This window comes from Camelus ferus, chromosome 4 (genome assembly GCF_009834535.1).
Source record: "Camelus ferus isolate YT-003-E chromosome 4, BCGSAC_Cfer_1.0, whole genome shotgun sequence".
In the NCBI taxonomy this organism is placed as follows: Eukaryota; Metazoa; Chordata; class Mammalia; order Artiodactyla; family Camelidae; genus Camelus; species Camelus ferus.
The window spans coordinates 7,427,593-7,549,488 of record NC_045699.1 but is presented as its reverse complement, the minus strand read 5'-3'; the positions used below and the strand labels follow the sequence as shown (position 1 = coordinate 7,549,488).

Here is a 121,896-nt window from a genome sequence, read left to right as displayed (position 1 = left end):
AGGGAAGTCCTACATGTTTATCTTTAACTTACTTCCTTGTACTTGATAAGGTTTCTGCCCCAGAGTCCTCATGGAGAATTTCAACTAGGTCAGTGGACTGTATAGTCCTTTGATGCTTTTCTTCAAATGCCCCTAACTGTTCACAAATAACCATCAATAGGACGCACCATCAAAGGGCAATTTCACAGCTGAATAATTAAGACTTTTTATCAGTGTGGCTTAAAAAGCAACACTAATAACTGGTCAGTATATTGAAGCCACGTCTAATGCTGACAAGATTAAAAAATACCACCAGAGGGACAAACTGGTTCCACTTATATGAGGTACCAAGAGTAGCCAAGTCTATGGAGAGGAAGGATGAGAAGCTACTGTTTCATGGGTGCACAGTTCTAGCTGGGGTTAACGACAAAGCTTCAGCGATGGACAGTTGTGGTAGCTGCACAACAATGTGAATGTACTTAATGTCACTGCATTTTACACTTAAAAATGGTTAAAATGGTCAATTTTATGCTATGTACGTTTTACCACAAAACATCTCTTGAGAAAGGCAAGGTCCCATGCCACCTTATGTGGTCATTCTAAGAAGGGCCACAGAAGACTTTTCCCTTCTTTAGCCTTCCTGAGATGTCATACCTGGTCTTTCTATTTAAGAAAGCTCTGGGTCAAGTGTATTAGGACAAAAACTAGTGGACCCTGTGGGTCTCCTTGTTCTGCTGGTTAGGCAGTGGTGGCCGAGCTGGGGATCCCAGCTACCAAAAAGCTACTAAGAAAAATGGGCCTGGGGTCCCCAAGATCCTTTTAGTATTTTAGAACAATACCTTAGGGAAATCACAGTCAGCACTTGGAGTCAAAGCTGCCAGGTAAACAGTCTTGGCCTTTAAATTCTGTCCACTCAGGGTGGGAACGTGGGTGCCTCATGCTGATCAGAAATCCTGAGCACCATGTGGGTGTCCAGTGAAAATTACTACTCCTACCAAATTCCTCCAGAGATGAAGAACTTGCCACTCAAAGGTGGTCAGCAGAGCCAAAGTATGGGTTTTACTTGGGTTTTGGCTGGATGTGCAGAACCCGAGACCCTTGGAATCAGGTCTGCATTTTAACAAGATCCCCACGTGACTTATTTATACGCTAAAGCCTGAGAAGAACTGCTTCAAGACACAGATTCCAAGGGGAAAAAAAGGTACTTTATAGTGAACAGTCTGGGAATCACTTGTTCATGGAAGTAGAATCATGAAGCAACCCAGTAAGCTACCAAAAAAAAAAAAAAACGGTTTTAAGTTGGGGGACTATTGCTGGACAGAGCCCTTGCCTTGGAGAAGACTGAACTCCACGCCACTGACGAGAATCATAATCTTTACCAAAGATTTTGTGGGAGGGAGAGAGGAAGCTGACATCACACATCCCACGGTGACTTAACCCCAGTACGGCTCTGCATCTCAAAAGAGGTTGAGGGTAGGGTGGACCTCCAGCCCCGCTCTCCCTCTGAAGTCTGGTGTGGCACACCCGGGCCCAGGGGGTTCAGCTTGCGTAAGGCAGATTGCTCTCTACACAGGAATTCCCTTAACAGGATACAATTTTCTCTGTTTAGTTGTATTTTTAGTTCTTTACAGACAAGCTGCTGTGGTCATTTGAAGGAAATACAGATTTCTCTCAGATTTTAGTATGGGATTTTGCCTAACTGGGTGGAAGCTCTCACTTCCACAAACTGTTGCTCTGACTGATAATCCACAGGTCACAGAACCACAGTGCGCTGAGCGCCTACTCTCGGCTGGATGCTGTTTACGTGCAGGTAGCTCCCTGATTTTCCCCAGTTCTGAGACAGTTCTAGAGAAGGGGGAAACTGGCCCAGAGAAGTCACATAGCCTGTGCCAGGTCACAAGGCCACAAGATGACAGAGCCCGTGATCAATCCAGGTGTATCTCACCCTCAGCCTATACCTCCCCTGCTCACCAGCCTCCCACGAACTAACTGAACGTCAGCATCGCATCTGTGTTCACTCCACACTGAAGCTGTCTCTCTGGCCTGGGGCCTGTCTGCTCTGAGACACAAATGGGACCCTGATGGCTAGAAACCTTTGCAGGCTGCGAGGGTCCTTACAGCTGCTGGGTGGCATGGGAATCACCAGGAAACTTAACATCACAGGCTTTTGCATTTCCTGATCTCTCAGCCATCAAAACGAGACAAGAAAGGCTGTTTTCTTTTTCTTTTTAAAGGTATTTCCTACATAATGAAACCTAGGAAGTACTGGAATCCAAGGGACATCTGATCTTGTAGGAATTTCTTCAACCCCATTCCACCCTTTTTTCTTTGAGAAAAAAAACGTTGTTGTGGGTCCAGAGACAGAGGGCAGAGAGACGCTCTGTAGCTGTGCAGCACAGCGGCCCCCCACCCCCTCATCTCCCGAAATTCTTCAAGGGGTATTTGAGCCACAGTGACCGAGCCACCCAATCAGCATGTTGCTATGAAGAGTAGAGTGGGCTTGCAAAGGTGGTCTAACTGCGATCAGCCATCAGCTCTGCCTCTGCGTGACGCTCCCTTGACAGCAGGTGATGGCCTGCAAGCCCCACAGGGGCACCATGGAGTGACCTCACAGGATGCCCAGGGTTTGGAGCAGAGCTTCGATGGATACGATGCAGCGCAGACAGAACATGCTATGGCTGTAGGAGAGTCATCTTGGCAAAAATAATTACCACGTGCCTTGGTATTAAATGAGTATCAAAGAAAATGACAGTGTTCCTGTCTTCAAGAACCTCAGTATTAAGCAGGAATCAAACCAAAACCCAAACACCAGTCCAAGCGCTGCTAGTGGGATTAGCCAGGAGCCATAAAATAACGGTCCTGGTGAGGCTGGGGTGTTAACGGAGTCCCACTGATTTCATCTAAGCCTTCCTCACACCTGTCCCTCCCACAGGTCCTATTTGGGGTTTTGCAGGAACTTCCTCCTGTCCAACCTCCTCATTCAGCCTCTCACGCTCCCCGGGCAGCCAGGGTGACACTTTTAAATGCAGTTGCTTTGATGACCCGCCCCTTGTGAGAACCTTCAGAGGCTCCCAACACCTACAGAACCCAGAGAAAGCCCCCGTCCCAGGCCTGCCCTGCCTCCCAGCCGTCTCCTGCCCCTCCTGTGTCTCAGTCTCCTGAGTGCTGGGCTCCCAGCACGTCTGCAGTTCTCTTCCCTAAATCTACGTCTTTTAAGACTGAGTTCATGGGTCATAACCTCTAAGATACCTTTTTAGAAGTGCACCCCTGGTCTTGGTTCTTAACATGACACGCAGTGCGGCCTAAGGGCGAGGTGCACGGGGCTGGAGCCAGGTGGCCCCGGTCGTCATCCTGGCTTGGCCACGGACCATGCTGCCTTAGGTCCCCTATTTTATCCACGCCACTCTTCAGCTTGTCATCTACGAGACAGAAAATAATCAGACCTACTTCACTGGGTTGCTGTGAAGATGAGGTTAATCAGAACAGTTCCTGGCATGTAGCAAGCATGGGATAAATGTTATTAGCAACACTTACTCTATTCTTTTCATGGGTGTCTGTTTCATGTATCAACTCTTAAGATCTTTGAGATCAGAGGCTGTCTCTGGTTACCTGCGAAGCCTCAGGGATGGCGGAGAGCAGGTGCTCACAAATGTGTCTGAAGGCAACTATTAAGAACCTTTCTGCAGGAGATAAACATAAAGCTCTGAGGACAGAGCTGGAAAAAAGCATTCCTGGTGGGGACAACAACATGCGACAAAGGAAGGAAGAAATGTGCGTGGGAGGCTGTAGGAAGGAGCATGGATGATCCTCATGGTGAAGGAGGGAGAAAGACAGGGCAGAAGTAGAAAAGAAATGATGAGGACTCTGGAGCCCAGAGTAACTGAAATGATTCTGTCAATGGGCCATATGGGGAACCCAGCAACTGAAAGACTGGATGTGACAGAATCGGGTGGGGAAATTTCTCAGCAGCAAGGAGACTGGTTAGAAAAATATGAGATTGTTTGTTAGTAGCTATAATGGCTACTATTCCCAAGCCATCCTCTCTTAAAAGAAAAGGCAATTTTATGATCACAAAGAGACATTTTTCTTTTTATTGGCAACTCAATCTCTACGTATATACAGTATTGCACAAATTTTAAGTGGGTTGACAATTAAATTAACAATACAAACTCATGAGCACTTACATAAAGCTACTGCTCTAGGTTTTGGTGCATTTTGTGCCAGGTACTTTAGTAAATATGACAAACATGAAGGAACTCAGCTACTTCAATTCATAAGAATTGGCTTTCAAAACAACATACGTCATTTCATGGAACACTCAACATGTCAAACCCAGGAAAATCAGTAACTAAATGACAAAAGAAACACTGCTAAGGAAAAGTTGGTGATAAAAATGTTAGGTTAAAACACTAGGCTTAAAAATTATAGCAACTGGACTTTGGATCCAGAAAGCGTATGCATATTGGGAATCCTAAGAAAAGATGCCCACACTCACTTCACAATGACTAGTACGTGCTGAAATTCTGGGTTGCTACAATGTTGTCTTCCCTGCAGTACAAACCACTGTTCCATGGTCCTGGTGAACCAAGATGCCAATCTGCATAAATGGGTTTTAACATAAGATTTTTCTCACTGAAATTAAAACTAAATATGGTCTCCAAATGACAAAGCAATCTTATCAAAATGTTGACTAGATAAAGAAGCCAGATCACCCATTTACCTACACCGACCGCCTCAGAGCACAGAGCTGGTGTGTCACCTACAAGAGGGGCAGCTGTGGGTGGTCCTGGCTCTGCCCCTACTAGCCGGAGCCTGCAGTGTGAGGGGGACAAAAGCCCTTCAGCTTCCCTGGGGTTTTGCTTCCCCTGGTACGTAACTGACGGGGTGGGCTTTTAAGAGACCTTCTTACTAAAAGGATCTAAGTCAGTTTGAGATCCCAACTCTGAGCAGACACCTGGGGTACCAAAAGACATAGATTTAAAAACAGGTGGGTGAAGTACTTCTTACCTTTTGATCCCATCACTCAGAACTATTCTGCACTACAGTTCCAGGAAATCTTTCTCCAATACTTTAATGACTGGGGATGCTACAGGGTAAGCAAACGAGGCACGTGACAGTGAAATTTTGGATAAAAATGTAGAAACGCTGTACCAGAAAAGCAATGCACCACCACAACAGCAGTCAAGACTCCCTGCCTCTGAATCTTAAATGCCATCAATCTTGTTAGGAGAGGTACATTCAAGCTCTTCAACAGACCTACCAATGCACACCTGTTAAGAACACGCTTCTCGAAGTCCTCCCAGGAAGGCAACTTTCATGAAACTGGTTCTAACAGAAAGGATGCAAGAGAATTAATCGCAAAGTGGAACATTTTTTTCTTTACAGAGCAGAAAAATGATGCAAAGAGAGGCATGGCTTCTCATTTTCTGTCCCCTAAAAAGAACACAAATATCAATTCTTCTGGAATCTAACACACTGGCTCCATTTTCAAAATGCGTCACTTTATTTTTCTCTTAAGACAGCCACACGTTACAAACCTTAAGCATGTGACAGTCACATGATTTCTTCAACAAGCCCTAGAGTTCCACGGCTCTCCTGGGGCCTATGGCCCAAACAGTCCTGAGGAGTCAAATATTAAAGCTTTCTCCACAGCCACATGTTCCTTTGATGTTTGGGTTATTGAACACAAACTCACTGGATAATTTGTCTTCAACATAGTCCATTTCCGTTCCTAAAAGTGTCAGCTGTGCTTTCTTCTCGATGAACACTCTGACTCCTTGGGGAGAAGAAAACACATGTCACACAAAGCCTGCCAACCTATGGAACCTGCTGAGTCAAAGCACACTACTAACAAAAGGTGAACAGGAAGCTTTTGAATCTGTCTCAGTGTTTCCTTTAAAGGATGCAGTGCTCAGTTTCCTGTCTGTTCCCTTTCCCACACAATAATCCATGTCAAAAACAATTATAATAGGCTAGACTGTTGAACACAAGTAAATTCCAAGACAATTCTACATAAAACTTGAATTTGTCTTTTCTGTATACTTCACCTATTTTTCCTATTTGTGACATGAAGAAAATGTATATTCTCGGTGAGAGTTTTGTAAAGATTGAGTCAACAAAATTAATGAAAATCCTGAAATGACATCTGTCCACACAACACGCTGTCAAGCCTAGAGAAACACAAAGGACGATGATACAGTCGGCTAGTTTAACCGGGCTAAATCATACGCCAGTATAAGCAGTTCTGTTTTTCTGCTTATGCGCTGGGAAACTGGTAGTAACCCAACTCCCTTGTTAACATACAGGTAGAGGTCGGTATCTTCATAAATGTAATTGGTTTAAGAAAGCTTTCTTCCTCATAAGAAATTGAGTCATTACTTAAATATAAACTATATTTATTAAACCTCCTCTTCTTTAAGCTCAACAATTTAAGGTTTTAGATATTTTTATGCATTGATTTTAAAAACAATACATTAACAAATGTCTTTATTGGTCAGTAACTTCAGTGCAACAAAACAAACCCAAACCAGAAAGCCACGAAGGCTGGCTAATAGCACACACAAAGCCAGCGCTGCAGGACCCATGCATACAGAGGCTCCCCCGAGGTTGTGGCAGTGTTTATTTTGTTTTAAATAGGTTTTATCAGATTATTGGGTAGGGGCAGGGAGCAGGTGGCAAAATATAATTAAAGCACTGAAATTTTTAATAAAAATTAGAAATACAGACTCTTCAAAAGCAGGAGATGACATTACTTATTTGACACAGATGCTTCACACCAAAGTGGTTAGTTCATTCTGAAGTTTTATCATTTTAAGACTTATCTGCACATAATGATCACCTTTTATAACCAGAACAAATAAACAAGTTTATTCACTACTCTTAGTTACTAAGAGCAAAGCCTCTGGAGAACTTAATTGGGTTCAAATATTCACTAGGCTACTTGCTGGCTGTGTGACCTTAGGCAAACTATTTAACCCCTCAGTGCCTTAGTTTCTTCACCTGCAAAATGGGGACAACTTGGTACTATTCTCATTGGGTTGCTGTGTGTAAATCAGTTAATAGATGTAAATCTGTCAATGGAACCACGCCTCCCTCACAGCGAGCACCACGTGCACCATCCCCACTGTATCCTCATCATTACTCTCCACTGCTGCACAAGGCTAAATATTTTATGTAAAACAGAGTGTCCAGGAAGAGTCTGTTTAAAACTCACCATCTTGAACAACTTCTTCATCAGAGTCTCCTTTTGTCTTCGTATATTCTAGAGTATAGGAAAGGCCATTACAACCCCTGGTTCGGACACCAACTTTCACACCTACCTGAAAAGGCATGGGACATACAAACTTAGTTCTTAAGTAGTACACATCAAACAATTACATCAATAAAAGCCCTGGCCATCTGTTATTATTCGCTTCTTCAAAAGCTAAAAGGTAAATAGTAGATTTATGGCTATAAAACATCCCCTTAGGAAGTATAAGCAGACTGGGAAACAAGAATTAAAAAAATTTAACTATCAGAACATCATTATAACACTAACAGGGATCCAAAAAGAATAAAAACCAATTATATACACAGAAAACAATGCAGAGGGGAACCCCCCCCCCCGAAATTAGTCTCTCCTACCCTAAAAAACCAGTTTGTATGTTTTTTCTATACAATCTAAACATAGTACTTATTACAGCAGAAATAAGTTTTCTGCTTTGTTTTTTCCACTTAAGACATCATTTTCCCATGTAATTAGCCTTTGTAATCATCATTTGCAAGTAATGCCTACATAATATTGCACTATACCTAGTGCACATTTATTACCTGACCCTTACTATTAGCCATTTAGGCTGAGAATAACATTTTTAATAACATTTTAATAACATTTAATTTAAAAAAAAATTTTTATTTTTTATTGAAGTGGAGTTGATTTACAATGTTAGTTTCAGGTGAACAGCAAAGCAATTGGGTTATACATACACATACATACGTATTTTTTCAGATTCTTTTCTATTATATGTTACTACAATAAACTCCATACAGTTCCCTGTGCTAACCGCCTTTCTTTTTTAAAAAGAAAAACGTTTTTGCTCCACCTCATCATGTGAGATGCTCCCAGGGAGTTTCCCTACAGTTAGGCTCACCACTGTTCACAGGTCGGCACCTGGCACTGCCACTGCCACTGCATGGCACGGGGCCTCGATTCGATAAACATTCTCAAGTACCGGGAAGCAAAAGACTGCAGTCAACACAGATGTGAGAAGTTTAAAAAGTGACCAGCAGCGCTTTTAAAATACTGAGGCCTACCATACTGTAATTTCCTACCAATGCCTACTGAATTTCTTGGATTCTATCTACTTTTTCAGTAAATACACAGTATTATCATAGCAAATATCACTGCACCAAGCAGATCCTGGTTCTCTGAAAAGCAGTAGTGTGTGCTTGCTTCAGGAAAGCAATCATAAAGTGGGAAGACACTTGGTGAAGAGTGTGAGTTAGAATGTTAAGCTGTCTGAGGGTTCTGATGAGCTGGAGCATTCAGAGAGCATTCTCTTCTGAATAAAACTGTGGTTTTATTCACCTTCAGAGGGACAACTTAGAGAACGTGTGAGGGAATTTAACATTTTCAGCATCGTAAATAATAAACTGCCTGGGTGACATTCTGGAGCACACAAGTATTTGTTTAACTTAGTATTTATCTTTGCAAACAGAAGACTCAAGCAAGCAGGAAGTCCAAGCAGAGATGGATACAGACACTTAAAAATGTGAGAATACAGCTCTGGGGTACATGGAGTTTGGAAAAGGGATTGCTTATGTCACAAATGACACCCGACGAAGTGGTCCCTCAGCCCTTTTCATGTCATCATAAACAAACACCCTCAAATCTACACAGCTAAACTGTTTCATCTGGTCAATCTATAGTCATTAGTCTATCCAGACTGAGTCAGAACACTGACATACTTGAAATTTAATCATTCTCATGAGGAAGATGCTAGAACTGTTGTAAGTTATACAACAGAACCTGGAGACTACTCTGTAGACTAGTTACTAAATATTAATAGTCTTGGAAGTCATTTACAGTATATTCCTTAGGCAATTAATGATGCACTAAGATTAAGGTGATGGCCACACCCCTTACACAACAATTCTTAGAACACAGGCTACGTAGATGCTCTAAGCTATGCTTACAGGTCTGGAACAACGGGCCTGGCACACCACAGACACTAAATCTTTGCTGAACTATGCGTGCGGCAGCACTGAACGAGAACCACCCAAAAGACCTTCAACATGAGGGACTGGCTACCTAAACTTGCTCAATGGAATATACTAGTATATGCAGCCGTGACAAAGAATGAAGATCTTTCTGTAAGGATACAGAAAGCTCTTTAGCTATGTTATTAGGGGCAAAGCAAAGTGCAACCACAGCACGTAGGGTGTGCTCTCACCTAAGCAAGGAGAGAGACATGCAAATGCAACAAGCGTAGTCTAGGCCAGTGGTTCCCCCAGGGAATTGCTTTTGGTTGTCACAACCCAGGAGTGGGGGGCTGTGCCACTGAGAGAGGCCAGAGGGGCTGCTCCAAGTCCTGCCATCCACTCTCAGCAAAGAACTTTCACAGCCCCAAACCTCATCAGTGCTGAGGCTGAGAATCCCTGCTGTAGGTAAATCAACCACAGAGGACCCCTAGAAGGACATGAAGAGGCTGCCTCTTGGGAGGGAGAACAAAGACGAAGAGTCTGGGGTGAGAGGCTGACTTCCTTTTCGTGATACCCTGTTGCATTATTTGCATTTAAAAATCATGAGCAGATTTTCCTTTTAAAATAAAAACTCTGAATTAATAAAGACACACTGTTTATTACAACATAACTTCATTGCAGAAACACAACTTTGTTTTTTCTTCCCTAAATATTTTGTCTGATTGGTTTTACTTACGTGTTCAGGCTTATCTTTAAGAAGTTGTTTTATCTTGTTTACTGCTGAAGGTGTCTGAAAAAAGAAAATGTTATTAAATTTTTAGTTACAAACTGCATTCTTCAAAGCTTTGTATTTCCTAGTCTCTAAGACTATCTAAGTCTATCTTCAGCAAATTCATGTGAATTTATGCTCCACTCTTACCAGGGTTCCTTGTGGACTTTTACACAAACATGAATTTGACTCAATAAAAAGCATTCTCTTTATTTTAAAAAATATCTACTAGCAACATCCTTTTCATCCTGCCATCTGCCCCCCTCAACCCCAAGTCAAGGTCAGCTCCTTGTCGCAATCTCTATGGTACTATCCACTTACATCACAGATGTAATGTTTCTGGTCAGCATCTATTTTGTGTTCCTACTGTAATGCCCTTCACACAGAAGGGGATCGACAGTCAATAAACGAATCAAGTACCATACTGGCAAAGCCTGCTGGTCATAATTATTACCTCTACTGCTCTTTTTGCTCAACCCAAATCATTCAAATCCATTAAAATGCATGCCTAGAGGAAAAAGTGTGTGCCTCTCCCGCCAGTCCCACCAAATGTTCACAGATTCTTGTTTTTTTTTGTATTGAAGTCTAGTCACTTTGCAATGCTGTGTCAATTTCTGGTGTACAGCATAATGCTTCAGTCAACATGAACATACATATATTCGTTTTCATATTCTTGTCCACCGTGAGCTACTACAAGATACTGAATGTAGTTTCCTGTGCTGTACAGTATAAACTTGTTTATCTTCACAGATTCTTAAATCAGCTTTAAATCAAATTCAGAATCTAGATGAACAGAACTAAGCTACAAACAAGAGAGTTTTTCAGGAGAAATGATGTATAACTGAGTCCGGCTGTCCTCAAAATAAGAAAAACTTTGCACTGTACTGCATGTGTACGGTACAGATCAGTATTACCAACCGCACTTTCCTGAGGAGGAGGCTGCTGGGGGCAAAGCCTGTCTCGGGGCATTCCTGGCCAACTTTCTAGCTGTGTCCTAGCCTGTTACTTGGCTTAAACAGGGATAACAGTCCCTCTTACTCACGATACTTGTGAAGATTAAATAAACGAATTCATGAAGAACATTTAGAACCGTGTCAGAAACAAAGAGCTCAATGTGAGCCAGCTACTATTACAAGGGTGAGCGTATCATCACAAAGAGATCATATCCTTCCTACTTTTTGTTTTATTAGCTCCTCTAGCTGGCAATGCTGTGCTGGCATTTTCCGGGTTTGTGAAATCTCAAACAGTGGGCATTATGATCCATGACTAGGCAGTAATTGTAGCCAGAACTCAAGCCTGTGCTGAGGGAGCAGACCGGATGGATGGTCCAAGTATGCTCTTCTGCCCTGCCTGGTGGGGACTTGGTCAGATAAGGATGCTAAAGCAGTCTGGTCCCAATTCAGAAAGGTCATGAAACCAATTCAGAAGGTTGAGACTAGCATTTTTTTTTAAAACAAAACAGAAGATAAAACAATGCATTGCACTTGATAAAATTAAACATTTAGTGGAATTTTGACTTCAGTTATTAATTTATGGTGTGTGTACATATGTATTTCTTACGATGTCACTGGGGAAAAAAAGTTAAGTAAAACACTAGCGGTGGATGGTCTACAAAGGCCTTTTCCCATGGTTCCATCAGAACAGCTACCATGTGGCCAATGACAGGGAACAGTATGCAGCGGGAGGGAGGAGGAAGTGCTGAAGGGAATTGTGGCTTTTTTTTTTTTTAAATCATAGCACGTCAACCTCAAATAGTTACAGAAATATTAATGAAAAATAATTTTTAAAGTGTGCATTTATCCTTCTAAATGACTGCCAGTAAAAATTAGCTTTCCTAATTTTCATGGTCATGTTTCCCACGTGAGTACTGAAGAAATTAATCTAACTACTGTCAACTGGGGCAAAGATTTCAGGAAGTTAAAAAAAAAAAAAAGGCACAGCCATGGGAAAATATCTGTTGGAAATCCAACTGGACACGGAGCCTTGGTTTACTGCAGGAGATTGGGTCGGAGGTGCGCCCTCGCATGACCTAAACAAAGTGCTCAGGGTGCAGGCACTACGCTGTCAACCAGACCCCCGTGTTTCTATCTCCAAGTGGCTGCCTAAACTACTGAATTTGGTTTTACAAAATAATTTATTGTCTTCTTTTCTCAACTCAGTAGAAAACACATGAACAGTAAGTGACAGCAATTCACGGACAGTGGTCCACTTATCACTAAGTGGTTGACGTTCACATCTCACACGGAAAAGGCCTTGAGGGAAAAGCAACCTGTGTGTCTGGGAACTGTCATTATAGGACCCAAAATGTGTCTTAATTTTCCAGTGTCAGGCAAAAACCTATGATGGATAACTCTGCCAAGTACTCGTTTAAGGGGAAAGATATGGTTTTTAGAATTTTCTAAGCGATAGATTTGATTTTCAGAACAGGTCAGAACGACTAAACAGGGAATATGCAGGACTTAAAAAAAAAAGATTCTAGCTATAACAAGGACTTTCTGTATCTCAGTGCCAGGCAGAAGCTGAGGATCCTACCTTCCTCTAAGTCTATTTGCATTTTCTGGCAACTCTGCACTTAAGTAAAATCATTCTGGGATACAGCATAAAAACTCAACAGACAGCATGTAGCAAGCCTGGCAGTCATTTCAATGTACTCCCCAAACAATGAAGAAACCCACACCTGTCCAAGAAGTTTATGCATCATTAATGAGTCTAATTCACTTGAGATTTGGCCAGTGAATTAAAATTTAAGAGAGTCTTAAAACTCAGTGAAATATAGTGATGGTTTTTACTCTCTCATATGCATATCACAGAACAAGACATTCTTTCAAGTGAAAGAGTTATCTCTGAGGGAGACATTCTGGCCTTAAAAAAAGATTTTTAGTATGTTTTGTTGTTGAAATTATGAGAAAAGGCACTGTAGATGAAGGCATTTTTTAACTACTTCAAAGTAACATCCTTTTACTTTATTCAACATCATAGGGTTTCTATTTCTTGTAGCAGAGGCTTTTCATCCTCAATACTGTATTTCCTTAAGTCATTCCCAGGCAATTTTCATTTTTTGCTATTTAAGGAAACAAGATTAAAACCCAAAGTTAACTCCATGATTCTGTATACTAAACATACGCCAACAACTACAACCCATTTTAATTTCATTATAAATCTGGCATTTTAAGTTTAAAAGATGGTAGATAAAGAGCAGCCAATGATCAAATCACAGTATACACTGTTTACTTAATTCTCTTAACAGCTAAGGCCAGCATCATGGTGCTGTTTCTCGTCTCTCTGTGTGTGTGTGTGCGTGCACGTGCATGTCATCACAGTATATACACAATTCTGTAGTTTACATTTTAAAAGTTTAACATGCTTCTCATTTGATACATAGTAACATACATATACTTACTATTTATCGAGCACCTTCTAGGTGCTTAATGGTTTTTATGTATCACCCTTTTATTCTTACAATTCTATGATTTAGGTGTTAAATACTAAATATTAAATTCGTACAGAGCTAGTAAGTCAAAGAATGAAGAGTTATGACTCTCAAACCTTTTAAAAAAAAAATCATTGTTTACAACCATTAAATATCTCACTACCAGGACTTACTCTAATTTACTAAACCAACCTCTTATTGTTAGGCACTGAGGATACTGCCAATCGTTTCCTGGGTAATGCCCCTTCAACTGCCTCCATAAACAAATCTTAAAGCTTGGTCTTTGTTCCAGAGGACTTCCAGTGCTAGTCCTTCAGTGAACGAACAGCTCCTTGAGCCCCAATGTGTTCAACATCATATTGTTTCCCAGCCCTTCTCAACCAGGTGTTGCTAGAAAGTTAAGCCCTAAGGCACCCACTGCACATTACGAACTAATTTCTCTCCTGTGCATCAAGATGATGCTGGCTGGGTACCATCAATCTCTCACAGCTTTGGTTGAGCTTCAGGCAAAAAGGCTTCACCCCTAAACCTCAGTTAGGGCTGCAATGATTCTGATTCGTATGACGATGGAAATAAAGACCTTGTCAGAAGCGTGGTGTTCAAGGTTTCAGTTCTTCAGTCATGTCTTACTCTGGCTCTGACATGTTCAATTTCATTTGTCAACTCCTGAGTCTGCAGAGAAGGAGAAGGGAGGATGCCATCCCCCTTGGATGTTCTCTGCAGGTGTCCAAGGCTACTCACTCGGACGTGGTGGGTTGAAGTCTTAGAGCATTCTATCAGGGGCCCAGCTCTGGTTACATAAAAGCGCCTGTGACTGGTCTAAGTCCTTCTCTCCAGCAAACCACCAATCCTCTCCTGGACTAAGATCAGTTACTGCAAATAATGTCGGGCCGACAACATGGAATCATGCTTTTATTTCATCATTTCCTTTTCCTTGCCTCTCACTGACCTCTGCTAGACTGCAGGGGTAAGGCACTTCTCAAATATTCCAACATGTCAAATTCCTGGTATCAAAATTTATATATCTAGGTAATATTTATCTCTTCTTACCTGTTTTATTGAAATATCTCTAGTCTCATTTGCTTGCATCTGTCTTCACTCATTAGCCCCTTGATGACTTCACTGCTTTTGCACTTAAATGAACATGGTGGGGTTAAATATTTGCAGAAACACTTGAAAACTAAGCACGAACAGCAATATACACATTCCAGTGTGTTAAAACTAAGGAACACATGCCAGGATTAAACTGACCGCAAGCCTGCTACCACAGACCGTTGGTGGAAAGCAACACGGATGTGCTTTTTCTTTGGCATCAGCTTCTAAGCTCACAGGGGAAGGGACTCCTCAAGTCAGCTAGACAATTTATTAGGTAGGATAATGGACACCTGCATGTTAATCAGAACAGATGTTCACAGAGCCCCTGTGAACTGAGAACCGATATGATGAAGCAGTGCTGGCAGCAGAACCGGCCTAGTGAGCTGTATAACATGCAACGAAGCATAAAGGAGCAAGTGTGGATTGAGAGCCCAAGTCTGGGAATGTGGGCTGGGTTATTATTCATAGTAATTTTTTGAGGTGGCAAAAGCCTGGCCCATGACTGTGTTCCCAGAAATTGGGAAATAAACTCATTTACTTCTTGTTCTGAAACATAGTAAGTCTTAAATGTCTGCTGATTTGAGCAGGAATGGAGAGAAAAAGGTATGACTCAGAAATGTTTAAGAAACAGGAAACATGCTAAATGGTGGCTAAAGAAAAGGGAAAAAAAGTGTCTCCATACTCTGACTCTTCCTGGCTCTACAATTACCAGGGGTAGAATTCTTTTGATTTCTGAGTAATTTTTACTGCGATTGAAAGGAGACATAAAGTATGAGTAGTGCTCTGTAGTTCTTATGATTTCAAGGCCTTGGAGAATTCTAAGATTTGATGGTTTATCTTTCAGGCATGAAAACAGGGTTGATGGTATAGATAAAAGAAATAGAGAATGCAGTATCATATATAAACAGGTTAACCTCCTTATGGACCTAAAACAGTGACCCATTATAAAAAATAAATCCTCCCGCCTGATCTCAACCTTCTCATTGGCCACATTTAATTTTCTGGCTATGGCATTAGATTGAATGGAATCCATGGTTCAATTTCGCGTATTTCACCAGTCTCTAGGAACTGCGTGCTCGCACAAAAGCTCTTCCTTAACCAAGAGTGGGGTGTGTGTGTGTGTGTGTGTGTGTGAGAAGAATACTGAACTGATCATAAGCATTCCTATTAAGTTAATCTTTCAAAACTGTAAATAGGACTGCTTAATGGAGACGAGGGTTTTTTTTTTTTTTGAGGGGAGCGAAATGTTTTGGAACTAGACAGAAGTGATGGTTGCACATACTGTGAACGTACTGAATGGTACTGAATCGAATGCTTCAAAAAGGTTAATTTTGTGAGAATTTCCTCTCAGCTTAAAAACCTGCACAGTACGCTGGGGATCCAACTCGCGCAGTAAATTCTGAAAGTAACTGCAGCATGTACTCTGGTGCCCTTTGAGTGTGTTTGACCTTTCACCCAGAAAACTGTAAACTCACTCAGGGTGGAAATTTATCCTTCTTTGTCCTTTGTAAGAGCCGACCACGGCCTAGGACTGCTGGAGGCACAGAGTGCGTTTCAAAAAGCCTCTACCACCCCAGACACCAGGAAGCCACCCTTTGTGCACCGCAGCCTTGATCTCAGCAAGGGGGAGGGCTTTGTTGTCTCTGCCGCGGCTCCCGCACTCACACTGTGGCCCTTCCGCGAGGCTCGCTCTCCCCGAGCGCCTCAGGGCAGCTACCCCCAGTAACTGGAACACCAACCTCTAAACAACCCGCGACCCCAAGCACTGATGCCGCGACAAGACCCTCCGCGGTCCCAGACTCCGGGAACGCCGCCGCGGACGCCGGGGGCCCGCACGCACCCGTCCTCTTCCCCCGCACACGGGGCGCGCGGCCTGCCGGGAAACGTAGTTCCCGGGCGCCCGGGTCCTGTGGGGCAGCCCCGCCCGCGCTTGTTTATCTCCTCAGCAGGGGCGAGTTGGCGGTGGGGTGGGGCGGGGGGAACGATGCGGCGTCTGTGGAGCCGGTCTCGGGCCTCACCGCCTGGCCGTGCCGCGCCACGCCACTGTGCCCCCCCCCTCACGGGGGCGGAGGTGAACCAATGTCAAGAGCCTGGCCGCGCGCCCCAGCCACTCACCAGGGTGAGAGCGGCCCGGGTGGGCTGTAGCTTCCTCTTGCTCACAGCTCGGACAGTGGCCCGGACTAACGAAGCCGACATCCTCGCCGTCCCGGTGTCCTGGTGGCTCGGACCGGAGCTCGGCCACCTCAACCTCTCTCCATGGACACGGCGGGCGCATTGACGCCACAAGCTCCGGCGCACGGAGTCCCAGGCTCCGCCCTGCGCGGGCCCGCCCCCGCCGCCGCTATTGGGCGGGCAGCGTGAGTGACGGGTGGAGGGCGGGGCGTGGCGCCTCGGCCGTGGTCACGTGACGCGGGGCGCAGGGGTAGCGGGCAAGGTCGTCAGCCTGCCAAAGGTCTCTGCGCGTGGTCGCGAGCCAAGCTGGGGCACGCGGAGTGAGCTCCGACTTATGGACCCTGGAGTTGCGTCGTTCCGTGACCTGCTCCCTGGGCAAGGTGCGGCGCTGCAGCTTAAGAACGCAGAGGAATCCACCGGCCCGGGAGTAGGCGCTCTCAAGGGCAGAATATTTTTCAGGCCCGGACAGCTACATATAAATATTTCCGTCTTTCTTTTTTGGTTTAGCTAGGCAGTTCTTAAGGGTGTAGAATTATCGCAGATTCTCGATAAACAACCTCCTCCTTCTCTCTTCTGCCAAGCTGCTTGGGATGTTGAAGAATGGTACTAACGCAATGTTCGCTTTAGGTGCTGAATTTGGAACGCAACTTTACTGTAAGACATGACTGGGCAGCTCAGGGACTTCCGCCTTTTAATTCCGCAAATATTCCTGAGCCCCAGGAACTGTGTGGCGCTCTTTACCCGGGCATAGGCCGGAAGCCAGGTAAACGGAAGGTCCGGGGAAGAGTAAGATGCTGGTGGGACAGAAGTGCAGCAGGGTAGCAGATGCGATGAAAACATCAGGATAGGCGGCTTTTCTCGTAGACGTGCTAGAGGTAACGGGAAAAAAGGAGGGATTCTGTGGAGTGGTGCTGGAGAGGTGGATTCTTGCTCAGTGTTTCCATGTGGAAAGAACTAATCAGTTAAGTTTTTAAATTTTTAATTTAGTTTTAGACGCCGGGCGGGGCCGGGTAGGGCGAGGCCGGGTTGGGCAAGGCCATGCGCGGTGTGAAGCTTTTATGGAAGCCCATTTTATCCTTCATCTCCTAGAGCCTATAGGATTGGACAGTTCAAAATTCGTTAAGTAATTGTCTTTCTGCTATTGAAATGCAATCGCAATTGGCAGTAAGAGGATGGTTATATTTTCCCTCAAGGCCCGCTGTGCACAGAAGAAACTGGGATTAGGCACTGGTAGTGAGGTACTGTCACCTGGCTTCATCTTTGAGTAGCTGGGTGATCTGGGACAGGGCATTTTCCTTCTCATGCCCGCCCTCCTACAGATACGAAATATTAAATGAAAAGTACTTGGAAGAGTGCATGACACATGGCAGCACTTCATAAACAGTGCTAATTGTTAGTGGAGATTTCAAGATGCCGTTAACTGTGAAAATACTCTGTATACATTTGTCCAAACCTATAGAATGTGTCACACCAAAAAGGAACCCTAACGTAAGCAATGGACCCTGGGTGATAATGATGTGCTTGTATACGGTCATCTGCTGTAACACGTCCCACTCCAGTGCGGGATGTGGATAGCGGTGGAGGTTGGTGCACCACAGCGGACATATGGGAACTCTACTTTCTGTTCAGTTTTGCTGTGAACCTAAAATTACTCTGAAAAGTAAAGTTTATTAATAAAAATGTAAACAAGACGCCATGTATCATTTTTATCAATTACTGAAATGACCTTATACAGTTGTGTAGCACTTTACAGGTTTCAGAAGAACCCATGAACACAGGACCTCATTGGAGCCTTACAACCTTGAGCCTAGTAGGGCGGGAGGGTTGGCATGGCTGTTTTATTAATGATGCTTCAACTCAAGCTCTTTGGTAGAGAGCACGTGACACTATTTAAAAAATTTAGTCCTCAATTTCCTGATTCAGGATCTTGTGTATGTTTAACAGCTTTCTTTTCTCTATTTTATACATGCAATTCAGTCTTTCACTTGTTAGCTGTTTTGCATGTAAGCGCAAAATCACATAATCTACTTGTCAGTGCATCAGGCATACCTAATATTATTTGCTAACTGATGCAGATCCCTGAAGTAAATTGGCATGTTAGAAGAGTCTTGATGACAATGTAAAAATACGTGTGTTCCTTTATCTCAGAGCAGCAGCTGTCCCGTGGTGTCAAAACGAGGCGGGCGTGGGCACTGTTGAAGGAGTCTGCAAGCTGTAATCACGTCTAGATTTCCAGATAGGTTAAAAGCCTACAACTGGGAAACCTTCACCACTGCACTTCAGCGTTTCAGGGTTCTAGACATTTAAAAAAAGGGTTTTCCTAGTAAGGCCGCCTTGATCCTTACTGTGGAAGGGCAGGTATGATTTCCACCTTACAGGCAAGGAAAATGAACTGCCAAGAGGTTAGAGGGATTTGCTACCCTCTCAGCTGAAGAACAGCAGTCAATGCCAGACTTAGAATTAATTAAGTCTAGAATTCCACTCAGTGAAAAGTGTGCAAAATTCTTTACTACTACTGTCCAAACAAGCTTGCTTTCAAAGAAAAATGTACCGAGCACATCTTTGCAGCTTTATGGAGGTCTGTTAAATTGCTTTTCAATAATTTTTTGTAACACTGTGAACCCTAGTGACCTATCTACCCAGGGCTTTTTCCCATTAGGGAGAGATTTTTTTTTTTTTTTAACAGAACCAATGATGAAACACATTTCAAAATGAAAAATAAACTGAAGTTATCTCAACATTTAAGTAACATCTCTAAGTGTGCACATTCCTGCTACTGTACACACTGAGCAGGAGATTAAAAAGTGTAGATTGGGAGTATAAAAAATGGATTTCATGTTTCTGTTTGTTCCTGAGAGAAACAGGAAGGGAGAACTCTGGTAGTGGGGCATTTCTGGAGCTTGTTAAGACAGGCCAGCTGCATGTGAAAGATAGCCACGCCCTGGAAACTGGGCTCAGCAGGGAGCAGATGTACCTGTCCCCTATCTGGGGTGCTGGGAAGGGGCGGTGACCAGCACCCAAGTAAAGGGATCGAGGAACCAAGGGCAGTCCATGTTTCAGGTCTGCTGGCAAACACGGGTCACTGTCCCACTGATCCAGTGTGAGGAAGTGAAAATCAAACAAAAAGCTATCAAATACATTGGGCAGAATCTACTGTAGGAATCAGAATAAAATGTAGGAGACTTTTGACATTCTTAAAAGGACATAAGAAAACACGGTTTCTATGAAAAGGAAGAAAATAAGAGCAAACTAAAAGAATGAGAGGGAAAGGAAGGTGGTGGGTGAGGTTAAGTTCAAGAAAATTAAGAGTGCAATGACAAGATTCATGTTAGAAACAGCAAAACAGCAGAATGACACTAAAAAAAGCCAACCAGTCATGGGAAGACTACACTTGACAAGTTTTCCTAACAGGAAGGAAAGAGATAATAGAGGAATTTGAGAAAAGACAAAAGTATTTTTGAGAAACAGAATTATGACTGTATTTTCTCAAATTAAAAAAAAAATTGGGTGGTGAGAGATTCACTTTTGTTTCAGATGAAAGTCACTGGTATAAAAGTTACAGGGAGAAATACACACAGAAGCATCCAAGCAGAAAAATAAAACCTAGAAGGGAACAAAAAGTCAGGCTGGCCTCAGTCTTCTGCTATGCCAGAAGTCAACAGAATGACATCAACAGGTTTTTTTAAGAAAGTGTGACAAGAATTTGTATGTCTCATCAAGGTGACTTTCATGCATGAGGGCAAGAGAGGAAATCAGAAGAGGTGCAGCTGAGGAAAGTCACGTAGAGCAGTTTCAGCACCAGGTGCCTAATGCACTTGTTCGTTCACAAGTTTGTGTTCATTCAGAACTGAGTAAGGAATGATTGCTCATTCTTTTTACTATAAACTTCTTGATTCTAAGTTAATTTTGATACGATTCTTTAGCTGGAAAATGTCTTCAAGTAATTTGTTTAAAAGGGCACACAAGGCGTGTTACTGTCTGAGCTCCCTCGTGTCCGGGAATGCGTGCCCAGCAAGCACCCCCTGCAGCCTTCTATCTGCGTTCACCCCTGTGCCTCTTATCTGTACGTTCCCAGTGCTCAGCACACACCGGGTGTCAATGAACACCAGGTCTCCTCAGCACAAGTCAAGGGAGCACGGGACAAAGAGGAGCAGATCTGTACTACCCTTCATCCTTGCCCTCCTTTCCTCATGAAACTTAGGACCCTCACTGGAAAGTAATGTGGATAAAATTAAAGGTTGAAATTTTGATTTTATTTCAGTATGATAAATAAACCGAGGCACAGTTCTGACCATGTACTACTTCTGAAGGGCTTGTGAAGTTAGAGAAACATTTCCATGAGGGCTCCAGTCGGACCAAAATGACACCAATCAAACTCATGATTGGCAGAGATTGCCTCTTTAATCTTCAGGGATTTTTAAAAGTTCTCCACCCTAATTTCTGAATATCATAAAAAGTAAAAAGTACTTTTATTTTGTCATTTTTTTTGTCTGAAAATGTTTTTAGCAGCAAACAGGACTCTTGTTTTCCTTACTTCATTTTGATGAGCATAATAGTTATATGTTAACTTACTTAAAATTAGAGACGGGGGGAAAAAAAGCCCCCCAGTGGCACTGCTCATCCACGGAAGGCTCACATAAATAGGTACTCACGTTCACGTTACCACTTCTACAAATATCAGTAAAATAAGGTTGTAAATCGTAAATACAGTAGTAGCAGTTCACACATATTTGACACGCTTTCACACAAGGATTCAGTCAACAACAATAAATATAATTTCCCCTCTTCAAAACAAAGAAAAAATTTATAAAGGAAAAAAGGATTAATTTACTTGGAGTTTATCAGCACACCATTTTTAGTGTGCTTTGAGATTATTAAAAACCATGAAATTGTATTCACTGAATACTGGCCCATAGTTACATTTTTTTTTTTAACCTGTCTTCTTAAATACATACATCATGGCTTTCTATTAAAATCCTTAAATCTATAGGGATTTGTAGTAGGTAGGACTATATTAAAATTTTTTTTCCTCATTAACAATTTCATTAAGTTAAAAAAAATCTGACATTTCCCTTAAATGTTAAGTTGAAGCCTGATCTATGCTGCTGTGTCCTGTGAAATGAACCTAATTTTCAAAGTGAGTAGGAACGCCTGAGTGGCCATTTAGAGTGCGGCATTTTCCTTCCCTCATGATTCCTGCTGGGTCCTCTTCGCTGAGGCTTTTCCCTGAGTCATATATTTACTGGAAAGGCTACCTAGAGGAGGGGAAAAAACAAAACCCAACATAAATGAAACCATAAAAGCCATAAAATTACTTCTTACTGTTAATTATTCACAGTAACTTTTCATACTGGGGTCACTTGTTTTGAATCAAGTAATTTGGCTAAATATTAAAAAGTATATATAAAACATTATCTATTAAACACAAGCCTTGTCACAGTCTTTCTAAATGCAGACAAGTTGCTAGAGTGACATCATTTTGATACATTTGCATGCTCACTATTTACTGGTACAGGAGGCCAGATGAATTTTTAAAGGCTCTGCTTTGCATATGCAACCAAATCGAATAAACTGAAGCTGCAAATGCGGACATCGTAGCCACAACTTACTGACTTAAAAAAAAAAAAAAAGGAAATTTGTTAGAATGACAGGTGAAGGACAGAAATGAAAATTGCTAATTAAAGCCACATGACAGAAGAGTTAATAAATTTTGTTCTGGAATCTAAACAAATAGATCAATAAAACAAGAAAATTGAGAAATTCCTATGTGATTATGTATAAGAAAGTAGTTATATAACAAAGGTTACACACACTGATTATATACATGTCAAACCAGTGGGGGGAAGTATGGATTGTTCATTAACTGATACCATGTCAAATAAGTAATTTTGGAAAGGGAAGTGTCAGGTAGGTTTCCTTCCTTATATCGTATCCTTCGTCCCCACCTAATTCCAAATGAATTACAGAATTAAATATAAGAGAGTCAAAGTATAAGAAGTAGTGAATATTTATATAATCTTGGGGTGGGAGTTTCCGAAGTATACCATATTATGCTTTATTTATGAAAAGGGTTTGCTATGCTTAGTACTAAAGTTACAAATCAACAGAGAAAAGATGAACATCAATAGATAGCTGGGGAAAGAAAAAGCAATATATGAGAACAGAAGAAAAGAGCACATGATTATATAAAAATACTCAATATTAATGGGTAATCAGAGAAATGGAAAGTGAAGTAAGATACTAATTTCTGATCACTAAATTATCTGAAAGAAGATCAGAAGGACAGGGAGGTGGGCAGAAATTTTGCTAGAGGAGTATTCATAGAAATCTTATAATAATTTAAGTATGCAAACAACTCAAATGTCCAGAATTTGTGATATGACTAAGAATATTATGAATACAATAGGATACTAATAGCATGCAGAGAAGGATAATTAGTGATATGAAAAAAGCAGGTTATACTACCACATGAATAGTATTTTCATAAAAACTAGAAATTAAAAAGAAACACTCTTGAAAAAGTCCACCAATTAGGTATTTGGTGCCTCACTTCCCTTATCTGTAAAATGAAGGCAATAATACCTATCCCCTTGGAGCTACTGTGAAGATTAAACGAATTAATACACGTAAAGCAACTGAACAGTACCTGGCACATAGAAGGTGCTCAACAAATGCTATTATCATTATATTGATGTAATAAGATGGGAAGACTTTACCTCTAAAACCTAAACAGTAGCTAATGCTCTAGAATGAAACAAGTATAAATGGCTTTTATTTTCATTTTGCTTAAATATGCTTTCTAAAGCATAAACATGTTAATTACACACATATAAACTGATGCCCCCCAAAAGCAAACTTTTCAGAGTAGGGCATGTAGACAGTCAACGCACAGAGAAAATGAGGGGTACCAGTCAGGAAGGCTCAAAGCACTCTACTATAGTATACACACCCTATTTATACCATAAAGTGTCTACTGGTCAAAAATACACAGCTCTGATATTCTGACTGCACGAAGTATTGAGGACAGGCTTTTCACTCGAGGGACAAAGTGCCTTATACTTTACACACAATCAAGGTAGATTAAAGATCTAAATAGGAACATACAGTTTTAAAGCTATTAGAAGAAAATACAATGGGTATCCTTCTAACCTCAGGTTAGGGAAGAATTTCTTAAAGATAACCTTAAAATCATGAACCACATGACTGTAAAAACCAACCATAGAAAACCAATCATTTGATTATCTCAAAATTAAAAACTGAAGTGGAAATAAGTATAAGGTGAAAGACAAGATATACTGGAGGAAGACATTTGGAATATACATAAAAGTAATGGAGCAGTATTCAGAATAAATGAAGAACCTTTACAATTAACAAGGAAACGAGTGCAATAGGAAAATGGGCAAATGAACAGACAATTCATAGAAGAGGAACTCCAACTGCCCAGTAAACATACAAAAAGGTGCTTAGCATCACCAGAGTCAAAAAAAAAATCCATTAGAACAACACCAAAGTATTTTTCACTCATCAGATTTACTGCCGATGGGAGTGGCAATTGTTTCAACCAATAAGAGGGTAATTTGACAGTATCTAACTAAATTGAAAATGCACCTATACACATATGAAAATGTGCCATGACCTAAAACAATTTGACTTCAAAACCTACAGAATCTCTCATACATGCTCAGTGAGACTCACACAAGAATATTCACTATAACACTGTTTATAACAATAAACAAATCAGATGCAATCTAAACGCTCATGTAGCAGGTAATGGCTATATAAAATATTCTGTACTCATGATGGAATACTGTTAAAAAAAAAACTAAATCAATACACAACATATATAAATTTCAAAATCATTTCATTAAATAGATATGAAAAAGCGGGTTGTAGGATATTCTTATTATACAGTGTTATATGTCATTTAAATTTAAAAATTCACTAAGAACATATGTTAAAGGATGCATATGTAAGGGCTCACAAAAGAATGGGAAAGGAACCTGAACTCATAATAATGGATCCTCTAGGATGGAAGGGGACATGACGGACAGAATGGGCCTGGGGATGGTAGTCAAAGAGGACTTCCATCATCTTTTAAAAAAAAGATTGAGAAAATACAAAAAAAAAAAAAGTCAATTATCTACTAGATGGATAGCTGTTATGTTATTTGTAACTTTTTATATTTTTCCCAAAATGTTAAGAAATTTTTCTAAGACTTTTATTGTCTTCTTACTATATTACTTAAACATGTAATCTATATATAAAGATAAATCTCCTTATACCCGAAGAAACTTCATATAAAAAAATGCACATCTGAAAAAATAAAATTACTAGGAATAAAATATGAATGAACTTTTATGTAATCTGGTGGAAGAGCATGAAATTCATAAAACTGTGTAAGTATGACTTGAAACTACCCTAAAGTTGGCTAGATAAGCTACTAAAACAAACAAATATATGTCTGGCAAAACAAATCACAAATGAGGCTGAAAGAATAATGAACTGGTCATGGTGGTGAAGGATACTGTCACACATTTGTCAAAGCATGAATGAATTTCTAAGCAGAACTAAAGACAAAAATGAATAATAAAATATAGAGATACAACATGAAGAAATACACATAAAAACATGTGGAAAATGTTAAGAGTTCAATGGTAATAATAGAAGCTCAAGCAGACTAGGCAAAAAAGACTATCCCAACAAAGTGAGAGTATGGGAAAGGTTGTGAATGACTCTGTGAGGCTGTCAACAATCACAATTTGGTAGCACAATCACAATTACTGGTAGCACTGTCATAATGTGTATACTTTTAAACTTATTTTTCTCCTAAGTGGGAATTTATCCTGAGGAAATAACTAGACAAATACGCAAGTATACATTATAGTGTTTTATATAAACAGTAGTCTTCCAACTTGGGTACATGCACTCCTGCACTGACTTAACAGAACAAATGGGTTAGGAGTTTTAAGAGACCCAGCCACAGCGCCTCAATTTCTATCTGAATTCTTTCTGAGATTGCCTTTGTGGTCCAGGCTTTGGGCTGGTTCTCAGGAACCATACCAGTTTTCCTCTCCCCTTTCACTGAAGAGACACGTAGCTCCTAACCACCCACATCTTAATGTGGTACGTTACTCTGGGGTAAAAAAGCCTTGGGAGCAGGGAGGCAAACAAAATGCTGGAATCTATGAGAAACGTGAATGCCTCTAATAAAACCTCACATTTTTAGCTTTCATAAAATTACACTGATAGTTAATGACCATCACAAATAATTTCTGATGATGCAATAATTACTATGTGATTTTTGGACACTTAATTTAAAAGGAAAGAAAATAACTGAGTGGCATTGTAGTAATACATCTTCCATTCCCACACTCTTAAAGGTTATTTCTATGATTTTTAATTTGCTAACCATAAAGACTACTGAGGTTTCTCAATGTTTACCAGCTATAAAACCAGAAAGAATAGGAACAGAAATAATTCATTGTTTCATTCCTGCAATAAGTAGTAATGATCCAAAGATACATGAATGCATGGGGAAAAAAATCCCACCTAAGTAAATGACAGTCGTTTTCAGAACGTAAACATAAAAAGTAATTTTTAATCAAGATTTGTAACATTTGTTTTGGTCAATTATATTATTCTGATAACTATAAAGACAATTTAGAAGAAATGTTTACACTTTAAGGTTTAATAAAAGCTTAAAAATCCAATTTATATAAATACTTTTGTTGCAGATACGGAGGATAGGCCGATCGATAAAATGCTTGAAATACATATGATAAAAATATATCATCTTGAGATAAAAGTCCACAGAAGTGAAACAAAGGAATTCAAGGACAGAAAACATGATATAAAATTTCTGCAATGATATATTTCATTTGATACATTTAAGGCTGATTTAAAATCTTTGTTTTTAAAAATGCCAATATTTACAAAAAACCTCCAAAAATTACATGCTTTGCAACTATGATGAAAAAGTGAGATATCTACCTAGAAATACATGAGAAGATATATGGGTGGTTCAACATCTTGGTGGAGAGTGTGAAAGCAAAAAAGTTTTGAAGACGTTGATACAACAAGTATTTGAAAAAAGCTAGTCTATTAATAAGGAATGACTAAATAATGTATATTCATGTACTGGAATATCAAGTAGGGTATGAAAATGAATGATCTCTATGGATTGATAACAGATTATAAGATAGAGAATAAGATCTCCTCATACGATTTTTTAAAAAGCGCTTCTATTATTTTTAATTTACTGTCATAAAGACCATTGTGGTTTTCCTTTTGTAAGTAGGCTTGAACATTTTGGTCAAGGAAAAAAGTTGTGTAAGTATTCATCATCATGACGGAGAAAAGGTATCTACCAATCTCTTACAGCATCTCCAATTTTTAAGATTTCAAACCATGGGATTAAAATGGAACAGATGAAGAAATAGAGGTAGTTTCTTTGGAAAAGTGATTTTCTTTGAAAAAATAGGGGAAGATTAAGAGATAGAAACTGTTAGTTGGACATTTCTCATACCGAATGGTTTGTGACTATGGTTCGCCAATCTCCACATACTCTTGTTTTGTTAAAAATTTCCCTTATATATTTGTCCTAGAAGTTAGAAGAGACAATTACAGCAAGGTTGGAGACTTTCTGTTAACTACAGTATTAAGGGCAATAATAATTTATTGAGTGACATATGCGCCAGATGCTGTTAAGGGCTTTACATATATGAAATTAATCCTTAATTGGCCTGTGAGATATTAGCCCCAGTTTATCGACGAGGAAACTGAGGCACTGAGAGGTTCGGTTACTTGACAGAGTTAATACAGCTAGTAAGTGACTGGGCTGGATTTCAAACTCCAGCAAGTCTGACTTTAAAGCATATTCTTGGCCATTCTTCCTCTTAGTCTTCTTTATCCCTTCCACATGAGTATCCCTAATCAATAAAACTTACTGCACATCTAAGGCACTGCTGTAGCTGTGTGTGTGCAGGGGAGGGAGGTAACAACGAAGACCAAGGAAATTCATGGGATTCTCTATCTGCCACTGTCTCAGTTGAGAGTTAAAAATTACAGTAGTCCTTAACTATAGCCTTGTGGGAAGGAATGGAGGTAGGTATCAGGAGAGGAACGAGAACTTGGTTGAGTGCACACTACCAACTGGGTGCTTTCATCTCAGCACCCGATGAGATAGATGGGGTTATTGGCAGTTTTATGGGTAAGACACCTGCAGCTCAGAGGAGCTGATCTCTTTTAAGGTCAGTGTAGCTAATGTGTGAGGGCAGGGGCTGTCCATACCAGCAGGCTCTGGTTAGGGGACTACTCGCGCGCCATAGACACGTTGGTACTGTGGAAAGGAAGAGCTTTGCAGAAACTTGATATGACATGCAGTTGAGACATATTTCACATTTATAACAACACAGATAATTTGTATAAATTTATCATGGATAGATTTTGACAATATTAACAGTTGTCATGTATTTGCTTGGAGAGTTTAATTTATTGGAAAGGATAAATTTTAACCACCTATAAATGGTTTTTTCCTGGTATAAAGTAAACATATAAATATGTAATAAATTGTAATAACATTTTTTTCTGTAGTAAATTTAAGTTTCAAGTTTTTACAGTTCCTCGAAAGATTTATAAATATGTAAGCCTTTTGCTCAGAAGATAATTTATTGAAATGCTAACTTATTGTCAATTGGTAATGCCATTTTTAGGCATATGTCTAACATCTGTATTTCTCCCCTACTTAAAAAAATTACAAAATCATAATAAAATGTTACTTTTAAGACGTGTAAAACCTTTAGTAGAGGCAATGCTGATGGATGCCCTGCAGGAATACCATCGCCATCACCACCCCCACCAACTTCTGCTCTGGCTATGTGCAGGTACTGTTCCAAGTGCTTTTACATGGATTTCTCAACAGCCCTTGTAACAGATGAGGAAACTAAAGCAAGTAGAGGATAAGATCACAAAGTTAGAAACCACAGCATGCAATCTTGACGGCAAAGCCAATATTCATAAACACCTTATCCTTGGCAAAACAAACATCTCAACTAAGCAAAGATCAGTATTTTCTTATGTAAGATGTTCTGGAAATACCTGTTCAAGGCTGAAGCTTGTAAAAATAGCACTCTTTTGGCTTGCTTACATCTGGTAGCTAAGTGACCCTCAAGCTCTCAGAGGATCTATGGGAAACAATCCTACAAACTGTGGTGGACTCTGTTTCCCATACACTTTCATCTGCTGAAGTCACTTCCAAAGGTGGCTTGTCAGTCTCCTCATCCATCTGTCATGGCTGCTCCTGCTGTCAATCAAATTCTCTCACAATAGGCCCTGTCCTCATTTCACTCTATTTCATTTTGATGGTTTTCCTTGTGGAACTTTTCCTGTTTTTTAAGTCCATGCATTCCACTGAGAACTACAAAACCTTCCCAGGGAAGAGATGCTCTCGCGTGTTCTTACAGAGTCCCCTGCATCTTTACCTTTCATGGACACCGTATTCCCCTTTTGGTTAAGGTAGCAATTCTTTGAAGATTTCTGCTCTCTGGGTCATTGTGCCTCGCTATCATACCAATCTCAACATTCACGCTTTTAAAATTTTGATTGTGAAGAGATCTGATGCCACTTCAAATGCTTTCCCCCAACCATTTAGAAAAACCCAACTGTAAAATTCACTTACCATAAAAATGCCTATTTCTATGTAGATCATTTTTTATACTGGAGTTAATTCATTTTGGTACTGACAGAATCGGAAGCATTTAAACAATTTAATAATTTCATTTTCCCCCCTTGTTAACAACATTTAAAGTAGAGACAACCAAACACTCTTTGCCTGGCACTTTCTTAGCTTTTCCAGGGTGAGATCACTGCGCCCTGGCTTCCTGCAGCCTGGGCTGCAGAAAGCAGGGAAGAGCTCCCCCTACTGTGGGGCCCTGGGAGCGCTCTCTCAGTAACCGAAAACTGATGGTAGAGACAGCTTAGCCTCTTCACGCTCTGCAGCTAACACAGGTACCTCTCAATCTAAAAGCAAATACTGATTGCACATTAGCAATAAGACACGATGTGAAAAAGCTGAGCATAAACTATGCGGCTTGTTTTACATTATATACAAAAAATGTCAGGTTATATCAATGAAGTTTTAAAATGTCAAAAACTTTTCTCATCGACTATACAATCAAATTAAAGAGTACACTTGCTCTATTTGATTATATAATTTCCCTCCTTTAACCCTACTTTACTGAACAAGATAGGACAAGATATGAGACAGACAGACAGAGAGAGACATACTAAACAAGGTTACTAAAGGTGTCTACAGGCCAGAACTCAGATGTTTGCATCATGTTTTATAGTTTCATCCCTTACTAAAAGAAAAAAGCTGAAAAAGTGATACAGTATATGTTAGTTACTTTGATTTCTCTATTCCCCTTCAAATTTCTGCCTTCTCTTTCAGGATTCAAAACACTCTCAAAACACCTAAGAAAGGCCTCACAGCCTCCCATCTCCCCCTCCCTTTCATCAGCACCCTTCCTTGGGCCTGGGGACTGGGTGGGGATGGGGGTCCTGGCACTGTGCACCCACAACTGAGATGAGGTAGCCTGCAATCCTTCCAGCACTTCTCAGCACAACTCCCTACAATCGGGTTTTTCCTGCCCTCTGCTCCAAAGAAACGGCTCTTTTAAAGTCACAGTGAGTGACTTCTGTGTTGCCAGATAAAATGCTGAATTCTTAGTCCACCCTGCACAGATCTATGAGCAGCAATTCGCACGAACAGTCAAAGTTAACTCCCCTTCTCTGGGGCACTTTCTCCACTTGGACTCCAGGACCCAACTCACTGCTTCTTCTCCCCCAGAAACCATTTCTCCTCTGTCTCTTTTATTTTGCCTGAGTCTTCACATGCATTTCTCTTTTCTGTCTGCATGTACTTCCTAGGTGACCCCACTCAGAGTCGGGGCTTCACTACCACCTACCACACGCTGATCACAAGCAAATTTGTATCTGCAGCCTGGACTTCTGCTCTAAACGCCAGGCTCCTAGATCCACTTGGCTGCTCAACATCTCTACCCCATTATCTAGCAGGTCTGTTAAAACTTTCTTTTCTAAAACTGAACTCTATTTCTCCCCATAATCTGCACTTCCTGACCGTTTCCCAGCACAAGAAATTCAAACTCCATTCTTCTTGTTGCTCAGATCAAAAATTGCAGTGTCAGCTCTGATTTTCAAAATCTTATGATTTTCTGTCATGCTTTATCGTCCAACCCATCAACAGATCATGTTGGTGCTATCTTCAAAGTCTCCAGAACATGACCAGTCCTCACTTCCTCCACTGCTCCCACCCAAGTCTAAGCTGTCCTCACTTCTTCCCTGAACAGCAGCAGGAGCCTCCTCACTGGTTTGAATTTTCACCCTTGCCTCCTCACAGCAGCTGTAGTGAACCTTTTAAACAATTCAGACAATATCACTGCTTTGCTCAAAACCCTCCAACAGCTGTCCATCTCATGGAGAGGAAAAACCCATCCCGACCACTGCTGAAGGAGCCACGTGACCCAGCTAGGTGTACACCGACCTTACCTCTGACCACCCTCCCCACCCCCATCCCACTTAATGTCACCCACTTAGGACAAAACTATTTTCAGCTCTGCTGTAACAGTCTAACTCCAATTTCTTCTTGACTTGCCCCTTCCTTTCATTTGATTCTTTACTTTTTAAACGTTACTTTATCAGACAGGCCACCTCCATACCCATTCTCTTTCCCTTTTCCTGCTGTACATTTCTTATTTCTTAGCACCTGTTGCCACATGAAATATTTCTGTCTCTCTTCTGACAAGAATGTAGAGTAAAAGAGAGAAGGGGCTTTGCTGGTTCACTGCTGTATGCTGTATCTTCAGTGTTTAGGTCCACACTCTGCACTTGGAGGAGGCTGGGAGTGGGGAGTGGAGGACGTGTGGCTTAATAATTATCTGCTGAAGGAATGAATAAATGATGTAGCTGAGAGGGAGTTCAGTCCAATGATTATTTTCTTTCTTTACTCTGGTGCATGGCAAATAACCTTCATGAGGAGAATATACTGCTAACAAGACAGTGGCAATTTCAAAGCAGAAACAAAAAGTGTAGAAGAAAAACAAATAACTGAAGACTATGGTTCCTACTCAAGGATGGTATAAGAGTCACCTAGGACACTTAAAAAATATATAGGCCCAAGCCGAACCCCTGAAAAATCTGATTAAGGAAATGAGGGTGGGGGCAGGGCAGCTGTATTTTTAAAATTTCCCCCAAGTGATTCTGATGTCCAACCCCTGTTAAAACCACTTACTCAAAGGAAGCACCTCAAAAGGCATGTGGTAAACTATGCAGTAAATAAAATAACACACATTTGTTTTTTTTTTTAAACCCACATACCTGACTGGGGACTCAAAAATATAGATGTTTTTTGTTTCTTTTGGTCTTCATGTAAATGCACTGCCTAAAAAATGAAATAGACTGGTTTACAAAGTCGAAAGGAACAACATCCGAAACAGCCTGACAACTGTAACCATATCCAAGGAGAGCTGAAATTAGGCATGAGGGTGGCAGAACTTTGCACGTTAATTGAGAAGCGAGACACATATGCAGGACTCCTTAAAGCACGCCCGGCCAGCCGGTGCACAGCAAGCCTCACCGCACACCGCCCGCACCGAGGGCAGAGCAGAGGAGCCGGGGGGTCAGCCAGAAGGACGGAGGGCAGGGCCTGGGGCCGCCCAGCACCTCCTGAGCACCTGGCACAGAGCAGCTAGCACTCAGTGAGTATTTGCGGGAGAGACAGATGATGGGAGGGCTGCCTGCTCAGGTCTGAGCTAGGTTTACCTGAACAAATGTGCCAGCTGGTCTCAAAGAAGAAGGGGATCCAAATACACAGTCTGATTTAGACAGACCTGAGAAAGAAATCAGCACTTTGTGTTCCTACTTGAGATTGAAAATAGTAGCCCTGTTCTCAAACTTTCATGGCTAGGCTTCCTGTTTCCACGATAGAAGCTCCATTCAGCATATCATGTGGACAAAATTATAACGTATTTGAAGAAATAAGAGGGAGTAACCTAGTTTTCAGACGTGAAGCAGCTGACGACTTTCAACTGCTGCTGGAGGGACTCACCATACTCTAGCCCCACTCCTCCCTTCGCTATTTTGCTTTTGTATTATGATGACGACTTGATTTGTAATCAAGTCATCACAGTATAAAGCAATGTTTACACATTCAGGTCACATCGCGACTTGAATGTGTAAACACTGAATTCTGAAGAGACCAAGATTCTAGTGCTTTCGGTAGGTTTGGTAATCCCCCATCCCCGCCCCAGGATATCACCTCTCTCTTTGATTTGCTGCCGTCCTCCAGCCGGCCAGATCATTGCTCTAACTATTCTGAGGACTTCACTGGTAGACAAAATTAAAACGCGCTACTAGCTAGGAAGAAGAAATCCATCCAAGCGGGGAGAACGCAGGGCCATTCTTCCACCACTTGGTTGGACCAAAGAGGAACGCAACGCGAATGTGCTTCCTGCTCTGCGTACACACACACCTTGAATTCTTCTGAAGGGCAGCCTACAAATGTAATTTTGGTAAGACTATTACATCTTCTCTACACTGTTTACAGTTTCCTCATCTGTAAACTGGGGATATCAATAATACCACATTTATGGGGCTGTGGTGAAAATCTGATGAGATTACCCATGTGAAGTACTTAAAATAGTGCCTGACCCACAGTAAGTGCTCAGTGAGTGTTAGCTATTGCTATTATTTTAACTTCTTTAACGTATGTTACCTCTTATAAAGAAAAATCATTTTATTCTGGTTTATGTCTCTTGTGAGAGCAAAAAAATTTGAATTTGAATCTGTCTGAGTTTCTCAGAAGTCAGGCAAGCTGGCGCTGTACCTCTCATAAACATTTAAGTCCTATTTTAAACCAATAATTAAACAATTAAAAAATATACTTCTTTTCATATAAAGCTTATTATAAAAAAATAAAAAGAGCTGATCTGAAAGTTTTCTGTCTTAAGAAAAAGAAATACTATATCCCTGATATGATATAAAATGGAAGAGAGGCATTACTGTTCTAGGAACAACATAGCTTTTTAAGGAAATTGCCAGCAGTGCTGGCTTTTTTATGTTATCCATAAATATTTACATCTGAGGATGGGAACAGGGTTACTACTTTAATCAGAAACATTTCTCAGGGTTCCATTTCTACGCTAATCAAATTTCACCCACTTTCACAGGCTCGTTCTGAGAAAACAAAGCGAGAGTGTACAGACTGCTTTGTAAATCCTGACTTACCCCCTACACACGAGGTACCCTTACTCTTGATACAGTCTGTTAAAAAGGTGCCCACGATGGATGCTTCACCCATTTAACAGAAAAGGTGGATCCAGATCCGACAACTCAGAGGGGCAAGACTTATGGATGGTTTTCAACTATGGACTGATAATATATTTCTCCTCATCGTAAGAATAATCATGCTCACTGCAGAAAAGTATTAAAATGATGAAATGCAAAGATAGCCCCCTGTAACTCTCCTCTGCGGGTAGAGCCGCTGATAACCATGTAACCCATCTCTTTCTACGTGTATTTACACAACACACGTGGTTCGCGGCGCACACAGTATGCTGTCCTGAGATCACTTCAGCTGTGCCGCCCCCACGGTCGTTCAGGGTTTCCATTTCAGAAGTGCACGCACTGAGTGGCAGTGCTCAAGCGGTAGCTTGTTTTCTGGCTGCTTAGGCTTTGTTTTTTAGGTACTGGGGATGACCAGGGCTCCAATTTACTGATAATCTTATTAGAAAAGTCAACCAAATGACTTTGATAAGCCTCTCAATAAAACCAGGAATAAGTGTTTAAGACATTTAAAGGCTCAGAATTAAAGGCCAGGGGAGGTGGGTTCACCTTCTTAAAAACAAAATCTTTTCCAGTAAAGAGATCTGTTAAAGAAATGAATATAACTAAGATAGTTGAGAACTCTAAAAAAGAGATCTCCTTTGAGATGTGAGGGCAAACATCAAGGTGTGATTGGTGTCCATACCTGAAGAGCCTTTAAACTGCGGGCATTCCTTTTTAATGTGCCCTTCTCGTCCACAAATAAAACAGCGTTTTTCTCTTAAGTCTTTGTCATCCTGTCTTTTCCATTTTTCCACGGGTGGCCTGAGAACTTTCTCTCTCCCCGGGTCGACAGCTGCCCTCACTGGCTTGGCTTTCTGAGCTGTGCACTGCATGGGCTTATCTTCTTTTGCTGACACCTCCCTCTCTGTGTACTTGTTTTGAATTTCTTTGTCTTCTTTGCTTCTTTTCTCTTTGTTCTCAGGGTATCTTTGGTTCAGGGTATCGTCCTGATCTCGCCGTCGCCTCACTCTGCAGAAGATATAATACTAGTAAGAAAAATCTAAACAGAAACCTAAACAAAATACTAAGACCCCTCCAGGTTTAGGAGATAACCAGACATGGAAGGCATCACAGGGAAAACAAATTTTTTTTTTTTTTAAACAAATTTAAGTCCACATTAAGAAGTAACCTCAGGGCTTAAGGCTGTAGCTTTTCTTTTTCATTTTCATGTTTTTCTAGTGCTATAAAATCAGTTTTGGCAATTAGTGGAACTTCTTAATTCAATATCTACTTTGATAATGATGTAATGAAACTCAAATCATCCTTGGAGTGATTTCTTAAACCTTTCTGGCCCAGCAGCATTCTTTACTAGCACTGGAAACTTGTGACATGAAACTTTAATTTCACAAACAACGGTTACAGAGATTTATGTTCTTAAAATGTCAGTTACTTCTTCCTTGCCCTGCATGATCAGTGACTATTATCTGAATAAAAAATAAAGTACTAAATAATAGCCTCAAATTCCAGATGGTGAGTTATTTTAGGTAGCATGTTTTTAAATAGGAATATTATCGTCCAGTTAAAAATACTACCACCACCCAAAACCATGAATATGTCCCAAGCAAGCAACCAAAACCACATCCCCCCTCTGCCCTTCTGCAATCATTATCAGAAGAAAGGATGGCAACCAAATTGAGTAGGTCACCATAGCAATTATTAAGAGTTAAAATGCATACAGGTGAAGGGTCCTACAGTCCAGTGAGCCATCAGTGAGTCTGAATCCCAACACGGTACACCCCAGTTATTGTACATTAGAAATGTACTGAGATCCTAAAAAAATCCATTTTACTTTTCATTGACTGAAATGATTCTAAACTTCTCACTGCTATAAAAGGAAAAAATTTCGGTTTCCTCTTTTCTTCTTCCATCCCTGTTGGAGAGTGTGATAACCAAATGATGGAGTGATGATTAGGCTCGTGACCAAAATTAGGAAGGGGGACCACACCCAGAAGACTGTCTTCTGTACACCCTAGTTAACCCTAGTCATCTGCACTTAAAGCCATGCTTTAAAAATGACTTCACTTTCATTGTAAAATATCTCAAATTTATCTCAGAACTGCTGGATTTAATACAAGTTTATTTTCTGTTACAACAGCACCTCATGTAAAAACTGACACAGTAAGAAAATAAAAACAAAACCACCCCTTTTGAACATTCACTTACTTTCTCCTCAAAGGACAATCCTTCATGAAGTGTCCAATTTTCCCACAAATTCGGCAACATCTATCATTTGGGGCCAGCTCTCCTTCAGTCAGCACATCTGGATCAAAAAAGTACTCCTGGCAGAACATAAATATATAGAAGTCTGAACTATTAACGTGAGATCCAAACACCCAAAACTCACCAATATCAATCAGGGATCTTATATCTTATGTTGCTCAATAATTATTTAAAATAATCGACATAGGATTATCTCAAATAACTTTTATTAAACTGTTTAATTCCAAAAATCTAAAGCCAGTGAGTGGGTCTAATTCAGAATAGGTTTACCTAAATTCATTTTGGTTATTCCTTTTTGTCATGCAAAACGATGTTTAACCATAAAGGTAGCTCTTCCCCTAGCACACTTCTTTTTTTTTTTTTTTTTTTTAAGTTTTCTTTGAGATGGGAAGGTAGGTAATTAAGTTTACTCATTTATTTACTTTTTTTTTTAGAGGAGGTACTGGGGATTGAACCCGGGACCTCATGCACGCTAAGCATGCACTCTACCACTTTGAGCTATACCCTCCCCCACCCCAGCACACTTCCAAACAAGAGCATTACACATTCTTCCTGTGAGTCAGCTTCCTAGGATTTAGGGGAAGCTGAGCCCAGGTACAAAGGCTTCATTTTCTCATAAAATGAAAAGGCTAAAGCCTAATGAATTGAGAAACATGATCTGCATTACACAGATTTTATAGAGAAAAAGAAGCTCTGTGCTGTTGCTCTGTTGTGGCTTCTGAAGGAAAACAGCAGAGGAAAGGAAAGACAACAGTCTGGACTCTAGCCCCTTTGCCACTGAAATCAAGGTGGGCACCAGCAGAACTGGCATCAGCTGGGAGCTTGCACGACACGCAGTCTTGGGCCCTACCCCAGACCTCCTGAATCAGAATCTGCATTTTAACAAAATCCTCAGGTGACTTCCGTGAACAAGTTTCATAAGCATGGTGTAGGAGATGGCCACAGCAGTAGCTAGTGAAAACTAGATGCAGAGATGTGATCAAATGCTGAACAAGCTTGTACACCCAGTCGCTTAAGGTTCACTTAAGAAGTCTTTACTAAGAAAATTAACGTAGGAAAACCCCATTTATTCTTAACATAAAACCCTCTAGTCCTTTACTCCTTCCCCTTTTCTTTCACGGAAATGAATTTTTATAATGCCATTTTGTTTTGCTCTTTTATGTGTATGGTTTCATAAAAAGCTGAGTATCAGGTTAACTGAAAAAAGACAGATTTAGCATAGGCAGCACCTTCTCTCTCCTTGTCCTATTGAGGGATTTATTATTCTGCAAGCAGACTGGAAAATCTAGATGCTGTATGAGGCGGGTGGACAGTGTTCTTAGATATGTGCAAACTAGGTCTGCAGAGTCTGGCATGGAATTAAATGCTTGGTGGAACAGCAGTGCCACCTATGTGTGAGGAAAAGAAGCAGCAACAAAATGATTAATTTTCCCACGCAAACTCTACTTCTGGCCGTCTCTCCCTGTTCTCATACATGGTTTCAAAATAGGGATGTTTAAAAGGTTTTTTAGGAATTACTTTGTATTGCAATCATTCATCTTGGCTAGACTCACCAAACTTTCAGAGTATTTAGGTTACTACTGAAGTGATACATACAAATTAGGTGCTTAAAAGGGTTTTAGAATTGATTTTTTTGGTGTTTCCAACAGACACTTACCATTTTTGAGGGGTAGTCCTTCGGAAATCCTTTGACTGGAATACCAAATACTCTTCTACCATTAATAAATGCCTTCATTATAAAATTTGTCACTAAGAAGAAAAGAGTAAATGCTCAATTAGATGGATTAAAAGGAAAAGAGTTGGCATTAATATTTATAAACAAGGAAACTTACTTTTCCTTGATAATCCAGCTCCAAGATTATGATTCAAATCAAATGGATCTAAGTAAAGAAAATTAATGAAAACAAAAAAAAGATAATCAAATAGGAAATGCCACTACTCAGAAATTATGTGAGGTCTATATAACAAGAAAGTGTTACACATTTTATCACTAATAAAAGTATTAAATGACTGCCTTTTTAATGAGTTTCAAATCTGTAATACAGATAAGGAATATACATTTCTAATTATAAGGTAAGTTTTTTCTCAGAAATGTTCAGCAGAAAAGAGAGTATAGCTTTATATTTGAATCTTTAACAGAGTCCTTCATAATATGAGGTGTTTTATTCTGAACAAAATACTGTCTGGAGAAGACATATGAATCTGATATTACCTAATCATGCTAGTTTTAGAGGCATACAGAGGTCACAAATATACTTAAAAAATTTTAGCACTGAATTTTCCTGCTAATTAACAGCCTTTAAAAAATCATTTTAGAAAATAATTTATCACGAAGATCATAAAACACACTTATAAGATAAACGAAAGCATACACAGAAAACACACAACTGTCCCAACGACATACCAATGGTCCCCTGGATCTCAATTTCCAGTGAGAGCTTCATATAAGGACTCCCGTATGATCTTATATGTTTGCATCTCAAATGTCTTAGACAGGTTGATATATGATGCGTCTAGAACATTATTTGTTAGATGACCCAGAAAGTGGTAGGAATAATGAAAAAAATGCTGATGTCAAAGAAGTATGTGAGATCTGAATAAACTGGTTCATGAAATAAATGAAGGTAAAGCACTATTTCCAAATCAAAATATTTATATTTGATTTAAAATATATACATAAAAATTCACAATTTAAACCTTATGTGTAGACATTCAATTATTTCCAATAAATGTCTAAAAATATATTCAAGAAAGCAAAGGAGAAAACCCTTAAAACCTTTTTTGGGGGGATCATCTCATTAAGAAAATGGAGGATGTATACAGTATACAGTATATAAAAGGAGTAAAGCAGCGAGAAGAGGCCTCCTTCCGGTTATCTGTTATGCCTTCTAATGTACAGTAACTGGGGTGTATACGATCTGAGATTTAGACCCACAGTTTACTGGAGTATAGGTCGCTTCACTCAGTTTAACTCTATGCTAACAACTTGCTATGAGAAAGTTACCTATTCCAGCAGGTTGGACCATGCTTTCTTCTGGTGATTTTTATGTGTGCACGTGGAAGTGGTTTTGGTTGGTTGCTTGGTGTAGCAGAGATACTACAATATGAGCTATAGTACAGTTACACACACTACCACTACCACCATTGGAATTCCTCAGTTCTAGAGTAACCAGTCAGAAGTCACCCTTCTAATTTAGCCTGTTACTAACAGCTCATCTACAAATAATGTAAAAATTAAAAGCAAAAGATAATGAGGTTTCAAAAATTAAAAACAATATTAATAAATGGCAGATCATTAAGAACTCATTGTGATAATGGAAAAGTATAAGATAAGTTCTATGTTTTTGACATATGTGATCCTAAAAAGTTAAAACCGTATCTATAACTCACTGTCATCTACATTTAATTTTACAAATGCTCACAGTATTTTAACACTGCCAATAGGCAGAAGTGATGATAAAAGCATAACCTAAAGTAACACATTATTCAGGTGATACAAGTATATCAAAATTTTTGAAAAAGATTAAAATCAACAAAGTACATTTTAAGCCATATGTCAGTTCATTTTTAAGCATTTAAACTCCATTTTGTCTTTAAAATTAAAATCCCACAAACTGATCACTTATATGTGGAATCTAAAAAATAAAACAAATGAATGACTATAACAAAACAGGAACAGACTCAGAGATAGAGAGAACAAACTAGTGGTTACCAGTGGGGAGAGGGGCAAGATAGGGGTATGGGGTTAAGAGACACAAACTATTATATATAAAATAAATAAGCAACAAGGATATATTTGTGCAGCACAGGGAATATAGCCAATATTTTATAATAACTTTAAATGGAGTATAACCTATACAGATTTTGAATCACTATGTTGTACATGGAAAATTAATAGAATACTGTAAATCAATCATACCTCATTAAAAAAAAATCAATACTGAGCAATCATTGAAAATAATTTGGTGAATATAAAAAGACACAAAAGGGTATATCAAAGTAAAACCATTCAGGGTAAAAAGCAAGTTTGCAAATAATGAGCTCAATTATCTTTAAAAAAAAGTGTATGTGTATGTAAATATTTAAGTACACATATAAATCCATGGATTCTGGCGTTCAAGGAAAGAAGCAGCTTAAACATGGGCAAAATAAATGTCAAATTTTATACATAACCACTTATAGGTAAACTCCATCAGTAGATAGCAAATAAGGATCTTGAACACTGACTCTTAGAGGCACTCTTCAAACCCTCACTTAGGAAGGTTTTAAAAGTCCCACTATTTTGAGGCTGACTTATCTCAACTGCAACCTTATTCTCCAGTATGTGTTAAACAAAGGTAAAGGATTTGTCATGGTGAACAAAGGCTCTGGGATTTGTGAGAGGCCCCACAGGAGAGGGTCATTTAAAAATAAATCTTTAGGCTGGACACAGACAAGTCTGCCTGATGTGGACAGCTAACAGGCCAGCTGCGAGGCACATCTGATCGGTGGCTCGAGGCTGCTCCGGAAGATCTCTGCAAGGACAAAGAACACCACCCTCATAGTTTAACTTCTATATTCTATTCAATTGTAAGTTTGATTTTATTTGTACCTTCAATAACAATGTATTTTGAGGTCCACTGTTTCTTAAAAGTTGTAAGCAGACTTTTTCTCCTGATACTAATGACATGTTCTTTAAAATCAAATTCCTCTGTGTAGAAACGAAGAAGTCCCAACCAGAGCTGCCCAACAGATTCTGTATTTTTTCCATATTCTGGCCAATAGGTGGGCTAGAAACAGAAGGAACAAGAGATATCATGCTCTATAGTAAAATGTTAATATCAATATTCATTTGTATCTTAGGGAGTAAGTTTGGATTTATTTAAATTAACTAGAGTTTAAATACATAAGATTACAACTATGTAACTTTCCTATATATTTTAAAATATCATTTACATGAGTTTATTAATCTCTACCCTATGACTTAGAGTTGGAAAGAGCTCAGGGTTTTAAATGTCAAACCACAAAATGCATGTTTCTGAAAGAATTGGAAAATAAATTTTAAGAGAGTTGGTGACATCTGGTTATTAGGTCTCTGTAATTCAAAGTCTTTCCAAACTTTCTGTAGGAAACCATAGAGCAAATATTTGTTCATTTGGAATAAAGTTACCTAACCATTTGGAATTATTAGGCATTTAAGAAATCCTGGATATAGTCCCTAAAAACTCACCTGGCTTAAAAAAAATTGTTTTCAACTTCAAAGGAATCATCTGTATATACTAGTTTTTTAACTATCATAATATAAATAAATATAACAAGTGATAATACAGTTCTTGTCCATCTACACTACAGCATGGTATAGCTAACTCTCAGTCAAGGATGTAAAAAATCTTTACTATTAAAATACGTACCAGTTCATCTATTTGATCAAAAAAATAAATATTCCAGCCATCAACAAATATTTCAGGTTTCTTTTCACCTTTGTATATCTGAAATTAATTTTTAAACTATTAGTATGGATTACAAACTTAATGCATTGACACAAAAACTTGTAGGAAAATAGTTAAAAATTTATCTACAGAACCACAGAATTTTAGAGAAGGAAGAGGGCACAAAGATCGCCCAGCTCTACATGTGAAAAATACGACTTCTTTTACTGATACCTCTTGAAGGACAGGGATGACTGGCGGATTCCTCTGCTGGAGAAAATATAGCACCATAAGCGTGTATGCGTATGATGATAAGCTGCCTCTTGATGCATCACCAATGTCGCACATCTGGAGAGAAGGAAAACAGGAGCAAAGGAAAGATGACCAATGTGTTCTGCTACCTTCGCACTGTTATATTATCACTAGAAGTAAGGTGCTTCTATAGGGCACTTAACACACAAAGTACATTTTGAAATGCTAAAATATGCCAACAAAACCAAGAAAAACCCAAACCAAACCAAAAACAAAACCCCATCAAAACCAAACCAAACTAAACAAACCTCGACAAAGCTAAGGAGTTGTTAGCTACAAGTAATATTAGGTTACCATGTAAAAATTTAAGACAACAAAATTTTAGCTTGTTGAGTAGGGCTTTTCAAATAGTTAAAAGAAGTGTTTGATATGGCTACAGATCTTTAAAAATACAGACTTATGTTTTCTTTTTTTAAACTGAAGTGTAGTTGATTTAGAATATTATATTCATTTCAGGTGTACAACATAGTGATTCAGTATTTTTAAAGATTATACTCCTATCTAATGTTATTACAAAATAATGGCTACATTTTCATGTGCTGTACAATACATCCTTGTTGCTTATTTACTTTATACATAGTAGTTTGTGTCTCTTAATCCCATACCCCTGTCTCGCCCCTCCATCCTTCCCTCTTCCCACTGGTAACCATTATGGTTTGTTCTCTGTATTGGTGAGTCTGTTTCTTTTACAGACTTATGTTTTCCGCTAGGTTTGAAGATGCAATGACATTTCCTGATAAATCACAACAGGAAGCATACTCACCTTTGTAAATACTTTCATGGTATAGCACAAATATTTCACTCTGGGATCAATGGCTGAATAGGCAGATAAGAGCCTTGTGTTATGAAGGGCCTGTTAAAAGGAAAATTACACTACCAATTAGAAGGAGAAGTTTTAAGCTGGAATAGTCTGAAAAGGTTTACACTGTAATTCATTTTAGGATGAAGACATTTAGGCTGAAATTAGTATTTTTCCCCTAAAGGTAAGCTTCATTAGCTTATTAGTTAATAATTAAGAATTGTAAGCGATAACTGACACCTTGTAACTGAACTATACTTCAATTTTAAAAAAAGTAAAAAGTAAAAGGTTAAAAAAAATGGATTGATAAGTGATATCTGATCTAAGGACTCTTTATTCTAAACATTCCCAGAGAATAAGTGCTATTAAAACAATCAGTTTCCTTTAAGTTGATGTAAGATTCCCTAACCCCATCACTATTCAAATTAAATGTCCTTAGGGGCCAGAGAGGTCCCATAAAGCCCTAAAGCAAACCAGGCGTGAGACCAAAGACACACACATACACACACTCCAAAATTAAAACAAAGTTCAAGCCAAACAAAAAGCACCTGCCACTCTGACCTCATTCTAAATGAATACTAATAAATATATTTTTAAGTGAATACTAGTATTAACTCAATTCTGTTATATCCCCAGCCTCACAACACTGCCAGGCACTAAGCAAGCACTCATAAATAACTACTGAAAGAATGAATAGGATGAAACGAATGGCTTAATTTTACTTAAAGATTGTATAAGACATACTTGTTCCTTTCAGTCTCCCCAAAGAAAAAGTCTAGGGAAAATCTTACCAATGTGTTATACAAACTGATGTCCACTTCCAGACCGCTTCTCAAATGGAAGAACTTTACAATTGGCACCTTTGCTGTTGTAATAGGCAAGATGTTTCTCAGCCCTAGGTTGGAAAGTAAGACAGTATTGTTAAATACAGCAGCAGCGGGTATAAGGTGCTCTTATGTTAACATTACAACATAAAATGATGTAAAGCTGGCTTTGGCTTGTTTCACTGAATCACTAAGAGTAGTCAAAGAATTCTCTGTTACTAACAAACATCTGGGGAGACTCTTCTGGCAAAGTTTGCATTTGTTGAACACATCAATATCTGAAGTACAGGAATCAATAAGGCAGCCGCTGCCCTTCGGGAACTCACCGGGTCATGTGCATGTGGGTACGGCTGTCAGTCTACCAACCACCGAAACACAGGAAACTACCAGAGTCTAGATTATATGGGCCCTACCTATTCTCTCCAAACGGCTATATACCTAACCTGGAGGAACGCCTAGAGGGGTAGTCACCTGAATCCTCAAAACAGAAGCTACTCCTCATGGACCTAGAAGCTATGACAGTAATAGGAGAGAAGGAAAGTCTCTCCTCCTCCTTCCTGAGCTAAGCTTTGAAAAAGAACAGGTAGAAAAGGGAAGGCCAAGGGGATTTACCAGGCAAGGAAAGCTGCACATGGAAGGAGTAGATGCCTCAAATAGAGTGGCAGGTTCAGGGAGCTCCCATGGAATTGTGCAGGCTACATACAAAGTGGACTCGAGGGAAAGAAATACCGAGTAATAGGAGATGTGGTAAAAACTGGGAAGAGCCCAAAGAGAGAACATATATATCCTTAGAGGCAAAGAAATGCCAATGAACTGATGCAAGTTGGGGGGAATCACTGGTCACATCTATTTAGACAATGCCCCTGGCAATGGACAGACTGGAGGCACCCGGAAGAGAGACAGGGTGACCACTGTAAAAACCGACCTGAGACTGGGCTACCATGGTGGCATGGGAATGCAGAGAGGCAGCAAGAAGCAGATGTCTGAGGGCATCTGTAACTGGTGGGTTGGGGAAGCAGAAATGGGGGTGATAAGGCAGAAGGAGGGCTGTTAACGGCAAGGCCATTTCCTGAGTACCTAGATTCCTTTACAAACATCACCTCCTAAGACATTCACCCTCACCCAACAGATGAGGAAACAGAGACCCTGAGAAATGAACTTGCTCAGGAATACACAGGTGATGAATTGTGGAGCTGGTATTCAAATCTAGGTAAGGCTGACTCTAACCTTCTACTGAACCTACTCCAGGACTGATTAATTATCACCTCATTCATTCTGGTGATTCTACGGATGCTTATGTCAACAACCAAGAATGAGGATTCAGGAGGAAGAGCAGGTAGGGGTGGCTGTAGCAGAAGCGAGGCGGTAAAGAGAAAGGTGAGTTCATTTTGCGACGCTGGGGTTTGAGCTCTTCTGAGAGAGTTAAAGTGGTAATATCTGGAGGGTAGATACCTAGTGGTCTGGAATTTAGGGGAAAAGTACATCAATGAAAGAAATTTCAGCAAAAGTTCTGTGTGGGAGATGGAGGAAGTGTAACTTATACTGATGGGGAGGAGGAGCAAGGAAGCCCATATTTACTGAATAATACCTAGCATTATGTCAGGCCCCGCAGTTTAATGTACTACCTTTCTTAATCTTAAATGCTACTATTGTTGCTCCACTTTACAGATGAGAAACTGAGTGCTTATAATAAGGTTGAGTGACTTTTTGGGACTCACACAGCCAGCAAATGGAGATCAAAGATCTAGAACCAGAGTCTGATTCTAGAAGCCTCACCAATTATTTTGCTTTACTGTCCCTAAAACATATCCTTTCTCTCCATCTCCATCCCATTCTAGAATCTGACACTGCCAACCATTGTGACACTTATATGCCTGTCCTCTAGGACTTCCTCACAGCATATCATCCTGCTTCCTAATTTACCACTCTAATCGTTCCTTTTTAAGTATCCTTCCTTAGTGTCTACACTCAGAAATTGAAGTTTGGCTTTCAACCTCTCTCAAATGATCCCCTGGAATTCTTGGCCTCTGTCTCTCTTTCTTTCTTCAAGACTTTCAATAAAAAACTGTTTTATTTTGTTCTTCAATCCTGACAACTCTGTGTTTCTGCCTCCTAGACTGTTAACTCTTGGAGATTATACCTTCATGGCAAACTATCACCTCCAGTTGGTGCTCTCTGCAAACATTTCCCTTTCTCATGAACCCAGACAGCAGCCTGAACCCTTATTTCTTACTTGCAGGTATCTAGGGAATTTCCCTTTGGAATCTCTCCTATCCTTTTCCTTTTAGGACTACTGGCACCTGGTAAAGGTCTTTCTGCCCTGTCACTTAGATTATACCTTCCCTAAGAGACTGTACCAGATGCTTACAAAGCTTAAGTTTTGCTTTTATTGGGTTTCTCCTCTCCTGAAGAATGTTTGGTGGCTTCCAAATATCAACAGACTTTGCCTTATCTCCTAATAGTTCCCACTTGAAACTCCTCTCTTAATGTACCAATCTTCTCATCGTCCTCCAAAATATATTACAGTGATTCTCACACGCACATCCCTGCATCTCAGGAATGACTTCTCTTCTGATCCCTTTCAAATCATGTTCGTCATCACCTGAGATCAGAACAAGCCCAACTCTTCTGTGAACCTCCCCTACGCATTCACAGAATCTCTCCCTCCTCAGAAGTTATTTAATACTTATTGTAGTGTCTATGATTCACTTTAATAAATACTACGATACATTGTTACATAGCCTGTGAGGTTATCTTACTTTTTTTTAAGATCTGAAAGCTGTCAAAGGAAGGACCTGTCTAGACTTATTTTTCTACCATCTCTAAGTGCCCAACACCAATGCCGAGCACATAGCAGACACCCAATAAAATACATGGGAAGGTGCTTTCTTAATCACAGCCCTCTAGCTATTATTAAATTTTTGTTCCATGCACTCTGCATCACTTACATGTTATAATCTGTATGTGTAAGTCATTTCTAGTCCAAAAATGATCTGTTTTTAGTAAGGTTCATTCTTAGGAAATACCCACTGAGGTATTTAGGGGAAAGGGATGTGATGTTTGCAACTTAATCTCAATGGTACAGAAAAAATTGTGAGTAAGCAAGAGATAGAATGATAAATCAAATGTAGTAGTAAAATGTTAACAATTGATGGATCTGAATGAGGGATAGCAGAGTTCTTTATACAATTTTGCTGCTTTCCTTTAAGTCTGAAATGATTTCAAAATCAAAAGTCAGTATCAGGGGGGTGGGAGTAGCTCAGTGGCAGAGCGCATGCTTAGCACGCACGAGGTCCTGGGTTCAATCTCTAGTACCTCCATTAAAAGAACAAATCTAAAACAAAAGAAAAGTCAAAATCTAGCTAAGTACTAAATAATAGGTCACAAAAATTTAGCCAACTTAGTTTCTTTGCATGATCTTCAAAAATAAAAAAAAGCATACGATCTTTAGAGGTGAAATTCCTAAAACGTTTATTTCAATGACCAAAAAATTATATTGATGCACATTAAGAAAAAAATACTGATGAACTGGGTTGATTTTCAGTGGGAATAAACAAACTTAAGACTTTTATTCCCCAATGTTTAAAAAACATGGTATCCTTTTTAAACTCCTAGAAATAAAAAGTTCAAAGAAAAGGGGCACTCAAGGTGTATACTTATGTGGTATATGTGTGCATGCCCATGCTGTGAATTTAAGTCTACTCTTTACTGAGATATAAGAAAGCTTTTTATGGATGGTCCATGGATTTTAAGTTTCATAAAGGCAAGGACCATATCATGTTCACTTTGATTCTCAACTCTTAGCACAGAAGTTTGTTGAACCACATTTTAAAAGAAGATTCTCACTGTTTATAGCATCCATAGCTGCCTATGACAGAGAGAGGCAGAAGGATATGTTAATGGCACTTCAGCTCTGTGCTTGATTTACAGAATCTACACATTTTACAGCTTGTAAGTTACTTGTTCAGGTCACATACAGCTTGTTGAACAGCTGCAAGTACAACCTATCACTACACTTCCACTATATTTCACATCACTGCTAACAAACCCCTACACTTTGATTTATACAATGTTGATAAGTCAAAATGATTCCCAAAATTTCTTGCGAGTATGGTATATGCTTTGTCTTGAAATAAAATTGACTGAGGCAACAGCATGCACACAAATTATAAGCAATTCTTCAGTTTTTCATACATAATCACACAAGATTTTTTGAAGCTACCAATACCATAAATATGCTGTATGAGCCACTACACGGTTTCGCTGGCATCAGTAAATTCTAAGCATGCAAAACAGTAACAAAAAGACAAAAATAGTTTTCAGAAAAAGTTTATAGAGGTACCTGAATGTTTTTTGAGGACTCTTGCCAATTCTTCAATAGTTCTTACGCAGTCCAACCCCTGCAACAAAAATGATACAAACTACTGAATCAAAAATGGAAGACAGGTTCCTAAAACGGTTATAGTTTCCATTTCCTCCAGAAATAATGAAATTAACTTGAACTTGTTCTGTATTCATTTTTTCCTAAGAATAATATCCTAAGAATATGGAAACCCCATACACCCTACTTACTAATTGCTCCGGGAGGCACAAGAAAGGCTGAAATCAGGGTCCCCAGAAAAATCTTTGAACCAACGAGGACCTCCATTTGTTCCCTCTATGTAACTATGTCACTCAGAAGTACTCTATGTGACAGACAGAATCAGTAAGAGGGAGCTTTTGTGGCCTGTCTGATTCATTCTGGGTAGGCCTTCATTATAGTTTAATTAAAAGCTGATGAACTGCTGTGGAGAGTGATTAAGCTCAGATTATTTCTCCATAGGACTAGTCAAAAATACAATTTCCCAAAAGAAAGTCATATGACAAATAAGAATAATATTTCAAATATTTAAAAACATTTCTGCTGATCTTCTTCAACATTAAGCCCTTTGGATGGTTACACACATCCCAGAATATATTTGGATTTTATTTTAGAGATGCTCTCAAAACTAGTTTATTACTCACGTAAAAATTCAACCTAGCTGATACACAATCAGGTCATTCCACATATTGGACCCAATCTTGCTTATCCACCTTATTCACCAAAGTCATGCTAGATAACTTCTGGCTGTTTTCCCAAATCAGATATATCCTCAAGGGACAAAGACTTAACTCAGAAAAGGCATAAAAAGATCCTGAGCAGCAGCAGCATTGCTCATTTGGATATACACCATTTCGATTGTTACTATAAATGAAAAAAAGGGGGACTGGACTCAGTACTTCTCAGACTTTATACCTTTTCACAGTAGTTTATATTTAATAAATGCCTTCATATCCATCAGGGCCAGCAAACCTTTTCTGCTCTGCGGGCCACATGGCCTGTTGCAAGGACTCGACCCTGAAGTCACAGAGTGAAAGCAGATGCAGACAATACGTAAGTGAAGGGGTATGGCTATGTCCCAATAAGACTGATATGCACAAGACAGGCAGTGGGCCACAGTTCCATGAATCCTGACATACGTGATCCAGACTTAGGTGCACAGCAATCTCCTGAGGCAAGAGGATCTCATCTCCGTATTAGAGATTATCAACCAAAGACCACACGTTTAGGGACTGATGAAACCCAAAGTCAGTCTTGAACCCAGGTCTCTGGACTCTTAGGTTTAGCACTCTTATCACTGAACCACATTGCCTGCCTGTTAAAAACTCTTTTTAGAAAACCCTATGTGGGTGTGTTCGTGCACCCGAGTCAGCCTGGTGGCCATGTCAGTGGGACACTGGAGAGGCTGCTTTGGCTTCCTACGCTCCTGGATGTCGCCTTCAGATCCACTGTGTACTCAGGTTGCAAGCACAAGCCTTTCTACTCCTCACACTCCCCTCTAGACTTCTAATGTATCTGGCCAGACAGACTGTGCCAAATGGCACACTCACATGCTATGCCCTGATAAATTTGGAATATACCACGCTGTACTGTCAGTCAAGATTGCCAAATCACACTGCCACAGCAAATGTAAGTTTCACGTGGTCACTGTACCTCAGCAGTTTCAAGTCCATTAATTGTCATACAGACGTCAAGGTCACTCTGTTTGAACCCAAATCCATTTTTGGAGGAGCCAAACAAGCTCAATTTAGTTCCTGTTAGGGATATATGAAAAGTAATAACTAATTACCTGAGTATATTTCATTTTCTGATCAAAACGACCCTCTCATGAATCAAAACTACCCAGTTATTGGGGGCTGGGGGTATAGCTCAGCGACAGAGCATGTGCTTGGCGTGCACGGGGTCCTGGGTTCAATACCCAGTGCCTCCGTTGAGAGGGAAAAAAAAAACAAAAACAAAACACCTCAGTTGTTAACTGTCCTATAATAATCTCATTATGATTATGTTCTCTTAGTAACCATTTATTATAAATTATTTCCTTCCAAAATTTACTTTAAATAAGTACAAGCTGCAGGAGACATGAAGAATTATTAAGTGCCGCTTTATTCTAAAACTCAAGGACGTTTTGAGGAAAATGTGGATCGCCTCACCAAATTTAATCATGTGAGCTTGCTACTTTCTAAATAAATTCACTTTTTAGAGGCGTGAACTTTGACTTGAAACATTACACTAAATGAAGTTCACAGTGTGACATCTGCTAAGAGAAATACTACAATGCAACACCATCTTTGTTGGCAAACTAGGACTGGGCCGACAAAAGACCACCCTAGGAATATTACAAAATAACTGAAGCCCTGTCCCCACCATCACTGCCAGGCTGCTTGCTTAGCCTTAAAATCAATGTGCCCATAACACATGTACTCATTCTGAAGGAAAGTCACACTACCTTTTCTTTTTTTTTTAAGATTAAAAAAATTATTTACCTGGAAACTCTTGCCTTATGAAACTTTCTAGGTTTTGCCGAATATGTTCACGAGACTGATCTTCTAAAATTGTTGGAGAAAAATCCTCTGTTTAAAATAAACAGAAACATTCAGAAACAAAGATTGTTCACGTTCTCTGAAAAAGTAAAATTTTTAATAAAATAAAACCTAACACAGTAAAAAACAAACAAACAAAAAAAACCCAAAACAAACCCTAAATTTTGTGTGTCTTCTCAGTAGACTGGCATTAAGCGATGTAAAATAAAGATGCCTTTTTGAAAGAGTTTATCAGCAAGAACTGCTCCTGAGATGGAAACTAGTCTGAGAAAGGACTCTGCTCCTCAGTTTCAGACCCAGGGCCCTATGAAGGCAGCCTTCAGGGGTCTGCCCCAGAAGATGGACACAACGGTTAATAAGCCTGTGCATATATGTTTTCTTTCAAGGGAGGACCAATAGTTTCCTTTCATAGCTCATAATCTTCAAAGAGGTTTAAAAAAGAAGTCCCTGACTAAGGACGAGTGTCCTCCGGCACAGACAGACATGTCAAGATGAAGCAATGTGATGCAACACGTCCTCATCTCTAAGCAGCTGCATGCCTCTCCATCAAATGCTGTTCCCTGCAGAACTTTAAACCTCTGTGCATCAACGCTTCCCAAAACTGGTGTTCCTTACAGGGCTGTTCTGAAGGTTATTGACTAGCATTAATTAAAGAGTATTCTATGCTCAAATTTTGAAAAAGTTAAAGAGTAAATAAGCTCTTTACTGTAACATTTCTCAGAGCCTTTATTATGCTAATGGCCCCTGTGAATCTCTAAGGGAGGGGGCAGGAAGTAGAGCTATTCCCCACTTGACCTGTGGAATACTTCTTGTTGAGAAATACTATTAATGGAACCTAAAAATACATTTCAAGGAAAACCAGTTGGGAAGTGACAGTACTCCAGTCTTAAGACTTAAAGGATTCTCCCTCTCCCTGTCTTTAACAATTATTTATTGCACATCCCAAATAGAACAGGAAACATTGGCACTGTGGATACAACGGAGAATGGAACAGACTTCGCCCCTACAACGAAGCTAACCGGTTAGTCATTCAGATGACTCTTAAGAAAATGTCAATGTTATATTTTGACAAATCAAAAAAAATGTTAATAACTTACTAAAACACTGAATGCAAACTTGATCTAAGATATTTGAAAATTTGGGTGTTAACGGTGGCAGAGGTTCCAGCTGGATTCTTTTGAAGTCTTCGGGACAGTCCTTCTTTAGATGACCCTCTCGTTTGCATAAACTGCATACTACTGTAGGAGACTGCAGAAAGACGGCAAAGCAGAACAAGACTTAAGGTAAAACTTTCATTCGCCAAATGAAGGGGTCTTGAATCTTTTTTCAAAAGTACACATTCTACTCATCACATTCCAAAGGCATGAAAAAAAAAATGTGTGGCTACTCCAAACTTTCAGATAAGGATACCCTTTTGACCCTTTTGGTGTACTTCAGAGAAAAGGCTGTTACTATTACTACCAACAGCATTCCTTTTCTCCTATGCAGATTCCTAAGAGGCTAAGAAGAGGAGCGGACCTAGCAGCTGAACTGGAGTGAATGACCAACTTGTTCACCACTACCAAACCAGGAGAGCCCTGCTTCAGTACGCCAAAATCAAAATGACATGCATTAAAACCGCTTCAAGTCTCCTAGCACCACGTCTAGGAGCAGCGTGATTACCTTGCCTTTGGTGAAGGTGAGTTTACTAAATTCATAGAAGAAATCAGGCAGATCCACAGCTGAATTTTCCTCACATACATTTCCTTCTTTAAGACTGACTTTATTAAGTTCCGTGAGTAGAGCTTCATCCGCATGTTTTCCACATTCTTTCAAGTCTTCAGACTTAGCAGACCCACCTAATTCCTCATCCTCTCCCGACAGGGCATCCTCATCCCCTGATCCGGGGTAGGTGTTGTCCAATTCACCTTCATTAGCAATGCCATCCTCTTCTTCCCTTTGGGAGATGCAGAGCCCGGGTTCCTCATCCTCCTCCTCTTCTTCTTCCTCTTCTTCATCAGAGTGAATGATTCCTGACATCCGGCCCTGTCTCGAAGGGGTAAAGTGGCTTAGAGTGTCTCCAAGTTCATCAGTAGCTTCCATGCTTTCTTCGGCACCAGCCTCAGTCATTGCACTCTTTGGCTGTAGGATTTCTGAAGCCTTCCAAACCCAAAGTGCTGCCTGTCTCATTAGTTCGTCTGCTGCCACAGGTGGCAAGCTCCCCACATTTGCTACTACTTACAGCTTGATCATCAGCTGTCAAAGGATGCATGCCCTCCCTCCCACTTTTTTTGTCCTCATTTTTACTTCCTGTTTCTTGATGTTGCACTTTAACGTCCTCAGAGTCATCACAACTGACCTCGGCCTTCATACCGTCTGAGTCTTCCAGGTGGGCACGGATGAGTGTGTTTCCCATTTCCTCTCTTGATGGGCTTGCAAAGCATTCAGCTGTCTCTTTAAGAGTAAGTGGCCGTGCCTTGCAGGTATTTGCAGTTGAACTGGCAGCACCAAGACCTTGAGCCAAAACTGAGTTTTTGAGTTTATCACCTTTCACTTGTACACCTGGATCATGTTTTGCTACTTGTTTAGAATGTTCGGAAGTACAGGTAACAGCACTCAGAGGCTTTGGAAGGCTAGACTTTGTAACTTTGTGTGGAAGAGCAAAATATTTATACGTTGTCCTTAAACAATGAAGTATATATTCAAATACAGGTTGATTATTTAGGGTTCTTGCCACATTCCTCTTAACAGAGTAGGGATCTGTAATTAAAAAAAAAAAAGATCCACCATTTCATACACTTCTATTTCATGGTTTAAAAATCAGCCTGCTACAGACAAAGACAACAAATAAGCAACAGTAAAACTTAATTTACCATGTATCTTATATGCTTTTTTAAAAACTGGGGATGGGGAGTAAGAAGATAGTTTAAAAACAAAAAGAAATGTTTTCTTAACCATCTGCTCTACAGAAAGAACCCATTCTGTTCAGAACCAGTACCCCTTCCCTATTCTGTTTTGTGACTGTGGAGGTAAAAAAAAAAGATGTCATCAGTGTGGCTGTCATGCCCTCGGGAAGTGAGATCTTCCCGCCAGGCTCTGCTGAGTGCTCGGCCTCCCCACTCAGCCAGGCCCTGTGGTTTGTAGAGCTTACCTCCACTCTTCTGCCCTGGAAAGCCCCATCACTGAACTGGCTGGACTGAATTCAGGGGCGAGAGGGAGGCACCAGGAGGAGACACCACTTCTCTCAATCTTTTCTCCTCCCCTAGAACTCCAGCAGGTTAGGCAATTGGCCAGAAGAGCTGAGCCAGAGAAACTGCAGGGGAGGGTTTAAAAATGTGAGATCCCCATGACTGCACACAGAATTTATGCAAAATGCAAAAATCTCTCTTATGCAATATAAAGCTTGAAAAAAAAATCAAGCAAATATAAGAGAATTCCATTTAGGAGGTTCTTTAAATTATTTGAAGGAGGAGAACTAAGATTTCTAGAGGGGTTTCCACCTCCTGATTTTGTAAAGCTGAGAAGAACTAGTCCATTTAATGACGTCTACAGGGCACATCAGTATGTCTTTTATACAATGGTTTCAGATAAATGAGACTTAACTCATTGAACACTAAGTGTTTTCTTTTTTTTTTAAAGAAAAGGTGTTTTTATGAACAAGTTCTAAAGGTTACTACAGATATCCCAAAAATAACTATCCTTCTGCTCTATGGAGAAGAATCCAACGAAGAATACTATTTTTCATGAGAAAAAGTATTTTCCTCAACCTTTGTAAAACTAAACATCAACACCAATCCATGAAAGGACTGAATCAAAAATCCAGATATGAGAACAGTAAAGAGGAAAGGCATATTTACACATCACTTGGAAAAAACTTTTCAAGCATTCAAGTTGTTAAGCAATTTACAAAGAAAATAAGGACTCAGCCAGCCACTATTTTAGTTGCTTGAGTAATTAAGATGTCTTACTGCAGCACTTAAAAAACCCAGGATGATCATTTTGATCCCCTGGAATGACCCACTGTTAACACATGCAAGATTCTAGCTATTTATTTCACTTTTAAGGTCCGGCCTACCTTACGTGTAGGAGCTGAAAAAAGATCGAAATATAAAGCATGCTGTTAGACTGATACCTTAAAAAAACAAAACAAAACAAAAAAAGGAATTAAACATTCTGAGATACCTTCAATGGCAATGCGCTTTTTGGGCCAATCCTTTGATTCACGAGACACTGCTTCTTTGACACGGATACTTATCACTAAATCAGCCAAATTGAACTCTAAAGCGTAGAATCGAAGCAGTTCCACCCAGAGCTGCCCAACGGGTACTGAAGGCCGGTTTTTGAAATCAAATATTAGAGATACCTATGAACAGCAAAGAAAAAACATACAGGTTATTTCAGATGTCAGCACAGTCTGAAAAATCAGAGATTATTCAAGCATCAAATTAAAAAAATCTGAAAAACTTTAGCAAAGATGCGAATTTGACAATCCATCTAGATAAATCACATTCTAGGTTCTATTTTGCTTGCGGGAAAATAGAATTCTTTCACTGAATTTGATGGGTTAGAGTAAGTTAAAATCTACTCATTATCAGAGGAAGAGACAGGCAGATTTATGAAACCAGGCAGCACCGCTAATCACGAAGTCTTAATGGCAGGTGGAGGGAACCACGCCCTGAATGCTGCTACTCTCAGCACTGAGCTCTCTCCTGCTCCTGCAGCTGGAGGACTTCACACAGTCAGGCACACAGAAGAGGGTGGCAGCTAGAGGTGTACAGCCAAAGGAACACCACTCCTCTTACTTGCTCTGAGAAGCTACAGAAGCTCATTGAGTCTGCCAGTGGCAACGGACTTCAAAATCAAATCAATAAATATCAGAAATCAATACAAGTTTTACATTCACAGACTCCTGACAAGTTGGGACATACTGTGACGTAACACAGTGGAAAGTACATAGAACTAAAAAAGGAAAAAAAATTGGTCCAAATATTGATTCTGCCACTTTGCAGATCTTAACTGCTCTGTGACTTAGCTTCTTCATTCTCAGATTGGCAGTACAGCACAGTGGCTAAGAGAACCGACTCTGGAGTGGGACATGCTTAGCTCTGAAATCCACCTCTGCCACGTACTAGCTGTTTCTGATCCTGTCTGAGCCTCTGTTTCCTCATCTGAACAACGGGGATCACAGTACCCACCTCATAGGGTTGTTGGGAGGACTGAGTGAGATAGTGTCTGTAAAGAGCTTAGCACAGTGCCTGGCACACATGTTCAAAAAATGGTCGCTACCATTATCTGCAGAGTAGGGATGATACCACCTATAACACAGGATAGTTATGAGGATTAAATCAGAAACAAGGGAAAGCATCTGGCAGACTCGGTTGCTCTCTGCATTTTTTCATTTAGGTATATAGTTTTTTTAAATACAAGAAATCCATATATCATCGAAACAATGTCACAACTGTAAGATGCTCATAAGACGTAATCTAGCTCAACTCCCATGTGCTACAAGAGAAGGAACTGAAGCCCACAGAGTCTGTGACTTGGCAAAGGTCCCACTGCTTGTTAGTGGCGGAAGAGAGCAATGTCTCCTGACGCCAGTGCAGTGCTCTTTCACCACCACGTGCATTTTGACACCGTCGAGACCTCAGTTTCAGAAGGGGCAGCATGATTAATCTCTCCAGTTAGCATTAAGTGTAAATAGAAAGAATTTAATTGGACTCTCAGGAATAGTTTTTCCTTCTAATATATACAATTTGTTTTCAATCACTCTTTACTATATCAAGCTGCAGAACAAGTGGTATGGCATTTTATTAATACCATAGATTTATTCACTAAACCTCTGTAAAATAAGAGATTTTCTTAAGGTTCTGTAAAATAAGATAAAGTCATCAGGTTGGTTTACATAGCGAAACTGATTAAAAATGGAAGTTGTCTAGGTCCCAAACACTACAGTTGAGGACACAAAGAAAACCTCAGAAATGGAAAGCTTCATTAAACTTTACCTCATTATCCATAATCCTTATTCAGCATTACTAAGGATTTTAAGCATCTCACTGAAGTGACTTCATAATATCATAACATGGAACTTAAGAGACCTTTGAAATATCTAGACTAGTGATACTTAAACTGCTTTTTTTGTTACTGTTTTTATTTTTTTTAATGTAGAGAACACTTTCTTTTTCAAATAAAATAAGAACAGCAGCTAGCATTTACTGAGTGCTTATCACATGCTCGGCACTGAGTTAAGCATTCTATAAACCAATGATCCTATGAGAGGATACCATTATCACCCCCATTTGTAGGTGAGGAAACTGGGGCACAGAAAGATTAAGTTACTTGCCCAAAGACACACAGCTAGGAAGTGGAAGAGCTGGGATACATATTTCAATGTTCCAGCTCCACGGCCTGTGCTCTTAGCCACGACTGGACCCCCAACCAGAAAACGGATAAAAGCGGTGTGTTCTGGTGGCAGCCGGGGTAGGGCACCACTGCCACCCTTTCCCCCTCAACTCTCAAGGATTCTAGAAAACACAACTGGAGAATATGTGATTCACCACTATCGCATTTTAGGCATGAATAACCACTGGGCTAGAGGAGTGACGGACTTGTCTGTGAAGAGCTGGGACTAGAATCCCGGTCTCAGAGCTACTTTGTGGATATGACTGTCATTTCACCCCAAAGGGGAAGGTCATGGAGCCAAGCACTGTTTACCCATCTAGGGCAGAATCCTACTCTTATTACTAGCATAATTATATTGCTCAGATTTTTGCTTGTAATCCTAATGGCAATTCTCTCCTTGCGCATAAATTCTCCTGCCCACCCCTAATAGTAGGAATGAGGACAAGTACACTAGACCAAAGACTTATTCATAGTTTAGTAATTTGAGGTTAGTTAACTTTTCAAATATTTAAGCCTCATAATACCATTTCAGACCCAAGTTCTTTGAGGACAGATAGGGGTTTATCTTTGAAATCTCATTTTTCACAGCACCTTGCACACAGAAGACACCATGTAAGTAACTGGATTCAATGATTTGAATTTGACCTTTTCTTATTACTTGTCTGTTCAAAGGACTGAACAGTCTAGAACATGAAACCACCATGAAACAGTTAAAATAGTTGAGGAAAGAAGAAAAGAAGACCGAGTAACTCATAAACTCCATAATTAACAACTGAACTAAAAATAGATGGTAAAACTAGAAACGGGAGAGAACAGACCTGTCCCCTTTTAACGGGCATTTCTTTGGGTGCCTCTTCTTTTGCTGTGTCTGTGTCCCCTGTGGCATCATCAGTGTATTCCCAGACCACAGAGTCTTTCTGAATTTCTTTAAGGTTGAAGTTCCCTAGTTTGTTTAATGAGAATCCTTCAATCTAGGAAAAATGAGATACTTTATTAGAAGGCAGAAATGATTTCATATCAGGGCATATTAATCCTGGAAGAAATGAAAAGAGAACATACTTATAGTTCACTGGGTATCTTTTATAAAAGGAGTATCTTTGAGACATCTGTAAATTTAAAGTAAAAAACAAGGTTTTGATTTGAAAAAGAAATGTTGATTTCTGGAAACAATTCCTTAATAAACAGTCTAGGAGAAGGGGCTATGGCGTAGGCCTAAGGTCATGGTTCTGAAGTAAAACTGACCGGGCCCAAACCTCAACTCCCTCATGTACTGTGAGACTTCAGTAAGGGCCTCATTTTGTTTAGGCCTCAGTTTCCTATAAAAAGACCTAACACTACTCTCCTTCATGGGATAGTTATGACATGAAAAGATGGATATAAAGCATTCAGATACAGGGCATGGCATGTAGTAGGTGCTCAATAAAAGTAAGAAAGTGTTTCTTTTGATACTGTTAAGATGCAAATTGCTAAAAATATAGTCTGGGCTCAAAAGGTCTAAGAAATGTAGAACAGATGTGAGCAGATTTCTTTGTGACAGGTACACTAGGGTCTATCACACCCTTATAAAAAGGTTAATGTACATAATGAATTGTGGGGTGGGGTAGGGATATGGCATCCTGGGTCCTGAATTTCATTATCAAACAGACAGACTGCTTCTTTGGTGTGGCAGACAGAGTAACCCTAAAATATAAGACATCACGTGGCTCCCCTGCTCATAACAGCTTCCTTCTTCCTCAGGGTGAATTTCAGTCTATTTCAGGGCCTGGGTTATCTGGCTCTGCGCTACTTCTCTGTGGCTTGGGGCTGACCCCTGCTGGTCCCTCTCTGCTTGGATGCCTCTTCCCCTTCTCAACAAGGTAACCCATGCAGTAAGGAGGGCATTCAGGCTCTGCTCAAATGTCTTTGACTCTAAACAGCTCCTCCTCTTTCACTCTCGGTCCTTCTTACCCCGGTTTACTTTTCCTCAGAATTAGTGCCACTTGACATGCACTTACTTATCTTCCTCACCTTATAGAAGGTGCTTCTCTGGCTGCTTCTGAGTTTTGCTCTTTATTTTTGGTTTTCAGCAGTTTGTGGTGGGCTAGGCATGCTTCTCTTTGAATTTATTTTATTTGAGGTTTGTTTAGCTTATTGAGACTGTAAATTTATGTCGTTTTATCAAATTTATGAAATTTTATATATTTTTTTCCTACCCCATTCTCTTGTTCCTCTCCTTCTGGGGCTCAAACTACCCACAGGTTAGATTTTTCTGAAATTATTCTACAAGTCCCCAAGGCTCAGAGTTGGTTTTTTTTTTGGGGGGGGGTGTAATTAGGTTTACATTTATTTATTTTTTAGCAGAGGTACTGGGGATTGAACCCAGGACCTCATGCATGCTAAGCATGCGCTCTGCTCCTGAGCTATACCTTCCCCCTAGTTTTTTTTTTTAATTTTAAACTTTTTCTTTCTCTTCTTCAGATTAGCTTGTTTATCTATTTCCATATTTACTCTTTCCTGTGTCATCTCCATTCTGATATGAGGCCCATGCAGATTTTTAAATTTAAAATAATATATTTTTCACTTCTAGAGATTCCACTTGGTTCTCTGTACATTTCCTCATTCTCTGGCTGATAGCCTCTATCACCTCGCTTATGCAAGTGTACCTCCCATGTCTCATGGAGCACAGCTGTAAGAAGGGCTTTTAAAGTCTCTGATAGTTCCCACATCTGGCTTATCTTGGGCTTGGCATCTGTTGATTTCTGTTCCCTTGACAGTGTGTCCCATTTTCTTGACTCTTTGTGCTTTGAGTAACTTTGGATTGTATTCTGGACATTGTGATATAATAATGTACTGTGAAAATTCTGGATTCTTTATGTTATCCCAAAACGTGTTGTGACTTTTGTTTTACAGGTAATTAACTTGGTTGGACAAATTGTAGACTGTTGTATCTCTGGTGGACAGCAGCTCTGATCTCAGTTCAGTTTTCTAAGCCTTGGCTCTTAACTGTTTTTAGTCTGCTTCACATGTGTGGTTCAGAAGTGTGTCATTCTGGAAAATCCTCAGTCATTATTGCTTCAACTATTCCTTCCGTTTCTTCCTCTTTCTTCTCTTGATATTCCCAGTATACGTATATTACAACCCTTAGTAATTGTCCTGCAGTTCTTACAGATTCTGTTCCATTTCTTTCTCATTCTTTCTTTCCTCTTTGCCTTTAAGTTTGAGAAGTTTCTATTGAATAAAGCTCACTGATTTTTTCCCCAGCTGTGTCCAGCTGCCTGATGAATCCATCAAAGGCATTCTTCATTTTTGTTAGTTTTGATTTTTAGTGTCTCCTTTTGATTACTTAGCTTCCATCTCTCAGCTTATATTACCTATGTGTTCTTGCAAGTTGCCAATTTCTTTTCTTTGGAGCCCTTAGCATATTAAGCCATGTTTTGTAAATTCCTAGTCTGATAATTCCAATGTTTGCTCTGTTTCTTCAAACTATGCTTTTTGCCTTTTAGTATGCCTTATAGTTTTGTTGTTGTTGTTGAAAGCTGGGTAAAAGGAACTGAGGTAGATAGGTCTTTGGTGTGAGGTTTGCTTTCATCTGGCCAGGAGTTAGGCTCTGTTCTGTTTGCTGCAGCTGTAGATGCCAAAGGGCTGTAGCTTCCTCTGGTATCCTTGTTTTTGCCTCCTCTATTGTTTTGGGGTTTCCCAAGAGATTTCTTTTTAAATGAAGTCTTTCTGTTCCGTTATCTCATTATTACACAGGTGGCCTAATGATGCTGTAGTCATGTGTGTGTTGGGGCGAAGCATTCTACAGCTCTGTGATCAGGTCTCAAAGTCTTCTAGTGAGCCTAAGGTCCTAGGCTGGGACCTTCACAAAGAGCTTCTCACTCTTGCCCGTCTGAGGTAAGACCATAAACTACAGAGGGTTGGAGTTGGATATTTTTCCTTTCCCCAGGTTGGTTAGGTCCTGATAAAACCCAAGGTGGTCAGGCTCCGGTAAAACAGTTTCCCTTGAGGGCAGGCTTTTGTTCAGGTCAACAGAATGCTCTGGACAGTTTCAAAATGCATGAGGGGATTGTTTTTGTGTCTTCACTCAGAGAACCTGGTAGGCATTCCTGGAGATAAAACTCACGAAACCAGCCCCCTGAGACTGGGTCCCTCTGTTGTTTTCCACCTTCAAACTTGTCCAAACTGAGCCTCCAGAACCACAGTCTAAGTTTCCCTACCCTGGTAGTGGCCGCAGTGGCAGGATTCTGTTCCTGGGCTTCTGCTCTGACAAGTTATAATTCGCTGTATTTGCCTGTCTCTCCAATTTTAAGGGCAGTGGTGTTCGCCATGACCTCAATTCTCTGATGGATCTAAGAAGAGTCATTGATTTTCAGTGTGTTCAGCTCTTTTCTTTCTGTAAGGATGGAGTGACTGCTTCCAAGCCCCTTATATGATGCACTGGACTGATTCAGGAGTCAGTCAGAGGTGTTCTGGGCTCCACTTCTCTGTATCTTTCCTGTCTAGGTTTTTCCCCCCTTATTACCTGGTGGCCCTAATTCCTCTGGCCAGAAAGTTTTTCTACCAGAGTTGCCTTTAGGGATAAAGCCACCGAAAAGTAGAAATGCACTCTGTGGTCACTTGCTCCAAGTTCTGGCTTCTCTCCGAAGTCTGTTTGCATCTGTTTGGTCTCCAGAGCCTTCACGTTGTTGCACTTTGAATTTTGTCGAGAATTTATACCTATTATTTTCAGATGGATCACTTGTTTAGGTGTTCATGCCTCCATGCAAGTGGAACCTGACTTTCTATTGATGACATTTGTTCTCCTACTTTGTGCCAGGAGGTCTACATTCATGATCTCATTTGAGAATTTTTCAGATGGGCCTTTCACTAAGGCCCAGAGATTACATAATTTGCTCAAGGTCACAAGGATTTAAGTGGCAAATCCTGGATGAATCTCAGGGCTGCCCAACTTCAACACTACTCTTCTATTATATTATCTGGCATCCTTAAAGCGTAGATAACTGTTTGTTAAAGGTTAAGTTTCTATAATCTAAAATAAGAAAGTTTCCAAATGATATCTACCAGGAGACTAGTAAAATATTGTTGTAGGGGATAAAAGATACTAAGATAGGACTAAACCTATTCATCACTCACAATTCTAATGATGATAAAATGGGAATTTTAATTGGGACTAAAAAGCCAGAAAGGATAATCTCCAACATGGAAGAGATCTCAGTAGGTTGGAAAAGAATGGCTAAAAGATTTTTGAACAGACAGATCAGAGCACAGATGTATGATACTCCAAACCTCTTGACAGAGAATTTAGTCTTATTCATCTGTGTAATCCCTTCAGGGCCTAGTCCAATGACTAATACACAGAGTGCTTTAAAGTTTTTGAAGGCATTAATAGTAAAGATACTTTCAAGCACATAATTTTGAGGATCTCAACAGATTTTCTGCAAAAATAGTGATATAAAATATCTGGCATGAATAAGGTACTAAATTTAACTTCTTTTCCCTCACTTGCTTTATATTTTTGACTAAGACTCTAGCAGAAGCCAGCATATTGATGCTTGACTAGTTTAAAATGCTGAAAACTGCAGATCACTTTGGTTTAGGCAGTAGAGTTTGCCATATGTGATCCACAGAATTCAATCCAAAATCACATACTTTTTTTGTCATTAAACCTTAAACAAGTGGTATAATCAAAACCAAATTTTGTGTCACTTTAGAGAATTTCCAGTATTACTGCCAAGGAAATAATATACACTGGCCACAGAAAAGGGTATTCATACTACTCTCAAGCAAATCATGAGGAGAATCTTATCACCAAAACAGAAGCACCTTTACCCCTGCATTCTCACATCAGAGACAGATGCCTACTTTAGAGATGATGAGAACACAAGAAAAGGCAGATTTCTTGAAGACAGAAGTGTGCATGGCGACACATCCAACCTCTTCCAAGGCTTTTTTTTTTGGTACAGAAATGCAAATGGTTTGGTTCCATCCTAAACTACTGACTCTCTTGGATCAAAGTGAAAATAAAACATCAAAAGACTTTTATAGATCCCTACTTGGGTCTGATGAAAAGGGTTATTCATCAACTAAGGGTTGACCTTGTTCTCTCACCCGTTTTTTTGACCAGGAGAGCAGTCTAGCAAAGATACCTGAATTATTTTATTTCAGTACCATAAGTACAACAAAGAGAGCTCCCTTTAGGCAGCTGTGACACACAGCAGACTGCAATCTCTAATGCCAGGACAGAGTTCATACAGGACTTACTCTGCTTTAGTCTTTATTCTCAGAGCCTGGCAAATAAAGATCCCTGTTTAATTCTCAACCTATTAAGTATAAAAAAAAATTTCTTAAAATCTTATTTTTTGGATATACACCCATAATAAAGAACTATTATCTAGAACATTTCCTCCTTAAATGATGTGAATCCTGCATATTGAAAGAAAATTTGTGCTAAAGTAAGCTTTCACCAAGTGAGTCATTTTATAAAGTAAGTGTACATATAAAATTTTATCAGGATAAACACCTAGAAATTAAAAGTGAGGTTTCCAAGAGGATGAGAATAACCTCATTTTGACTTTGAGATGGCTTCTTCTTAAATCTTACCATTTGAATAAATCAGCTCAGCTTTAATTTATCCAGAAAGAAAGAGTAGTCCCATTACTGGCCTAATTCATTTTAAAGATTATAGCAAAATATTACTTAAGAGGTGATTACTCAAAGGTTCTGCATCTTGTGGTATTAGGTAGCAATCTCAACACTTATACCTTCTTTTGTTTCACAGGGAACGGGGAATAAAGAGAACAAAAAAACTCGAAATAGAAAGTTGTAGTGAACCGAATGCTTCCTACAGTCTGTCTGGAGGTGATATATAAATTCAAGTATCAAATTATAAAACTGTACCCAAAGAAGATGTGTACCAAGTGATAAATTAATATAGTTACACATTCTCTTGTTTGAAAACCTCAGATCACCTGTTGTACAAATTAAGAGTTTTTTTTCAGTTTAGAAAAGTAACACTGTCGCTAGCAGAGCACATGGCCACACCTCATAATCAAATACGTTAATATTTCAGCAGTGAAACACAGGAATATTCACAATAGTAGGATTAATAAATTCATGTCAGTTTTGGTTAGGTTTCTGGACCCTGAAATTATGCATAAGGGATTGTGGCCCTGAAACGAAATCACTATCAGATATATAAGCAAAAAAGTCTTATACCCATGATCCTAGATAAACAGGTAGAAGGGGTTCTTTCCTCTGTTGCAGAAAGAAAATGGCCATCAGGGCAAACACATAAGGCGGCAAACCTCCTTCCTCGGGGCGGTCTATACTGCAAAGCTACAAATGAGAGAAAAGAGGATAAGCATTCTTCTGCAGCAACTTGTCATTTACGTAATTTGGTCTAAAATCTCTTTCTTCATTTCCGTGTAACCCATGATTTCCTCCTCAGAAGGAAACTCCACAGTGACAAAATATAAAACTTCCTTACACTTTTGCAGTAAAGATATGTTGTGGTTTTGAGTGGCAGCTTCAACTTCAAATTTTTCTTTTTTTTTAACTAAATCAACTTGTGAAGGGACCTCAAATAATATTTCATTTTTTGGACATTCAAGGTAAATTCCATTCACTTGGTTCAAACGCTTGTTTATGAAGTAAAAATAATGGTTCAGTTCTACTTGTAAGCCAGCAGGCTTTGCCTAGGTTTATGGTCCCCTCATCTTTAGCAATTACCTTGAAAGTGCTTGTTTTAGTCAGAAAGGTGATTAGGGAGAGAATGTAGGCAAACTCATTAGCGCTAGCAGAAATAACAACAGAAAAAGCATGGCCTACTTAGTGATGAAGCAGGAGGCTGCTTTCAAAGGACAGCATATTGTAATTATCAACTCACCCAGCTAAGAGTAGGGCATCCTCTGTTCATCCTGGACCCAAGCAACAGGAGCTACCTAATGTTACTGCCATGTCTTAATCAGTAAAGCTTTGGCTTTTCTCTATGAAGCACAGAATCTCAACTTTATAATCATGATGGGACATTACATTTTGGGGAAATGTTAAATGCTCTCATGTTTATTTGAGCATTGGGATATTATTTCAATTGGGATACCACATTTAAAATACTGTAGAAATGTATCAGACAGTGGGTTTCATTTTGGGGGGAGTTTCTGGGTATATTACTGGAAAGAGTATGAGGAGCTTCATCTTGAACTTACCTGGGCCTAAAAATCACCTCAGGAAACTAGTTAAAATGTAAACTTTTGGGACATAACTCTGGGAGTTGATTTTAGTAAGTACCATAAATCATTCTGATCTTTCAAGAAATACTGTTACAGTGAAATAAAAATACTGTATTTTCCTTTCTGTACCATTAAAATTTCTGTTCCAATATTCAGATGCCAACTCTCCTGATGTCTATAACTATGCATCCAAACATTTAAGATTAGATGAACCATGTGAAAATCAAAGCATACTGTTTATGCATACATAGAATGTGTTCATTCATTTAAAGAATTCAAACCTACCTTTGCCCAGTATCTAAACGCAACCACCAAAGGAACGAGCTTTGATTCTAGTTTTCCAAGGGCAGTTAAATGATTTGTTGTCAGACAAGCATTTTCATTTCCTGCACTCACTTTGCAAAGAAGACCACTGGTGGGATTACAGGGTGAGGATGGGAAGGAAAAAGAGAAAGATCAAGTTTATAAAGGCATCAGGTATCTCTGACAGCACCAACAACTAATTTATTTACACTGATGATAAATATCTTAGAAATGAAAATAAAAAACTCAATAAATCTTTATGGGTCATTTAAGTCACTGCAGTAAAAAAAAAGATAGGGCAGGTATTTCCTGAGTGAAATTTATTTTTCAGAACTAACATTCTGTGTTTTCATATATTAAAACTATTTTGGAGGGGGGGAATACAAATAAGGAAATACTGTAAAATGTTTGAAATGAGAGCATGAATTCATCTTTGTAAGAGCTAAAGACTGTTTCCTCCAGTTGGAGGACTCTGCCTAATGATGAATCATGGCCTACAAACCCCACATTTACAGTGGTAATGCTTCTAGGTGAAGGGCGAGACGGCCAGGTGAAGTCACACCCATATTCAGCACTATTAAAAATGCTGCTAAAAGGATGGCAAATAAAGGTAATTAGAACAAGTTTGATTTGATAGGGTTGTTTTTTACCGAGTTGAAATGGGTCAAAATGCTTCCTTCCTGTGTTTTTTCCTTTTGAGTAATTTTATTCTTTTTAAAGTAAAACATTTTTTCCTATTGCATCAAATGCCAAAAGTATACAGAGAATGCTAGCAGTAAGCCTGGGAAATTAATCACACAGGAGTTTATCATTCTAGAAACTAGACATTAAGATGTAGTAAAAGTACAGAGTGCTTTTGGCAAGCTGATACTTTTTGATTGATAAACAGCTTAAAGAAACGGAGACCTTTGCTTTTCTCTGCACACCACCACTGGGACCCTAGCGTGGAAATCTGCATCAACATCAGTAAAAGAGTCTGAGGAAAAAGAAAAGAATATTGAAGAGGTTAATTAAGGCTTTGTTTAAAAGCACAACTTTGATAAAGCACAAGTACTGCTTCTAACGTCTGTTTGGCCTTTTGAAAGGCCACTACGAAATAAAGCTCTTGTAAGATGATTATGAAATAAAAATGACTGGCAAAGGAAAGAAGTATTATATTCAACCCTTATTTTGCAAAACTAGTGTCTGATTAGAAATAACTACATTATTGAATCAGAGCATTTAAATACTATGTGGAAAACATAATTAGAAATACGGATAGGACATTGTCAAAAGCAAAACTGCTGCAAAAGCTACTAAAATATTCAGGGTCGAAATACATATTGACTGAAGTAAGAAAAAAGGTTTAAATGCTTCATTCAATCAAAACAAGAAGAAAAAAACAAAAACAAGAAGAACCCCAAGAAGGATGGGAAAGACTCATTTAAGGGATGAGCCCGTTTAATGAGGCTTACAGAAAGCATACAAACAATCAAGCCGCAGTGGGACGTGACTTTGGACAACTGATAAACCTAAGTGGGAACGACTATTTGTCGATTCATTAATCTGGGCTGGGTCCCAACTATTTATCATTGGTAAAGTATTAATTTAAATCATGGAAGAAAGAAGATTATCATTTAGTCTTACCCTCAAGAGTATATTTTACATATTTTGCCTCTTTGTATTCTCAGTCTAGACTCATTTAATCTTTATAAATTGTGACATGATCACCAAGGTAAAAGCTTTACTTACAAATAGTTATTCTGCATAGTAGAACAACCAACAGGACTCTAATCAACTAGCTAAGAACTCAGGGGGATCTGCTTTGCTTTTTGTTTGGATATCACCCATATAAATAAATTAAAGAACATGACTTCCTATGTTCCAAGTCTGAGCAATAAGATAATATTCAAATTATAGACAAAAGAAAAATTTAAGAGCAAAATGTGGAAAGAATTTGACCTTACCACTGTTCTTTAAACATTCTTGAACAAGCAAGAGAACATCTGGCTGAGACATCTAGGAAATAAATCAATGAACACATCAAATGATCCATAAGCATTTCTGCTTCACTAAGATAATACACAGTCATCTGAAGTTACTCCAATTCCTTTCCAAATTAGAAAGCACACTGCTATCACAGTAAAGAAACTAAGCTTTATGCCGTGTGCACTTGTCAGTCAGAGAGGTGAGCACCAAACGAGGATGAGGGTAGATAAAGAGACTTGTAACAGTTAATTCCTGATTCACCAATTCCTGAGGTAATTAGCCTTTCAGCAAATCTCAAAGTTGTGACTAGAACTTGTCAAACTGTTAACAATATTACGCCTCATTCTGTACAACTACTTCAACAGGTTGCTTACTAGTCACCATGTTAGTTTCACCTTTCTCCAATCCTTGCTCCACATAGGAACCAAAACCACTTAAAATCATAAATAAGATGTAGTTATACCCCTCCTTAAAATTCTCAATGGCTTCTTAATGCCCTTAGGTCAAAATGAAACTCTATGACACAGCCTACAGATCCTGTCTGTTGGGCCCCAGCCTACCTCTCTGTCCTAATCTGATGCTCTTCCTCGACTTGGTCTCTTCATACTACAATTTTCTCTTTCCCTCCTTGAACAGGCCAAGCTCATTGTCTGCAAATGATGTGCCCTCAGGCTGAAACACACTTTTATCCCTTTCATTCTCCGACCCTTGTTCATTTTTTTAGAGTTTGGCTTAAATGTTATCTCTTCAAAGAGGCTTTTGGGACTGCTATATCTGCACTCTCTTTGTTTTCTGTCACAGAGCCTTGTCTCCCTGCATAGCTCTCATTATAATTAATTATATACACATAATTACTTATCTCTTTCACTAGGGATGAGTTCCACGAGGGAAGAATCCTATCTGTTTTGTCCTCTAGAATCTTATACAGTGCTTGGCATATAACATGAACTCACTGAATATTTTCCAGATGAATGAATGACATGAAATCAAAATAACTGCTATGCTGGTAAATTACTAATCAAAATTTAAGGTTAAAAGAATAGTAAAATCCATTGGTCAGCTGACCAGGTAGCTATAGTAGTCAGGGATGGCAAGGAATGAGAGGTTGTGAAGTAGAACATCTGGGGGTAGAGCCTAGGAATCTGTATTTTAAAGTAGCAACCCAAGTAAATGTGCATAAACTATCTGCAAACCGGTCTGTGGGAACCACCAGCAGGTAAATGGATAATCTATTAAAGTGCCTTCCAGTTTCAAAATTTTGATTCAACATCTTTTTCTACCTTCTTTCTTTTTAATAAGTATATTTTATTTATTTATTATTGTATTATTTAATTATTTTATTTTGGCGGGTTGGGGGAGGTAATTAGGTTTACGTATTTTTAGAGGTGGTACCGGGGATTGAACCCAGGGCCTTCTGCATGCTAAGCATGCACTCTACCACTTGAGCTATACCCTCCCCCTCAACATCTTTTTGAATCATGTTTAAACCAGAAATCTAAGCTAGGTGTGGTTCTTCAAAAACATACTTATTTTCACAAAGTTGGTGTATATAAGAGGGAACTCAGGAGTAAATTAAGCTTTCAGTTCATAAATGTTTACGTATCTAACACTGAATTCTGAAATCCTTTCCTGCCATTGGAAAGTTGATTAACCAATATAATTTAATCTTTTCAAGCTAACAGAACCTAAATAGTCATATCAGATTCACATGGTTACAAAACCAGGGTTTGAAGGAAGTATGAAAGATCTATAGAGTAAAGTAAGTATGAAAATCTGTATAATATTAAAAGAAATGCTCTGAAATTGAAGGCAGTCAGAAAAAGTAGCAATCTGAGGGAAAAAATGCTTTAAAATTTTTTTAGTAGTTTTTAGTAGTTTTATGGAAAAAATCACACTTAAATTGTCTTCAAGTAGCTAAAATATATTCATAGATAGCTCACATTTGAAATAAAAGCAATTCCACATGATTGCATGAAAACTCTTAACATTTCATTTTGTACTTACAATGGCTGGAAACTGAATGTCAATGTTTACATCTGAAGTTTTGAAGCCCAATCTGCTATAGGATGACCCATATAATCTCAGAGAACAATCTGAAAACATAAGTAATATGAAAATAAATGTCATAAATAAAGTAAACTTTCTCAAACAAGACACTGCTATTTCAGAAATAGAATGATCAATTAAAATCATACACAAAAAGCAAAATAGTATGCAAATCTGGCATAAACAGGGACAGGAATGGGTAACTCTTTGCTCTTGCCTTCATTTTATTTTATGTAAAAGGAAAGGCTGTTTAGTTTAATAGCCACTCTCTTCATGTTAGTTGTAAAGCATGTTAAAAAAATTACTACATTATTATTTCACATTTTGTGCAGAAAATAAATACTTCACTGATTTTTAAAATGTGAAATTAAAACAGATGCCTAACTTTGTTTTGCAATTATAAACCTGACGGTATACTAACGGGTTAATGCAAACATTTCACCTTTTTCAAGGCACATGTAGGTGTAATTTACTATAAAGACCATGTTTCAGTAAAACAATAATCATAAAAAATCAGCATAAAGTTACTTTTCAACATGAATACTCATTACACTATGAACAAAAAGCTTAATTTAACAATATAATCCCTTTATGACAACTTTTGAAAAATACTTATAATATTACTGATATAACTTAAAATGCTAGGCAGCAAATGATTCACTCTTCAGAGGAAGACGTGTAATATACGTGCACCTCCTATATTTATTTTATGACATTTCCCCCCCAATGTTTTTTACTACCGTTGTGCCAAAAAATTATCCCTTCTCGTCAGGGGACTTTGCAGTGTTTTTTCAGGTTTAAGTCAAGTGTTTTATTTGGGTTTTACAGTTTTCCATGACAAAGCACATTCAATTTTACAATGGAAATCTATGACAAAAATCAAAATTACAAATGACTTTTCAGGAACCTGTCTACAACATAAAGGATGAGATACCTATATAAGCAAATGAGCAAGCTTTTACCCTTTACTTTTATGAACACACACACACACATATATATATATACATATATATATATATATGAACATGAATGATATACTATGCGAACAATCTTTCAGTAGAACAAACAGTCCTATGGTTGGTATGGTGTTAAATTTAAAAAGTAATTTCAACCCTAGCTATGGATCAGAATCAATGTGGAGTTTTCTAAAAAATAGTTTTTTGTATCTTCACAGATATAACTTGAAAAATCAATTCAGCAGTACACAAAATCTATCACAAATTTTCTAAAATTCAAAACCCATTTTAGATGGTGCAATTCTTTTGAGGGTAGTTAAATAGAAACTTTTTTGGACACAGATAACCTAAAAATGACTCCAGGATACTTCTCTTAATTTTAACTCAAAATATTGTGTCAATTTAAATAGGTAGAAAGGTGTGGCGATCATTTTGTAATGTACAAAAATACTGAATCACCATGTCATACACCTGAAACTAATATAGCATATGTCAATTATCCTTTAATAAATAAATAAATAAATAAAACTAAACTCAGAGACAGAAAATAAATAAATAAATAGGTAAACAAATACATACACAAGAGTCCCACAGTGCTCCAATAATATGGGGCATTTAACTTAAAGTAAGTGGACACAATGAAATTCATGATGAAGACAGGAATAATGACAATGCACATAAGCCAGGAAAGCCAGGAAAAACAAAAACACACGAAATATTAAGAGCTTCAGGACATGGCAAATCAATTTCTATTAAGCACGAATTTCTACTGGTAGGAAAAATGAACAGGGTACTTTTAGGTAGCTAAAAAGAAAAACAAATCTAGAAAATACCTGGTAACTTGTATTGGAACGCATTTTCCATGATACGTTTAATTTCTAGTCTCTGTTCCAAGTTCTCACTGTGTAAGCCAAACTCCTGTACCACTTTGTCAATGGCAATACCAATTGCATTTATCTGGGAGGGTGTAGGTGGGGGCAACGTGGTGAGCAACTCTTCCTCCTGCTTCTCCTTTTAAGATCAATGTTGAGATTAAAAACGACTCAGAGTTTTTACCTTCTACCATTCACTGAGACAACACCCTGCAGAATATTCTGGAATATTTTTCTTAGCCCTCCTCACTTTTGCTGTGTTAGTCTTCATCTTATCAAACACACACACTTCTTTACGCACATAAAGTGATAACAGAGGGAAGGCCAGAATAAGGAAAAAGTGTAAAGAAGGAACATTAAAAACAGCAATGGCAAATTATTTGCTTTATTATTACTGGCATAAGGCATATACCTAGTCCTACCAATGGCGTCATTCATCCTGACACCGTCCTTCAGGAAATTCACAAGACTGCCCAGTAAAACATATCTGACCAGTATAAAGTATTTTGGCTAAAATAAGTTCAGTGATATAAATAGTCAGATTATTAGTATCATAATCTTAAGGAAAAGAAAGTCATAAAGATGTCAAGTAATAACTGACAAGCACACATATTTGTTTGGTTTCCATTAAACTTACCTTCATGTTTTTCTTGTGCCTCTTCTCTTTGATATGCTTATGAGCAAATGCAATGGATTCAATTAAAACATCACAAAGTCTGCAGGTGTACTTTGCTGTAGGGTAGTTTCTCGGTCGCTATAATTCGAAGAGATTTATAGAGACATATATATATATATACATATATATATACACACACACACATATACACAAACATATTTATAGAGATATATATAGAGAGAAAGAGACAAAATACAGGTAAACAAAAATTCGCCAGAAGATGATTTCCCATTTACTTTAAAATTGTTCATATATCACTGTCTCTTTATCACTATGCTAATAGTAATTTATTAAAGTAATTCTATTAAGTCAAACTGAGTATCACTTTTGTAGTGCTTAAGTATCAAAGTAGGATACATAATTCATCAAAGCACATATTCCTAATTACTAACACAGTTTAAACCAAAACAAGGATCTTAACTAACAAATAAAGGGTGTTACCCTTTTCAGCCTGTCGATGCAGTCTCTTTTCAGTCGCTCCTCAGCCTGCTGTAAGCCCAGCAGCTCCTTCATTGAAAGCACAGACTCGTCGATCACAGGGCCTTCCAAATCTCCATCCTGTTCATTGTCTTCATTTCTAGTCCTCCGTGGCTTCCTAGGTCTGGACCTCTGTTTCTTGTTTTCTTAAGTTAGGAGAAAAATATTACTGGCAATATTGAATAATACCACTCTGAGTAAAAAGCAGAACTTATAGGTTTCTTAATGAAATCCTGCAGTATCTGAATGACATCTGAACGCAGAGCAAAAGGAAAGGTATAGCGCTCCCACGGATAAATTGATTGAATATTTATTAAGCACCTCACATCTGGATACATCTATTCAGAGAAACTGTATTTTTGGAAACCTTAGAAGAATACTACTTCAATCAGACACTGATTTTATCATCTTTCTGATACACTGCTGAACATACTCAAGCAGTAGTAAAAATTATCTTTTGAAGGCAAGTATACCTGAACAATCTCAACAGGGCAAAGAGGGACAATGTATCTCCAGAGAACTCAGAAATCAACTACATTTTTAACTAGAGTTAAAAACCACCATTTAATTGAAAAGTTAGCATTGGGCCCTCTCCCCACATTGATATCAAGAAGTCCATGCCAAAACTTTATTTATTGAGAACAACTATTATCCATTTTATCCTGGGAGGGCATAGCTCAAGTGGTAGAGCGCATGCTTAGCATGCATGGGTCCTGGGTTCAATCCGCAGTACCTCCATCAAATAAATAAATAAATCTAATTACCTCCCCTCCAAAAAAAAAAAAAAAAAAAAAAAACCAACAACAAAAACAAAAAACCATTTTATCTTTACTTTCACTTTAGCTTCTTTGAACGTCTGCACAATGAGCACATTTCAAAGAAAAAAAGACAATTAGTAGTTTAAATAAAAGTTTTTTACAAACAGACTGATTTCATTTGCTTATAAACTCTGGGGTTAGTTCTATAATCCTTATAACTAATAAATGAATCTATTCCTTTTTTGAAACTTGTATCTTAACTTCAGTGAAACAAGATGCTTGAGGGATTGATCTACAAAAAATTGTTTAAAATAGCTTTGGTAACTTCTATCAAGTTCTGAAGTGAAGCTACTAGTAACACATAAGAGTACAATGAAATTCAATTTGTCAATTAAAATTGTGCTAAGGGGACTGAGTAGTTTTTAAGTGGCTTACCAAAAATTATTCTCTAAAAATATAAACCTATTGAAATGCTCTGCATGAGGCAACTGCTGCATCGGCTTTTCAGTGGAACTCATTACTTGTATAGAAGGTATAATGAATCAATTGACTGAAAAAAAATTCTGTCAGGAAAGGAGGGTTAACTGGACCTCTAATATTGAGAAAAGCTATCACCAACAGCTCTAAAGGAAAAACAGCAAGCATTGTGCTCAAACTATCTTAAGATGAATACAATGAAATTCTGCAAACAGCTTCTATACTACAATAAAGCAGCAATTTTAAAAAATTAAAGTATTAAGACAAATACACTTACTTTAAAAAAGCAATCAAACTGGACCAAACAAATAAAATACTAAAAAATAAGTAGTTGTTCGAAGAGAAAATCAGTCTATTGCTTTTTTCATTTAATTATCACAATCTCTTAAGGACAGTACTCTTGGTCTGCATAAACTTTTGAGATAAGCACTTCTTTTAACTTAGAAGTATGTCTATTCTCATTTAATTTGCTTATCATTACTAACTAAATAATTGCATCTGACTTCAGTATTTAGGGTAGAAGTTTCTTAGGCAAACACTCATTAAAGATTTACACTAACATGTGCAATACCTGTTAGAAATGTCCATTATTAGTTCACAAAACAGAAACTGATACGAAACCAAATTTTTTTTAACCCCTCCTCTCTTGATCACAAAGGCTTCTCAATATAATTATATTTGCTATCATTTTCTAGAAAGAGTGACTTTAATTTCCCTCCAAAGAGCACAGTTAACACTTGATAGTTTTTATACAGAGAAGTGGATGGCTGCACAAGTTTTGTCTGATGATAGTAACTGCGGTTACCAATGCTGAGTATTTTATCATGTGACAGATGCAATTCAGGCACTTTATGTGTACTGCCTCAGTTTAATCCCTATGGTGATCTGGTCATGGACGCTAATATTACCCCTACTGTACAGAAGGGGAAAATGCTGGTCCAAGAAAATAGGTAACTTGTCCAGGGACACATGACTAAGTCAAATAAAGGATCTGAAACAGATTAAAGCACAGATGGAATTTTCAAATTCAGCTTTCTGTCTGACAATATAAGGATTGAAAGGAACTTACTAAAATTCCTTCCTGTAGCGTACCTGTTCACATCTGAATTAGATCAGGATTAACAAGGACATATAACCTTCTGAACTGAGTTTCACAGGCCTGCATGGTAAAAACAGTCAAATAAAATCTCACTGGAGGGAATTTAGGAAGGCAAAGGTGGATGTTGCTAAAGAATTCCCATAATTACTTAGAGGAAGACTCTTGGCTCATCCCAGGTTTTTGTAGTAATATGAATTCTCGATATACAGTATTCTAAGTTTCTCATATTTTATTTGCATATGGGCCATTATTCTATTCATAAAGGACATGTGTATTTGAGTGGGTGTTTTCTACCTAAGATCATTAATGGCATTGTCCCAAATATATTAAATTGGCAACCTAGGGTATTTGAGGGATGAAGTAGGAGCAGTAATGTAGAACTGAAAAATAGAAAGTTATTACTAAAAAACAAAGCAACTCTAAGAGAATTTTCATTACATCCTCTTACATCATTTAGTAAGAACTTTATTTTCAGTCCCTTTAATGAGATCCTTTTTAGGATCCTCTAGGTACACTGCAAGGTTTATATGTTAAACTAAATCTCTCTCTACAGTAAGCAATGTTATGCCAAAGCTTAGTATTTCCTTCATGAAGATTTTCAAGGGATAGAAACTGAATAGTCCTTCATTTGGAGACTGGGAAAGTACACACCTGTAATTTCATATGGAGAAAACCCGGGAGTTTTTGATTATCTTCAACAAAAATACAGGAAAAAAACTGCAGTTCCTACTCAATACCACTTAAAAGCAACTTACTTTAGTTGCTTTTAAGGCTAAATAGGAATACAGAATAAGAGGTTTTTGATCTGTAAACAGCCCCTTTTAGTATCTGGTTGCAAACTTTTGACCTGTAAATCTTTCTTTCTACAATGCTGCTCAAGACCAACTTTTTCTTTTGAAAGACCCACAATTGGTAACTAAATTAAAATGCCCATGCCCTGCCTGGACAGAGTAATATGGAAACGTTTAAAGACATGCAAACTTTTAAAATTGAAAGCCCAGAAATTATGAATACGTGTTCAGCTTCTGTCAGATTTCAGGTTCAGTAAGGCTGAGTTCATGGCCAGAGGAGCACAGTACACGATTTCAGTTCCACTTCCTCATCTACCATTCTTTGTAAACAAGGCTGGATAAATTTAACCTCTCCGGAGCCACAGCTGCCTGCTTTGTGAAATCGTGACTCTACCTTTGATGTGTCATGACGGAGCACTGTCAGACAATTCCTTCAAGTTCTCTCTGGCTTAAAGATTTACCAGGCTGAGCTCTTGCCCTTCCCTTCTGTTTGATTCCTTTATAACTGAGGTCTGTTGCTGTTTTATGATACATGGCATTTTCTCTTGCATTTCCTATCTTAAAAAATATAAAACAGCACCTTTTCTCTCATTTAAAACTATCCTAAGACCCACTGAAGATAAAAAAAATGTCTTTTTCCCTGTTAAGTATTCTAAACATCCAGATCAAAAATGCAAATGCCTTATAGGTTTTATATATATATATATATATATATATACTGGTCACTGTGAGATAATAAGAAGGAAGAGGGTTTCTGGAGGCCTAGAAAGTGCCAATGTTGCCTGAAAGCATTGAAATTAAAAAAATGTTTAAAGTGCTGGCCACTTTAAAAAAAAAAGGCTTACAGCCAATAAACTTAAAAGCCCATTTTTTCCAAGAATAATTTTCCAAGCATCATTTGCATTTTCAGACTAAATATTACCTTATCTTTTCCTTCAAATTTATGACTGTATTTCATTTCAGCACATATAGCCCATTAGGTAAAAATAATCTTTCCGTTTATGGAAGTTATTGGTACATGGACAAAATCTATTCACCTTTTAGAAAAAGGTATAAATAATAACTCTGAGGCAATTATTATTGAGCACATAGAGCACTTAGAAATGGTCTTGGTTTTACTGAAACCAGTAAAGGGTTGTAACTTGACAAGCTGGAAACATTACCAGGGCTTCCTGCTTCCATTTCTGACATGGTTTCCAGGCTTGTCAGGTCTTTATGAAACAGTCGTCTTACAGTTCTGTAGCCTCTTCCGTCTTGCCACCTATATCCATCTTCACTTTCTTGAAAGGAGTCCTTTCTTGGTCGGTTTATAACAGGAATTCTAGGTCCAGGTTTGAATTCTCTCCAATTGTCTGAATTCCCAGCAAGTTCATCGGATAGCCATCTCTTACTCTGATCTTTGTGGTTGTCATTTATCCAAGCAGGCTGACTGTAAATTGGGTTCTTAAATGCATATGGATTGCTGGAAACAGCATAGGGTCCTTTTCTGGGGGTATTCCCATAGTTCCCTGGTATTACTTTTTTTTTTGGAAGGCCTTTTTCCATTTTACTGCTATGGCCTTTAGCATAATCATCCATTATTAAATAATCTTGTTGCGAGTGACCCCTTCTGAAATCCTCATCATCTGTAGCCCCTCGCTCTTTAGTACGCTTCACAAAATAAGGTTTGGCGGCATCTCCCATGGTCTTTGACTTCAATTTTCTTACTCTGCACCTGAAAGAAGGCATTTTGGAGAAACATCAAACTATAACAAGATACCATACCAAGTACACAAAATACGACACATTTACTGCAAATACTCAAAAGCCTGTAAGAAACTCTTCTTTTCCATCACATCCCAATAGTCAGTGCATTATTCTAGAAGTTAGGAGGCTTAGTCCTACAACATTCATGAAAATTAGTTTAGTATTCACTATTTAACATCAAGATTAAATTTGCCTTAGAAAGTACAGTATAAAAAATGTCACTCATACTAAGCTGGTTGGCTTTTACCTATACAACAAAAGCTTTTCTTTTCAACGCCCCCCCAATCCCCCCAAACCTAAATACCTCACCCCAAGCCTGTACTTTAGAGAACTCCCAAAACAGTCTTTTGAAGACAAAATGGCAATTACTTTTAAATGTTAAACAAAGTAACCGAAACTTTCTGTGGGCGTAGTACATCTCTGAACTCCACTTTCCCGTCCCCTCTCCCTACCCCGGGGCCTCGGCTGCGCTCACCACTATTCAGAACGACAGGCTTCGATCAGCTCGGTTAGAGGGGCTGGGCTCCCGACCAAGGCTCCGCTCCAGTCAGAGAGACTAGCTTTCCGACTAAGGGACAACTCCAGCTAACCTCTCTGTCCTCATCCTTTCACCCCAAACAAGTTTGGTTTTGTCAGGAACAGCAATTCTCCCTCTTCGATCCCCTTGTGACCGCCCCGCCCCGGATCTGCCTCAGTTTCCACCCTTCGAACCCGAGGCGGAAAAACAGGAGGCGTCTCCGCACTCCTAGCCACGAAGCCATCGCGGGGACCAGGAAGCAGGAAGTGACCTACCTCCTCAATGGGGTTCCGGGGTCCCCCTGGCAGGACAGGGGGCCAGGGCCGAGTGCCTCCACCCAGATCCCTTCTCCTCCTGCTCCCGCAGGGTCTGACACAAAGTGAAGATGCGGACTCGAGCCCGAGAGCTCAGCACCCGGCGGCCTGGGGGCTCCCAGGTCCTCGCAACTGGGGCAAGGAGGCCGGCGAGGGATGGAGCCAGCGTATCTCCCAGGCCGGGCCCGCCCTCTACTCTAGAGACCGGAGAACCCACCGGAGACCCACACCAGACAAGAGTCTGAGAGGAACGCGGGGGAAAAGGCACCTGGGAGGACTCACCACCTCCGCCGCGGTCCCCCGCCTCTTCCTGTCCCGGCAGGGCTCCCTCTCCGTGTTTTCCTTCAGCCCCACTTCCGGCGCTCAGCGCTGTCTCATTGTGCGCGATTGGGAGCCGGCGGGGCCCCCGCCCGACAGCTCCGCCCCGCACGCCGGAAACGCCCGCCGCCCCGCCCCTCCCACTTCCGCCGCCGCCGCAGCTCGGCGCGCGCGTCTTCCGGGCGTCGGGCGTCTGGTCTGGTTCGCAGCGCTCACGCTCCTCAACTTTTCTCTCGGAGGGGGTCCTCGCCTAGGCTCCTCTCTCTCGTAGGCCTCGAAAGCACCGGGAAGCGTGCGGGGAAGCCTCTCGTTCTCCGAGAGAGACCCAGAGCCCGCGGTGGGGGCGCAGCCGCACGCCCGGGTCGGCTCGGAGGCTCGGCTTTGCCCCTGGATGCTTCTGGTCGGTTCCAGAGCAAGTTCAGCCTGGGTCTGAGGCCTCGTGGCGCTTTTGCTGTTTTTCTGATAATTCGAGTGGTTGAACGTCTCAGTGAGGTCTTAATTACCGACTCTCTAAAAACGCCAGCGTTTAAGCTTCCGCTGTTCACCCAGATCTCAGTGTAGTCAAGGGAAATGCTGTGCTTTTTTTTTTCTTGGATTGTGTACGGACTAGTGTATCTTAAGAACAGAACTGTGTTTTGAAGAAAATGTATAATCGCAAAGGATGACCAAGAAGGGTCATAACTTGAGTCTTTGAACGGCGAATGCACATCTGGAATTAGCAAACAACTTGGGCTCTTCCCCTCACACTACCTCATGTTTTCTTTTGACTGACGTTCCCTGCTGTCTGCAGTGTTCCAAATGCTTTGAAAGCCTCGAGCAACTAATATAATTAGGGAGCGTTGAGGAAATGTGACAATTCTGACTTCTCTGCTTCTTAAGAAAATTTACATTTAAATCCATGAGATTCTGTGGGGATAATGGTCTTAAAATGAACACATTAGTACTGGCTGTTGCCGGCACTGTTCTGAGGGCTTTACAAATAATTACTCACTTAATCCATACAACAACTCCACTAGGAAAATACCATTATCCCCGTTTTTAAAGATGGAGAAGGAACATTTACGGTGAAGTAAATGGCACCGCTGGAATCCAAACCCTGATGAGGCAGAGTCTGTTGTTGACCACTGTCTATACTAAAGGTGATTTAAAACAGGTAGGTGCAACTCTTGTATAATGTCTTATCGAGATACTCTGGTTATGGAAATACATGACAGTCAAGTCAATCTGTTCGACATGCAGACAGTGGCCTTATATTGAGTCCAGAAAGAATGTGATGATACACAATTACGTTTATTATATGCAACAGCAGCGCAGTCGCGTAATTCTGGATGGAAGGACTGGTTTAGGAAAAGTTAGGAAAAGTCAGCCTCGACTGTCTAGAATTCTGGAGGAGCAGCAGAGGGTACATCTTTTTAAGGGCTTAAAATATTTCTTATTTGCATTTTCAGAGTGTTACCCAAAGCCTAACTTCTATTCTAAATGTGCTTTTCAGAGTCATCTTGAAGATAAATAGGCTCTCTAAAACGAGATGCAATCCTAATCAAAAGATATTGACAGATTAAGGTACCTCTTTCTGTCCATGTTGTACTGAAATGGGAATTTAAATTGGCCATGGGGATCCATAAAATCCAGTTGGAAAGTTTGGTTTGATTCTTCTTTGGATGTCACTGGAGGGGATACTTAGTTTTGCAGGAACTTTGTGCTGATGGCTGAAGGGTGAAGACATGTTTCCAACAACTTGGAGCAGAAGTGTCGAGACTGTCTGGTTTAGAGGACTTTATGGCTGCTCCCGGTATTACAGTGTGTCTTTTATCTTGAACCAGAAGCTTAACATTGTATTACATCTTGACAAGTCAACCTGTAACAAACCCAGTGCTCTTTTATCCTGTAGTGCCATGGAGTCAGGAGTGTTAAGAGTTGTATTCAGAGTTTTGTCAGCCAATTTTTTTTTTTTTGTAGTGCTTTTTATCCATTTTATTAGTGTGAAAGGAAAATCAGAATGGAGTAGTCAGTATTGCTAAGAGAACTCTGTAAAATGGAGCTGGGAAGCTGTGGAGGAAGTGAGACTTATACATGTCTCAACTCGGATGGAATCTCAACTTTTGACCACTTATTATCTTAACATAGGCATCCAGAACATCTGTACAATGTTTCAGAAACATAAGATAGTTTTGGATCCTTATCGTAAATAATTTGTGACAGCCTATCCCTTAAGGACAAATATTTCCCTTTTTGCATCAGAGCCAATCATAATTCTTGCAAGAATTTTTACAACCTTGCAAGGACTTTAACAACCTTGTGGCATTTTGCTTTTATAAGCCCCTAACTCTCTTCTCCAGAACACTAGGTTTTACCTGAATCTGTCTCCTGAATTGCAGTTCCTAAGACCCCAAATAAAGCTTTTTGTTCTTTGCAGCCTTGATACTGATTATTATTCAACATTAGTGAATTCTGTTGATTCCTCCTTGAAATATGTAGAGTCTAGTGTCTTCTCACCACCTCCAGTTTCCAGCCTGACGTCAGTCACCACCATTGCTTCCGTACATTGCTACAATCAACTTTCACTTTTATCCTTCTTTATCTATTCTCAACACTGTTGCCAGGAAACTCAGGCTAAAATCTGAGCTAGATTCTGATTTCCCCCTCAAAACTCCTCAGTGTCTCCCCATTTCTCTGGGAGTAAAAGCTTAAGTTCTTACAATGCCTACAAGGCCCCTCCCTTTACTTCTGATCTCACTCCCCACCCCTACCCAGCCTTCCTGCAATTCCTTCATCACACCAGGAAAGCTCTTCAGGGCTTCACACTGGCTGTTCCCTCTGTCTAGAAAGCTTTCCTTCCCTTTGGTCACATCCTCATCTCTTTCATATCTTTGGTTAAAGAGGATCACATTCTCCCTCCATATCAGATTCTCCAAGAGGCTAATCTGACTATGCGTTTAAATTGCTACCCACCACCCTCTCTTCTGCTTTCTCAACCCCCCTCACCTGGTTTTTTTGGTTTTTTTTTTTGTTTTTTGTTTTTTTACCCTTGTAGTACTGTGTGCACTTTGTCACCTGCCATGAAATTTAAGTGTTTATTATGGTTATTTGTTCCTTGTCCATCTCCCTTCTCTACAATATAAGTTCAACAAGGGCAGAGGCTTGCCTGTTTTGTTTACCAGTATGTTTGCTGGTACGTAGAACATTACCTGGCTCATAGCAGACTCTCTAGAAATATTTGTGGAGTGAATGAAGGATACAGGACAAGTCAGGCTCTACAGCAATGGTTCTTTGGGAGCATTTGATTCCCCTCTTTTATCAGGTGTATCTGTACTCTTACAAAGTTCTACTATTAAAACAGGATTGAAAATGAACTCAGAAGCTTCAAAATAATGTACTCCTTCCTCCTTCCTTCCTCTGTCTAGGGTTTTCAACATTCTCATAATGGCTTTCTTTTCTTTTTTTATTTCAAATTTCTCAGATAATTGAGTTGGAATACTTCTTGAGTCAGTTAGGATGCGTATTGACTACGATATAAGAACTAAACTGTCTTACACCCGAAGATAATTATTGGCTCACAAAACTGAGAGGTCAGAGGGGTAGTGTAGGCTTCAGGGCTAACTTTGTCCAGTGGTTATGCTCTCCTGTGCATGTGGACTTTACCTTCGACCCTCCTGTGTGTATGGACCTTACCTTTGAGCCGCAGACCCAGAGTGGCATAGTGGCAGTGGCAGTTCCTGACTTCACAGCAGGAGAAAAGGCAGATTCCAGAAGCCAGGACAAAATTCCAAAGACTCTTACAAATTTCATTTTACATCTTACTATCTTTTGCTGGTTCAGAGTTCTTCTTATATCAGTCCCTAGTAAGGGGGATACCATTAACGTTAGACCAGGGTTTCTCTACCTCAGGCCTATTGGCATTTTGAGTTGGATAATTCTTTGCTGTGGGGGTTGTCCTGGGCTTGGCAGAATGTCTAGCAGTGTCCCTGACCTCTACCTGAGGATGCCCTCCCCATAGTTGTGACAGTCAAAAACATCCCCAGGCATTGTCAAATGTCCCTGGAGGGCAACATCATGCCAGCTGAGAACCATGCCTTAGCCCATCGGGCTCACGCTTGGAGCTAGGGCTTGAGGTCAGCTTGCTTTAGGGCACTTGGTTGCATGAGGGAGGATGGCATAGCACAGTCTTTCGAAGACCTTCCTCTGAGTCGGGCTTAGACTGGACTTTTTTTTTTTTTTTTTTTAAGTGAAGTATAGTTGATTTACAATGTGTTAGTTTCAGGTGTACAACAAAGTGATTCAGTTATACATATATATATTTATTCTTTTCAGATTCTTTTCCATTATTTATAGGTTATTACAAGATATTGAATATAGTTCCCTGTGCTATGCAGTAGGTCCTTGTTGTTTATTTTATATATAGTAATGTGTATATGTTAATTCCAAACTACTACTTTATCCCTCTCTGTCTTCCTCCTTTGGTAACCGTAAGTTTGTTTTCTATGTCTGTGAATCTACTTCTGGTTTGTAAATAAGTTCATTTATATCATTTTTTTTAAGATTCCACATATAAGTGACATCTTATGATATTTGTCTTTCTCCGTCTGACTTCACTTAATATGATAATCTCTAGGTTCATCCATGTTGCTGCAAATGTCATTATTTCATTCTTTTTTAAAAATTGAATTATAGTTGATTTACATATTTCATTCTTTTTATGGCTGAGTAATATTCCACTGTATATATACCACATCTTCTTTATCCATTCATCTATAGATGGACAGGTAGGTTGCTTCTATGTCTTGGCTATTGTAAATAGTGCTGCTGTGAACACTGGGGTGCAGATATCTTTTTGAATTAGAGATTTCTCTGGATATATGTCCAGGAGTGGGATTGCTGGATCATATGCTAACTTTATTTTTAGTTCTTTAAGGAGCCTCCATACTGTTCTCCATAGTAGCTGCACCAATTTACATTCACTGGATCAAGAATCTGAGAATATTCCTGGGTGCATATGCTACCCTTTAGAGCCTGCAGCCCTCCCATTGCTACTCAAAGCTGGAGCTTTCAGAACTCATCTCTAAGACATCTTTGTCTTTACAGACCCAACCTCTAGAAGACACCAGGAAGCTGCTGCCTTTCTCCTTGCCAATTAGCTCAGCACAGATGGAGTTCTTTCTCCCAGCACTGGTCACAGGGCCATGATGGAGAGAAATCAGGGCTGGATTATTCAGAAGAAAAAGTCTGTACCTTTTCAAAAAGAGGTGTAGCTGGTGATGGGTAGGCCTGTGGCAGTGTTGGTGATACAAAGATGGGAGAGGAAGGGAGGAAACTTCTATCGAGTGTATGACCATGGAGCTGAGCACTCAGTACATGTGTCTGATTGTCCTCTTGCAGGTCTACAATTTGTGAGTTATGTTAGAAAGCAGAGGTTCAGAGAGTAAAATCATAGGTGCATGGTAGCATGACTCTACTGGCTTATTCACAACTTGACCACAGTCTTTCAGACTTCAAAGGTTATGTTCTTTTTACTCCACCATGCACCGAGCTCTTATCCCCTGCCTGAGCCCTCACATCCCAAAGAGCCACTGTTCCTTTCTGAATTCTCCTTTTTTGAGGCTGCTCTCTGATTCAGTGGTCTCAGCTGTAAATCCAGCCCTGCCTCTATTTTGCTTTGATCTTGGGCAAGTTACCTTCCCTGGTCTTCAGTTTCCCTAACTGTAAGCAAGAGACAAGGAATATGATGCCAAACATCTGGTCACTCTTCTTGACTGGTCATGAGCAGTTCAGTTCTCATGAGTAACTTATTTTGGGGTGTGTATTTTAATGAGTTTATATATTTATGATCATTTGTTTTTACTGATTAAATCTAAGTAAAAATTAAATTATGTGTATTTTGAGGTTTTTAGATTTATCTTCTATGATATTAAATTTCTCTCCATGGTTGTGATATAAAATAAATCTTATTTTTAAATCCATAGAGATTTAAATTCATTAGTAGTTTAAAAATGAATATTCTGTAGAACAATATTATTATGGATTACTTATATTTAACTAGATAAACCAAGCCATGTCTTTCTGAAATAACACTATATGCAGTAAAAGTTGCATGTGAATGACTGAGCAGTAATCTGAATATGAGCTGTGTTCTCTGTATCTATGTTTTGGGCCTTTTAAGATACAGCTTATGTAAATTATTAAAAGAATGATTAAAACAAAAAAATCTTCTAAAATATGTTTAAAATAAATTTAAAAGATTATTTAAAGAAAACTAGTAATAATTATCAAAAGATGTCAAAAATCATTAAGGTGACATACATGATTGAACTTTGGGAAGCACTGGACCCAAGGGAGAGAAGAGAACATGCCCAGAATTAAACACTTGAGTGTGTCAAACAACTAGACATTAAGAGAAATAAGAGGGAAGGGGGAACAGGTCAAGTGGTAGAGCACATGCTTAGCATACACAGGGTCCTGGGTTCAATCCCCAGTACTTCCTCTAAAAATAAATAAGTAAACCTAATTACCTCCCCCCTAAAAAATAAATAAATTAAAAAAAAAAAAAGAAAAATAAGAGATTGTGATATGTAAATCTTCTCTCTCACCTATTTTGGCCTGATGGAAGTCAAATGTAACAAAAATGCTATGTCAAGATGTCCAGGGGTTCCCTTGAGTGGGGAGGATCCGCAACCAGCCTAGGTCAAGGCATTTAACTACTGACATTGGGTGTGGTTAACATAGTGCCTCAAATTTCCAGAAGTAATCCCTGCTAAGTACCATCTATTGCTTTGAAACTATCCTCTCCTGGGCCAAAGAGGTGGAAGTTGGAAAGAGAGAAAGGCAGTGAAGGGGATGGGAAAAGTGAAGTAGTATTTAGACATCAAGGTGGTGGAAGTGGGGCAGCTTTGCAATTCAGTGAGAGAAAATTAAGCCTAAATTAGGGCTATACTAACGATACATAAGGAGAAAATATAGCTTGAAGTGTAGTCTTCGTTACAGAAAATGGGGTAGAGTTTGATTAAATGAAAATAATAAGTAAAATATATTAATGGTCCTAATCTTGAACTGTCCTAGTGTTCTTGAACTGATGTACTTTATCCCCTGGGCAGGAAACAAACCAAAGTGCCTCTCAGGGTGGGGCTGCCAGATAAAATATTTGGGACATATTTATACTAAAAAATTGCTTGTTGTTTATCTGAAATACAGATTTACCTGGGTGGGTCTGTGTTAATTAATTAATTTTGTTATTGCTAACTTGGTTGTCTCCAGTATCTTCCAGAGGCTCTTGGCTAAATCTTGCACTTTTGGCAAGTATCCACCCAACTGAAGAATATTTACTGGTTCTCAGATTGTCTAACTATGTTTTCTTCTTGCAGTGACCGTATAAAAAGCTTCCTTTCTCCCTGTACCATGTTGTGTTTTGAAAAATATCAGACCTGCAGAAAATTTGCAAGAAATGTGCAATGAATATCCATATACCATTTATGTAATTTACCAGTTTTAACATTGTCACATTTTCTTCTTTTCTCTCCCTCCCTCTTTTTCTCCCTTTGTGCATATACGTATTTAGCTGAACTATTTGAGAGCTAGTTGCAGACATCTAAGACCCCTAGCCCTCCAAACTCTCAGCGTATATCTTTCAAAAATGAGGATTTTTCCTGTATTAATCGCACTGCAGTGATCACATTCAGGACATTTAATGTTGACACAGTGCTGCTTCTAATGTGCAGTTCATATTTAGATTCCTGCAATTGTCCCAATAATGTCCTTAACGTTGTTTTATTTTTATATTTTCATTCAGGATTTGAGCAAGGATCATGCATTGCATTGCTTGTTTTTATGTCTCTTAAGGTTTTTTAATGTAGCACAGGTTGACAATCTGTTTGTTGTTGTTTTTCATTCATGATATTAACTTTTCTATTTTGGGGGGGGAAGTAATTAAGTATGCACGTCTTTATTTTAATGGTGGTCCTGGGGACTGAACCCAGGACCTTGTGCGTGCTAAGTACGCACTCTACCACTGAGCTATACCCTCCTTCCTGATATTTTTGAAGAGTCTAAGCCCATTCTTTTACCCATGGTTAAACTTAGATTAAACAGTTTTGGCAGCAATACTATTACATAGGTGAGGTATCACACATCTGAGTGTGTCACAGCAGAGGACATGTAATGTGAATGTGTCCTTTTAATGATGATAAGTTGGATCATTTGGTTATTTCTCCATTATAAAGATTCCTTTTTTCTCCTTGTAGTTAATAAGTGACTTGTGATGGGATACTTTGCACTGTGTGAGATCCTTTCACCCCATCTTCCCCCCAGTGGTTTTTGCATCCACTGATGATTCTCTCCTGAAATCAAATATTACCATGGTAGTTGTGAAATAGTGAATTTCTATTTCTTTCATCTTTTGTGTTAGTTGGCATTCTTCTTTATAGGAGGGCTTTCCCTTCTCCTCCTAATCCATTAAAAAAAAATCAGTGTGGACTCATGGATTCTGTTTTCAGTGTTTTATAATCTATTCCTGTCATCTGTTTTCATGCTCAAATTGTCCCAGATTTGGCAAGTAGCAGCCCCTTAAATGGATTCTTATATCTCTTTGACATATCTTCCTCAGTTTTGAGCACTTCCTTAATTTCTGTCACAAGATGTTCCAGGCTTACCTTGAAAGTAGGCATTTTCCCTAAAGCTTTGGGGAATGGTGTCTAGAAAGCAAGACTTGGGTGCCGTGTGTGCTCATTTCTCTGGGGTGAAATTGCTTCTGGGCCCTCTCAATGGGCAGTACTGGAAACACTTTTTAAAAGTCATGAGTTCATAATGATGCATCTAACTGATAGCCAATCCAATAGTTCAGGATTATTCCTCCATTCCATATTTGTCTCTGTTCTCCCACAGTGAATTCTCTGCTTCCTCAAAACATCCATATATTTACCCATTTGCTCATTTCTACAACAGACATAAAACAGTTTCAGAATTGCCTTACCAACATCGTTACCCAGAACATGCTTACCAAGTAAAGTTCAGGATTTTTTGTTGTTGTTAAAATATGTCCCACTGAAAGTTTATAGTCAGAATGATTTGTTATTATGTTCAAAAGCTTTTTGGATTAATTCTTTTGTTTTTGGAACTGTGTTATGAACTTGGTTATAATCAAGTTTATTCATTTCTTTCACTTTCAGGTCCTCATACCCACCCATTCTTATTGATTTAATTTAAGTTTTTGAATATGTAAAATGCTAACAAAACTATATAAAAAGTTATATTCAGACAGGTCCTGTCTGCTTTCCATCTCTTCCATTTCATCTCCCTAACCCCCACAGGTAATCAGACTTGTTTCTTGTTTATCTTTTCTGTATTTCTTTTTTTATAAAAATAAATGGATAAATATGTATTTTACCTTTATCATATAAAATGTAGCATACTACATATAATCTTTAGCACCTTGATTTTTATTTTTACCTAATATATTCTGGAAATCAGTTTATGTCATTTCATAGAAACCTTATTTAAAAAAAAAATTTCCAGCCGTATGGTACTCCACTGGGTAAAGGCACCATAGTTGATTCAATCAAACTCCTATGTATGGGCCTTCAGGGTGTTTCCAATATTTTGCAATTACAAAAAATGCTGCAATGAATAACCTTGAGTGTGTGTTTTCTAGTATTGTTGGAAGTGTACTTTCAGGGTAAATTCCTGGAAGTGTGATTCCTGGGCCAAAGGTTAGGTGCACACATTGTTTTGCTAGGTACTGCCCAATTAGCTTCCCTGGGGATTTTGTACTATTTTGTACTTGCTGGGAGCAAATGTGTGCCTATTTCCCCACAGTCTGTCCAACAGATGTTTTGTCAAAAGTTAACCTTTTTTTCCAATATAATGGGTGAGAAATAGCATCTCATATAGTTTTAACATGCACTTCTTTTTGATGAGTTGAGCATCTTTTTATATGTCCTTTTTAAAAGTAGGCATAAAATTTGGGTGATACTACTTGAACGGAATCATCTGTGCTACAATCAAACGAAACAGAGTACACAAGAAGTAGTTTTATAATGTATCAGAGGGCAGTGATCTTCATGATAAAACTTTATTTTGTAACGATATTGCAGAACAGTTTGCTGTGTGAGGTTAAAAAAAGACCACTCCGCTATCTGAATTAAATAAATTGAGTGTTTGCTTTTGCAATTCAGAGAAAGGTTAATAATAATCTCTATTTGGTGTTACGGAAGGCTCTCACTTTAATCCTGTGGGGTACGTAGGGCAAGGGTTATTGCCCATTTAAAGATGAGGAAACAGACTGAGTGAGGTTTGGGAACTTACCCAAAGCCATGTGACTAATAAGTGCCAGAATCAGAATGAAAACTCAGGCTATTTGACTCCTAATTCAATATTCTTTAAGTAACTAAAGATTAATACTGAATTATGAATTTACATACTGGGCATTTGTGTTTTGATAGTGGTTCAGAATTGGGAGTTTTTCTTATATATTGATGAAAAAGTCATTTGAAAATACGAATTATTTAAAGAAGTTACTCGGTTAACAAAGTTAATTAAATACTTTTCTGATTTTGGGCGTACTGTTATGCAGGCTAAGCCATTGGTTGGTAGTCAATAGAGATGCTGCAGAAAATGCGGATAAAGAGTAAACAGGGGTCTCATTTGCCATTTTCAGACTTTGTTGGGGATTCCTGTCAATTTCCCTTCGATGGCTTCCCACTGCTTTTGAGATAAAGACTGACATTATCATATGGCCCACAGTCCCCAAGAGCCTGGTCCTTCCCAGCCTTCCAACCTCACGCTGCGCATTCTCCTTGGAGTCTGTTTGCCGTAGCCATTCTTCGCCACCTTTCATCCTCAAACCTGCCACCCCAGGACCACCTTCTTCCTGGGCTCCCCTTTCTTCCCCCAGTTAACACGCCATCACTTAGTGCTCAGATCAATAAGAGTACTCAGGTCACTTATTCAGGGAGGCTTCTCTGATCCACCTCTCTGTTGTTATTTTCTCTCATAGTGCCATGTACTCCTCCATAGCAATTTTATGAATGTTTGTGCAATTACTTGATTAATGTGTATCTCTCCCACTAGTGTGCAGACACCAGGGGAGCAAGAACTCTGGTTTTGTCACCATGGTGTTCCGCAGCCTAGTGCGGTGCCTGGCACGTAGGAGGAGTTCAGCCAGCACTGCTGGATGAGTGATGGTGTGCATGGTTGCATGCATGCATGAGCACGGGCAGTTCCCTCGGCTTGGCATGCCACTTTCATACCTTCTCATCTTCTCTAGGTCTTTTTCACCTTTCCCTACCTGCTTATGACATTTTGAGCCTTCGGTAGACATATGTATGTTTAATCACATTGCCTCTCTAGTGCCTGCTTCTGCATGTGTATCCTCTGTTTTTGTAACCTGTCAACTCAGACACAAATCCCGCACATATCATAACCCACTCCTAAGCTTTTGTGGATTTAGTGGTTTTGGTGAGAATCTGAGGAGCTGTCTTCTCCATCACTACATGGCCTCCCATCATTCACTGACTTTTCCCTCCTGACTCTTCTTCCTCTTCCACTTCAGGAATGTCAACAGGCTTCTCACCCCACGCAGGGTAATTTTGCAGAAGCCATGGTCCCAGGCAGCATCCGTGACCTGACAGGTATTCCTCTCCAAGCGGACTGAACCAGGCCTTTTCCCAACAAACATGGACCTTGTGCAAGATGAATTCTAGTACTAGCTACTAAAGGAAAGTAGTACAAAATAATACAATTTCATTGTGTTATATTGGAATGATACAATTTCTAGTCAAGTTTGAAGGCTGTCCAGTACTCTGGCCAATGCCATCAGGGGAGAGATTGGAAAGGAGAGTGAGAGGAAGTGAGGATAATGAGTAACTTTCTCACTCTTCATAAGACATGTTTTTCCTACTGCTGTCCTATCCCAGGGCCTTGCTACAGTTACTTCCAGCCACCCCCTTCTGCCCCATTTCTACCTCCAGACAAAATCATAGAAAAGATTATATTCTCAAGAGTTCCTCTGAGGACACTTGGGCAAAATCAGATTCAGGACAGGCCATTTCAGTTTCTGGAATTAGCGGGTAGTACCAGCGGCCAGGTCAGGGAGTCCTCATTGTGATGCTCCATCTTCCTTTGCAAACACTCTAGTGTGTCAGAGATTTCGAAGTGGGTGTCTCTGCCATCCTCAGTTCTTTCAGGTTTTGTTGCATTTCTTTATCTAGAGCTACCTTGTACAAGCATCTCTTGTGATGTGGTTGTCATTTTAGAGTCGGAGGTTTTAGTGCCTACCCTGGAGAGCTTTAGTTTTATTCTGTACCAGGTGTTCATAAGTGTGAGCCTTTATCTAGATAAATAAACAATAACAAACTGCCATCCCACTCCACCCCAACAGTTGTCAAGCCCTTTTTGTGTGCCAGGCGCAGAACTGTGGTGTTTATCTGCATTATCTCCTCATAGCCTTACAATTGCCTTTCAAGACAGACTGGGTCATTATCCCCATCATATAGGTGTGGGAACTGGGACTTAGGATAAGAAGCGTGTCTTAAGACACACAGCTCTGAATAGCAGAGCCAGGATCAGAACCTGACTCACACCAACGCCCGTGAGCCTGAAAGTCAAGGTATTTACCACTGCTCGGGGAGCAAGGGGTGAGGAATGAAAACCAGTGTTTTGCTAAGTCAACAGATATGTTTACACTCTCTGCAGGAACAGTGAAATTTCCCCATAGGAGTCACATCAGAAGAGACAGTAACTCCTAAAAACACATTGGTGAACTTGGCTCTGCCTTAGTTGCTGTTAGCTCTTGTTTTCACTCATCAGTGTCTGTCTTTTCCTTTGCCATCGTCTCTTTGTTATTCATTAATCAAAGAGCTGCAACCAGCTCTCTTTTGGAATAACTATTTTTATAGTTTTCTAGAAAAAAATCTGCTTCCCTTTCCACTTTTTCCTAGGGTCTCTTCCCACAAAAGTCTGTATCCCTGAATTTGTATCAATCCAGGCATTAGAGAGCCAAGATCAGAAACCTGTGTAAGTTTTTAAGGTTTTTTACTTCCTTCTCCTCCCCAAACTCTCTCTCTCTCTCTCTCTCTCTCTCTCTCTCTCACACACACACACACACACACACACACACACACACATTGCTTTTACATTGTCATTATTAGAGACAAAAACTTTAAAACTGCCAATGCAGGTAGTCAATTAAGATGACTTCAAAGTACGTTGAGTTTGTGTGAAAGTGGGATGGGGGGCAGTTGCAGTCTCAAGATCTAGCCCACTGTGAGCCCCTCCAGAGCCTGCTGATAGACCACAAAGGTTTATGCAGCAGGAGGGCTAACGACATCCTCCCTTCTAGAAAGATGGGGTGACTCAGAATACAGATGTTTCGCCTACCCCTGCATTTGTAATTTTGAGCTGGCTCTGGCAATTCCCAGGGAGTCTTTGAATCATCTGTTCTTATATTTCCTCATGCTGCTGCTCTTTTCAGAACAACTAGGACATGTCAGCTGAAAAAAAGTTGCTTGCAAAGAGAGAATGGCTTTTTTTGTGGGGGTGGGGACACAGAGTTCTCTCTCCCTCTACACATGGGAACATGGTGGAGAGAATGAACTAATAATTCTCAGAGAAACAGATGAATTCTCCTGAGCCCAGATACCTGGAGATCTTCATGAAATGAAGGCAGTTTAATGTAACTTTTAACTTTAGTCTTGGTGTGTATAAAATGAAGACACAGTCATTTCACTTTAATAAATAAATACTAACACAAAGGAGATGAACCAGAGAAACCTGAATTTGTGGACAGCCTGATAAAGTAAAAATAAACTAGGTACCTACTGAGAAATCTTTTTTCGTGCGGTGTGCCCCAGGGCTGTGTCACTCCTGGTAATTTTTTTCCATCTGTATAAGCATGTCCCAGTCCAAGCAGACCTTGGGTTTAGATAAACAGATTGTTTATTTGGATAAATCAGATGAGTTCCTGAATTGCCCTGGCACAGGAGAAAGTATCCTATTTTTTTGTTGAGTATTTATCTGTGCTAAGTTAAAAAATTGTAGTAAAGTACATACAGAATTTACAATCTTAACTGTTTTTAAGTGTACAGTTCAGTGGTATTAAGTACATTCATGTTGCTGAGTTACCATGAACACCATCCATCTCCAGAACGATTTCATCTTCTCAAGTTGAAACTCTGTACCCATGAAACAATTACTCCCCACTCTATCCAGCTCCTTGCAACCACCATTCTACTTTCTGTCTCTGTGAATTTGACTATTCCACATATAAGTGGAATTGTGCAGTATTCATCCTTTTGTGACTAGCTTCTTTTACTTAGCGTAATGTCTTCAAGGCTGACCCAAGCATGTGTCAGAATTTCCTTCATTTTTAAGGCTGACTAATATTCCACTGTATGTATTTAACTGATTGTTCTCTATGAGAACTTGAGTCAGATCCTTAATGTGGCAGCTGGTACCTGTTGCACCAGTAGTTCTGGAAATGGACTAAAAAATGCAGAGTCAGAGTAGAGGGCTGGGAGTGGAAGAAGATGTAGGTTATATTCTTTACTTCAGCTGAGCAGCACAGTAATAGCAGTCAAGGAGATACAGGAGTGCCTGTCAGCCACTGGGCACCATTTCCAAGGCTCCTCTCTCAGGGTCCATCCCACTGGAAGCTTGCACATAGATGGCACTTCTAACATCTGGCTTGCTCCTGATAGTGCCTTTTGTGCCACTGGGATCCATGATCTTTTGTCTGTAACACTCATGAGAGAGATAGTTCTGCTGTCAGGATTATGTACTTGATAAGGATTCTTGCTATACAGCAAATCTGAGTGAGAGAAATTGTTGAAGTTTAATGTCTTCAGCCTTTAACTGACTAAGGTCAAAGGATTTCATGTTTGGAATTCAACCTCTTTGGAAATGTAAGTAATTGACGTAGGTTCATTTTAAAATTTGGGCGTCTTTGTGTTGTTGGCTTTGTGTTAGCTGGAGTGTTTTAGACTTTTGTAAGATCTCTGGTGAGTGATGTTAAGCACTGAGTGGAACATCATTTGAAGTGGAAAATAGAGAAGGCAATGAATTTTGGCCTACAGTGTGCATGGCCTTGAAGTTATCTTAGTATTCTGTTTTGACTGTGTCAGAGCCCTCTGGGACAGTAGCTGGCTGCCCACTTCACAGCCCCCAGAAGCAGCCCCCAGGGCAGGTGTGGGGAGCAGAGGCCCACCCTCACCTGGGTAGAGGAGGAACTTCCCAGACAGGCTGTGCCGCATCTGACTGGCATCCTGCTCATCCAGACCTGCCAGCTGGTGCTCCCTTATTCAGCTTTATGAGGCTTCCTATTACTCTGCTCTGTGGGGCATTTGGCACTTGATCAGCCCCCTAATAAAGTTGTTTTGGGGTCCTCATTTAGATCTCTGTGTCAGTTCTTCACTGGTTGTAGCGAGGGTGAGAGGACGGATGAGTAGATGGTTGTGGTTGTCAACGTCTTGAATTTATTTCAAACATAAAGAGTTGGCAAGCCTATGTTAATCCTTAAACTTAAAAACTTTTTTTTTTCCAAACTGACCCATGGACTCATGGTCTGGAATCCACTTCCTTAAAGGCCACGTAGACCTACATGGTCACTTTACATATGCACTAGGTGGCAGTAGAGTCAAAGAAAAACATCCAAAGCAGCTTTGGTGACTTTTTCCACAAAGCTGGGATGAGGGTGGAGCCAGAGCAAAATCTGTATAAAGACAAAGTTACTTTACCACAGAGGCGTGAGATCCAACATATCTTATGCTCGTTTTAGAAAAATGTGTTTGGGGTTGAATTTCTCTCTTTCCCTCTTTCTCTCTCCACATCTCTTAAGTGGAGCATTAGACATCGATTAAATCGAACTTCTAATACATGGTGTAACTTTTAGTTGGCAAGGTGAAGATTTTAATTAGAGTTTGTCCTTAAAAATAGCTCCTGGGTTTGTTTATATATATTATGTATATTATTATTATATTGTTATATTGTTAATACATATACATTACATATACATTGTTTAGAGGGAGAGAGAGGGAGAGAGAGAGAGAGTATTTTCCTGCTACTCAGGATCAGTTAGGTCTCAGAGGACATTTAATGTGAAAATTGGAAACCCTGAGGAAATCAGCTCTTCAGTGTTTTTCAAATACTTTAGTAAGAAATTTAGAGTAATGTCAAGATTCTCAAAATAACAATAAAAATAATAAATATACAGAGGGGGGATAAAGCAAATGTGTTAAACTGTTAGCATTTGGTGAACCTGGGTGGAAGGTATATGGTGTTCATTGTATTGCTCTTGTAATTGTTTCACAGCTTTAAATTTTTTCAGAATAAAAAACAGAAAATAGGAAAAAAAGCTAAGAAACACTTATTTGTGTGGGTGAAGAACTAGAAACAAATTGAATGTTCAATAATTGGGAAATAGTTAAGACATCTTAAAACATTTGTTCAATAAACTATTAAGTGTCCATTAATGTGATGATGACAAGTGAAAATGATTACGAATAAACAGTGAATGAAAATGGCAGGCTGTAAAACTTTCTGTGGAGTGGAATCTCATTATAGTCGGAAAAAACACACATTCCAGGAAGTAAATAGAAAAGCTACTTTACCAAGATGCTAATGCCTAGGTGTTTGTGTTATGGATGATATTTATTTTCATTGTGTTTTTATGTATTTGCATTTTCCCGAACTTTTTATTATAAATCTCTTCAAACAATCAGAAAATTTGAAAGGCTCATATAGTAAAAGCCATGTACCCTCTGCTTAGATTCAACAATTTTTTCTTTTGGTTTCTTTTGGTGGGAGGGAGTTAGGTTTTCCTTAGTTATTTGTTTATTTCTTAATGGAGATACTGGGGATTGAACGCAGAACCTTGTGCATGCTAAGCATGTGCTCTATCACTGATGTCTATCTACATTTGGAGTTGGCAAACTACAGCCAAGGCCAAATCCAGCTCATTGCCTGTTTTTGTACAACCTTGAGTTAAAGAAGGGTTTTTACATTTTTAAGCAGCAACATTTTAACTGATTTTACAGTTATCTACAAAATAGCCTTGATTTTTGTCTTTTGGTCTGCAAAGCCTAAAATGGTTACTCTTTGATCCTTTACAGAAAAATTTTGCCAAACCTGGATCTAAACACACACGTGCATGCGCGCGCACACGTAAACGCACAGATACAGTTTAGCCGAATCATTTGAAAAGCAAGTTGCAGACATTATAATATTTATCCCTCAAATACTTCATTAATGCATCTCCTAAAAATAAAATAATATTCTCACTTAACCATAATACTATTATCACACCAACAAATGAACAATTATTTAATAATACTATAAATACCCACCCATATGCAGATTTGTATGATTGTATTTGCAAATTTTACAAAATGAAAATACATAACTTTATAACAATAAAAATTTTCTTTTCTTATTATAGTAAACATGAATTTTTAGCATCAATTTTATTATACAAGGAATTTAGGAAAATTGCTCTAAGCAGCTACTCCCCTAGTCACTTCAGGTCAAAATTTAATGTTTGCAGGTCAAACATATGCTGCAAAGCATTCAGTATTGGTGGTGGTGTTGTTTCTATAGTTGTACAGGAAAAAGTATGATGCTGTGTAAATTTTTTGCATTTAAAAATATAATCTCTAATATCTCTAGTAATTTTTGAAGCTAAGTGATTGGTGTATGGGAGTTTGCCATACTATTCCTTCTCCCATTTTTGTGTATGGTTGAAAATTTCCATAAGAAAAATATACGTAAGTACGTATCACTATAGTAATAGTCTTGATTCATGACCTACATCTGCTAAGACAGAGTTGCATTTAAAGTATGTTAGAATGCTAAAACTTAGATGTGAAAACTGCGTGTGTGTTTGTATGAACCTTTTATTTTGGAATAGGAAACATGGTAGTTATGGCAAACAAAACATAGAAAGATTGGCTTAAAAATTTGAATGGATTTTGAGAAAAGGCTACTTTGTCCTTTGGGAGTCTTGTTTTTGTAAACATTTCATTTTTTGCGGGATGTGAATCATGCGTTGGGAGTCACCTGATTTAGCTGTGGTATAACTAAGTTTGGAGGGCTTAGGGGACACTCTGTTTTTAAATTTTCCCACCGCCAATCATGATTATGGTTACATGAGCTTTGTGTCTTGAAAAAAGAGATCTGTGTCCCAAAGCTCTGGAATTATTTAAACCATGTACTTTGTAAGCTCATCTTTGTTCTGTTTGAGCCATAATGTTATGTCTGCTTCTACCACAATCATATGGATAGGGAACTGCCAGGTCAGGCCCTCTCCCATCATGCAACAGTGTAGAATCTGCTTGACAAAGCTCATTGAAAGATCAAACAAATCCTTTCTCCTTGCTTTATGAAGAGGTCAAAGATAAATATTCTAGTGCATGTTTTTAAAAAGTGCAGATAATCACACTGTGTTTTTTAGTAAGGAGAAAGTATTAATAAATTTGGAAGAGAGTTATAGGGAGCCCTTGAAAACTTGCGCTATTTTTGCAAACATAAAGCACAGATTTTTAATGTGATCAATGAGATACAAAGAGAAAACATATTAATTATAGAGTGTTAAATTCAGGGCAGCCAGATATGCTTGAATTTGCATAATATTCAGTTTTTTGGGGAAAGAAACTGTCATGGAACATTTTCTTCCCATTGAGTAGGAAATGTACATTTATTTCCCCTTCCCCTTTGTTCTCCTTATTATATGATATTCTATTTTCTGGCATTTCTTTATTATATCAATATAAAATCTATTTATATATGTTGCACTTCATTTGGGCTCATGAAGCAGCTTTTCATCTGTTAATGTCATTTCTCTAACAGTGTCTTCTTTTCTTCATCGTCTCAGCATACATTTACTGCCTATAGTACATTCTTATCACTCACAGTATTGTGGTATTCTGCAGAGTCACCAGGAACACTGAATTAGCAATACTAAACCACTGCTCTTAGGGAAAATACAAGGATAGGGTCCTGACAGTCTCTGGTTACAACATTTTTGTTAATCAATCAATATATGGCCTGGTTTTGTGTATTTTTTGTTTAAGGAGACTTTATATAATATATATTGTTGATTGATTCACATTGAACTCACAGCCAACAGCACTAAAACTCATGCCTGAAGGAAACTTATCTAACACACATGCTTTCTCTGGAAGGCATGTCACAGCTCCTTGCCCTTCGGAATACGGGACAGCACTTCAGCACTATGGTTGTGGGTCATTGTAAACAGCACAGTCACCAACAAAAGCACAAAGTTGTGAAAAATGTGGCACTAAATAGACACGTGAATAGTAGGAGAGCTGAGACAAGAAGGCAGAGCACTCTCTTGTTGGCTCTTAGCTGGGGACGTGTGAGTTGGGTGACTCAACATTTTCACTCTCTGCATGTTTACAGAAGTGCCCCTAACATTGTTTTGAGGGTGACAAATACATTTTATTAAATCCTCAAATATGGAATTCATGAATAATGAGGATTGACTGTATTTGCAGTTACTCTGCTGAAATCTGAGGACTCAAAGTTGAGTAGGACTTGGTTGTTATGCTTAGGTAGCTCAGAATCAGTGGCAAGGTGATAAGCACTGTAACTCAGCTATGGGCAAGATGTTGTTAAAATTTAAGGGAAAAGCATCAGCTCTCTCAGGATTCGCTGTGGAATAGTGAGAAGAGGAATCTATTTGGAAGTCAGGCTTGAGCATCACATCCAGCTCTGTCAGGAAATAGCCGTGTGACTATGTCTAAGTCATTTAAAACTTTGAGTCTCAGTCTCTTACAGGAGAAATGAGGATGGGAACACCTGCCTTCCAGAACTGCCGTGAGGAAAGCATGTAATACTGCTTAGACAGTAGTAGGTTCTCAGTTAGGTGCTTGTGGTTGGTGCAGGGAGGGGCAGCTCTACAGAGAAGGTGACATTTGAACTGAACCTTGAAGCATGAGAAGGGTGCCCACGGGCACCACTGGTGGCGGGGCATCGGACTTCTAAGCGCTTTGTGGTTTCATACTTTTTATTCCCCTTTCTAGTCACGTGCGGTGCTGGGAACGTGGTACTCACTCAGTTAATAAATGCTGACAGGTTGGTGAGTGAGTGAGTAAAAGGGGAAGGTTACCTTTTTTGATTTCTTTGGTATCTGCTTCTTCGCCAAACCACCTGTTTTCATAACCACACAGATGTTTGGCATGTCATACACCAATCTTTGGAGATTTACTCTGCAGTACTTGGACAACAGAAGCTACATACTTCAGTTAGGAGTTGTATGCTTCCAGTTTGATTTTGAGTAACAGTGTGGCTGGAAAATGAAAGATAGGAAGAAAGAAGATAAGAAAATATGTGTGTGTGTGTGTGTGTGTGTGTATGGGTGTTGGTGGGTTTGTGTGTCTGTAGGTGGGTGTCGGCGAGAGAGAGAAGTGACATGCGTCAGTGTGGATGAATCTTAGCAGTGTAATATTTGGTGAAATAGTAATTCCCCAAAGAATGTATGCAAACATATCATCCACAGAAACTGGGCGGCGCCATAACCAAGGGATCAAAGCTAACGTCATCCACAAGGGGTCTCTGGATGTGATTTACTGAGAGGAACATAGCACATAGCATGACTTCTCTGGTATTCCTGCCAAAAATGTATATCCTGAATGTAATTGAAAGGAAACATCAGAAGAACCCAAAATGAGTGACATTAATAAAATGCTAGACAGATATTAAAAGTCATGAAGAGCAAAGAATGGCTGAAGAAGTGTTTCAGATTAAAGAAGACTAAAGACACAATAACTGAGTGCCATATGCAATTCTGGATCAGATTTTTTGTACCTGAAAACATTGCTATAAATGCTATTGTTGGGACAGTTGACAAAACTTAAAAATGGACTGTTGATAAAATATAAGTATAGTATCAAGGTTACATTTCCTCATTTGTGGTTATGTAAGAGATTTTTCCTTGTCCTTACGAAATACGCATCTGTTGTTTTAAGGGGTAAAGCGGCAAGATATATGCAACCTATTTTCAAATGAGTTGGGGAATAATAACTATAAACAAGCAAATTCATATATAAAAATAAATAGTATATATCAGTAAGGTTGTATGGGAGTTCTGTGTACTGTCCTTGAAACTTTTTTTGTAAGTTTGAACTTATTTCAAAATAAAAAGTAAAGAATATCTATAAAATAAGGGTAAAGCAAAGAAAAAAAGTAGATACAGCAATAATAGCTTTTCATAAACTTAAAAAAATAGAGTAAAACGCTTTTTAGAACTACAAGTTGAAACAATAAAACTGTATACAAATAACGGAAGGAATGATGGCTAGGATTCAGCATGGTGGCTATGCTGGGTGAGGGTGCCAAGGGGAGGATAGAAGGCTACCAAATGTTCTGCTGTAGGATATTGTGAGATCTCCCTTTTTGTTTCAATGATTGTTAGATTCATGAGTGCTTATTACCTTGTTAAAAATAAGTAATTAGAAAAAGCATGAACCCAATAAAAGAGGGCCCATGTATGGAACTTGCTGAGAGCATCATGAAACATACCAGTGATTAATCTATTTGTTTTTATCTGAGGTCAATTAAAAAATAGACAAGAAGTGAGAGAAAGAGCAAGGAGGGCAGAGGAAAGAGAGAAATAGAGAAATCAAAGAGCAGGAAAAGAAAGGGACATAGGTCTTTTGAAGGAAAAGAAAAAATTAAAACAAGTTTAGAGAAAATAAACTGAAGAAGTAGTGAGAAAAGACTGAGCATATTACTAAGAGAAGAGAAGAACGGATTGGAAGAAGTCGTAAGAATGAGAAATAGGAATGCTGAGGCAGAAGAAAAGCCTAAATGGTGTTTCTGAACCGCAAGAGGGACACTCTGTCTCCACAGAAGAGTGTCAGCCAAAGGGCCAGATTCCAGGAAAGGGTGATGTGGTTACACAACACACTAAGGTTTGGTCTAACAGAAGGCTGACACTCAGCCAGCTGGGCTTTTCCAAAAACTCGGAGTGTTGTGGTCACTTCTGGCTTCTTCAATGCTCCAAGCCATTAATTAGGGGAACCGCTAGATTAACCCGTGGTCATAATCACTTATGATGAGGGCTTATGCCCAGATGCTTGTCATGGGTAATTGAGGGCGCTCCTCTGGGAGCTGCCATCTTGTTTCAGCCACTGGTACCCAGTGTGGGAATAGTGCATGCTAGGAGCATGCAAGGGGAACTGGGAATTATGCAAAGTGCAGTTGCATTTATCGAGGAGACTTTTGCTCCTAATAATCATCCTGCAGCCTCTGGGTGCTCCATGATGACTGATAATGATTGACTGGCCTTGTCAGCATTGATGTTACCAGAATGCTCTGGAAATCTTCAAGCAGTCTCACTGGTTCAGTCCGTCCTCTGTTTTGCCCTATGGCCTTTGGAAACAAAGCCAGTCAAAGAAAATGCCTCTGCTGGAGAGGGAGGGGCGATTCCTGCTTGCCAGGTGACTCAGTCTGCCCTAGTGAGGGAGAAAACAAGGACTTCTATGAGCTGGTCTTTTCTGTGACTGTGCCTCACTTTGGATGTGTTCCTGTCATGCTGAGCTAATCACAGCTCTCTGAACAAATGTTTTTGTTTGATTTCCTCTTACCACTCCCTCCCTCTATTTAGAATTTCTATTTCCCTGCTTCTCTCAATCTGAGGGACAAATAATTTTTTTTAAGTTAAATAAATACTCTGTTCTAGTGGTACTTCTTTCATAAAACTTTCCTGATATCCCACGTCCCTGCCCCATCCCACATATGCCCAGGGTCTCTCACCACTTGGGAATCCCTTTTGTGTTCTTTGGATGTCTTTCAAAGCATGAGACCACTTCACTGCATTGATTTGCTTATATGTCTTTTTTCTTTTACTTCTGTCCTTTGAGGGTAGACCATTAAAATCAATGCTCAGTGAATGTTGAGAAGCTCTGTGAATGAATCATAAGGACATATAAGTGCTTTACACACCTTACCTCATTTAAGCCTCACAGCCCTAGAAGGTGGTTACCATTATTATTAATCCTACCTCATTTAAGCCTCACAGCCCTAGAAGGTGGTTACCATTATTATTAATCCTGTCCTTCCAGATGAGGAAAACAGGCTCTCAGAAGTTATTTATCCAAGGTCATACTATTATTAAGTCACAGAAGTTGGATTTAAACCTAGCAGTCTGACTTCAGAGTCCTCCCGTGACAGCACTACCTCCCAAACAATCATGATAGTTACAAGTGAATCAAGGTGCTGAGAGCACTTCTACCCACTGTAAGTATTTCCAGGCTCAGTGTAATCATAACACAATGTCTAACAGTGGTAGATGTTCACAAAATCTGAGACATAGGCTTGGCCTCAAGGAGTCTGAACCGCTTGAGAAACTCCAACAAATATTTGAAACAATGCAAAGTAAATAGGCACTCATCTAGGTATGTATGTTTGGCACTTCTGTGTACAAAGTTGCCATAAATTGTGAGGACTAGAAAGAAAAATGAACATAATAACTATGCCATCCTAATTTTCTAGGATGGGCTGGATCTTTTTAAATGACAGCTTTATTGAAATATACCCTATATTCATATGCCATAAAATTCACTCTTTTAAAGTCTACAATTCAGTGGTTTTAAGCACGTTTACAGAGTTGTGCAACCATTACCACCAGCTAATTTTAGAACATTTTCATCACCCCAAGAGGAAATCCTGCACCCATTAGTGGTCATTTTCCCTTCCCCGACAACTCATTGAACCCCCGACAACCACTAATCTACTTTCTGTCTCTGTGGATTTGCCTCTTTGCAAAGTGGATTTCTTTTCTGTGAAATCTATTCTATTTGCAGGAATGGTCAAGCTGATGATCCTAAGACTCACGGGAATGCAGGGGACCCAGAACAGTCAAAATATCTTTAAGAAGAACACTATGACCTTTCATGTCTGGTTTCTTTCACTTAGCATAATGTTTTCATCCATGTTGTAATATATATCAATACTTCATTCTTTTTTTTTTTTTACTTGAAAATACTGGATTTAGTAGAAAATATCACATTGTAAACAAGTCCACTGATCCATTAGCTTAAAACAGAATAACAGCATAATCATGTATAAAAGGTGAAGATGAAATGCTGGTACCAAACACGGCACTTAAAGAGAGGCCCGAGCCAGGCTCTGAAGGATCTTTCCCAGAAATAGAGGCAGCAGCAGCTTTAAACAGGCACAAAAGTAGGGAGAAGGAGGTGCAGCATGTAAACCATCAAGGCCTAAGAGTAAAAGGAAGGCAGAGCAATAGACTCATCTCGTGAACAAGGATGAAGGGGCAAAAGCAGTGTGATTCCTGATGTCCAGGGGACATCAGACCATGCCACAGGAACCTGGAGGGGTTAGATGGGCAGGGTCTTCTACGTGGGGAAAAGATATTAGGCAACTTCAGAAGCAGTTGATATGCTTTTGGCACTCAACTCTTGGGGACACAGGAGAACTTGTCACTTGTGTGTTGTTTCTAAACTCATAATTGAGCTGCTTGCCCCGGCCCCATCACCTTGCTGAACACAGCAGTGAATCTTGGCGGTGTCTGTTGCCCAGTGGACTGCCTACTTATGAATGAGTATGTAAGAGAGGTGCCATGGTGAGACTTTGGAACAAAACACAGGGCTCTGGTAGGAAAAGGGTTTCCGCCTTCCTCCCGTTACTGGAGGGCCCCTGAGGGAAGGGAGTTTGATGTGGCTGGGCCCCTTGGGGCTCTGAGTTTATTAGCAAAAGCCTTCTCTTTAGCCACCCAAATCCTCCCCCAAGGAGTCCTCGGAGTTCATGGAAAGGCCAACTGAGAGAACAGAAAAAAAAAAAACCAACTGGGCAAGAAAGTACGGGATAGTCTGCTTTCCATGGCACTTGTGACTGACCAGGGAGACTGCTGCCTTGTACTGATTTTAGACATTGAGGGTGTTTTTTCCTTAATCTGGAACCGATTTTCAAAGAAGGGACAGGCCTGCTCAACAGGGGCTCTCGAGATGCTCCAAAGGGGTTTTGTCCAATGTTCATAAACTCCTAGCTCCCTCCCAATTGAGAATCAGTACCCACAATGATAGAAAATCCTAACAGGAGTATCAGTGAACAGTGTCAGAGGCAGAAGAAAAAGCTAAAAAACCCTAATCAGTAGGCAGACATCAAAATTATGGAGTGATTTTTTTTTTTTTTTTCTGATTAAGAGTAAGTTACAAACAAGTAGCTAAACTCCGTGCCAGGCTCCACACTGCAGAGCCAAGAACAAGTTCACCCACTTATCTGGGGTAACCATACTAGACTGAAGAGATACAGTTCTGTCCTCCCGAAGACAATGTCCAGAAAGACCCGCCTGTCCCAGTGAGGCACTTGACACTAGCAGCAGCACAGGCTAATCACTGTATGGCTTCATAGAAGACTGGCTTTTTCCTGGTTTTTTTTTCTCTTTGATATTGCACAAGCGATCCACCAAGTTGTGAACAGGCATTAAATCTTTGAAATACTTGATGGTCTTCACTTTCAACTCCAGGGTGGCATCCTCGTCACACACACTGTGTGTGCAGACATGGTCCACTATGGTTCACCCCCTCCTTGATGGCCTTGTACAGAACAAATGCCTTGTGAGCACCTGTGACGAGGGTCATCACCTCTCCGGCATCAATGACAGCACCTACACCCACTGTCAGGGCCACAGTGGGAACCTTGGCAAGATCTCCATCAAAGAACCTAGCATTGGCCAGGATGGTGTCCATGGCCAGCATCTTCACACGGGTCCTGGACACCAGACTGGAGCCCAGCTGGTTGAAGGCAATGTGTTGGGCGGGGCCAATTCCTCTAAGAAACAGCTCCATCCCACCCGCAACCTTGATCTTCTCTTCAAAGGTGTCACGCTCAGCTTGCAGGTCAGCTGCGTTCCCATCCAGAATGTGGGTGTTTTCTGAGTGGATGTCAGTGTGCTTGAAGTTATTCCACATGAAGGAGTGGTAGCTCTCCGGGTGGTCTCGAAGGCCCACGTACTCGTCCACGTTGAAAGTCTTTACATATTTGAAGGACAGATCTCTGTTCTTATAGGACTCAATCAGCTTCTGGTAGCAGCCAAGTGGGGTGCTCCCAGTGGAGAGCCCCAGGGTGAAGAACTTGTCTGGGTGATGCAGTTCCTGATGTACTTGGCCGCCCACTCACTGGTCTAGAGTGGTGAGTTTCATCTCATCACGGTCACCGCCCCCAGCTGCAGTAGCGACTGCGCTGGCCACCAGCTCTGCGAGGGTCACATGGCTACAGGTCATGTGACTGCAGGTCATGCAGATGTTCCACCAGCAGGGCTGACTCTGAGGAGCCTCGGCTTCAGGGAAGACTCTGCCCAGCGGGCCAGGGGCACCCACCCTCTCATCTTCTTTCAGGAGCTGTGCAGGCCCAAGACCTTCATTCCTCTTGATGACTGAAACATATTCCTTTGTAAGAATATACACATTTTGTTGATGCCTTTATCTGTTGAAGGATAACTGGATTACTTCTACTTTTTGGTTATTATGAATAATGCTTCTGTGAACATGTGTGTACAAGTTTTTGTGTGGAAGTGTATTTTGACTTCTCTTAAGTATACACCTTGGAGTGGAATTGCTAGGTTATAATGGCAACTCTGTTTTACTTTTTGAAGAACTGCCAGACTGTTTTTCAAAGTGGCTACACCATGTTATATTCCCTCCAGCAATGTATGGCAATTCAAATTTCTCCACATCTTTGCCAACACTTGTTGTTATCTTTTTGATTATAGTCATCTTAGTGGGTGTGAAGTGGTATCTCTTTGTGGTTTCAATTTGTATTTCCCTGATGCCTTAGCATTTCTCATGTGCTTGTTGGCCATTTGTGTGTCTTCTTTGGGAATGTGTTTACTCAAGTCCTTTGCCCATTTTTTAATTGGGTTGTTTGTCATTTTATTGTTGAGTTGTAGGAGTTCATTTATTCCACATACTAAACCTTTATCTGATGATTTGCAAATGTTTTCTCCCATTCTGCAGGTTGTCTTTTCACTTTCTTGATAATGTCCTTGATGGGCAGAAGTTTTTAATTTGATGAAGTCCAACTTACCTCCTGTGTCTTTTGTTGCTCATGCTTCTGGTGTCATATCTCAGAATGACATTGCCAAATCTGAGATCATGAAGAGTTCCCCTCTTAGAAGGTTTTCTTCTAGGAGTTTTATGGTTTTAGCTCTTTACAACATTGATCCACTTTTAGTTGATTTTTGTATATTCTGTGTGGTAGGGATACAACTTTATTCTTTTGCCTATGGGTATTGAGTGATCCAGGATCATTTGTTGAAGAGACTGTCCTTTCTTCAATGAATGTTTTTGGCACTCTTGTCAAAAAGCAGTTGGTTCTAGATATATGGACTTATTTCTGGTATATAAACCAGGCCATAGATACAGGGGTCTATTTATCCTGTTGATCTGTATGTTTAGCTTTATGCCAATATCACATTGTTTTGATTACTGTAACTTTTGAAACTGGGAAATGTGAATTCTCTAATTTTATTCTTTTTCAATATTATTTTGGCTGTTCTGGGTCCCTTGCATTTCCATTTGAGTCTTAGGATCATCAGCATATCAATTTCTGCAAAACAAGGTAGCTGGGATTGTTGAGTTTATGTTGAATACAAAAATCAGTTTGGGGAGTATTGCTGTTTTACAATATTAGGTCTTCTGATCCATGAATACAGGAGGTGTTTCAATTATTTAGGTCTTCTTTAAGTTTTTTAATGATGCTTTGTAGTTTTCAGTGTATAATTCTTGCACTTCTTTTATTAAATTCATTCTTGAGGGTTTTATTATTTTTGATGCTATTGTAAATTGAATTGTTCTTTAAATTTCATTTTTGTATTGTTCATTGATAGTGTATAGAAATACAATTGATTTTTTTTTATATTGATCTTCTATTCTGCAACTTTGCTGACTCAATTATTAATTCTAAATTTTTTTGGGGGGTGCAAATTCATTAGATTTTCTATATACAAGATCATGTCATCTGTGAATAGAGATAATTTTACTTCCTTTTCAGCCTGGATGCTTTTATTTCTTTTTCTTGCCTAATTGCTCTGGTTAGAGCCTCTAGTACGATGATGACTAGAAGTGATGAGAGCAGACATTCTAGTCTTGTTCTTGATTGTAGAGGGAAACTATTTAGTCCATTTACATTTAATATAATTGCTGATAAGGTAGGATTTATGCCTGTCATCTGCTGTTTGTTTTCTATATAGCTTATACCCTTTTTGTTCCTCTAATTCTTCATTGCCTTCTTTTTTGTTAAATTGATACATTCTGTTGTTTCTTTTTCTGTGTTTTATTAATTATTTTTTTAGAAGTTGCCCTGAGGATTACAGTTAACATCTTAACATAAAACAATCTAATTTTCATTCATAGCAATTTAATTTTCATAGTATATAAAACTTTGCTGATAGGCTATATTTAATATAATATTATTCTTTTCAAAAAAGATGAGTTGTTAATTATGTTTTATTTTAATATCCTTTTAAGACTTTTTATGTAATTCTATGTCAGGCCATGTGTTTCTTGTTTCAAAGAACTTTTAATTTAGTTGAGGAGAAAACACAGACATATGTGAAAAGTCAGATGGCAGTGAAATCTTTGAATACTAATTCAAGGCAATAACAGACATGAGTGACATCTAATTTGTTGGTGTACAGTTTTACACCAACACATGTTTAGATAGGAAATGTGTAGTGGCTTAATGACAGACATGTCAGAAAAATTAGAGTTGGTGTGAGACTCATGGCCCAAGTTGGTCAAGGACAAATTCAGAGTTGGAATTTGACCTAGTATATGTGGAGGTGTACAAAGTTGTTGAGATGTAAGGAGAATGAATGGGAACTCACTAAGCTGGCCTTTGTCTTTTCAATGAAACAGGGGCTGAGGCCACCTGTTCACAAGTCCATGGCACCTAGAATGTTGCCTGACAGATTGTAAGTGCTTAGTAAATATTTACCAGATGACCAAATGAGTGAGTTTGGTTGAATACCAGTCAGGAGTATATTTCAACCTTGGAAGAGAGGAGATACAGTCTGAAACATCTACTTTGGACTACCAGCTAGGTAATCAATACGGTGGGAAGTAGCCATTAAGCCATCTGAGTAACAGTTGGCTTCCATGAGGGGAATTAAATTGCCGGCATCTTTAAACCACTGCTGTTATGCCTATGAGTTTTCAAGAATCAGGGACATCACAAGATTTCCACTTTTACTTAAAAAAATTCTGTACATCCATAGTCTTTTCTGGGAGTTCAGAGAAATTAAAGGTAGACACTGTATATACTTGTATATTTCAGTGTTGGAAGAATGGGGTGGCAAAGTTTCTGCAGGTTTTGAGAGGGGAGATAATAGGAGATGTATGGGAACATTGCCTGGAAATCTGAAATGGCCTTACTATTGTTTTCCTTTCTTAAGTTCCCTTTCTAGTCCTTGACTCTCCAGGGTCATCAACATCAGAAAATTTCAGTAGTTCCAGCAAATATCCGCAAAAATAAATGAACAAAATTTATTTTTAAGGGTTTAAACATGTTTATGTTAACTCTTTAATGTAGTATTTGCTAAAGGTTCTGTAAATCTTTGGATAGGGTTTACTTTAAGAAATTTGCATCGTCCTTCTATTTCTTGGTCACTGGAGAAAGGAACTAGTTAAAAGATTGAGAGTTCTGAGGTTAAATTCATCTTTTACTGCAGTTGCAAAGCCAGTAGGGGGAGCAGTGCACCTATCCTTTGATTTCTAGGATTGACAATAAGTGCATAGGCTGGATATTACTCAAATTGCCTAGATTTCATCTAGAGAGAAAGGAGTCTGGGACTGTGATTTGATCTTTGACAATCATGATTTTGTGTTAAGGAATTAGCAGAGTTACAGAGTTCCTTTATTACCACTGGAGAATGTTGATGAGGGTGCTGTATAAAGACGGGTTTTTTTGTTTGTTTGTTTGTTTTGCTTTCCTGGTGAAAAGTCATTTGAACATTTTGTACCAATTCCACAAAAAAACTGACCTAAGTAAACTCATCAACTGGATTAGATTCTGGGCATCCAGGATTGCTTGCGTAATAGGTTGGGCATTTTCGCTAATCCTTGAAATCTTTGATGTGGCTGCAGAGTGGAGCTGGGATGCATTCTTCCTTCCTGTCTCATCAGCTCCCATTCCATGGGTCTCCAATGTCTGTGCTGCATCATCTCCACAGCTGACTTAGCAGAGATAGGATGCCTCCTGTTCTCCCCTATCTTGCCTGACTCACCCCCACAGTGTTATTCTTCTCTAGCAACAGGGCGATGGGCTGAGCAAATGAGGGAGCAGCCCCTCCTTGACAGCTCACCTCCTTTTGCAACTGTCTGTTTATGCAACATTTTGCTCTTTCTTTCCTTCTCCATCAGATTCTCCCTATGTTTCTAGTTACATATTCAGAGGGGCTTATGTGGGCTCTTTTCTTTGCCTTCACTTACCTTTTGGCATTGAAATGAATGCTATGGTAATATTATCAGCCCATCTTTTTAAGCAATTCTTTGGGATACAATTCTTTCGATTCACTTTTGGTCTTGTGATATCTGTTGTATTTCTCGAGCAGGTGTTTAAATCTCTCCTTTTAACTTAGCATTTTTCTTGTTGATGCCTTCTGTCTCCAGCTAGAAGGTAAATTAATACTTGTGGCTGGAAAGAAGCTCTTTTGACCTAGGATCTTGGTCTTCTATGTAAGAGTCAAAGCCTTTCTCACTTGGCTAAAAGTGTTTTAGAGGAAAAAAATATAGAAGTCAATACTAACCAATATTCTGCCCTCCACCCTTTTGAAAAAAGAAAAAGGGATTTGTACTTTTGGGGATCAACTTATTTTTCTCCTTTCGTTTGAGAGGTTTTGGTAAGTGTCCAACTCCAATAATATGTTAACATTTTCAGGGTCAATCCAGGTTAAAAAGTAAGTAAACTCTGTTTTCTTCTTGTTCTCTTTGGCTCTTTCTCACTGTCACCTTTAGCCCCCACCCCCTCCCCCATTTCTTTCCTAACAGGTCAGAAGCTGCCCTATGCTTGTTTCAGGTCAGTATGCTTGGGAGGAGAATTCCAGTCCATTGCTCAGTTAGTCACTAATCACTCTCATGTGACATGCTTTGTGAGATAGACGAACTGTTGGCCATTCTCAAAGTATAGCTATGGTGACAAAATCAGTACAATGTCTCTGGCCATGTATTCAAAAAGGTCTTAAATATAAGAATTTGGGAAGGGCAGTTTTACCCTTTGAGGATAAAACATCCCATCTGTTTTGACCTTGTTTTACAATTGTTTCAGAGGTCAAGAAGGGAACTGGATCTGTCTACTCCCCAACACCAGGGTGAGATGGAAAAACGTTGAGTTTTGAGGCTGTGGGGAAATGGAATAGGTTTGGAGAAAGGCAGAAAGCCAGAGGGTAAGGCTATTATAATAGAAGTGGAAGAACTGAGATCAAGAATTCAGAATGAGGGACCAGGTTTTGTGAGGATTCCAGGTGTGTTTTATGTCCGCAGGAAACGAAGGTAGAAGGGGTTACAGAGAGTGAAGTTAAAAAAATGAACTTACCGTGTCTGAAGAGCCATTACTGTTGAACTGAGAGTTTCAAAGTGTGGTGAGGGAAGTTCAGTTCATCATTCTGCTCTGAGAAACAGCAGTCTTACTGCCTTCGTGACTGCTTTGTCCGATATTTATTTAACTGTTACAGCTCTTGCTTGTTGTATGTATACTTTGTATATGTTTCCCCATGTTTATCAATCATGTGTCCTTTGATTTTAGGCTCATCACTTACAGACTGCATAACCTGGCTTCTGATTTTTTTAAAAAAACTTAGTTTTACTTTCATTGTTTTTATTTAGTCCATTTAGTTTTGTTATAGATTTTCTTTTTGTCTCATTTTTTTCTAGTCTTCCCCCTTTCCTTTTAAAAAAAATTCTTCTTTCTTGATATCCTTTGGATTTAGCTTTTGTTTGTTTTTACTTTTTTTCTAATTCTATTTTTGTTTGGAAGTTATATTCTATCTTTAAGTCCTGTCAAAGCGAATTTAATGTATATACTTATCAAAGTTTAAGCTAATCAGTCTCCTTATTGTTCTCTGAAAAAATAAGCCTTAGAATGCTTAAAATATTCACCTCCTTCCCCTTTATACACTATTGCAGTTATAGTTTATCTCCAGAGTGTTTTCTGCCACAAACCAGAGTGTTGTTATTTCAGACAGTGAATTTCTTTATATTTATTTGCCTATTTACTACTAAAGTATCTCTGCTCAGCATTTTTTAACATCCAGTCCTTTTGATCTTGGATAATCCTCTTGCCTGAAGAGTAGTCCTTACAATGTTTTAGTTTATCTGAAAATGTCCTTATTGCACCTCATTCTTGAAAAGTATTTTCCCAGTATTTTATTATGAAGATTTTCAAACATATAGCAAAGTTGAAAGAATGTTATAGTGACTACCCATGTACTAACCACCTGGAGTCTACCATTATTATTTGAAAAGATCATTTGCTGGAACTAGAGTTCCAGGTTGCTGTCATTTTCTTTCATTCAGTATCATCTTTTGGCTTCCAGTGGATGGATATCAAGAAGGCAGCCGTCAGTCCTACTGCCATTTCTCTGTAGATTATCTATCTTCTCTCTCTGGCTGGTTTTTAAAATTCTTTTCATCTCTGACATTCTTCAGTTTCACTGTTATATGTGTGGTATATGCTTTGGTTTCATTGAGCCCCATGATCCAAAGACTGTTATCTTTTAGCAATTCTGAAGTCTCATCCGTTATGTCTTTAAATATAATTTCTTCTTTATTCTCTCTAATAATTCCTTCTGCAGCTACTTTAAGCTAACCTCTGTACTTTAAGATTCTCTGTACTGTCTAAACACTAAGAATTGGTACTGCAAACCCTAGTGAGGGCCACCTGGTTGAGTACTGATCCCCAAGAGCGATTTCCCCTTCTCTCCCTTCTCTTCAGCTTCAAGGATGGGGTAGGCAGGTTTACATGCCATCCTCTTCCTTGTGATGGAGTTGAGTTCTTTATCACTCTCACTTAGGAGGTATTACCCTGTGTGGGCCTCAGCTTTATGCAGAGATCTTCTGTCACGTTCTCCACCTTGGCAGGACCTGGGCTTTACTCCCTATCTTTTTCTGCACTGCCTTCCTCCTTGCAGACATGAAAGTTGAAACTCAGTGACTCTCGGCATGTGCAGAAAACTTCAGGTAACGACAGATCTGGCATTTCTGTCCTCAGAATTGGGGCCAGTTAAGTAACATATGCACAGAGATTGTGGGTGGACTTGGCTGAATAAAATGGGCAAAAGCCTCATGAGTCATTTCAAGGCGTGGTTATCAGAAACTTAAATCCAAAGGAAAGCTTCTTCCAATCAAATGCTGGAACTTCTGGGGACATCGATTCCCGGATATAACTCACAGTTACTTGACTGTGTCTGTTGATGAGGAAACATAACTTTTAGAAATGATCACTAGTTTAGGTGTACTAGTCCAGAGATAACGTGTTGTCATCCATACAGCAAAATGGGGCTTCCCAAATATCAAGTCAATTCAGAACTTTTATTTCTATTCTAGGTAAGCTTTCTAAGCATTTGGAAACTTTTTTTTTTTTTTTTTTTAGTATCAAGTTGACTTCTTTGGGGAACCAGATGTAATCTCAGGACTTTTAAAAATTCTCATTGTTAGAATTGTGTTTATACTGGCTAAAACTGTGTATATTATTTATAGAAGAAATGATTTGTAAGTGCAGTCTTATCATTCATCATCAATGCTTGATAGTTTCTGTAACTATTTCAGGATGTAAATTAAATATCGCTTGCCACTTGACTACATTTCTTTTGGTAGCTTGTGCCAACTATGTTTTGACCACATCTGAAAAAATTATGTTGTAGTTTGTTCTTTTGGAATATGTAATGTATACTTTGGCAGTTAATGAAAAGAGATATACGTCATGAAGATTTAAGTTTTTAACATCCTTATATCATCTTAATACATGATTCAGTGGAGACACAGATGTATGGACAAAGAGGAACTGTAAGGGAATCTATGCCTTTTACATTAGGAGAGTAAAGCAAATGATGAACGTGTCCTAAAGTGCTGTGTTGCTATTTGTATTTCCTAAATCATGGAACTGTGGTGGGTTTTCAGCTAGATTTCACATATAACAAGCCAATAATGAAATCACTATTTTTATAACCATTATTAGTTTGCCACAAGCATAACTTCAGCAGTAACCTCTTATTCTTTTAATGCTTTGTATAGTTCACATTAGATAATTCTTATTGTCTTTTATTCTTTCACCTTGTGGGGTATCAGCACTGTAATCGTGTTCAATAAAAGTAAGAAATAAATATGTATGTGAACAAACATATGAAACTCATTGAACAAAGTGGAGCTCTTAAAGCATTAACAAATCTCTTAACAATGTCTAATTTATTATCAGAGAACCATTTAGACAATGGGCAATAGGACTGAATAAGTAATTTGAGTACTGCATATTATTTTAGATATTAGTATAATTTCTCACATATAAGCCATTTGTTTTCAAAACTGATTTGTTTAATTTCCAAAATTTATTTTGAAATACACGTATTCTGCCCCCTGGAATGTAAGCTTCATGAGGACAGGGACTTTGGTTTGTTCATCATTAATTTCTAGTTTGGGACATAATAGTCACAAACATTTTTGTCAAGGAACAAGTAAATATTTAATTAGGAATTAATTAATAGTGGAAAAATATTTTAGTAAATAGATGAAATCGAATGTAGTCTTAATTTCAGTCAATATTTCTTCAAAACTGTTTATTTAATATGTTTTGTGGCTATCGGGTTAGGTGCATACAGATTTAAAGCAAGTATATTTTCCTGATGTCTTGTTCTTTTTAATCATTAAATAACGACCCTCTTAATTTGAAATAATAATTTTTTTGACAAAGTCTCTGTCAAATATTGCTATACTGGTTTCTTCCTGCCCTCTCTCCCCAATCCCTCCCTCCCTCCCTCCTTTCTTTCCTTGCCCTTCATCCTCCTCCTCCTCCCTTCTCTTTCTGTCTCCCCCCCACTTCCTCATCCTCATCCTCCTCTTCCTTCTTAGTATTTGCCTGTATATCCTCTTTTATCCTTTCATTAATTTACTTTTGACCTTTTCGAGCCCTTATAGATATGTTTATAGAAAGCATATCGCTGGTTTGTTTTTTGTCTGTTCTTTAAAATCTTGTCTGAGAATCTTCCCTGTTGCAGGCACATTTATTTCATTTACAGTCACTTTGACTAATAGCACATTGAACTCATTTTAATCATCTTAATTTGCGTTTCTTTTTCTCATGCCGCCCTTTTTTTGCTTTCATTTTTTGCTTTCCTAACTTGTCTTGGAAAAACTGAGTTTTCTTTATTCCCAGCCCCTACTCCAACCAGCGATTTGGAAGTTCTATATTTTAATGTCTGGTCTTTTAATAGTCAATCTTTAAAGTTTAACATCAACACATGACTTAATATGATTTAATATTAATTAATAGCTCTATACTCATACCCTCAGATACATATTAGCTCTCTCCTCCCACTCCACATTCCACCGATTATTTTATTATTCTTAAAATAATGTTCTTATTTGTTTGTCAGTGCTTATTTATTGCTTCACTTTTCTTCTTCTTGAAGCACATTTGTCTTTTAGTTTTAGTTTGAATCATATGAAATTGTCATTTTTGTGCATCAAAAACGGCCAAATAGACATTTCATATGGTTCAACCTAATAGTTATTCCAGGAAGGAAGTATGGGTAGTAAATGTTTTTGATCTAAAAATCTAAAAATATTTTCATTTTACTATCACTTCTATATACTTTAGCTATATGTACCCTCTACCTAGGTTATTTCCCCTCATTGCTTAAAGATATTTCACTGTCTTCTGGAATCATCGTGGGTCATGAGAAGTCCGCTGTCAGTCTTATTGCCATTTATTTATAGATAATTTGTCTTTACTTTTTCATTCCTTTGTTACTGAAGTTTTGAAGGTTTTTCTATAACATATCTGGATGTGGATATTTTTATTTGTTTTTAACTTCAGTGAGTTTGTCCTTTTTTTCTAGAAGTTCTATTTGGCTTTTTTTTTAAGTTGGCCTGTTCATTTTCTGTGTCTAATCTTTGTCTAATCTTTCCTTCTTTATTTATTTATTTATTTATTGAGTTAAAGTCATTTTGCAATGTTGTGTCAAATTTCAGTGTGGAGCACAATTTTTCAGTTATGCATGAACATACATATATTCATTGTCACATTTTTTTTTTCACTGTGAGCTACCACAAGATCTTGTCTATTTCCTTATGGTTTTTGTTCCTTCATTATCTCTTTGTGAATTTTAAATAAGCTTGTTTGTAGTCTCTTTCATACTTTATATAATCTATATTTTTGGAGTGCTGATTTTTCTGTTGATGCATTTTTGAATCTCCTCCATAATGTCTTGATTTCTCATTGGATTTATAAATGATTTTCAGCTATGCTGACCCTCACCCTGCCCCTGCCCTCCTGGGATTTTCTTAAGCCCTTATTTTTAAAGTTCCCCAAAGAGTGGTTTCACACTTTCTAGGATGCTAAGAGTGCTTTTTATAGCAACAATTTTTGTATCAGTGCCAACTGCATGGTTTGTGATGCCTTAATCGCGTGGGTGTTACACGTTTAAACCCTACACCTATGTGCAGTGGGTATCTGGAGTTTTGATTTCTTACAGTTGATTTGTTTTTCACCCAAGACCCTAGAGAGGTTGCAAGCTTTTGAATTGCTTTTACAATCAAGTGGGAGGAATTACTTGTCTTTTCATGGAGGAGATAGTTCTTCAAGGCTGCTTTACATAGAGATGTCCAACTATAGCTTTTCCCCTCTGTAGACATTCTATCTCCTGTCCTCACGGAGGCATTAATCCTGAGCCTCTGTAGTCTGTGATTGAGGTTGAAACTGCTCTTGGGTCCTGTTTTTGCTCTGGCTTTGATTTCTCTGTTTGTCTGGAACATGGGAATTTTCTAATTTTTCCTAGCATGGCCGTGTGTTAATTTTTTTGTTTTGCTTCATTTTGCTCATTTAATTTGACCTGTTTCTTAGTTTCTCTTTATGTTCGTTATCTTTTATTCTATCTTGACCTTTTTTGTTGCTTCCAGTTGAGGCTTTAACATTCTTAATGTGATATATTTTAAAATAAGCTGTATTATCTTCAAAGTTTGATATAAATTTAATCCATAATACATATATAACAACTCTTTTATCCAGATGCCTTTTGCCTGGCATTTACATTAAATGAATGTATTCTTATAGTTGTGAAAAACCAATTTGTTGAAAATTAACCCTCTCTAGATGGTGGACTTTTCCTAAGAAAGTAGGCATAAACTTTTAAATGATAATTTTCTTCTCTCATCCTTATTAATTTAGAGTGCTGAAATTAAGGACTTGGAGGATATCTGTATCGAAAGGCTAATATAGGATTTTTAAAGCAAGACATTTTAGAATAATAAATCATTTTTCATTCCTTTTTACTTTTTATTCTTCTCGACACGTATTTCAAACAATAAAATGGAACTAACAACTCACCTTGCAGGATCATTAGGTCTTAAAGATGTTGTTTTCTTGGATAAGCACCTGTTATTTATATATTGTTTATCAGTGGAGAGTGCTAATTTTTAAAAGAAATGGTAGACTGTGGTCAGTAAATCCTACTGTTTGTACTAAGGATATTTTATTTAATGAGTCTTTGGAGAATTGACAGACACTCTGTTCTATTTTTTTATGGCTCTTTTTTTTTTTTTACTAATTACAAAAAAAGCAAGTAACTAAAATAACTTTTACAGCATAGCAGAACATTTACTGTACATGCACACGTGTGGACACACACACACACACACAAACACACACACAGTCATGCCACGCCACCAACGTCATTTTCATTTACTTTTTGTTTTTTCTGGCAACAGTGGAACATGCCCTGACAACCCACCTTCCACTATAAATATTTTAAAAACTAGGCAGGAGAGAGCCATCCCTTAACCACAGTCATATAACGTAATGAAGGATACACACAGCTGCAGCAACACTCCGTAATTACTTAATTTGTTTTTGACAGCTCCTATTCGCAGCGTGGAGGAAAGTATGAACCACACATGGGTGAGGATTTCACATACACCTGAATTTGTTTGTCATTTGTGAATATTCACGCATTTTCTTGGAAATTGGCACAAATTGTGGGGCAGGAAATCAAAGCCAACATCACCCTTTTCCCAGCAGAGAAAGAGCTCAGGATGTTTGCTGTCCATGGAAAGTTGAAGCAAAAGCTCAAGCCAGCATCTCCTGGCCAAAGAGAAGAAGTAGTCAGTTAGCAAGCACTTTCCAGCCTGTAGTGTTAGAGGGATAGAGCGAGTTAAGAATGTAGGCCTTGCTTATCAGATGTAAGAGCTCATTTTAATGAATAAATGGAGCCTGAGCCAGGCCATCATGTTTATTCCAAGCCACCTTTCATAACAGTTATGTGTTGGGTGGGGTGATCCTTCTTTCCATGGTTTCTGTAACCCAGCTGTGGGGTTCAGCTTGCCCCTCACCACACTTTTCTTAGGGAGCTAGTGTTGGCCTATGTAGGACGGAGGTTGATGGGGATGTTTTCTGGATCCCCTGAGGCACATCCTGAGCTATCTGGGATTGCACACTTTATGGGAATTGGTCCAGAGAGGGAATTAAGGCAAGATGAAGCCCTTTGATCAGAGGTGTGTGATTGTGATTTGGGCTCTTTTTGTGGAGAGGGTATGAGAAATCTTCTATCCCAGCTGGGAGTTGGAGTGGTGATCCAGAACAACAGATCCAGACAAGTCTGTGAGGGGATGCTGGAAACCTTACAAAGTGGGCAACACAGGGACAATGGGACACTTTGAGTTAGCTCAGACTTACTTACTTTTATATCTTTTTGTCATTGTTATTTACAATGTTAATTTATGATCATTATAACTACTTAGACAATGTAAAAATTTATAAAGAAAAATTTCATGCCATCCTCTCACCCCCAACTCCATCTGTGGTAACCAGATGTTAATAACCTAGAATAAATGTTTTTCCACTCCTTTTTTTTTGTCCATACAAAGATACACACACAACACATATATTCATATACCTACATGGAGGTTATTTTTAGTTTTTTTTTAAACTAGGATTATAATATAGAAATTCTGTATATGTATTATATTGGATTTTTTCTTTTGACCTATGCTTTCATTTTTCTTTGCTGAAGAAGTCTAGCAAATTTCTTTTCTCACTTTACACAATGTAGGATTCCTTGTGGGGTGATAGTTGTAGATCCAAATTCACTTTAAAAAAGAAAACTGCAATATTTCATATTATTTAGGTATCACAATTTATTCAGCCAGTTGATAGACATTATACAAGAAATGCATACCTGTTTCTTGTCTTAGGGAAAATAGGAGATGAGAAATATGAATTTCCCTTTTAAGAATGAAAGTTAAGCATTAAACAGTAAGGTTCTTGCTAGCTTGATTCTCAAGGCTAAGAAGCTGAAAAACAAGTGCATTTCAGTTTTGTTCTCAAGTTCCTGACACATAAGGAGAAAAGGGCAAGAATTTTCCTAGTGCTAATAAACTTTTCTACACATATAGAGACTACAGAGTTTAGTTATTTCAGAAGTTTTAGGAACACCAGTTTAGATAACTACATAAGTCATAAAACAGTGTTTATTGTGAAAATTGATGATAATTGTAAAATGTAACAGCTAATGTAATGATTCATCAGGAAGCTTATTAAACCTTTCATAAAGGCCCATTGTACTCAGAATCTAGTGATGCTCATTTTGTCTTGGGTGTGTTAGGCGAACAATGAACTTAGATATCTTCTTATTGGAGTAGATTAAAAAAAAGCAACTTCTGTCTATGATACCAAATACAACGCCTTGTATCTTAGGTTAGCTCTTTATGCCACAGCACTTAAACCACTACCAATAACCGGCAGTCAAAGCACCACTTTATAGATCTTCATTACTCACAGCAGGGTTACTGGGTTAGGGGGTAGGAATTGATAGAGCAATTCATGTTGCTCTGTTGCTCAAGTTGTTACACTGCTTCAGAAAGGGACACTGGGGGACACGCCAGCTTCAAGCTGCTGTCTTTCCAGCTGGCTCCCTATTTTAAAGTATGCTATAAATAAACAGTTTAAACAGTTTAAATTATTCCCATCTGGTCTTCATTTGTTCTTGAGATGAGAATTTAGAAATGGTGTACAGTCCAGACACAAGTCCCCTATATCTCCTGCTCAGATTTTTAATCCATTTTCTCCAAATTGCTGTAAGAGATGGATGGGCTTTGCCAGTCTAGAAGACAATCAGATGAACACAATTTCAAGAGTAGGTGTTTCTGTTTGGATCAGAAGAGGAAAACATCACATACTGCCTGTCATCTGATTATATAGTTGTTTCAGTTAGGTTGTCTATCTCCTGTGATTTACCTATTGATGAAGAATACAGAGAACTACACTGTGGGGCTAGAGTGAGATGGGAGGGGACAAAAATGAAAAACCATTAAAGAAGGTTGGTTTGACTTCCAAGTTTAATCTCTCAAGTGCTATATGCACTGTGGGAGCTAAATGAGTATGTATGATTCTTTCTCCTTTGCTCCGACATTTAATAACAGACCTACTATTAATTGAGAGACGAAGTGACACTCAATACTTCATATGCTGACTCTGGAAAGTGTTTTGTTGTGGTTCTTAAGAGAATGGGTTGAAAAAAAAAATCCTAACTGATTAAATACAACTTAGTTGAAAGACTGGTTTTCATTAAAAAAAGTTACTGCCTGTTATATATCAAATGTTTGTGTCCCCTCAAATTCATATGTTGAAGTCCTAACCCCCAATATGATGGTATTTGTAGACTGGACCTTGGGGAACTAATTAGGTTAGATGAGGTCATGAGGGTGGGGTCTTTGTCCAATGAGATTAGTGCCCTTATAGGAAGATACCAGATCTCTTTTTCTCTACTGAGCAAAGGCCATGTGGACATACAGCAAGAAGGCAGCTGTCTATGGGTTAAGAAGAGAGCTCTCGCCAGAAACTGACCCTACTGGCACCTTAATTTTGGACTTCTAGCCTCCAAGACTATGAGAAAATAAATTTCTGTTGTGTAAGCCACCCCGGTATATGGTATTTTTGTGGTTGTAGGGTAGAAGCAGCCACAGACCATCTTAACTGAGATATAATTGACATGTAACTTCACATTAGTTTCAGATGTACAACATAATGATTTGGTATTTGTATATATTACAAAATGATCAGAACAATGTCTAGTTAACATGCATCACCTCACAGAATTACACTTTTTTTTTCCTGTGATAAGAACTTTTAAGATCTGCTCTCTTAGCAACTTTAAAATATATTACATTCTTATTAACTATAGTCACCATGCTGTACATGTTGAACATTTGTACCTTTTGATCACTTTCACCCATTTTGCTCACCCCCACAACCTGCCTCTGTCAACCACCAATCTGTTCTCTGTATCTGTGAGTTCAGTTTTGCTTTGATTTTTTTTTTAACATTTCACATGTAAGTGAGATCATACAGTATTTGTCTCTCTCTGTCAGACTTATTTGACTTAGCATAATGCCCTCAGGATCCATCCATGTTATTATAAATGGCAGGATTTTATTCTTTTTTATGGCTGAATAATATTCCATTATATGTTTATGTGTGTGTATCACATTTTAAACCATTTTAAGTGTTCGGTTCAGTGGTACTAAGTTCATTCATATTGTTATGCAACCATCACCACTGTCTTTCTCCAGAACTTCATTTTACACAACTAAATCCCTATACCCATTAAATAATAACTCTCTCTCTCAATCCATTTCTCCCCAGTAAAGTTTTGTTCATTGACTTTGTCCAGGTTACTGTCTGGGTAACCCACATGAAATTCCATACCAAGCCTACTTTTGTCCTTTATTAAAGTGGAGAATCTGTAGGAAATATCTTTGATGTGCCAAGATGTGAACTGTAATTTTTGTTTACTTTATTTCTTCTTTCTTGGACTTGGTTTCTTCTCCTTTAAAAAATCTGCCATGTAGCTCTTAGATTTGACATCTTTCTTCACTCAAACATTGAGGAACTTGAAAGTTGAATTCTTGCTATGGGTCAGGCACATGGACCACTAGTCCTATGGCTGCTTATGGCTCCACATTTTCCTTTGTTTGACCCTTTTACTTTTTCCATGGCATTTGGAAAATGATTTTGTAAATGGTAGACATTACACTTGGCCTCAAGTGGCTGAGACAAATATGTTTGCTACGTGGTGCCCTTCGCCACTTGAGTTTGCAGTCACAGCTATCTTGATGGCTGTGGGGTGAAGCAGACTTCATCCTGAGTCCTAGGGATGGTGAGTGTCCAGCATCATGTGGAAGTGCAGCCAAGGATAACGGTGGAGTGGACTTCTCAAACATGGCTTCTGGTCTCCCAGGTGCATGAGGGTGGAGTTTCTCCTGTGCTTTTGTGTATGGTGTGTCCTCTGAGCAGTCTGTTTCGCTCAGTGGGAGAAAGTGATTTTTTTTTTTTTCTTTTGGAGAGAAGGAGGTAATTAGGTTTGTTTGTTTATTTAAATGGAGGTACTGGGGATTGAACCCAGGACTTCATGCATGCTAAGTGTTCACTCTACCACTGAGCTTTACCCTCTGCCTCAAAACTGACCTTATATTAACTTTGTATTGAAAAGAACAAAGCTACTGTATGGGGAAAATGTAATTTTTCCATTAATTTTTAAGCCATATGATATTTACAAATGCTGCCCAAACACCTTCAGAATCTCCAGGGGATGTGAATCTACTCTCCTCTGTCATCAGGGCTTCCTTGGAAAAATCTGAACAGGCCAATGTTAAGGCAGTCCTGGGCCTCTTTGGTCTTGCCTTCTTCTGGTAAGTGAGCTTGAACTTGGTGATTTTCTGTCCCTTCTCTCTGCCTTTTAGTGTTCCCAGCCTTGGCTTGGCCATCTGGTTCTCACCTCTTTGTTCTTAACCTTGCTTCTTTCCTGAATCTCTCTGGTGCAGATTTTTATCTTTGGGATTTTTTTAATCTCTGGTCTAAACTCTGTTTAAAATCTCAGCCAGAGGCACCTGGGTCCTCCCAACATTTGGGCAAAATGAAGTAAAGGATAAAAATCGTAGAGGACTCTCAGTTCCTTGGACCATAGTTTCTTCGTTCTTGCTGTCAGGGCTTTATTCCTGTGCTGCTTTCTCTCCGTGATTTAGTCTATCTCCATGTAGTTATTTTAAATGGTTGTTTTATAGGCAACATTTCCATTTCAAAATGTCTCCAACTTTCTTTCCTGTTTGCAGGCAAGCTTTTCTTACCAGGGTTGCTGCCACTGTGCTAATTTACTGTCCTTTAACAATACGATTTCTTGTTTTCCCCAGATTTTTCAAAACCTGAGAATTAAGTTTCCAGAAAGGCCAAACCACTGCATTTCATCTTGACTAATTTGTCATATGGGCAGACTTCCCGCTGCAAAA

At 39.0% G+C, this 121,896-nt stretch overlaps 2 protein-coding genes and 1 pseudogene across 2 annotated transcripts; all 3 read right to left on the bottom strand.

Annotated features, from left to right (window-relative positions):
- Positions 1 to 4,039: 4,039 nt before the first annotated feature.
- ISCA1 (iron-sulfur cluster assembly 1) lies at positions 4,040 to 16,766 on the bottom strand. The gene is made up of 4 exons (XM_032477478.1): positions 16,569 to 16,766; positions 9,896 to 9,949; positions 7,193 to 7,298; positions 4,040 to 5,755 (listed from the first exon to the last, which is right to left on the bottom strand). The coding sequence occupies exons 1-4, from the start codon at positions 16,647 to 16,649 to the stop codon at positions 5,607 to 5,609; spliced, it is 390 nt and encodes a 129-aa protein (XP_032333369.1). The 5' UTR covers positions 16,650 to 16,766; the 3' UTR covers positions 4,040 to 5,606.
- Positions 16,767 to 20,856: 4,090 nt separating this feature from the next.
- On the bottom strand, positions 20,857 to 78,358 carry TUT7 (terminal uridylyl transferase 7). Its single transcript, XM_006187311.3, is given in 28 exon segments — positions 20,857 to 21,880; positions 34,669 to 34,994; positions 36,189 to 36,304; positions 37,903 to 37,994; positions 38,078 to 38,125; positions 40,837 to 41,014; positions 41,636 to 41,713; positions 41,888 to 42,001; positions 42,729 to 42,818; positions 43,556 to 43,659; positions 47,931 to 47,988; positions 49,602 to 49,702; positions 50,432 to 50,518; positions 51,586 to 51,736; positions 52,151 to 52,595; positions 52,597 to 53,227; positions 54,650 to 54,830; positions 57,685 to 57,837; positions 64,061 to 64,180; positions 65,359 to 65,485; positions 66,283 to 66,352; positions 67,323 to 67,374; positions 69,349 to 69,437; positions 71,180 to 71,357; positions 71,856 to 71,972; positions 72,336 to 72,517; positions 76,660 to 77,210; positions 78,035 to 78,358. Coding segments are annotated over 27 exon segments (4,476 nt in total). The 5' UTR covers positions 77,180 to 77,210; positions 78,035 to 78,358; the 3' UTR covers positions 20,857 to 21,812.
- A 24,860-nt stretch (positions 78,359 to 103,218) lies between these two features.
- LOC102517395 lies at positions 103,219 to 119,847 on the bottom strand (annotated as a pseudogene).
- Positions 119,848 to 121,896: the final 2,049 nt, after the last annotated feature.

Bases quoted from the DNA above. Each gene is read 5' to 3' on its own strand.
- ISCA1 (XM_032477478.1), bottom strand. From the start codon at position 16,649: ATGTCGGCTTCGTTAGTCCGGGCCACTGTCCGAGCTGTGAGCAAGAGG. The intron at 7,299-9,895 runs GTAAGTAAAACC...ATGCCTTTTCAG, and splicing joins TTAAAGATAAGCCTGAACAC to GTAGGTGTGAAAGTTGGTGT. The intron at 5,756-7,192 runs GTGAGTTTTAAA...CTTCTCCCCAAG, and splicing joins TGAAGAAGTTGTTCAAGATG to GAGTCAGAGTGTTCATCGAG.